At 40.0% G+C, this 144,179-nt stretch overlaps 1 protein-coding gene and 1 non-coding gene across 3 annotated transcripts; both read right to left on the bottom strand.

The window, feature by feature from the left end:
- Positions 1-31,059: 31,059 nt before the first annotated feature.
- MBD2 (methyl-CpG binding domain protein 2) lies at positions 31,060-101,159 on the bottom strand. Of its 2 annotated transcripts, XM_055298728.2 has the most exons (7): positions 100,453-101,118; positions 81,729-81,888; positions 65,248-65,385; positions 42,328-42,418; positions 40,788-40,965; positions 36,020-36,158; positions 31,060-31,531 (listed from the first exon to the last, which is right to left on the bottom strand). In XM_055298728.2, the coding sequence occupies exons 1-6, from the start codon at positions 100,992-100,994 to the stop codon at positions 36,032-36,034; spliced, it is 1,236 nt and encodes a 411-aa protein (XP_055154703.1). In that variant the 5' UTR covers positions 100,995-101,118; the 3' UTR covers positions 31,060-31,531; positions 36,020-36,031. The 2 variants fall into 2 exon arrangements, with proteins under 2 accessions (XP_055154703.1, XP_055154708.1); XM_055298733.2 differs by lacking the exons at positions 31,060-31,531; positions 36,020-36,158; positions 40,788-40,965; positions 42,328-42,418; positions 65,248-65,385 and adding an exon at positions 78,519-79,831 and having other exon boundaries at positions 100,453-101,159.
- Positions 98,696-98,824, bottom strand: LOC129461600 (small nucleolar RNA SNORA30/SNORA37 family). The gene has a single exon (XR_008650611.1). It is a non-coding gene; the product is annotated as a small nucleolar RNA SNORA30/SNORA37 family (small nucleolar RNA).
- Positions 101,160-144,179: the final 43,020 nt, after the last annotated feature.

Below are 144,179 nucleotides of genomic sequence, written 5' to 3'. Positions count from 1 at the left end.
AAACCAAGTCTTATTATCCTTGACAGTGGGGAATGCTCATTTTGCTTATAAACAGCTAATTCCATGGGGAATTACCTACCCCATCATCCTCCCCTACATGTACACACACACACACAGAGAGAGAGAGAGAGAGAGAGAGAGAGAGAGACTGACCAGAGTACAAAGAGTCTAAACTTCCACAGACACCATATTATTCTCTTCCTCATCCCAGCTCAGGGTGGGGAAGGGGTTCCTTTGTACCTTGCAGAGCACAGAACTACACTTTTATATTTTAAATGTCCTTACTAGGGATTGGCCTGAAGTAAAATTCTAACAACATTTTGTCATCAATAACACTCATTTTCTCTTTTAGCACATCCACTGCCTCCTTCATTCACAAAACAATGAATATCTGCCTTGTGCTAGACATGAAGCAAGATCCCGTGGACTCAAAAACTCAGCAGCAGTCTTTCCCTCTAGGAGCTTAGAATCTGTCATCAGACAAACAATCAGGACTCTACAGGATACACACTATTGAGAAATGGATCCTGGGGTACCATAGTGGAGAAAGCACCTAATTCTTATTGGTCTGCTTGGATGAGTTGAGGAAGATTTCCCAGAAATGACATTAAAGCTCAGTGACCAAATAGAGAATTAGTAGGAAAAGGCACACCAAACAGAATTGCAAGGAAATTGTCCTGAAAAACATCAATTAATTAAGTGTGTAAGAAACATGCCAGGCATAGGGGCTGGATATGGGGAAAGGAATGGGCAGAAAACATGGTTGAACAGGGAACGTGGAACCAGATAGAGCCTTGGATAACATGCTAAGAGGTTTAGGATTTATGTTATAAGCAAAGATATACACATACACACACACACAGAGAGAGAGACAGACAGCGAGAGAGAGAGAGACGATTTGTTAATTTGGGAAGTGGTGTGACTAGATTTATGCTTTAGATAGCTCTCCCATGGAGAAAGCTCCAAAACTCATACACAAAAGTTTAAGGGCAGCTTTCCTCGAATAAGAGGTTGCATGGAGAAGCTGTGTTTGCAGAGAAACTACATCATTATACTTCCAAGGTATGTTTACATAGGATGGCTGGATGGGAAGGGTGGTTTAATAGAGATTGTGAAAAAGGGTCTGGGTTCGTTAGCTCAGGCCTGTAATCCCAACCCTTTGGGAGGCCAAGGCAGGCAGGCCACTTGATGTCAGGAGTTTGAGACCAGCCTGGCCAACATGGTAAAACTCCATCTCTACTAAAATTACAAAAATTAGTCAGGTGTGGTGGCACATGCTTGTAATCCCAGCTACTTGGGAGACTGAGACAGGAGAATTGCTTGAACCTGGGAGGCAGAGGTTGCAGTGAGCAGAGACTGGGCCACTGCACTCTAGCCTGGGTGACCGAGTGAGACTCTGTCTCAAAAAAAAGAAAAAAAAAAAAAAGCTAGAGCCCTCTCCACCAAATAATTACCTATTTTACTCCTTTGGCACTTCATATATGCCCTTTTTTATGGTTGGATTTTGAGGGAAAGGAAGCAGCCATGATGGATCAGGAACGTGAGGAATTAAAAGAGAGGAAGAGAAGCACCTGGCTTGGGCTACCAGATGGATAATGATGCCATTAATAAAGGTGGAGAATATAGGCTACTGAGATTTGGGGGTGTATGATGAGCTTGGTTTTGGACATGCTAAATTGGAAATGTTTGTAGGAGTTCCAGATGGAGTAATTCAATTGGTTATAGAAATAAGTTAGAAGAAAAACTTAAGACAAATTAAACTTAACAGAGTTTAATTGAACAAAGAACAATTTGTGAATCAGGCAGCCACACACACCAGAATAGGTTCAGAGTGACTCTGGGCCTGCCATATGGTAGGATAAGATTTATGAATAGAAAAAGGGAGTGAGGTCCAGAAACCGTAAGTGAGGTGCAGAAACAGCTGGATTGATTACGGCTTAGCATTTCCCTTATTTGAACACTTGAATAGTCAGCCTCCTGTAATTGGCAGATTCTCCATGATTGGCACAAGAGTAGAGTACAGTCTGTTTACACATCCAGTTGGGTTACAGTTCACTATATAGGAAGAAACCTTTAGGCTGAACTTAAAATATGTAAGGAGGACTTTGACTTAACAATTGTCAGTGTTAGAGATCAGGGGAAAGATTTGTTCTCAAGCTAGAGATTGGCATGTTTTTTGCACCTGAGTACTAATTGAAATGGCAAGAAGAGATGATGTCATCCACGGAAAGGCTGGATATCAAAATGAAATGGAATCAAGGATTGTAGGAGAAGCACAATTAAGGGAGGCTGGAAAGGAGGTTTCATTTACCATGTTGACATTGATCAATTGGTAGTGCCTGCGGGGAATCCCCAAGGAAGACTCTAGGGCCACATTCAGGGTGCCAGGATGGATTCAGAGTTGTTAGTCAGCAGGGGAGGTGGAAGTGGTGGCACCTCAGATTTAGGAGGCTGACAGAGGAAAAGGAGGCAGCAAGAGGTGACAGTGCAAAAGAATGACAAGAAAACACATCAGAAAGACATGTTTAATGGAGGCAGGTGCATCAGACGATGATACAGAATTACAGGCTGAAGCAGGGAGGCTGGAAATTAGACATTTGCGATTTCATGGAGAGCTGTCTCATTGATTTCGAGGGGGCAGAATGAGGAGAGTTGAAGAGCAAAGGGGAGGAGTTTCAATTACCTTGGTGAGGAAAGACAATGCCCTCAAGAAATTCCCAGTGTCTTACCCACACTGTGAAGCGGCCCGGTTCTACCTAAAGGAGGCTTGCCCTTCCAAGACAGCATCTCTGGTTTTAAACTGGCTTTGTTTGCACCTGGCCTAGCTAGATTACGACTCAGAGCCACCTGATCGCCACTGAGTAGACGATGCTCCCCAGCTGCCCTGGAGAGTTCACTGGGGTCAATGGGAGAAGCTGCATGGTGTCTGGGATCCTCATTGCCAGACTGTCTTTGAGCATGCAAGAGTTCCAGTGAGGGTCCTAATCAATTTTCCTCTGCGTAATTGCACTCCAGCCTGGGCAACATAGTCTCCAATGTCTGCTCAGGAATATCAGCAGAATTCTTCATCCCAGCCTACCACTTTGGTGTGTCCTGTGCTTTTTGGGGTTTTGTTTTTGTTTTTGTTTTGAGACAGAGTCTCACTCTGTCACCCAGGCTGGTGTGCAGTGATGTGGTCCTAGCTCACTGCAGCCTCCACCTCCCAGACTCAAGCAATCTCCCGCCTCAGCCTCCCGAATAGTTGGGACCACAGGCAACCACCACCACACCCAGCAAATTTTTAGTTATTTGTGGAGACGAAGTCTCACTATGTTGCCCATGTCCTGTGTTTTTTTTTAAATCATCTCTCCCAAAAAACCCACACTACCCACAACATGCCCTAAACTTAACTATTCTTTGATAATATAATGAAAGAAGTTAGGAAGTTTCCAATTTAAAAGACAGGCTGGGTATGGTGGCTAACGCTTGTAATCCCAGCACTTTGGGAGGCTGAGGCAGGTGGATCATTTGAGGTCAGGAGTTGGAGACCAGCCTGGCCAGCATGGTGAAACCCTGTCTCTACTAAAAACACAAAAATTAGCCAGGCGTGGTGGCACATGCCTGTAATCCCAGCTACTCGGGAAGCTGAGGCAGGAGAATCACTTGAACCCAGGAGGTGAAGGTTGCAGTGAGCAGAGACTGTGCCATTGCACTCCAGCCCGGGCAACAGACTGAGACTCTGTCTCAGACAAAAAAAGACAAAGGCCAAAGGGACATATACATACAAAAGGAAAAGGAAACACACACACACACACACACACACACACACACACACACAACAAACCAAGGCTCTTTCACTAAAAGAAATAGAAGTTGGGGGCAGCTAAAGGGAAGTAAAAGAACAGCAGGCCCTGCCCACCCTGGCAGGAACCCATGAAAGGACAGTGGGAGGGGAGAACCTTCTAGGTTCAAACAGAAAAGGTGAAAAGCATCATTTTTGAAAATAGCATATTCCCAATCCTAAATTTCAAATTAGAGCTCCTTTGATTGCAAATGTTTAAACTTATATTAAAGGAAAATGACCATCAAGGGGATTGTTTCTGGAGTCAGGCTCAGCATGAAGTAATGGGACTGTTACCTCGTTAGAATGAAATAGGAACAAAGCTATTCTTGAAACCTTAGAGACCCGGCTCCAGGGCCTGAGCTTTGGCCATCTTTTACACTGCACTGACCCCTAGAGGTTCTTCCTTTTCATTCACAATGTGCTATACACTTGGCCCAGGGGAAGAAAATAAAATAAGAGAAAATGTTGCTTTTCTTTCTAACGATAAAAAGGGGTATGAAAAGTAGGAAAAAGAAGGAAAGCGTGATCTCACTGCCAAGTGCTATCAATTAAAACCACCTTAATAAGAGGAGCAAATCTTGTCAGTGAATTTCTCATGCCCCGAGCACCAGCAGTTAAGCTTGCTACAGTATTAGTAAAACACATTGGGAACAAGTGCTTGCATTTTAAATGTGCATCTTTGATTCCCTGCCCCATGTGGCAGCTGAGACCCTAGACCAGCTGCCAACCCCGTCCAGTCCCTTCCCAATACAAGGACGGTGGGAAGTCGTGGCCCTGTCTGAAGACCCAGTTGCTTGGATTGCCTTATCACTGCCGCCTTGCTTAATATCTCACCCAGAGGAGAAGTTTGAGTCCCTAGAGTGCCCACAATGCACATTAGGTTGAAACACACCTCTGCTCGGGGAAGCGAGCTGCATCATTGTTATTGGGTAGGGGGAAAAAGAGCGTGGCATGTCAAGTCTTCACAAGAATCTTAATGACACTCCTATGGCAATAGAAAATTTGATTTTTAACCCACAGGCCATCCAGAGATCTGTCCTCTTACGGAGAAGAAAGGGAAGAAGTCAGAAATATTGAGGGAGCTGGAATTTCCAGTCTGCAAGTGTGACTTGGGGGCAATTTTAAGAGTGTATGTCCCTCAAATTAAGGAATTAATCCCTCTTCAGGGCAGACAGTCCAGAGGAATAAGAGTTCCAAGAGGGGGCTGGGACATGTGCTCTAAAATTCAAATAATCCACAACTGTGCATCCATCATTACAGTTATATGGATTACATGATATAGTTATATATAATCTACATCATCCATAGTCTCACTAAAAGGGAAGAAGGAAAAATGTAAGGCCCTTTGGAAACAACGGTTTGAAAACAATAGCTTGGTTACCCTCTATACATCACGTACAGATTTTCTCACATGTGAAGCTGCCCAGTTCTACCTAAAGGAGCCTTGCCCTTCCAAGACAGCATCTCTGATTTTAAAGTGGCTTCATTTGCACCCAGCCTAGGATCAGGACTCAGGGCCACCTGATCACCACTGAGTGGACGATGCTCCCCAACTGCCCTGGAGAGTTCACTGGGGTCAATGGGAGAAGCTGCATAGTGTCTGGGATCCTCATTGCCAGACTGTCTTTGAGCATGCAAGAGTTCCTGTGAGAGTCCTAATCAATTTCCCTCTGGGTAATAATGGTCTTACCTGCATGACAGCTACCCGAAAGCTCCTTTCCTCAGCGGTGGTGATCGTTACCACCTCAAACAAAGCTGGCCTCTCCAGAGCACGCACCTGGGAAGAGGCTGAATGTATTGAAAACTGGTGAGCCTGAAAGAGGTAATCTTAGGTAAATCTCTTTATCTCCACGAACTGTGGAGGAAGCATTTTTAAACCTGTATATATATGGGTGAATCTTATTCTTATGAAAAATGAATATGAGAAAAGAACTTTTATCTGAGGCATGCAAGTCTTTTTAACTGATCAGGCGCAGAGAGACACAACAATGAGACAGCAATCACGCACGACTCCCCACTTTCAGCTATGTATTCATCTCTTGAAACTGCTTACTAGTGCCACAAATAGCCATAGAGTCACCTAAGAATGCTGCCCCGGACACGATTACCCACATCCTATAACTTAACAATGTATAGCCAATCACTAATCAGTGTCATTTCTATAAACCCATGAGAATTCTTGGATTTCTACAAAGCAATTTTGTATCAGCCACTCCCTTTCCCTCTTTTTTGCCTTTAAGAACGTGCTTGTAATAAAGGCCAAAAGAAGCTCATATCCAAGATTACTAGGGTTTGAGTCTTCCAGGCAGCTGTCTTCACTTTGGCTCAATTAAACTCTTTACATTGTATGTTGTGCCTCAGCCTCTTCCTTTTAGGTCTACAAAACTTACAAGAGGAGGGAGTTATTTCTAGTCTAGACATTTGATTTGACACCAAAAATAAAAACATGGAAAGTAATTAAACCACTTACGTCGTGTGGCTTAACCACTTGCCTTTTTCATGAAATTACACTTGTGCCTTAGACACTGGCCTAAGCATTACACATCTGGAATTTCAGGCTGTATTTACTACTGATCATCTAGTAATTGATTGGGCAGTGATCTGATTTAATGGGTGAGCTAGCTGAAATAATTGGATTGACAATTTCCATAGATAAGGTGTTCACTCACCACACCATCTTTCACCCATTAGGATGTTATGCATTTACTCCAATAGATTCAGAGAATCATAATTATTCACAAAATTTTCCAATTCCCCACTGCAGTTGTCACTCAGAAAGTATGCCGAGAAGCTCAGCAGAAGAAATGCCTAAATATGTAAGTCATTAAATGATTCACCTCACTGTTGGCAACCTTCATTCTAGGAGCTCCCATTTTCATTTACTTAAGGAACCTTGACACAGTCCTAAGGCATACAGGACTATGAATGCTTTAAAAATGTATCCTGTTTCCTTACACATATATTGAGTTTCCAGAAAGTATCAGAACAAACACCAGCTGCAAACTTACAAGGCTTCATGGTTACAGCTATAATTTCTGAAAAACTGGGAGCATACAAATATTTCCCAATTACAGAAAGATGTCACTAATATTTACTTTCCCTGTCAGTTGTGTTTTGTTAATTAAGCATCTTTTGCCTGAGGGAATAAGGCACTTCTTGTTCTCCCTGGTGTTGGAAGGTAAAAGTAAGTAGAGATTAGGCAGCCACTGGAATCACAAAAGCAAGTAATGCCTGGCTAACTCCCGTCCCCACCCCAGCCCAAGACAAATGATAGAATGTTCTATTTAAAGAAGCCCATTGACAATACTATTGTTCTTTCAAAGCCTAGGAGAAAGTAAAAATTGTACTGAGAATCTTTTTTTTTCCCTGCCTTCAAAATGTTGGGTATACATAAAGTGATTGACAAAAGAAAAATAACTCAGAGAAGTCTGAGCTATGTGAGCTCTGCAAAATGCATCAGTCCCAGAAGGGCATGAGTATGAGACTTCAGTCATTTATCAAGCCCAGAAAGATATGAGTAAGGGACTTCCACTCCCACCAACCACTGCCTGGGGGCAATTGTTTAAAGGCATTTTGTTCCTGACTTGCTGTTTCACTTATAGTCTTTATGTTTCTGGAATTTGTGACACAAAGAACAATGTATAGCCAATCATAGCTTATTATTTTAATGTAGATTTTTGGTTAACAATTTAGGAACTCTCTCTTTTCCTTTAAAAACCTACTTGAGGCTGGGCACAGTGGCTCATACCTGTAATCCCAGCACTTTGGGAGGCCAAGGTGGTCAGATCACTTGAGGTCAGAAGTTCGAGATCAGCCTGACCAACACGGAGAAACCTCATCTCTACTAAAAATACAAAATTAGCCAGGTGTGGTGGTGCATGCCTGTAATCCCAGCCACTCGGGAGGCTGAGGCAGGAGAATCACTTGAACCCGGGAGGCGAATGTTGTGGTGAGCTGAGATCATGCCTGTTATCCCAGCCACTCGGGAGGCTGAGGCAGGAGAATCACTTGAACCCGGGAGGCGAATGTTGTGGTGAGCTGAGATCACGCCATTGCACTCCAGCCTGGGCAACAAGAGCGAAACTCTGTGCCAAAAAAAAAAAAAAAAAAACTACTTGTAACACCTGCTAATAGGAGTATATATTCAGGGCAACTTGAATCTATGCTTGCAATCCTCAAGCATGACCCAAATAAACTCTCTACTTTTATTAATTTTGCTTCTGCTTCTTCCTTTTAGATCAACATACTATGACATTCTAGAAAGCTGGATAAAGTTTTAAAGATCGTTATTTGTATTATTAAAGCAACTTCTGATTATTATTGAGTTTACATGCAATTATCATTGTCCATACATCCCAGGCAAATATAAGAGTTTAATTTAGGAGATTTGGATGTTGCTTGAATGCAAGATTGTAGAAATACAAAATTATTGACTAAGTGGAGGTAGAGAGCTGTAATACTAGCAGTTACCAAAGTGAGATGCATACACAGCAAGGGCTTTCACAGAACTTTCAAATTCCTTCTCATTGTAAGTTTTGGGTAAAAAAATGTAAGTTATGCCAATAGTTATTGATATAGTTTGGATATTTTTCCCCACCCAAATCTCATGTTGAAATGTAATCCCCAGTGTTGGAGGTGGGGCCTGGTGGGAGATGATTGGATCATGGAAGAAGATTTCTCATGAATGGTTTAGCACCATCCTCTTGCTGCTGTTCTCAGGATAGTGAATGAGTTCTTCTAAGATCTAGTCGTTTAAAAGTGTGTGACACCTCCCCACTCTCTTGCTCCTGCTCTGGCCACATGACCTGCCTACTCCCCCTTCACCTTCCACCATGATTATAAGTTTCCAAAGGCCTCCCCAGAAGCCAAGCAGATGCCAACACCATGCTTCCTGTGCGGCCTGCAGACCTGTGAGCCAATTAAACCTATTTTCTTTATAAATTACCCAATCTCAGGTATTTCTTTATATTAATAGCAATGCAAGAACAGACTAACACAGTAATGAAGATCATTGATTCTGTGGGTGCAAATAACATGGCTTGGAATTCTCGTGTGTATTATGATGAGAAAGGATAAGTAGTCCAAGGTCGCGGTTAACACTCTTGAGCCAGGCACCTAGTTTTGAATCCTGGCTCTGCCATTTGCTAATTCTGTGACCCAAGTTTCTTAACCTTTGTGTACCTCAGTTCCCCATCTGTAAATATTACCTCCCTCAAGTGTCCCTGTGAGGATTAAATGAGATCCTATTTGGGGAAGCACTTAAAACAGAGTCTGGCACATTGTCAGGGTTATACAATGCTATATATGTGTTGGTTGAATACAGAAACAAAACGTGGAGTGTTTGTTATTAATTGGAAAGATATTGTGAGATGAACAAGACAAAATCCCTTTATGTCAGTCATTAGATCATTTTTTTGCATGACAAACATTTTAAGAGTCTGATAGAAAAGTGTTCATAATGTATAACATAATAAATTTTGGCATATGATTTCAGCATGTTTATGGACCCCTACCCCAAGTAGCCCATGGGCTCTAGATAAGAAGCCTTGCATTAAACCAAAGCCATATTTATAGTGAAAATATGCTTGCACAATGAACATTCATATACATTTAACAAATATAAACATCTGAGATATTGTATGAGGTATTTAGGGTGTTAAGTGCAGAGCTGTGTCCCCACATCCCCAACCCCTGCCAAATTCATATGTTGAATTTCTAACTCCCAGTAGCTTGGAATGTCACCATATTTGAAGATAGGATCTTTAAATAGGTGATTAAGTTCAAATGAGGCCATTAGGCTGGGCCCTAACCTAATACAACTGGTGTCCTCATAAGAAGCAGAAATTTGGATGCAGACAGGAACAGAGTGAAAATTCGGAAGAGAAGATGGTCACCCACCAGCCAAGGAGAGAGGCCTCAGAAGAAACCAGTCCTGCTGACATCTTTATCTTGAACTTCTAGCCTCCAGAACTATAGGAAAGAACATTTCTGTTGCTTAAACCACTCCGTCTGTCATACTTTCTTATGGAAGCCCTAGCAAACCAATAGCCAGGGTAATAGAAGCAGTGGGAGTAATGAAGTACCCTACACCAGAAAGTGGAAACGTGGCAAAAAAGAGGAAGAACATTTATTCCTTTTATTCCTTTATACTTTGATGTGTTGATATTGAAAAAAGATGAAGAAAAACTGAATTCTATTGGAATTGCTATTATGAATTTTATTGGGACCTTGTTTTGAAATACTACTACATGCTTTGAAATTCCTAAAATATTATAATATGATGATACTATGTAAGATACAATTTATTACTCCCAATGAGTCAGCAATAAATACAAAGCTTTTCATATCCACATAAATTCAATTACATGGTAAGAGGAAAAGAATTCATAGGCAAGTACTCACAAGCATGAAAGATGTAGATGTAGGTATTTATGTTTGGGGGAAAACTGTGGCTGTCCCTTGTTAAAAACACTAATTGGGTTTGGCCAGAAGGCAAAGATTGTATCTCCCTGTATAGTACCTAGACTATCAGCATACATAATTGAGGGTAATGGTAGGGCTGTATTTCAGGTAGATGGGATGTGAATGTTAACACCAAATGTAGGTTCAAGGGAAATAATTGCTCAATTCTGTTAGCCAACCCTGATTGCTTTTCCTCTCCTGAAACAGATTCTGAAATGAAGCTATGCACGCTGTGGTGCTAATGAGAGAAAAGAAAGAAGAGGAGAGGAGGATGGGTGGGGTGGCTCATGCCTGTAATCCCAGCACTTTTGGAGGCCAAGATAGGAGGGTCACTTGAGGCCAAGAATTTAAGATCAGCCTGGGCAACATAGCAAGATTCTTGCTCTACAAAAAAAAAAAAAATTAGCTAAGGGATGGTGGTATGTATAAGCCCGTAGTCCCAGCTACTCAGGAGGCTAAGGCAGGAGGATTCCTTGAGCCAAGAATTCAAGGCTGCAGTGAGCTATGATCAGGCCACTGCACTCCAGCCTGGGAGACAGAGTGAGATTCTGTTTCAAAAAGGAAGAAAGGAGAGGAGAGAAAGGAAAGCCTCCCCATCCTAGAAATGGTTCTCTTTGATGTAGCCTGGAAAATCATTATATACCAGCTCTGTAAAGGAATCACGACAAAATGTCTGAGTATGGTAAACTTGAATAGGACCTCAGAAGAGTTATTTTAGAAATTTAGCAGTAACTTTTTAACGCCTGCTTCGCGGAACACATTTCATTTTAAGTATTTCACTGACATTGATGAATGAGCTTGCAATGCTCATCTTAAATTGTCTTGAATAAAAACAATTCAGAAACTGGTTTGCACACATTTTTTATATTATTTTTAGAAAGAATGTAGCATTCAGGAAAGACATTAAACTGATGACTTATTCCCAAGAGTACAGAAAGTTTTCCATTTACCCTGCCTGGGTCATTAACTCTGCTGGGCCCATCTGAACCTGAGCTATCTGGACAGCTAGGAAAAAAATGAAGGTAATGATGCTGCCTCCCCAATCAAAGGCTAGGAAAAGTGAAGCATTAAAGAAACACGGCAAAGATGCAAAATGCTAAAGCAGCAATATTTTCTAACATATCTAAATGTGGCTGCTTTCACCAGGGGACTAGCAAAGATGCAAAATGCTAAAGAAGCAATATTTTCTAACGTATCTAAATGTGGCTTCTCTCACCATGGGACTATGCCTTTATTTTCTTTCAATCTTTGACGCAAGGTTTTGTTTTGTTTTGTTTTTTTAATCATCATTTTTCCTTATCATTTCCTGTATATATGAGTATGGTCCCATATATACATTTTAAAATAGGGAATAAGGAATATATATGTATGTATTTCTACCATAAGCCACATTTTCTCACCTTTCTCATTCTTTCCTCATTCCCAATTCCCTTACTGTTCTCAAACTCTCCATTCACCAGTTGACAGAGATTATTTTACTTCTCTCAGTTCTGGAGATTTTACAATAATTGTTGCCAAAAAGGTTGTTCTCTCCCTTTAACACAATCCATCTTGTTCTAGGATTGTGGTGGTTCCCCAGTGCCATTATTTCTCCAAATATACTAACCTGACCCACACAGAGAGAATTGAGAGGTGAAGATGGTGTCCTGTGTGGACCTGGCACCACGCTGCTGGGGTTCAAGCAATGTCTGCGGCCCACCAGCTCAGTGGCCTTGCTGAAGGTCCTCTAGGACTCAGTTCTCTCATCTGCAAAATGGGGATAGTAATATCTCTCTTGTAGGGTTACTGTGAGTTTAAATTGAGATCATGTATATCTGGTGTTATTGTTATTACAGTTGACCCTTGAACAACATGGGTTTGAACAGCGCTGGTCCACTTACATGCAGGTTTTCTTCTGCCTCTACCACCCCTGAGATGGCAAGACCAGCCCTTCCTTTTCCCCCCTCCTCCTCAGCCTACCCAATGTGAAAACAATGAGGAAGAAGACTTTACAATGATGCACTTCCACTTAATGAATAGTAAATGTTTTCTCTTCTTTATGATTTTAATAACATTTTCTTTTCTCTAGCTTACTTTATCACAAGAATGCAGTATATAATACATAAAACATACATTATATGCATTAATTGACTGTTTATGTTATTGACAAGGGTTCCAGTCAACAGCAGGCTATTAGTAGTTGAGTTTTGGGGAAGCTGAAAGTTACGTGCAGATTTTTGGCTGTGCACATTATTCCAGGGTCAACTATATTTCATGAGCTAGGCTCTGGAAGTTCACCAATTCAGTAAGGACTGATTAACATTTTCTATGGAAGCCAAAATGGATTGTGGTAAGAAACAAGAAAGTAATGTTTATCCTGGATGTGTCTTACCTATGTAATTTCCCAGGCAGGAAGGGCAGTCATTGCAGGACATTCTCTCTCTTTTCCAATGTGGCCCCTAATTGATCACAAGAGTGACTCTGGGTTCTTGCCTCCTGTATCTCTTCCCCTTCTCATCTGTTTCTTCACACAGGGTTCTAAAAGTAGTTGCATCTTTTGATAGCACATCACTGAATCAAACTGAGAGTTATTTCCTATGCTCACTAGTTCAGCCTGCCAATTTTCATTATTTACAGATGATGAAATCAGATTTCACCTTTTCTTCTTCAAGAATTAACCAAAAGTTGCCCCCCAACTATCCAAGAAAACACAGAAATTAGTCTGCCATCAAGAAAGGAAAGAAATTAAAACTGAAATGTATGTAGTAAGGAAGATGCTATTATGACTTATAAGTTCCACTTTTGGACTACCATGGCCAAGATCTACCTGGAAAGTCTGCCTTTTCTCAGAGCTTGAGGAGGGTCATATTACCATATTATTTTTATAATATGGTAAAATATACATAATATAGAATTAAGTACATTCACATTGTTATACAACCATCACCACCATTCATCTCAAGAATGTTTTCGTCTTGCCCAACTGAAACTTAGTACTCATTAAACACTAACTTCCTTAATATCCCTTTCCCTAAGCCCCTGGCAATCACCATTCTCTTTTCTCTGATAAATGATAAACGAGAAAGGCAACACACCCTTTTCCGGCCAGATCTGCTGAATCTGTCCTGCAGATTTGTGGTATGGCAGATGTTGCAGCCAGATGTGTAGCCTCCTATCTACATTTGTTTAATAGTATGATAGCCAAAGAAATTCTGATCGCTAAGGATGAAAGTCACTAAGATAAGAAATAGGTCACTCAAAAATACTAGAGAAATGTGGAAATAAATATCAGAATTAAGTTATAGTTCCATAAGAATATCATTAGCATTATATTCTATTGTTTCCTTTTTCTCTTTAGCCCCACAAAGATTGTGATTACCAGGCAAATCACATCTCCATATTATCTTGGGTTAGGCCAGAGGATAAAAATGATGTCTAACTCATTATCTAACATAATTATTTTATTTTTATCTTTATAATATGGTAAAATATGCATAATATAGAATTCACAGTTTTAACAATTTTTAAGTGTACAGTTCAGTGGCATTAAGCACATTCACATTGTTGTACAACCATCACCACCATTCATCTCGAGAATGTTTTCATCTTCCCCAACTGAAACTTAGTACTCATTAAATACTAACTTTCTTAATATCCCTTTCCCTAAGCTCCTGGCAATCACCATTCTATTTTCTCTCTCTATGAATGTAACTATTACAGATATCTCAAGCAAGTAGAATTATACATTATTTGTGTTATTGTGACTGGTAGATATGGTTTGGCTCTGTGTCCCCACCCAAATCTCATGTTGAATTGTAATCCCCAATGTTGGAGGAGGGACCTGGTAGAAGGTGATTGGACCACAAGAGTGGATTTCCCCCTTGCTGTTCTCATGATAGTGAGTTCTCATGAGATCTGGTTGTTTAAAACTGTGTACCACTTCCTTGTTTGCTCACTCTCTCTCCTGCTGCCATGTGAAAACGTGCTTGCTTCCCCTTTGCCCTTCTGAGCCATGATTGTAAGGTTCCTGAGACTTTCCCACCATGCTTTCTGTACAGCCTGCAGAACAGTAAGTCTATTAAACCTCTTTTCTTTATAAATTACCAAGTCTCAGATAGTTCTTTACAGAAGTGTGAGAATGGACTAATACAAAAAAAATGGTACCAGAAAAGTAGGGTGTTGCTATAAAGATACCTGAAAATGTGGAAGCAACTTTGGAACTGAGTAATGGGCAGAGATTGAAACAGTTTGGAAGGCTTATAAGAAGACAGAAAGATAAGGGAAAGTTTGGAACTGTCTAGAGACTTGTTGAATGATTGTGACCAAAATGCTCATAGTGATAGGGACAGTGAAGTTCAGGTTGAGGTCTCAGATGAAGATGAGAAACTTATTGAGAACTGAAGTAAAAGTCACTCTTGGTGTGCTTTAGCAAAGAGACTGGTAACATTGTGCCCATGCTCTACAGATCTGTGGAACTTTGAACTTGAGAGAGATGATTTAGGATTTCTGGCAGAATATTCTAAGCAGCAAAGCATTCAAGGTGTTATCTGGCTGCTTCTGATAGTCTATGCTCATATGTGTGAACAAAGAGATTATCTGAAACTGGAACTTATGTTTAAAAGGGAAGCAGAGCATAAAGGTTTAGAAAATTTGCTGCCTGACAATGTGCAAGAAAAGTAAAACCCATTTTCCAGGGAGAAATTCAAGCCAGCTGCAGAAATTTGCATAAGTAAAGAGGAGCCAAATGTTAATAGCCAAGATAATGAGGAAAATGACTCCAAGGAATTTCAGAGAACTTTGTGGCAGCCCCACCTATCACAGGCCCGGAGGCCTAGGAGGGAATAGTTGTTTCATGGGCCACGCCCAGGGCCCCACTGATCTGTGGCCTGGACATGGCACCCTGCGTCCCAGCTGCTCCAGCTCCAGCCATGGCTAAAAGAGGCCAAGGTACAGCTTGGGCTGTTGTTTCAGAGGGTGCAAGCCTCAAGCCTCAGCAGCTTCCACGTGGTGTTAGGCATGCAGGTACATAGAAGGCAAGAGTTCAGGTTTGAAAACTTCTGCCTAGATTTCAGAGTATGTATGGAAATGCCTGGATGTCCAAGCAGAAGTCTGCTGCAGGGTCAGAACCCTCATGGAGAACCTCTACTAGAGCAGTGCAGAGGGGAAATATGGCATAGGAACCCCCACACAGAGTCTCCATTGGGACACTGCCTAATGGAGCTGTGAGAAGAAGGCCACTGTCTTCCAGACCCTGAAATGGTAGATCCACCAACAACCTGCACCATGTGCCTGGAAAAGCCACAGGCATTCAATGCCACCCATGAAAGCAGCCACAGGGGCTGTACCCTGCAGTGTCACAAGGGCAGAGCTTCCCCAGACCTTGGGAGCCCACCCCTCACATCAGTGTGCCCTGGATGTGACACATTGAGTCAAAGGAGATTATTTTAAAGCTTTAAGATTTAGTGACTTCCCTGCTGGGTTTCAGACTTGCACTGGGCCTGTAGCTCCTTTGTTTTGGCCAATTTCTCCCTTTTGGAATGGGAGCATTTACCAAATGCCTGTATCCCCGTTGTATCTTGGAAGTATCTAACTTGTTTCTTATTTTACAGCTCATAGGCAAAAGGAATTTGTCTCAAATGAGACTTTGGACTTGAAATTTTGGGTTAGTGCTGGAATGAGTTAAGACTTTGGGAGACTATTGGGAAGACATGATTGTGTTTTGAAATGTGAGAAGGACATGAGATTTGGGAAGGGCCAGAGGCAGAATAATAGGATTTGGCTCTGTGTCCCCACACAAATCTCTTGTTGAATTGTAATTCCCAATGTTGGGGAATGGACCTGGCAGGAGGTAATTGGATCATAGGGGTGAATTTTCCCCTGGCTGTTCTCATGATAGTGAGTGATTTCTCATGAGATATTGTTGTTTAAAAGAGTTTACCACTTCCCTCTTCACACTCTCTCTCTCCTGCCACCAGATGAAGATGTGCTTGCTTCCTCTTTGCGCTTCCACCATAATTGTAAGTTTCCTGAGGCCTCACATCCATGCTTCCTGTAGGGCCTGCAGAACCATGAATCAATTAAACCTCTTTCCTCTTACCAGTGTCAGACGGTTCTTTATAGCAGTGTGAGAACAAATACGCTGGCTTTGTTCCATCTAACAGTTATTAAAGTACCACCTAAAAGTAAGCAATAAGTGCTTTCTGGTGATATAGACTTGCTATTCATTCAAAAAATATCTGGTCTCCTCTATGCCAAGAACTGTGGGGAATAAAAACCATTGCTTAGTCACTACAATCTGGTTATGAAGATGAGACAAAGCAATAGGATTGGTTAGGAATAAGACTGCATAGAATAACAACCCCAAATGACTGTAACCAACTGCCAGAAAGTGGGATACAGACAACTGATGTCATGAACAGCAGAGGTGAGAAAAGATCAAAGTTGACTGGAGTAAGGGTGAAGTGATTTATAGAGAAAGGGCCTTACAGAATTGATTATATTTCTGTAGAACTAAAGGGGAAAGAACTGGGGACAAGAACAAGAGCAAAACCAACATTAGTGGAAAGACAAGGACAGAAGATGGGCCTAGCAGGGTGTGCAGGTTACTCAGTGTGCCCCCCTGTCCCAGCCCATCTTTCTCTGCCTTGCCCTATGTTCCAGAAAGCTGGGCTCTACACACATGCCCTCTGGCTTCCTGTTGGGTTCTTGGTGTGGCTGGTCTCTGAATGTTTAACAAGCATTTGATTCAAATACTGCCAACCCCTATGAAAACAATCCCTTCATTGAGTTCTTTCCTTGAGTAACATTTAGTTAATCTCTTCGAGGGCGGCATCAATTTCCTGCCGGGCTTTGACTATTATGCTGGGATACGTGTTGCATTTGTAGAGTATTTTACATTTTCATGATTGCATTCAGCACAATCCTGAGCATATATTAAGGTGAATGAATGCAGTTCTCTGAAGCAAAAAACACAATGGTTAAAAACAGAGCAATTGCATCATTTGTGCCTTTGACCTACATTGAATTTGGAACTTCATTATGTACAGGACATAAGGCTTCTCTTGTATTTGATTCTCCCAACACAAAAAAATTTCAAAATGTGTCAAGGTTATCAATCTTTGCTATTAGAACAGAATGAAGTATTATCCTTCAACAGGTGAAAGGATAACAATGGATTTTAAAAATCTATGGCAATACAATAATAAATTCTTGATACATGAATTATTCTCAATGTATAATGCTAAGTGAAAGAAGCCAGACCCATAAGGCTACATACTGCATAATTCCATTTATACAACATTCTGGAAAAGGCAAAACTATACAAACAGAGAACAAATCAGTGGCTGACAACAGATCAGGGTAAGGAAGGTGTTGACTACAAAGGAGTATCACTAAGGAATTTGGGGAGGTGATAAAATAGCTCTGTGTAATTATGGCAGTGGATTCTATTCATTTGTCAACACTCAGAACTGCACATCAAAAAGGCTAAATTTTAATGTATGTAATTTTTCAAAGAAACACAAGTTTTGTTTTAAACCAGAATGGGGTGGGGCTTTTGTCTCTCACTCCAGACAGAGCTCCAGTTTCTGTCTTCACTGCTCTGTGTTCTCTGCTCATATATGGCCCTGTGACCTGAAGGTATTGGGAGATCCCTAAGTCAAACACCAGGATCCCTGGAAGCCAGGAAATGAAGCTGTTGACATTATGTGGCCATAGAATTCTCTCTGGAGAAGTGGAAATTCCTGGACCCTGCTCAGCAAAATTTGTATAGAGATGTGATGTTAGAGAACTATGGAAACTTGTTCTCCATTGGCCTCATTGTCTCTAAGCCAGGTTTGATCACCTGCCTAGAGCAAAGAAAAGAGCCCTGGAATCTGAAGAGACATGAGACTGTAGTCAAACATTTAGCTACGTCTTCTCATTTGACTCAAGATCTTTAGCCAGAGCAGGCTGGGCGCAGTGGCTCACGCCTGTAATCCCAGCACTTTGGGAGGCCAAGGCGGGCGGATCACGAGGTCAGGAGATCGAGACCATCCTGGCTAACACAGTGAAACCCCGTCTCTACTAAAAATACAAAAAATTAGCCGGGCGAGGTGGCAGGCGCCTGTAGTCCCAGCTACTCAGGAGGCTGAGGCAGGAGAATGGCGTGAACCCCGGGGAATGGAGCCTGCAGTGAGCCGAGATCGCACCACTGCACTCCAGCCTGGGCGACAGCGAGACTCCATCTCAAAAAAAAAAAAAAAAATTCTTTAGCCAGAGCAATGCACAAAAGATTCATTAAAAAAAAAAATACCAGTACTGAGAAGGTATGGAAATTGTGGTGGTCATTATAATTTTCACTTAAGGAAAGACTCATGATATGGTATGGCTCTGTGTCCCCACCCAAATCTCATCTTGAATTGTAATCTGAGTTGCAGTCCTCATGTGTCAAGGGAGGAACCTGGTGGGAGGTGAGTGAATCATGGTGATGGTTTCCCCCATGATGTTCTTGTGATAGTGAGTTCTCACAAGATCTGTTGGTTGTATAAATGTTTGACAGTTCCTCCTTCACACGCCCTCTCACCTGCTGCCATGTAAGACGTGCCTGCTTCTTCTTCTGCCATGATTGTAGGTTTCCTGATGCCTCCTCATCCATGCGGAACTCTGAGTCAATTAAACCTCTTTTCTTTATAAATTTCCCAGTCTTGGGCAGTTATTTTATAGCAGTGTGAAAATAGACTAATACAACCGGGTAAGTTTATAATGACTGTATGGGTTTACATCCACACCAACAGTGTGCAAGCATTCTCTTTCTTCAAATCTTTGTCAGCATTTGTTATTTTTTGCCTTTTTAATAATAGTCATTCTAAAAGGAGTGAGTTGATATAGTGGTTTTTATTTGCCTTTCCTGGATAATTATTAATGTTTCACATTTTTAATATATCTATTTGTTAGATATGTGTCTTCTTTTGAGAAATGCCTAAGTTTTTTCCTTATTTTTAATACATATTTGTTTTTGTTATATAGTTGGTTGAGATTCTTAAATATTTTAGATATTAATTCCTTGTCAGATTCATAATTTGGAAATATTTTTCCCATTCCTAGGTTATCATTCCATTGATTGTATCTAGTGCTATGCAGAAGTTTTTCAGTTTGAAATAATCTTATTTTTCTATGTTTACTTCTGTTTCCTGGCATTTTGAGGTTAAATTCAAAAAGTAATTGCCCAAACCAATATGTATTTTCTTTTCCCTTATGTTGTCTTCCAGTAGTTTCAGATGTTATATTTAAGTGTTTGATCCATCTTGAGTTGTTTTTTATATGTGGTATGAGATGAGATGAGGGTCTCATTTCTTTCTTCTGCATGTGGATATCCATTTTTTCCCAACACCATTTACTGAAGAGACTGTACTTTAACCATTATGTGTTTTTTCACCTTTGTCTAAAATCAGTTAGCTGTAAATGCATGGATTTATTTCTGGGCTCTCTATTCTGCTCTATTGGACTATGTGTCTGTTTTTATGTCAGTACCATGCAGTTTTGCTTATTATAGCTTTGTTGTATATTTCAAAGTCAAGTACTGTGATGCCTTCAGCTTTACTTTATTTTGCTCAATTATTTGGACTATTCAGTGTTTTCTGTGGTACCATATAAATTGGGTGATTCCTTTTGTATGTGAAGAATGTCATTGTTATTTTGACAGTGATTGTATTAAACCTATAGATCATTTTATGTAATATAAACATTTTTTTTTTTTTTTGAGACGGGAGTCTCGCTCTGTCGCCCAGGCTGGAGTGCAGTGGCGCAATCTCGGCTCACTGCAAGCTCCGCCTCCCGGGTTCACGCCATTCTCCTGCCTCAGCCTCTCCGAGTAGCTGGGACTACAGGCGCCCGCCACTACGCCCGGCTAATTTTTTGTATTTTTAGTCGAGACGGGGTTTCACCGTGGTCTCGATCTCCTGACCTCGTGATCCGCCCGCCTCGGCCTCCCAAAGTGCTGAGATTACAAGCGTGAGCCACCGCGCCCGGCCTAAACATTTTAACAATATTAATTCTATCAATTTATGAATAAAGAACATCTTTCTTTTTGTCTTTTACTTAAATTTTTTTTTTTTCCAGACAGAGTCTTGCTCTATCACCCAGGGTGGCATGCAGTGACACAACCATGGCTCATGCAGCCTAAACCGCCTGGGCTCAAGTAATCCTCCCACCTCAGCCTTCTGAATAGCTGGGACCAGAGGTGCATGCCACTATGCCTGGCTAACAAAATTTTGTAGAGATGAGGTCTCTCTATGTTTCCCAGGCGAGTCTTGAACTTCTGGGCTCAAATGATTCTCCTGCCTTGGTCTCCCAAAATGCTGAGATTACAGGAGTGAGCCACCATGCCCAATCTTTACTTAATTTCTTACCTTAATGTTCTTTGGCTTTTAATGTAGAGATCTTTCACTTTCTTGGTTAAATTTATTTCTAAACATATATTTTATAGCTATTGTAGTTGTGATTGTTTCTTGATTTCTTTTTCAGAGAATATGTTCTTACTGTAAAGAAATGCTACTGACTTTTGTGTTTTAATTTTGTATCCTGAAAGTTTGCAGAATTTATTAGTTTTAAGTTTTTTGGTAGAGTGTTTAGGATTTTTATTATATAAAATTACATCATCTGCAAAGAAGGACGATTTAACTGTTTCCTTTATAATCTGGATGACTTTGATTTTGTTCTCTAAAGGCTCAGATTTGGACATCCAGTACTATGTCGAACAAAAGTGATGAAAGTGGCCTTCTCTGTCTTGTTATAGCTCTTAGAGAAAAAGCCTTACTTGTTTTTGTTTCGTATGATGTTACCTGTGCGTTTGTCATGCATGGTCAGTATTGGGTTGAGGTACATTTGTTCCACACTGAATGTACTGAGAGTTATTATCATAAAATAATGGTAAGTTATGTCAAATATTTTTTCTGAATCTATTTAAATGTTATACTTGTTCTTGAGGTCAGAATTTGGGGAAATGCATCCATACCTAGAGGGGTCCCTGATAGGGCATCACATTTAACATTCTGTGGACATGATGACCTGTAAGTGTCTGACGCCCAAAAGAACTGAGGCCCAGGATTGTCATCTTTGTTCACTGAATTATGCCTAGTTTTTTAAAAAGCAACTGTACAAATTAAGTGCTTAATATATGTGTTGAGTAAATGAACCCCAACCAGAAACACAAAAACAAAAATAAAATGGTATGCAGCTTTTCAGGCATGCGGGAAAACTTTAGAATTCTCTACCCTCCCCTCCACCCTCCATTCACTTCTGGAGATTGACAGTTACCTGAAAGGCAAAATGAAATGATCAGACATCTCCATAGCCTGAAAAATATGTATTTCCTTAAACCGGCATTTTGGCACTATTGATATTTTGGGGGTGTGTCCTGTGCGTTGCAGGACTTTTAGCAGCATGCCTGGCCTTTATGCATTGGACGTCAGTAACGACTGCACTATTCTCCCCTCACTGTGACAACCAAAAATGGTTTAATGTTGTCATGTATTTCCTAGGAAGTCTAAGGCAAAGCTGTCTTAGACTGAGAATCACTGCTTTAGACTAATTTTAAGAACTATTTTGGCCAGGCCCAGAGGCTTATGCCTATAATCCCAAAACTTGGGAGGCCAAGGCAGAAGGATGGCTTGAGCTTGGGCAACATAGTGAGACCTCATTTCCATTTTTAAAAAAAGAAATTAGGTGGGCATGGTAGCATCTGCTGGTAGTCCCAGCTACTGGGAGGCTAAGATGAGAGGATCACTTGAGCCTGGGAAGCCGAGGCTGCAGTGAGCCAAGATCTTGCCACTACACTCCAGCCTGATTGACAGAGCAAGACCCTGTCTTAAAAGAAAAAAAAAAAAAAAAAGAATTACTTTATAGAATTGAATATGCCAAACTATATATGGTGTACTTTATAGGGGTTTAGAAAGTTTTCTAGGGTAATTTTGACTGCGTGGATAGAGAGAGATGTTTTTCACCTTGTATATCGACTTTGGAACCTCAGGACTGCCCAGATAATGATGACTTTATTATAGAAATAATATATGTCAAGACTTTGTCTCTTGCCCTATAGCCTCACTGAGTTGGTTTATCTCTTTTATTAGAGTCATAAGATTAGAACCAAAATAATTCTAATATGATATAGGAAAAAAATGGACTTAAAAAGTTATAAAATATATTAAAGATAGGAAAGACCTATGGCTTTGTAATTGCTGCAATAGCTATGTATTATTGCTGAAGTTTAACGGAGATCATTGCCTTTGCTTTCCAGGAGGTAAAGTGTTTGCAAGATTACTCAGTCTATATCCTTGTTGTTTATTCTTGAACCATTTATTTGCTCTAGATTAAGGAAAAAGAAAGCAATTACGTCTTAATTATCTTATATAATTTGTGAAGAAAGCACAACAGAGAAATTATCTTGCTTATTTTATGCGATGATTACAAGAAAGTATTCCTGCATAGAAAGAATAAAGTTGAAAAACAAAGCGTTAGTGGAATGGCATTAAATGCAAATTGTTCTTAAAATTTGATCATTCTAGAATACCTAAATATTAATTTAATTATCAAAGGAACTTTTCTTAGGGCCATAGTAATAACCAAATTGGTGTTTACTACCAAAATACTTATCACGAAGTATGAAATAAAGAATTTGGCCTTGCCCAAATAAAGAACTAGCCTTTCCCCCTCAGCATCTGGGGGATATTCTAGGTCATATCTGATAAAACGTGTCTTCTTTTTAGGGTGTGACCTGGTCAGACTGGATTTTAGGGTAGGGCCACATGTGTCAGGGTAGGATCTGACCACTCCAGAATGATCAACCATGTGACTTAGGGTGGGGATTTTGTGTTATGCATTCAGTTGACCTGGAGACTGAGTAAAATCGTGTGGGCAATCAATCAATCACGTCTTAAGCACAGTCCTGGTTAAAAACCCTGAACACCAAAGCTTAGGTGAGTTTTCCTGGTTGGCAATACCCCGTATATATCACACGTCAATGCTAGGAGGGTAATGTCTCCTCACTCAATGGGAGGAGGACAATGTGGGCTTTAAGTTTGGAACCCTTGCAGACTATGTATCTCTCTGGCTAATGTTAACATGTATTCTTTCCCTACAACAAATCATAACCATGAACATAATCATTTTTAGCAAGTCCTGTGAGTCCTTCTAGCAAATTATCAAACTTGAGGGTGGTTGTGCAAGTTTAGGAGATTGCAGTGGTGTCAGAAGTGAGGGTGGAGGACTGAGTCCTCCAACTTTGATACTTAACTCATTTGGGAATGAGTTGATGAACTCATGCCCAAATTCATTCTTTTAAAAAGTCATTGTTCATGTCTTAGAGGAACTTAATAACTTAGGTAAGATGAGAAGCATTTGAGGAACAGGCAATATGTACTCATATACAAGGTGTCAGGCAGAGTAACACTACTGAGAAGGGACAGATTGGAGGGAGGAATGCACATGACAAGGCTTTAGGAAAGAAGTGTGATTCTTTTTTTTCTTTTTTTGGCTTAAGTAAAAGGATCTGGAAAAAAAAAAAAGAAAAGAAAATATAGGGTCTGGACCGATTGTGAGAAAAAAAGAAGCTAATTCTACAGAGAAACCAGTAAAAATGAAAGCACAAAGGTAGGGGGAAATCACAAAAGAATAGCGGGCAGTTTGGGACAGAAGATTGAAGCAGGTGTTGTGGTTGACTCCCCAGCAGCCCTGACACTCCCATATGATGATTAACCTAAGCCATCTGGGGTCATTCCAACCCCCTTTCTCAGCAACTAGTTTAGGAATGTGCGTGTTAACCAATTCTAGCCAATGAAGTACAAGGGAAAGTGTTTGGGGCCTTCTAAAAAGCAGGCATATGGCTAGGTGTGGTGGCTCATACCTGTAATCCCAGCACTTTGGGAAGCTGAGATAGAATTGCTTGAGATCAGGAGTTCAAGACCAACCTGGTCAACATAGAGAGATCCTATCTCTATCACATATTTAAAAGAGTAAATAAATAAATAAATAATAAAAAGCAGGCATAGGAATACATCTATCTTCTCCTTCTGGCCATTGTCATGTCTGGACACCTGGAACCATCTTGCTACTGAGCTGAGGCTGAAGTCAATTCATGAATGGGAGGCCATGATTAGAAGACCACACAGAAGCAAAGCTAGAGCCCTGTAGTTTGCATTAAGTATCTAAAGTAGCCTAGAATTGTCTTTTAGATACATTTAATATACATTTCCTTATTGTTTAAGCCATCTGAGACTGATAATCTGTTACTTGTAGCTAATAGTATGTGGCAGGCAGAAGGCCCTTTCCCAAAAAACTACCCATGCCCTAATGTCTAGAAATTGTAATCATGTTAGGTTACATGGCTAAAGTGATTCTGCAGATACAATTAAGGTTGCAGATCTCAAAATGGAAAGATCATCTTGGATTATCTGGGTGAGCTTAATCTAATTAAATGAGTTATTGACGGAAGATAACTTTCTCTAGCTGGAGTGAAAGACATGAGGCAGAAGAGGAAGTTGGAGCAATAAGACAAATTGACCTGATTTCTGGCTTTAAAGATGAAGGCAGCTGGCTGGGCACGGTGGCTCATGCCTGTAATCCCAGCACTTTGGGAGGCTGAGGCGGGCGGGTCACCTGAGGTCAGGAGTTCAAGACCAGCCTGGCCAACATGGTGAAACCCCATCTCTATTAAAAATATAAAAATTAGCCAGCCATGGTGGTGTGCATGCCTGTAATCCCAGCTACCCAGGAGGCTGAGGCAGGAGAATCACTGGAACCCGGGAGCCGGAGGCTGCACTGAGCCAAGGTCAAGCCACTGCACTCCAGCCTCCAGCCTAGGTGGCAGAGCGAGGCTTTCAAAAAAAAAAAAAAGATGAAGGGAGCCATGAGCCAAGGAATGTGGGCAGCCTCTAGACATTGAGAACAAACTCTGACTAACAGTCAGCAAAAAACCAGGGACCTCAGTCCCACCCTATCAGGAAGAAATTTCCCTGAGTAGTTTGAATTATCTCCATTCTTTAATTCGCACCCATATTTCCTCTTGCCTTTCTATTGATCTTTAATAATATGGCAATAGAGCCTATGGAACGTCATTGTAAAAAACGAGGAAGAACAACAACAAAGATTGTGACCATTCCTTGAATGAATACAAAGTTCCAGTAAAGTTGAGTGTGTTTCTGACTCACTGAGTAATAACGCATTCAGCCCTCCACCCCCAGTGTTAAATGTTTTCAGAGTTAGGTGACTAATTCATCCCCTTCTCACAGCAGCTTCTGTAAAACCAAAATCTTGTTTGTTCCAAAAAGCCACATGACTTTCTTAAAATAAAAGTCATAGTTGTAAGGTTATAGTTTTCTCATTTGTAAAATTATACTAAGTGATTCGGCTCTTGTAGGAGACAGAGGAGAGGAAGAGAAAGGTTTAAAAGAAGGCATTCATTCCCAGTAGCACATTCTACCATGTTGCTATTTGTATCAGTCCCCTCAAGTTTCCAAATGTTTCTGTTTTCTCACAACTAGCTATTGTTGGGTGTAAGGCCTTTGTATGAATCATGCTGTGCTCAACAAGCATACTCCTGCTTGCTGTCAACCTCTCCCGACACACACACAATGAACTCCCTGCTTTGGTTCTCTCTCAGTCCAGGGAGTATTTATCCAGTCAGCAAAAAATCAAGGTAACTCCCCAAAAAGCATATTCCAATACCTAACAATTTACCAGCGTTTTTGTTTGTTTTTGAGGGAAGCGGTTGCTCCCATTTATGAAATACATTACCATACGGAGGCCACTGTATTAGGTATTTTGTTAGCATTAATTCCTTAAATCAAAATGGAAAGTCATTTGGAGGCTACCAACAAATGCAACAACAATAAATCAAGCTGTATGTGCCAGCCATTCTGCCTCAAGAGTGAAGTGAAATCACTAGACCAGCCCTCAGTGGCTCATTCTTGGATATACATTCCCCATTGAGAATTCTACAGAAGCTACTGATACTACCCCAGGAAAAAGGCACATCGTCATAAAATTGTGTATGTAATGGCAAGAGTCTGGCGGGCTCCTTGACGCCAGGGAAATATGGACCCCCGATGAGGAGTCCTGCACTGGAGCAGTGGTCTCAAAACTCCTTTGCTAATAAATCCTTTCCGAGACAAAAACATATTCCCAAATTGATGGATATTTACTTACAAATTATATACATGTACTGTTCTACTAATATGTATATAAAAAAACACTCAAAAATTAGAATCACAAAAACATTAGATAAAAACAAATATTAAAAGGTCCCACTCCCAGTGAATGGTTTTACACATGCCCTACATCAGGGGCCCCAAGCCCCGGGTGGCAGCAGACTCGTACTGATCTTCAGCCTGTCAGGAACCAGGCCACACAGCAGGAGGTGGGCAGGTGAGCAGGCATTCCCGCCTGAGCTCCGCCTCCTCTCAGATCAGCTGTGGCATTAGATTCTCATTGGTGCACAAACTCTACTGTGACCCGCACATGCGAGGGATCTAGGTTGCACACTCCTTATGGGAATCTAATGCCTGATGATCTGAGGTGGAATAGTTTCATCTCAGAACCATCACCCCACCCCACCCTGGTCTTTGGAAAAATTGTCTTCCATGAAACCAGTCCCTGGTGCCAAAAAGGTTGGGGACTCTTGCCCCAGGGCCTATGGTCCAGTTGCATCTTGCTGCCAGATTTCTCAGAGCATCAAGTTCACGAGGCAAAAAGCTGAAAGTACTACAAAGAAAACGCTAACCGTCAGATAAAAATAATTCCTAACATTCTGTGATTAAGAAGCTTTACCTATTCTCACCTCTTTTATAAGATAAATAATCCTAGTAAAGATTTCTCAGCAAGGGGTTTTACTGGAAAAGCTTTGACTAGTCACCCACAAAAGGACCAGATTTCCTAGGAAGAATCACTCTGCTTTCAGGCCACAGTCATACTGTACTTGTTAAACCAAACTGTGTTGCTTTTCATCAGCTTAAGACCTGAGTGGAGAATAGCATTGGAAGGTTGCATGGCGTTCTAGAAACAGAAAACTTTTACATTCAAATTTCCCTCTCTGAATCTTATTGGCTAGGATAAGTCATTTAACTTGTCTGGGTCTTAGATTCCTTAACTCATAAATGAGGAAAAGAAGAATATGTACATATTACATGGCTTACATGTAGATTAAAATTCAAAGATAACATTAATGGGGTGAAAGTGTTCCATAAATTATAAAATGCTATATAAATGTGAGGAAATAAAACACTTTGTTTTCCCATGATTAAAAGTCAAATAATTGATAAAAGTAACTATTTTCACATAAAATTTGCATGTGCCCTTATAGAGAAAACCAGCATGCAAATTAAAATTTTAAAGCCCACTCCAGATCCTTCGAGGCATGCATTTTGACAGCCTGCTACTCCAAATCCAAATCCCACAGCTAACTGCTAGCTAATTGGGTTGTAACTGACTGGTGTTCCCTGCCCCACCTGTGAACTTTGGGACCCTACCCCCCAGTCTGATGTCCCCTGTGCCCGAGAAACATGATCCAGAGGTGTCCTTCATGGATTAAGTCATTGAAGATGACTTACACAAACAGTTTTAAAGCTTCAAAATTTATTGCTGTACATTTTCTCATAGCATTTACTATGTAAATACTAATAGTGCAAATATTTATTTTGGACTTCATAGCATTTGAGAAATCACAAAGCTTGTTTATATCTTTGCAATTATTTATGAAGATCTATATTATTTTAAAAATCCAAACGAGTAATCTTATATTCAAAGAGATTGTATAACACTCTCTAGATCTCCTTTTTAGACCAAAAAAAAAAAAAACCCTGGAAGCCACCGAGGGCATTTCTTTCCTTTATAATACATACAGCTTCTAACACTTTCCAACTACATGACTCTTGTTCATTCACAGATTCATTCAACAAATATTTAATGACAAGCTATTATGTGCCAGGCACTGCGCTAGGCTCTAGGAACATTAGGATGAAAAAGCAAAATCTCTGCTTTTACGGTGCTTACAGTCTAATAGTAGAAACAGACATGCAAAAAAATTACAATACAATACAATAAAGTGCTTCCATGGAGGTATTTACAAAGTGCAGTGGGAACAGGGAAGGCGGAAAAGAACATCTGCCTGGAGAAATCAGGGACAACTTCACAGAGGAGGTAGCCATTGAGCTGAGACTTCATCAATGATTAGGAATTCACCATGTAGACGGGCAGGCAAAGGGAACAACAGGTACAAAGACACAGAGGCCCAAGGGGCACTTCAAAGAAGGAAGTAAAGAGGTTTTTCTTGAGCTGAAGGTGCAATGAGGAATAGTGGCAGGATGAGGCCAGACAGACAAGCAGGGATCAGATCAAGAAGAGCCTTTTGACCATTCTTCCATTTATTCAGCAAACAGTTACTGAGTCATTACTAGGTGCCAGTCACTCAGCTAAATGCTGGGGCTGTAACGGGAAATCAGACAAACACATCCTTGCTCTCATGGAGCTTACATTCTAGTAGAGAAATAGACAAAAAGCCAACAAATAAATAAAATACAGATTTAGAAAATGTCTACAAAGGAAATAAGGTGCTGAGGCAGAAAATAGTGTCACAGGGATAGGCGGTAGTTAGGGTTATTAGCAAATGCCTCTTGGAAAGGATGTAAAACTCACACCTGCAGGGATAGGGACAATAGTGTGCTCCAATGTGAGCACCCACTATGTGCCAGGCACTGTGCTACACACTTCAGAAACAGTCTATCTCATTGAATCCTCACAACAACTCTATGAGGTAGGTATTATTATTCCTATTTCACTGAGGAGGGACAGGCTCAAAGAGATTAAATAACCTGACAAGTCACACAAATGGCAAAATCAGGATTCAGACACAGGTTCTCCTAATTTCAAAGTGCGTGCTCTTAAAAATCACTCTAAACTGCATACAAAGATAAGTGAGGGAAATAATACAGTCACATTTGCCTGTTTTGATATCTTTCTGATGATTATATGGAGGGGGAAAAAGGGGGATGGAGAGAGGGAAAGGGAAGAAAGTGGACAGGTGAGCAAGAAAGGAAGCCACTGAAAGTCCAGAGGACAGGAAAGGCAATTCATATGAAGGCAGTGATCGTGGGGATGGAGGAGATGTGGGGTGCAGTCAGTAGTTCTAATAGGATTGATGAGAAGTCAGAAGCAAGGGAAAGGGCAGCATTGTGCTCACTCCTGGGCTTCTGCCTTGCGTAACTGGAGAAGATGGCTTGCTTTTACCAGAGTGAGGGAATGGAAGAGGGTGGTAGGTTTGTGGGGACCAGGTGATGGTTTTGAACATGTTGTCTTGTGGGTATATTGGGAACACCCTGGACTTATGGGATGGTCCCCAAGGGACACCATATAATGGCTTTCATACCTTGTTCTCCACCTGAGCAAAGTATATAAGCAGAAAAAAAAATCAGTTTTATATGTGTATACATTGTGTTTTTGCTTTTACAAGCTGTTTAGAAAAGCACATGTATCTTGGCTGGATTGGTTTGTAAAAATAATATATGATCACCAAGGTGAAGTTACCCCAACCCCGATCACAAATGAAGAATCATGGACTCGGGGGAGGAAGAGAAAAGCCCTTGGACATCCATTCTCACTAGTCATACTAGCTTTTAAAAAGAAATCACTATGATCCTCACCCCCACCCCAGTTGGGACAGTCTGACGGGGCGGGCAGGCACCTTCTACCATTGGCCTCTCAGGGTCTACAAGCTTCCCTGCTCATCCACCAGCAGGACTGCTTCAAGGAAACTAAGGGCCCTAGGGTCCAGGGATCAAAGTTGAGCGTAAGTCAGGAATTCCAAGAAGTATTTATGTAGTTTGGCATAAAAGTCCAGGAAAAACAGCAGCCCAAACAGCAGCCCAAACCTAGCCAGTCATATTGCTTTGACTATTCCCCTCTTCTTCCCTGCCTTGGGAACTGGAGGTAGTGGTAATAAAATGTACAGGTGACACTCATTTGGAATTGGTCATACCCCTGACTGCATCATTTAGGGTCTAATTTTAAAAGAACTCAAGAATTAAGAAATAAACACACCCTTTCTATAGAATGATTTTACTTTTGCTCTGTCTCTCAAAATTTGTTTTAATTTGCTTATAACCACTCCCTCCCTTCCTTGGTATCAGATTAAGTATGTTTTGATTTTAGAAATCGTTTAATAATGTAATGCTAGTTTTCATAAATAAATATCAATAAATTCAAGTGGTATGAAAGTTACACTCACGAGTTTCAACAGAAAAAGAATGTTAATATTTTGGGGGCCAGGCCAGGTACAGGTAATGGTTTGTAAAGTATTACAAACCCTCTCATTAAGCAACTCGCCTAGAAGCTGCCTCTCACTGTAGCCAAGAGTCTGACCTGCACCTGTTAACTCAGTAAGCTAGTGGACGTTAGAGAGTGCCAAACCTTCTTTAAAAAACAATAAACATGGATGCCTTCTAGTAACACCTGAAGGGTACTTGTGTATTTGACTCATGCCCAAGGGAAGAAAAGGCCTTATAGAACTATCAGAAGTCCGAGTCACAGGCAAGGAAAAAAAATTACACATGCTAGATGATATTTAGCAGAAATTCTTAGAAATTCTGGTGAAAGCACAATTCTCACAATGTCCAGAGGCAATAGTTCATACTGCAAATGTATGCGCTATCTTCCTCCACCTCCATGTCAAACCTAAGGCCCAGGGATCAGAGTTGAATGTAAATCGGAGGAAGGCTAACGAGGGGTTCTTTATTGTGTGTGCTCTTCAACAGAAAGAATTCCAATCAGTCTGTGAATATAATCATTTATTTGTCTTTACAGTGATGATGGAAGAATGTACAGGTGTCCCCTTTCAATAAAGTATAAAAATATGTTTATATACAGTGAAGTCACAATAATCTTTAACTGGGAAATTTATTTAGAATTCCTGATCTGTTCTTATTAGAACTGTGGGGGAAACAAATGTTTTACGTAAGTGCTACATTTCCAGTAGATTGCACCTGGCATCAAAAGCTCAGCTTCATCTTAGGGTCCTGCTTGATATTACAAAAGACTAATTTTAAGTCCTAGGACTCAAAATAAACATGATTTTTTGAATAATAGATATATACATCAAAAATACATCTAAAAAGGCATTGGTTAGTGCTATTAAAAAGCTCTATGTGCTCGGGTACATTTTTTTTCTTACAGGCAAAAGCCAGTGGAAACATTTTTGTTCAATTTCTAGGCATTTTCTCTTGGGGAAAGTCGGTCGAAAGTTACCTGTAAAAAAAAAAAAAAAAGAACAAACTTAAGTAATCCAATGATTTATCAGGTGAGAGGTCAGCAATACTCAGGAAAGAATTAGAGATTGAATTCCACTTAGAACCATGCTTTTACAGCCTTGATGAACATGTAGTTACAGCACTTCATAAATAAAAGGTGCTCAACATATCCCCTCATTGTTTTGTTTTATTTTGATGATAACCTTTACTATCCTGTTAATTTTCCAAAGAAATCATATGTATTCTTCTATATGTTTACGCAAATATTTTCTAACTACAATTAACTACATCGGCATAAAAAGAGAATTCAAAGGGCATACAAATGAAAAAGCAGAACAGATACACACCAATCCAAATATATTTTGAGAAAATGTAGAAAAATTTCTACTCAAGATACTTTATTTTACTTCACCATTTCTTTCACATGAGAGCATTTACAGATGACACGTATGCACCCAGTCTTCCTATTGTTTAAACTGGGTGAAATGGCACTGTGCAACTGCAAATTGAACTGTTTATGTATTTGATATCCTATCTCATGTATAGCTAAATATATTCACACCTTTGTTTTTGTAGTCATCTTCTTCTTACAATCAGTCCTAAAATGTTTGTCTAATATCCTGGCACTTCTCTAGGATTGTAAAATTTAAGTAACACAGTAAATTGCGACCTGTTATTTAACTAACCAAATAAATAAATGAATAAACATCCACCTTACTAATAGGAGGATTAGAAAGAGATGAGGCATGATGAGGCTGGCCAACCTGAAGGGACCTTGGTTATCTCTTATGAGCCCATGAAGATGGCCACATCCCACCCTTTGCCCAACTAAGTCCTACCTATACCACAGGTTATTACGGACAGCTGATTAAGTCATGTGGTCATGCTTTAGTTTATTAAAACTTTTAGGTATATATGGGGTTATTTGAGTAAGGTAAATGTAATTTTCATAATTAAGAAGTACATCTAAATCTTCCCCAATCTATAAGTCTAATGGCTTGGTCTAATAATGCCATTCTCAAGTTTGGAAGATTACATAAATAATTTGAATCTCTCCCTACCTAACATGCCAAAATAATGGTTACTTTTAAAGAACTGATTAAAATTCTAATCATTCAACATTAGTTTGTTATTACTATTATCCACATTTGTGCAAGGCAATGAGCAGTTGCCAACTTCTATGTAAGTATAGTGCCAGTGCCTACAACACAGGCTCGCTCACATAAACAAGGGTATAGTCTGGATGTCAATCTGCAAAGTAATCTGTAAAGGAAGCAAAAGTCAGCCGGTGGCTCATGCTGCAATCCCAGCACTTTGGGAGGCTGAGACGAGCAGATCACCTGAGGTCAGGAGTTCAAGACCAGCCTGCCCAACATGGCGAAAACCGTCTCTAGTAAAAACACAAAAAATTAGCTGGGCATGGTGTCAGGCACCTGTAATTCCAGCTACTTGGGAGGCTGAGGCAGGAGAATCGCTTGTACCCGGGAGGCAGAGGTTGCAGTGAGCTGAGATTGCACCCCTGTACTCCAGCCTGGATGACAAGAGCAAAACTCCATCTCAAAAATAGTAATAAAAAAAAAAAGGAAGCAGAAGTCTAGTAAAACCTCAATTAGGTGACCCTTGATTATCTGAAATGATTTCATGAGAAAAGTCTAGAAAAAAACAAAAAGCCCTGACAGAAGAGAATGGCTTTCTGAGAGTCCATTCTGAAGCAACAGTGCAGAAGCTGGATCAGGTGAGATCCAGATCCCTCTGTGCTCCAGCGATGGTGTGGCTGAAGCCATGGACAGTAGAAACACACTTCAGACTTCCCTCTGAAAGACTTCCGGCATATTAAGTATACTCATCAAAGCCCATAAATACATCCTTGCCAGCTTGGAAAACAAAATCCAAGTATCAACACAGCATCTTCATGTCTTCAATAAGGGAAGAGAAAAGAGCTAAAACAGCACTGAACTGGATTGAAACGATTCTTTTTTTTTTTTTTTTTTTTTGAGACGGAGTCTCACTCTGTCACCCAGGCGGGAGTGCAGTGGCGCGATCTCGGCTCACTGCAACCTCCACCTCCCAGGTTCAAGTGATTCTCCTGCCTCAGCCTCCCAAGTAGTTGGGATTACAGGTGCCTGCCACCATGCCCAGCTAATTTTTGTATTTTTAGTAGAGACAGGGTTTCATCATGTTGGCCAGGCTGGTCTCAAACTACTGACCTCAGGACATCCACCCACCTCAGCCTCCCAAAGTGCTGGGATTATAGGCGTGAGCCACCACACCCAGCCTGAAATGATTCTGTATGGTCAGGAAACTGTGACCCAGAAGTGCTGCCATGAGTGGACATGTAAATGTAAGACATTATATGTATTACTGGATTTTGGTCTTGCTGTGGCATGAAAGATAAAGGCACTCATGGAAGGGGATAATTGTGTTAACAATTAAACTCACCCTCCCTGCAATCCCTACCCTTAGCCTGTTCCCCTACCAAACAGAGTTCCCTCCCACCCAGCTCAAGTGATGGCTCAAGTGAAAACCCTGAGGCATCCTTGCCACTCTCTCACCCTCACTTCCAGGCAGTCACCTGGTCACGTGATTCTTTCTCCAGATATATCTCAGATCTACCCATCTCTTCTTCTCCCAACCCATTGGCATGTCAACATCCTCCTAAAGCCATCATCATCTCTTGTGAGACTACCACAGCAACATCCCAACTGGTCTCCTTGCTTCCAAGCTTTCCCTACTCCAATCCTTGTATTCATGCAGCAGCCATAGGGCTCTTGTAAAGAAGAAAAACTGATCATGCTACTGACTCTTCAGTGATTCCTACTAATTTTCATGATCAATCTCAAGTGGTCATCAATCTCCCTAACAACCCACAGGTCCTACGTGACTAGGTTCATCACCCACACATTGCCCCCGCCCCTCCCCAGACATACTACATTCCAACCACGTGGATAATTTCTTCATTCCTTAAAGAAACCAAGTTTCTCCTTGCTGTTCCTTCTAATGGGAACACTTTTACCCAAACTTCTCCTGGCTCACTCCTATGTATCTTTCAGGCTCAACATAAATGTCACTTTCTCAGAGAGGCTCTGTTGACCCTTGACATCATATTAGCACCCCATCCCTCCCTCTGTTTTGGCTTCAAAGGAAACTAATAAATAATTGGTTTTGGGGTGCCAAAAAGGAAGACATGGCCTGCCGAAACAAAGCAGGATGGAAGCCGGGAAGCAAGACGCCACAGAAAGCCTTAAGATCTGCATGTGCTCCTCTGAAGACAAGGTATGCCCATGGCACAGAGCCAAGGGCCTGGACTGTGAGTTTCAGATAAGATCAAAATGTGCATTTTTGTTGCTGTTTTTTGAGTCAGAGTCTTACTCCATCCCAGGCTGGAGTGTAGTGGCACAATCTCGGCTCACTGCAACCTCTGCCTCCCGGGTTCAAGCAATTCTTGTGTCTCAGCCTCCCGAGTAGCTAGAATTACAAAATTCCAGCTATTCTACCACACCCAGCTAATTTTTATATTTTTAGTAGAGACAAGGTTTCACCATGTTGGCCAAGCTGGTATCAAACTCCTGACCTCAAGTGATCCACCTGCCTTGGCATGCCAAAGTGCTGAGATTACAGGCATGAGCCACCAAACCCAGCCTAAAAATGTGTATTTTTTAAGGTAAAGTATTTATTATACTTTTTAGTGTCCTTCTTGTTCTCCCTGCATCAAATCTGGGCTAGGGAGAATCTAAGAAGAAAAAGAAAGAGATTTTGCCTGCTTTGCCACCATAATTTTAAAGAGGAAGCAATATGCCCTGGAGGCTACTGTGATAGAGATGACAGTCACCTTCCTCTCCTGGGGCCATTCCTCCCTACCTGACAAAGTCCTTTTCTTCTGCTGCTGCTCTTCTCTAGTGACACCTTAGAGGCTTTCCACCTGGTTTTAATAAAGGAGACTAGATCCCTTGCAAGTGACTGCAGGGGTGTGAATGTCCTCCCAGTATGAGAACAAAAGGATGCAATAACTTATATGGTCCTTCAATCCAGAGAGAAGAACCAAACAACAGCACATGCGGAGCAGAGCAGTTGCTTTTTCATTCACTGCTGAAGAAGCTAAAGGGTAAATAACAAGAAAATACAACGACGCCTTTTTTTTTTTTTTTTTTTTTTTTCTGAGATGGGGTTTCAGTCTGTTACCAGGTTGGTGAACAGTGGCACAAGTTTGGCTCACTGCAACTTCTGCCTCCCAGGCTCGAGTGATCCTCCCACCTCAGCCTCCTGAGTAGCTGGGACCACAAGCACACAATACCACAGCCAGTTAATTTTTTGTATTTTGGGTAGAGATGGGGTTTTGCCATGTTGCTCAAGCTGGTCTCAAACTACTGAGCTCAATTGATCGCCCGCCTCAGCCACCCAAAGTGCTGGGATTACAGGCAGAAGCCACTGTGTCCGGCCAAGAAAATACATCTTAAGTTCCAAGTCACTCTCTCTGGTGTCAGTTTACCTGATCATATTCTTAGGCTTCATCTCCACTGTCCATTTCAATATCCATCTCTTCTGTGTCAGCAGCTCGTGACAAGATGTCTGCCATCAGTGCTTCTTCCAATTTCTTGCGTACTTGCTGTACTCGCTCTTCCTGTTTCCTTTTTAAAAACAGAACAAAAAGGCACTGAGAATTTGGCAAGTAATGACAATATGAATCTGCTACAGAAGTTCATCCTTACTTCAAAATCATTAAATTCCTAAGAAGAATAGACTTCCTTTTCAGATTTTTGTGCAGAGGTTGCTTCTACACACAAATCAAATCTCACCAATGAGCCTTGCCAAAAAGAGGAATGTTCACACAGGCAGTCATCCCTCATCACACATGAAATTCTAGAAAGAGCAGATTGACGTCAGTGACCTTTTCTTCAACTTCGAAAATGTCAACTGTGTCAAGATTTGGGTTTATTCCTATAAGGACAATTAGAAATAACTTAGAAGCAGGAATAAAAGATGGAGGGAACATAAATAACGAAGGAAAAGTGACTTGTTCATAGAAGCACTAAGAAAGATGGAGGAAGCAGAGACGTGATAAGCTGGGATTTAACTGACATTCTGCGGCTAGGTTTGTTAGGAGAGATCTCTCTCCTGGGTTCCCAGGTCTGCAGGCAAGAGGTCAGCACGAAGGAGCCAAGACCACATGATCCTGCACACCGAGGACAGACACTGAAAAGCCTCTCTTCAACTAAGAAAGTGAGTTGCTTAAGAACACGCCATGAGTTTCTCTGTGTCTCAGTGATTACAAAGGAACCTCAAAAGTGAGGGTTAATAACTCCGAGTCATTAAAAAGGCTCTGAACCATTAAAGCACAGGAAGAAAGGCTATCAGTATACACTTTATCTTTAAAAAGTAAAAAAAAAAGAAAAAAAGTAGATCCCCCAGAGGGTAAGAGATAAATTCCTAATACGGGTCTAGCAAGAAAGCTCGGTAAATAGAAATTGACATCCAGAACCAAGTAGAGAAGCAAAGGTTGAAGAAAGACAAGAGAAGAGAGAAGACTGGTAGGAAAAGGTTCCAGTGGGAACAAGAACAGAAGGCAATGGCAGAGGAGGGAGGGTCAGCAGAACAGAAAAGGGGGCAAACCTCTTGAGACCAGAAGAAAAGAGATAAGGAAAGATGCAGACAGGGAGATGAAGATGCAACAAGGAATATACTAAGGGTTCTACTGGAAAAAAAAAAAAAAAAAAGTAATTTTCTCTACCAATAACTGAGGAAGACAGATTGCAGCAATTCTCAAACTTGGGACGGCAGAGAGGTAGAGGAGCAATGCTATAGAAGATTGCACTAAGGGTCCCTGAGTGCATAGGGGTTCAACCAGCTGCCAAGTTATATTCAGTCTACTCAAGATCACACCCCTTTGACCAAATAAGACTATGTCCAAGGTAGTGAAGGTAACATATATGTACTGCTTCCCACAAAAACTCTGGATATCTTTATTAAACTCCAAAACACCACAAAGAGTTAAAAGGTATAGACTTCCACTCATTAAATGAATTTTCAAAAAGAGGGAAGCTGTCACTGGGTCAGTCTTAGCTCTATAGCCTCTGTCATATTAAAAGAAACTGGAATTCGACAGATTTTCATGTCATGGGGCAGGGTCAAGCAGAACACATTTGTTTATTTCTTATACAGTTAGTCTCACCTCTGGGTCAGTGACTCAAAGTTTATGACAAATGACATATCGATTTCACTGGCAGTCTCTCACTAATAAGAGTACAAGAATCTTCACAGCTGTCCTAGAGTAGCCTCATTAGGAAGATGGAGCAAATGGCACCATAGGCAGTAATTTGGATGGAGAATTTTATATTAAACTCTAACATTTGCCATTGATTTTCTTCTACCTTGAGCATTACTTTCCACATTTGTGAAAGCTGAAATGTAGTCATTTGCCCATTGCTGCAGGCAGAATTGTAAGATGTTCCCCAACAGTCCCCCTTCCCCAAAACCACCCTTACGTGCACTCTTTATATAATTCTCTCCCCTTAAGGGTGAGCAGAACTTGTGAATATGATGGGATATCTCTCCATGATTAGGTTACCAATCAACTGATTTTGAGTCAATCAAGAGAGAGATTATTATAGTGGGCCTGACCTAATAGGACCCCTTAGTGGAGCTGGGATCTTCCTGACAGAAGCATAAAGGGGCACATGGAGGAGCCACGAGACAAGGAATTACAGGCAGCTTCCAGGAGCTAAGACAGCCACCATCCCATAGCCAATAAGAGAACAGGGGCCTTAGCCCTAAAACACAAGGCATGAATTCTGCAACCACCATATGAGCTTGAAAGAGAACCCCAAGCTTCAGAAGGGAACACAGTCCGGTGACACTTTTAAGACCCAAACACAGAACCCAGTCACACCAGGCCCAGACTTCTGACCTCACAGAACTTTAAGCTAATAAATGGGTATTGTTTTAAGCTGCAAAGTTTGTGAGAATTTGTTACAAAGTGTTAAAAAACGAAAGTACTCATCAATGCAAACATTATCAAATATGCTAAAAATACTTGAGATATATCTTGTTGGGGTCTTCAGTTGGAGGTTTAATGTCGACAGACTATTGGATACCCAATTAGGTAAAGAGTGACAGTTCCATTTGCAGTAATTTGTTTTGAACATGTACTAATTCAACAAGGAGTATTTGCTTCCTAATTTCTGTCATGACAATTAAATCAAATGAGCAATTTGTTAGACAAATTTACCCAAAAAGGAAATCATCCAGAATTGGCTTTGAGATAGTTTCCTCAACTACCAAAAGAACTGGTGTTGAAGCCGTCAACATTCCTGTGATATAACTCAGAGAACCTCCATCAACACACATAAGGACCTGGCAGAATCCCTGCTGATTAATTCAGTATTCATTCCAAGATGGAAAAGAACTTGTCTCTGGAGTAATTTTCTTCCTCAAGGATAAGAACAATCCAACAAGCAAGTTGATTCCTTTCATTGATTTTACATTTTGTTTTCTTAAAAAATAAAGTTTTTAAGAAACTTTATTCATATTCATATGCAATCAAGGCATATGAATACAACTTGGCACCACTTTTTATCTTTGCAAAATAATTACTTTAAGACCCAAGAAGGGCTTTCCCATTATAAACCTAGCTAGACTTACCCGTTTAAAAACATTTTCATGTCAACTTTGTATGGGTTTTTTAAAAAAATAGAAATATAGGCTGGGCGTGGTGGCTCACACCTATAACACCTGGAATCCCAGCACTTTGGGAGGCCAAGGCAGGCGGATCATGACGCCAGGAGTTCAAGACCAGCCTGGCCAATATGGTGAAACCCTGTCTCTACCAAAAATAAAAAAATTAGCTGGGCATGGTGGCGCTCGCCTGTAGTGCCAGCTACTCGGGCGGCTGAGGCAGGAGAATTGCTTGAACCCAGGAGGCGGAGGTTGCAGTGAGCTGAGATCGCGCCACTCCACTCCAGCCTGGGCAACAGAGCAAAACTCTGTCTCAAAAAACAAACAAACAAACAAAAGAACAAATATAAAACATTTTAAAATCATATGATTCGAAAGTGTCATCTGCTGATTTTGTCTAGCAATAATACTCTCATTAAACTGATTTACATTCAGGGGACAGAAATAGTGAAGTATACACAAGGTCATATTTTTAATATACTATAATATAATATACTATAATATAATATAAATGCAATATACTACAGTATCACTATAAAGTAATGATATTGAGGTCACAAAACCCATATAAGAATTGCTCTGTGGTCTTACTAACTGGAGTACTTTTGCTTTTCCTGTGCAATGGTTTGCTTCTACTTTCTGGGTTCTACCAATCTGAGCTGGATGTTTTCCTTTTACCATTTGCTGCTGAAACCCTAACTTGTGAGTCAGCCTTAGAAAGAGTGAAAGACGTCAGTAGACATAGTTTGTGTCTTGTCTCATTCCTGGCTCTGTTTTATTGCTTTACCTGTGGCTTCTTCTTTCTTACTTGCTTCTCTTCTTGCTCTACCGTGTCACAAGTAAGTTTAAGGGCAGCATCACTATCATCTGATTTAAAGAGAGATTGGTTTCCAGACAAACCAATGAAGGAGGCAATCAGAAAAGGCATAACTGAGTGAAAGGGGTTCTTTATTTTTATTTTTCTAAGACAGGATCTAGCTCTGTCACCATGGCTGGAGTGCAGGGATGTGGCCACGGCTCACTGGAGCCTCGACCTCCCACGCTCCGGCAGTCCTCCCACCTCAATCTCCCAAGTAGCTGGGACTACAGTTACACACTACCACGCCTCACTAATTTTTAAAAATTTTTTGTGGGGATGGGGTCTCACTACGTTGCCCAGGCTGGTCTCAAACTCCTGGGCTCAAGCGATCCTCTCACCTCGGCCTCCCAAAGTGCTGGGATTATAGGCATGAGCCACTGTGTCTGGCAGAAAGAGGTTCTTTAGAATACAAAGTCACAATCCCAAATTGCAAAAGACACTGTAAAAATGATGCTTAGGAAATATAACCGATCTGGTGCCTGTCCTTTGGACATGACCGTGATGATACCCCTGGCATGCAGCATTTATACCCCTTTCAAGCATGTATTTGTTATAATGGTCTTTTTTCACCTTCTATCAGTTTCTGAAAAACTCTGTTAAAAAAGAAAAAGTATAACTTTCTAGGTGATATATCACTTACTAGACATGCCACTGAACCTAATGAACCGTATAAAATTTACCCAAATGTAAAAACCCAAGTTTATGAGGTCATGTTAAACTGCATTACCTGATGTCTTCATCTGTGACAATAAAAGCTTTGCAGAGGGGTTGAGATGTGTTAAGCCAAACAGCGGGGTTCTTTTCCACAGCAGCGGAGACTTGCCCTGTGATTGGCGCAGAGCTTGTGTGCAAAGCACTGGCAACAGCAGATAAAAGGGTCTCATCATTGCTACCTGGACCAACTCCTGCAATGATAAACAAGTCCTAGTTAAAGGAAATGTCTCAATGTGCTGAGCAAACTTTATGTGACCTAAAACAACTGATATTTTTATATTCATTTGGGATCATATATGTAAAACTGACATAAGACAAAGCAGCAAAAGATAATATATCTGCTTAATAGATATGACACGCTAAAGAAATAGTAACAAAATAGCTGAGCATTTTTTCTTACTTTAAAAAACAAATCCTCATGCTTGCTGTAAGCTTATAGCTGAGCATTTTAATAATACTTTACCAGAACTTTAAAATGCATTTTCCAAGGTACTAAACTTTTAAAAAGTTGGCTATATTTCCTCAAGCAATGCTAATTATTTTAATGAGGTAAGACCTTGTAAAGCGACTATACTCAGGTATCCCTTTTAATATATTCCTAGAGTACTGGTATAGTTTCTCCTTGTAGCTTTTAACATTAATTTCCAGCAATATCTCAACAATTATCTTCTTTGTCTCAGGATTCAAAGAAAACGCCAATGCAGGCAAGCTGTACCTGTGGCTTTAACAGCTTTTTTCATAAACCTAACAAAATATCCAAAATCAGAGAATTAATAACTGCACACTTTGATTACCTGTAAGATACTGGCACCATGGTCACATTTAAATGCAATGCTTAAAGTCCTAAACCTGTTTAACTAGTTAAGGCCAACATTTCCAAGAACATAAAGGGATAAGGCAATAATCTAACCATGAATTATCAGGATTTTTGAGCAATCCACAATATATCAAGCTTTAGAAGCCAAAGTTTTAATACTTGAAAAATAACTCTTCTCTAGAACTTGGAGTTCTCATATAGCATGAAATGTAGACTAGTGACTGAGCTTTCCACCCCAGATCCCACTGGCTGCTGTTGCTGGACCAAAGTGCATCTGTTCCCACTGCTACTTAGAGCACCAGTTTGTGGAGGGAGGGGCAGAAGGAGAGCTGTTAGTTGTTCTTTTGGGAAGAGGATGAGAGAAAGAGCAGGTGATAGGGCCAGAGGCTGCTATAAGCAGGAAGCTTTCAGAAATTCTGTTACTTATCTGAAACCAGTGCTAAAAGCAGCACATGGGTTAGCTTCTATGATGAACCTAACCTAAAGCCAAAATTTTTACAAAGAAAAAAAATCTAAGATAATATACTACACTGCAGCATCCCTGCAACATACAAGTTTCTCATGTACCTTCTGCCTGGCTTTACTAAAACACAAGAGGTACGTCATCCAGCAAGGCATATGACCTCCCAAAGCAAAGACCTCCTGTCAGTCATTGCTGAATCCACAGCATCTAACAGAGTGCCTGGCATGCAGTAGATACTTGATAAATGTCTGCTCAACTGAACTTAGATAATACCTTGAAGACCTTTGGGTAGTTCCATGGTTTTTATAATTTGTTCTGTTACATCTGATGCACTAAGTCCTTGTAGCCTCTTCTCCCAGAAAAGCTGCAAGGCAAAATATCACTGTTAATAGATACATTCTTGAAACAAGAAAGTAGCGCATCGATGCTGTTGAATAATGAAATTTAAATCATTTCAATAGCTTCCTATAATTTCCTCATTTGTTCCTTATAAAAAGCTAAATGATATTCCAAACATGAATTATTTCAACACATCATAATCCTCTCAGATGGTATTGCTCAAAAAAGGTTGTTTTACATAACCTATTCACTTGTTACAGTACTATAGATGGTTATATGCTGTATACTATGTATAGTTTCTTATAAGGTATCTTCCAAAGAAAATAATTTGAATTTTTTAAAGATTCACCTGGCATGAAATTTTAATGCTACGATTTATTAGGGAAAAGAAAACAAATTATATGATGTGTTATCCCCCTTTATCCAATATCATTAGAGAAAGAGCTACTCCAAAATAGGATTTTTCCAGTACAATGAAGTTTAGCCCTTTAGCACACTTTAAGGGAGAAAAGACCATTTTCAATGAAAAGTTTTCTAAAATGTTTTAGATGCCTCCTTTATTTTTAAACTGGATGTCACATTCATGAGTGACTCTTTCCCTGCTGCACAGGGCCTGGGTCACCATGGTCACTTAGTAGCCCCAGGTCATCATTATGGACATCAGTGAGTACACTGAGTGGCTCCTCATGCCCTAGGGGCTATGGAGCCTTTTGCTTATTCAAACACTAAATGGTCCAAGGCAATTATGGTTTTTATTTTATATCCTTTTCATATTTGATTCTCTCTCCTAGTTATTACTTTTCACTAATACCACTCATCCATTCGACATATCTTTATTGAGCTCCTACTAGGTGCTGTGCTCACCCTGCAGATGTGACAGTCAGTAAGAGAGACAATGTCACTGTCCTCATGCCTCATCTCTTTTCTAGTCTGTTTCACATTTACTGCAGCCAAAAAAAAAAAACAGATAAAGGAATTCTATAGGACTCTGTATAACTGTCTTTAATCCTGGATACCAGGGCCTGTTACATAGTTGGTACTGAAAAAATATTTGTGGGAATGACTGAAAATGGGAGCAACTGGACTCAGCGTGAGGATCTGGGGGACACACAAACCCATACTGAAATCTCAGCTGCAACACTATCTCTAGATAGACAACCTTGGACAAGGTCTAAACCCATGCTGAAATCTCAGCTGCAACACTATCTCTAGATAGACAACCTTGGACAAGGTCTAAACCCATGCTGAAATCTCAGCTGCAACACTCTATCTCTAGATAGACGACCTTGGACAAGGTCTATAACCTCTTCAGAATCTTCAATTTATTTCCTCTTCTATAAATGTGGCAACAATGGCTATCACAAAAGATTACTGTGGGAGTTAAATAAGGCAATATGTATAAAGTATCCATTATATACTGGGCACAAGATTTATCTCATTTGCTTTTAGCAAACTGTGGCCACTCTGAGGGCTTTTGGGGCTTACATTCTGACTTCTGGATATATGTGAAGTATCAGATAATTGTCCTCCAGACAAATGAGAAGATAAAGTAGTGTAATTCTATTTATGTCAGAAGAGCAATATGCTGAATTTGTAATAAGCACAATACTAGCACCAAGGAAGGCCTTTGGTATATGGTAACATTTCCTTACATCTCCCTGCTAATCACATTATCAGTAGAATATGTTGTCAATATAAGCAGGTCAACAATATGAGGATACAAATACATTAATCATCATGGATGAAAAGTAGTAAGGTAAAGGTAATAATTGATGAATGCAATAAGTGTCCCAAGAAAACCTGCCCTGCCTGTTTTCTATTTGCTCTCTGGTGGAATAACATCATCTGTGTTTTGAATATCACAGCTATAGAAAAAAAAAAAAGAAAACAAAACCCAGTTAAATTTCTAATGAAAAAGCATCCAGGAGAATTAGTGAGGATAAGATTAGTAAGTGCTTTTATAATTAAATATAATTAAACATTTATATATATGTGTGTATATATATATACACAATTATAAAAGCACTTACTAATCTCATAGTCACTGATTTGTAAAAATAAATCAACACTACCACATAAAAACATGGGAATTATGAACAGATACATTGTTTATATTTTACATCTAAAGTTCCAATTCCAGATATTAAAAAATAATTTGTTTTATTCTATCATTTTTAATTCTCAACTTTTAAACTTCCACCAGTAACAAGGAAAACAATACAAAAAAATTATAAAGAAAAAATTAGTAAAAATAACTGGACTGAAATACAAGTATATGGCTCTAGCTTATATCACATCCTGGTACCACCACATGTCATCTGATACCCCGCAACTACAGCTGAAGTTAGAATCTGATATGTGTGGATGCCCTCTTTATAAGAGAGGACATAAGAAACTAAGATTTTGCATATGCTCTTTCGATAGTAAAAGCACCATTTCCAAGTCCAGGAGCAAAAATAATAAAATTGTTATGCCATGAAAATGGAGATATATATATATATATATATATATATATATATATATATATATATTTATGTATGCATATTTTGTGTGTGTGTGTATCTTCTCCCATCCCCAACCCAGGGGAGAAATGGGGAGTGAAAAAGGTCAGAGAAGGAAAGGAGGCTAGTTTAAAAAAAGAAAACACTTAACTGGTCAAGGTCACTTCCTCTCCAACCTTTCCAACACTCACTCAAAGGTAAGAAGCTCACCTAATTTCACTGAAAACTGAAACAGTCTTCAGGAGGTAAATGTCTGTTTACATCTGAGGATGTTCCTAACTCACCTTTTCTGTACATCCATCTTCTCAGATCCCTGTTTTATTTGTTTGGGTGGGGGACGGGGGCAAGGATTCTTTGCATTTTAAAATGCATTTTAAAGGTACATACAGTAGGCATTATGCTAAGTGAAAGAAGCCAGTCTTTCCCACTCTGTGTGATTCCACTCCTATGATACCCTGAAAAGGAAAACCTATAGGGAAGGTTGCCCCAGATTGGGATGGAGGGGAGTCTGACAACAAAGGCTCAGCACAAGCAACTTCTTTGGGGTGCTAGGACTGTACTTTCTGATTTTTAATACACTGAGACTTTATCCAGCTTATATAACGACCATTTTCTTTTCTTTCCAAGCCTATTCCTCAAGGAATGGCCCAATGTGCACTATCGCCCTTTCCAAAGCCAACTTTATTAGCCCACCCCCTTTCTAGCCAACTTGCACTAAACATACTCTAATAGTCAGTCAGCTCCACTCACCAAATTCCATGATCTTTTCTCGTTATCTTTGGCCACTATAGCCCTCAGTGCTTTAGAGGGAGCAGGGGAGGAAAAGGTCTTCCTTTGCCTAAGTTTAATATTTCCTGATCTACTCACTTAGGTGAGTAGGTTTTTCTTTGGCGATTCTGTTCACTTGGAGGTCTCCCCACTCTATTACTTTCTCAACCATTAGAAGTCCAAAGACAGTAATATTCAAAAGATGAGTGATATTCAAAATATTCAAAACATACGTAAGGACTCCCCCTCTATGATGGCTACCTAGTCTCTTGCACTACACTTCATAAGCACTACTGCTGTCATAAATCCTAAACTACTCACTGAAAATCTGATTTCCCCTGCCAAATCCAGTGGTTTTCTCAGCTTAATCTTGCTGCCTGGTGTGAGGCCAAATAACCAATAAACAGAATATGTATAAGGAACAGTGATTTAATATTTGGAGAAACTCCCAAAATGTGCTATCACCCTCAGTTATTACATCACCCTTTAATCCTCACTAACCAGATGCTCTGAGTACATCTAATATCTTGTTCTCTTTGTCACCTTCCAGTATATTGGAACATTGGCTAGCTCCACATGCCTATCACCTTATAACACTAACAATCTGGGCAATGCCCTATCCAGGAAACCAGCTGATTGAGGGAGAAACATGGGATGGAATTAAAAGTCACTTAAAGCCACAAAAGTGCCTAAAATTTAAGTGACAGTGCAGAGCATTTTTGGAGAAACTATCTTAGTAGTCACTGCAGTTCATCTCTACACATTTTCTCCGCACAGTTCTCCTAGTAAAGACATCAACAGAAGCAGAGCTGCGTTGTACTTTACCCCACTTAGTGTCCCAGAGAACAAACATGAAGGTGTATTACAAAAACTGCTTCTTTAGTGAGGTCAACGATCAAATCTGTTTACTGAAAGTAAAATGAACCCACGATAGCATTTTCTTTTCATAAGTGTTATGTATTTAACTTGGACTTTGAGGGCTTTGTTCAACTTGCCTTATGAAGAATATCCAAAGAGGATGAGAAAGAAACAGGGATCACAAACAACTCCTCGCCACCATTCACAGACACCGATCCCTATTCTGATGCTCTGGGAACTGAGGCTGATAATGTTGATTATTATCTACCTTCATCACTCCCAGTTTATTAATATTACTCTAAGAGATTTGTACTCTTTAGTGAAGAACAACAGAGATGGCTTACTAGGAAAAAGGAATTTGAGGATCAACAATATTCAACAAATACTCTTTGAATGCCCATGACATGCAACATGTTTTTCTAGCACTGGGGATGCTTGGTAGGATAATGGGCAACCGCTGCCCTCCAGGAGCTGTTTGGTGGAAAACATGGAAAACTCTACAAGGCCGACCGCAATAATGAAGATCCAAAACTAACTTCAATTTGGGAAGATCTGGAAAGGTTTCTAGGAAGAGGTAGCCCTTGAAAATTGTGTAAGAATTCTATAGGCATGTAGAAGAGAAAAGACTATTCCAACCCAAGAAATTGTATGGGCAAGGAGGTAACAGAGTGCAGGTCAGTGTTTCTAAAGATCTTATAAAGAACAATAACCAAGGTGGCTTATTTTAAAAATATATTCCAAGGCCTCATCCCCAGAGATTCTATTCAGTAGATCTGGGATTAGAGAGCTAGTTTTATTTTTTTTTTTTACAAATACCTTAGGTGATTCTGATGCAGGTTCGAGGTATGAGAAAGACTGGTTTGGTCTGTGTTGAAAGAATGGTAGTAGCCGGGTGCGGTGGCTCACACCTGTAATCCCAGCACTTTGGGAGGCCGAGGCAGGCGGATCATCTGAGGTCAGGAGTTCGAGACTAGCCTGACCAAGATGGTGAAACCCCATCTCTACTAAAAATACAAAATTAGCTGGGCATGGTGGCGCATGCCTGTAATCCCAGCTACTCAGGAAGCTGAGGCAGGAGAATCACTTGAACCCAGGAGGTGGAGGTTGCAGTGAGCCGGGATCGCACCATTGCACTCCAGCCTGAGTGACAGAGCAAAACTCCATCTCAAAAAAAAAAAAAAGCGTGCATGTAGTGGGGGTGTAGTGACCACCAAGATCTCCAAGTTTTATTCTTAATTATGCTGAAAGATTTTTAAAAATACTATTCTATCCTCTTCCTTGCAGACAACAAGAGGAAGACATTTGCCTTCCTTTTATTTCATTGCAGGAGGAGATATGTTTATTTAAAAGTAGATAAGTTTATTTAAAAGTAGAGCTAATTGTTTAGGTATAAATGAAGAAAGGGCTTACCCAATGTTCTGTTTTACCCAGTGAAACCATGCCCAGTCATACTGTCTTGATGAAATAGGGGGAGGAAGAGGAGGAAAACTATCACTTAGCCATCAACACCTTTCCATAGGCCTGGCACTGTGCTAAGCGCCTTATGTACAGAAATTCAGTTAAACTTTCCTGCAGCATTTTGGAGAAGATATTACTCCCATTTACAGATAAAGAAACGGAAGCATGGGGAACTTAAATAACTTACACAATTAATCTGTGGTGCAGCTGGAATTAAAACTCAGGTCAGTGTGATTAAACAGTCCTTCTCTTCACAAAAGCTCTGAAAGAGCATTTATATGTTTGGCTCTTGTTAGGTTATACAGTACAAGCCTCAGGCGCTTCTACTCATGCCATCAAAGGCTGATAATAATAGATCAGTAAACGTTCAGAGAACTATCAAATTACTCTTAATCCATTTAACTGCTAAGTAGTAGATACTGTATAAGTCTCAATTGTAGGTGATGTGTGCCTGATGCCTGCCTCTTCCTTAGGCAGAATTGAGAAGACAGGCTTATAATACATTGAAGCTAAAACCAGCACAGAGTTTTATGGGGATATCAAATTGCCATGAGAAGTAGCTCACATGGTAAAAAATAAAGAATTGGTGTAACATATATTCTTTGCAAATTAGCTTTCTTAGACCACAATTACGAATATCAATCACATAGAACATGAAATTTTTATTTGGTGGATAGAAATTAAAGAGACCCTACTCCAAGAAAACACTTCCAGATAAGCAACACTAACAATGGTATGGCAGCAAGTATTTCAAAAAATGGAAAAAGAAAGGGAGTGATTTGCATATGTAACTGAAGGCTTTTGAATTTTTTCTTAAGAATACTGTTTCAGATTAATTATACTAATAGCTACTTCTCATGACCACACTGAAAAGCATCTACATCATATATCCTAGCACGATTTTCATCAATCATTATATCCAACTTGAAAAGTACTGATGTGTCTCTGTTGTGTTAAAAAAAATAATTCACTAGACAAAATGAAACTGACTTTCCCTGTATACTCACGACCTCAGCTTGACAGTCAACCCTGAGGACAGAAATGTCTAACTTATTAGCAGAGTGAATGGGATTGGGTTTTAGAATCTGAACAACCAATGTTCAAACTTGCTTTTTCACTAGCTTTATAAATTGGACAATTGACCTCTCTAAATATTGGTTTCATACTATATGGAATGGGACAATATAAGCAATCTCAAAGGGTTATGGGAACAAAATGAGGAAGTGTTATAAACACTTGAACATGCCCAGTACACAGCAACTATCATTTTACTATTTTGTTTCACCTGTGGCTTGTAGTACATTGCTGATCATACAATAGCACTTAATAAGTAGTTGGTCATTTTATTAAAACTAGTAAGTATAAACAAAGCAAAAACAATCAATTCTGAAAGGTAAGTATTAGCAAATGCAGAGTCTGAGCACATGAATATGAATCTTCCCTTCCCTTCCCTTTCAGTTGGGGATTTCTTGCTGCTACAAATATTTTAAAATTATTCCTCTTCCTCCCCTCCTCCAAGCCAGACTGCCTCTCACCTGGATCTAAGGTCGGTTGGGAGTACTTTGGTAAGCAGTACTGGCTATATAATTTATTGGGCCCAGAACAAATTAAAAATGTAAGGCCTCTTGTTAAAAAAAAAAAATTAAGAATTTCAAGGGTATAGCAGCAGAGCATTAAACCAGGCATGGCCCTCCCCTCTAAGTGAGGGGCTCTTTTAAGCACAAGGCCCTGTGTAACTGCACAGGTCACATGTCCACAAAGCTGGCATTGGTGGCAAGTATGGAGCAGCATTAGAAAGAAGGAGAGAAGAGTAGAGAAAGGAGGTCCCTGTGCTGTGCAGCAGTATGTAAGGAAAGGCTGGGATGTAATCTCATCCTGAAACTTTCTTAAAAGAAGGAGAACAACAGAAAACAGTTCTGGCTGGATCTATGCAATACAAAGGAACCTTTCCTTAACTCCTCATTAAAATAACGCAAGGATTTTTCATCCCTGTTGTTTCTCATTGGGAGGAACAGGATCACTGCTAAGGCTCTCCATGGCGGAGCAGTATTAGTAAGGAAGATTGGAAGACCAGGGAATGAGGAAACCATCATCACGGGGAGGAAAGGACTGAAGCCTAGAAAAGGATCAGAAGTTTGCTCTATTTAAAGTCCAGTGGAGAGCATGGATAGCTTTTAATTAAGATTTCCTAAAACTGTAATCTTCTTGTTATTTTTAGTCCATCTAGTTTCATGTTATGATGATGGTAAAGCCCTCAGAAAAACCTCAAAAGAGCTGTGAGCTTGTTTCAAGAATAGAAGGTGGGAGAGAATCAGGGAATACAGGCTATATTTCTATGCTGCAGTGAATCAAAAAAGGCAAAAACAACCCTAACCAGTAGCAACTGTCTGGAGCAGAATTTCTCAGTCTTGGCATTCTTGACATTTGGGGGTAGATGATTATCAGCTTGCTTGGTTTATACACCCACAAGATGTCAGTAGAAACACCCTAGTTGTGACAACCAAAAAATATCTCTGGATATACCAAATGTACCCAGGTAGGTGGGGAGTGGGGCAGTAAGAGGAAATGGAGGAAGCAAAATCATGTCTAGTTGAGAACCACTGGTCCAGAGAAAGAGAAAAAGGATAGGGAAATAGGAGGTTTATAAAGGCAGGTGCCCAGATCTCACAGCAGAAACAGAAAGAAGGCCCCTGCCAGCATGCACCATCACTGCAAGCTCCTCTCTCAGTTCTCAGTGGTGTCTCTCTCAGCTCCTCATTCATGGGCCTTAGAAGAACCAATCTAAATGGCTTGGAGGTGGGTGCCTCTTTTTTTTTACCGCCAGACAACTAGGAGTGGTGGAGAACCCAGTCATTCTGGAGAGTAAGATAAAGCACAACTGGGAGAAACATTTCATACCTCAGAAAGTTGATAGTCAACGTATTTGCTGCTAGAAATGTGGTTGTAATTATTTTTAATAATTCAGATATTCTTTAGATTAAATGGTCTTGTATGGGTCGGTCTGGGACCCTAGAGCCATTTATAATATCATTTCTATTAGAAGATGCAGAGTTCCAAATAAATGAAACATGAAATTTTATATCACAACCCGTAAACTAGAAAGTGTCTGTACAGAGAGATTTTAGATTTCAGAAGGGGCTCTCTTATTTACCACGGGATCGGGGTTCCCACACATGTGCGAATCTGTCACTGACTACAGAGAAAGGCATGACTCCATTTAGAATGCCTTTAAGTGTTCAAATGTAGGTACAGTAGCAAAATAGAACAGACAGGTTTATTTGGAACATGTTAATTTCCATGAATTAGCAGGTAGCTATCAGTAGGCCTGGCTAATTCTTACATGAAAACTGGAGAAAATTCACCAAACTGAGCCACACGAAAACCTAAAACTTATTTTAGCCCTCATGCATTTCTTAAAAAGCATCTTCCCTTTTGAAATTATAATCTCCATTAGAACAAAAGTGACCTGACCAGAGAAACATGCTGAATTTCAATAATTAAACTAAGGGAAGTTCATCTAAAATTCCTACGTATCCAAACTCCTGTTTTTTTATGGTTTATTTTAGACACCGTAGCTGAATATTAACCCCCAAGCCAAGAAGCCTGTAGAGCAACTTCAGAATGACTAGAAAAGCCAGGCGTGAAGCCTGAAGGTCTAGAGCCTCTATGAACATCGTCCTTTCCACCTCAGATCTCCTCCTATTTTAGAGAAATAAGAATCCTGCTGCCCTTCTAAGATTATCCCACCACCTGCGCTCTTGATCACATCTTCTACCTCCTCCTCATCTTGCCCCATCAATTTGCCCAACTTCTCTTCTCACATTTTCCATTTTTTCCCTCCTCTCCTGGGACTTCTTCCTTTAAGTGACAGATGTACTTGAACACTGACAACTTAAAACATGTCCTTATTCACACTGCTTCCCCCTCAAGCCATCTTTATCTTCCCCTCCCACTAGGAGAGAGAACTTGTGTCTTATTTCCTCATATTCTATTCATTCTTTTCCTTCTAACCTAGGCTCTGCCCCTCTTATTTATATGAACATTGACCTTGCCCAAGGTCACAGTCACCTAATTACCAAATCCAATTCCTAGCTCAAGCCTCCCCTGTCCTACTTCACTGATACATTTGCCTGCTGTCAGGGGACTGAGGACCTTTTGTGATGGTTCTCTGTATGTTTCTGTATTCTTTACGACTATTAAGCAACAAATTAAAATGTCTAACATTAATTGTCAAAGATTTAGACTACAAGCATTTATTTTCTTTTTTCTAATGAAAAAAATTTAAATGTGTAAGATATGTGATATACTTTTTAAAGTATACAAGGACAACAGTGTTAATGCTTTATAAAACAGAAGAAGCAAAAGTTACCTTAAAAATCTCACCATTTTTAGAGTTTTATCTGCAATCTACATCTGTCAGGAGCATGATGCTAGACACAAAATTCACACTCAGATGTTTGTGGGATGAATTTTTGGCTAAGCAGAGGGAGGACAAGGTGATAGAAAGTGCTGGTTTGGCAGCTAAATGCTTTAATCCTGGCTCGAACACTAAATAGATGTGCTTGGACAAAGCACTTAATCTCTTTGCATATATTTTCACTAGTAAACTAGAAATCTTAGTAACTGTCAGATCTATCTCAGGTTATCAAAACACTAATAAAATATGAGAAAGTTCTTTGAGAATACAAATCTTCTATCAAATTGCTCAGAATTTTTTTCTAATGTTAGGATTCCATCAATTCAATGAATATCTTACTTTCATAAGGCAGTTACTAAATCTAATCAAATAATAGAGACTCTCGTCACATAATTGTCAAAGCAAAATCCAGAAAGTGTGTACTTTCTAGTCACTCTCAAAAGGCTAAATATACAAGACACTGGGTTAGGGCTACGTGGATGAATGGTGTTTCCTGCCAAGAAGAAATTCACTGTCCAGTTTATAAACTGCTTTATTTCAAATCAACCCCATATAGTATCTGAATTGTCTAGTTATGGTCAGCAAAAACAACTTAAATACCATGGCCTGCAAACATCAAAGATCAAGTATGAGCTACCCTCTTATTTTGTCAGGGTGGCCTAAGAAGAAAGAGCTAGATAATGACAAGAAAATTATTGCATAAACCAAGGAAAAGGTTCTTTCATGTGCTGTGCAAACTACAATGTGACCTCTTGTTCAGGTAAAAGATAATTTGGGCTAAACAGGATAGGTGAATAAAGCAAAGGGCAAATTTTAGGGCTGATGAAGATAGAGGTGCAGTAAGCATTTGCTGTAGTTGTTTCACTAAATTTTGCCATGAATACTCTCTAACTTACACACAGTGGGTATACAATACTAGTCAAGTGCCTGAAAAGGCACAATTATCCTAAGATGACCATGGAATAAGAGTATCATTCATGGTGCCTCGATTTTTCATGTGCTCCTCGCACAGAAAAAGCTACAATCATTTTCTTATTGATACACAAGTTCACATAGGAACTTAGATGTGCTCCTTCACTACTTTTCACATATTTGTCACATGTCAATATACTTGGAATTATTTGTTCAGTGTTGATTTTCAGATTCAAAGTTTTATGAGGATGGGGACATGTTCGACTGTTTTGTTTATATAGCATCTGTTAATCAGCAATATCTGCTGTGTAATGAATAAAGTGATGATTTCAAAACCCACTCAACTGCAGGAACTTTGATCTCTGATAAAGATCTATCATTAGTTGTTTATAAGAAGATATGCCCTTAAGAAAAGCTTTCTTGAAACTAATTTTGGTAGTGTAAAGTAATTCCTTTTTTTTTTTTTTGAGACGGAGTCTCACTCTGTCGCCCTGGCTGGAGTGCAGTGGCACGATCTCGGCTCACTGCAAGCTCCGCCTCCCGGGTTCATGCCATTCTCCTGCCTCAGCCTCCTGAGTAGCTGGGACAACAGGCGCCCGCCACCACGCCCGGCTAATTTTTTGTATTTTTAGTAGAGACGGGGTTTCACCGTGTTAGCCAGGATGATCTCCATCTCCTGACTCGTTATCTGCCCGCCTCAGCCTCCCAAGATGCTGGGATTACAGGCGTGAGCCACCGCGCCCGGCCAAATCAATTCCTATTCTTTCTGTTAGGACACTAACAGGCACTATTTTTTTTCTTTCTTTTTTTTTTTTTTTTTTTTTTTTTGAGACAGAGTATCACTCTGTTGCCCAAGCAGGAGTCAGGGATGCAGTGGGCATGATCATAGCTCGCTGCAACCTGGAACTCCTGGGCTCAAGGAATCCTCCTGCCTCAGCCACCCGAGTAATTGGGACTACAGGCCCACACCACTGCGCCAGCTAGTTTCTTAAAAAATTTCCTGTAGACATGGAGTCTCACTTTCTTGGCAGGCTGCTCTCAAACTCATGGCCTCAAGCAATCCTCCCATCTCAGCCTCCCAAAGTGCTTGGATTACAGGCATAAGCCACCATGCCCAGCCGTTCTTCTTTTTTAATACCAATACATCGAGAGATAGAAGTACATATGCACTATTTAGAATATGACATTAATCAACCACTAGAATTAAAATCAGGTTATAAATCCTCAAAATTACCAGAAGTATAAATTTAAATGAAAAACCCAGACCACAGAACAGAAAAAGAAATACCAAAAAATAATGACAAAATATTAAAAACAGTATATAAACACAGTGACAGAATTAGGACTAAACATATCTGTAATAGCAATAAATGTAATGGTAAACTCACCAATTATGAAAAAGACCTTCAGATCATATTTTTAAACAAATTAAAAAACTCAACTGTATGTTTTATGCAAGAGACATTTAAAAATAAAGAGACTCAGAAAGCTGGAAATAAAAAGAAAGTGCAAAGAAATAGCAAACAAATACAGGCATAAAAAGAAAACAAAGATCCCAATAGTACTATAAGATTACTTTAAGGCAACAGTGTCAAATAAGACAAAGCATAATCCATTATAAAGAAATAACTTCTATAAAAGAAATGTTTTCTTATAGAAAGAAATTTGATAGAATTGGATTTGAATTTCAATGAGGAAAAGCTCATATACAGACTGAGTTCAAAACTTGTTAGGAAAGGTCTCCCCAATACCTCATTCCACTTTTCATTTGGATACTACCAATATCAGAGAAAAGAATATCACAATAGATACTGCAAACATTAAAAATATTACTAGAAATATATAAACAACCTTTTGCCACTAACTTTGAAAATTATAAAATGCACAAATTCCTAGAAAATCACATGAAAAAAACTAGAAAGAAAAAATGAATATTCTTCCATGTATCTATTTTAAAAATTGAAGCCTGAGCAACATAGTGAGACCCCATCCCTACAAAAAGTAACAAAATTTTTAAAAACTAGCCAGGTGTGGTGGTGTGCACCTGTAGTCCCAGCTACTCCAGAGGCTGAGGTGTGAGGCTTACTTGAGCCCAGGAGGGCAAGGCTGCAGTGAGCTGTGATCACACCATTACACTCCAGCCTGAGCGACAGAGCGAGACCCTGTCTCAAAACAAAGAAAAAAAGTGAATCTGTAAGTTAAAACTTTTCCATAAAAAAAATAGGCTGAGATGACCTCCCAATTAATTATTCCAAAAAGAAATTTTTTTGTTTTTCAAAAATGCCAATTTTATAGAAACTCTTCCAGAGAATATAAGAAGAGGGATCACCTCCAAGCTCATTTTACAAAGCCAGAAAACCTTGATACTAAAGCTTGAGAAGAACATTACGAGAAAAGAAAAGTACAAGTCAATTTCAATCATGAATATAAAGGCAAAACATCCTAAACCTAGTAACAGCAACTCTAAAACAGTGATAAAAATGATAATACGTTACAACCACATTGGGCTTACTCCAGGAATTCTAGATCTGTTTAACATTCAAAAACATCAAACAGTGAAATTAATCACATAAACCAATCAATATGATACACTTTATTAACAGAATAAATAAACATTATTTGATCACTTAACTAGGTAGAGGAAAATAATTGGCAGAATTTAATATCCATTCATAAGAAATGTTCTTAGTAAAATAGAAATAGAAGCAAATTTCCTTAATCTGACAAAGAATACTTACAAAAAAAGCCTAGAGCAAGTATCACGTTTAATGGAGAAACATTAAAAATGTTCCCTGACATCACGAATGAGACTAGAATATCTGTTATCATCAATTCCATTCAAGATTGTACTGGAAGTTCTAACTAATAAAATAAAACAAGGACAAAAAATCAAAGTTTAAAGTTGTTAAGAAAGAAAGAAGGAAAGAAAAAGAAAGAAAGGAAAAAAAAGAAAGAAAGAAAGAAAGAAAGAAAAAGAAAGAAAGAAAGAAAGAAAAACTCTCATTGACAGATGACATGTTTATTCACATGTAAAGTCCAAAAGAATCATAGATGACTTAATAATTTAGAAGGATAACTGAATTCAGAGTCAATACACAAAATCAATTCATTTCTAATATTAGCAAAAGATAATTAGAAAATAAAAATTTTATAAATGACACCATTTACAGTAACATCAAATATCTAACAATCAATTAAAGATATATAAGATCACTAGAATGAAAACTGTAAAAGCTTACTGGAGGAATACACAAGATTTGTGGACTGTAACACTTAATATTATAAAAATATTAATTCTCCCCACAGATTTACATCCTAGCAGCATAAAGAAAATATTATTGATGAGCATGTGGCAGAAATTTTAAAATCAGAAAAGGTTAACTGTAATTATATTAGAAAACCTAACATAGAGTTATTAAGATTAAAAACAACAAAGAATTATGACAGAAAGGAGTGGCAGGGCATTACTTACCCTACCCAGAAAAATTTTCATTCACAATAACGTAAACTCTATTTAACCTATTTACCTAAAATTGTGATACATCTAGGTTGAGAGCACGACGGCAGAGAGAGAGAACTATGTAGTCACCTGTCCTTGGGGAAAGTAAAGAAATAATGGCTAAAATTAACAAAGACATAGCCTAATAAGTATATTAATTATAAATATGAAGATAATTATAAAGAGATATGATAAGAATTAAGAATAAATGTTTCTGGCAAAGACTAGAAGACTTAACTGGAGTAGTAAACTACTGTTTTGAGAAGTAGTTTTTAAAAACACTTCGATTTTTTCATCTGTATTCCTATGTTACTTAGAGAAATAAAGTTCACAGATCCTCCCACATTGACAGTTGTCATGTTTTTAAAATGAACTAGAAAAATACACAATTATTGGTAACTATGAACCAACGGCCTATGCATTCCTTAATTTTTTCTTTTTTTTTCTTTTTTTCTTTCTTTTTTTTTTTTTTTGAGACAGGGTCTCATTCTAGAGTGCAGTGGCCTGATCTCAGCTCACTGCAACCACTGCCTCCTGGGTTCAAGCAATTCTCATGCCTCAGCCTCCCAAGCTGGGACTACAGGCATGCGCCACCATGCTCAGCTAATTTTTGTCATTTTTAGTAGAGATGGGTTTTCACCATGTTGGCCAGGTTGGTTTCGAACTCCTGGCCTCAAGAATGTGCCTGCCTCAGCCTCCCAAAGTGCTGGGATTACAGATGTTGAGCCACTGCATCTAGCCTCATTCCTTAATTTTTAAAAATTCACATGTGATGTCTCAATTGCAATTCTTCCCTCCGTAAAGACTGACCATATCTCCAGACTCTCTTGGGCTCTAGCCCATCATCTTTTACTAGCTCAACATGAAACAATTACTTTAAGAGTATAAATTTTCTACCACTCAAATTCATATTTTATTATTTTTAAAAAATATTGAGCTACCCTTTATTATGTCCATATTTCTGTCAAAGATATCATTCTTCCACTTTATTCTAAGATTCTTCATATAGGCAGAGCTGATAAGTCAATAAATTTTGTCAATTATTTATTTTATTCTTTTTTTTTAGATGGATTCTTGCTCTGTCGCCCAGGCTGGAGTGCAGTGGTGCGATCTCAGCTCACTACAACCTCCACCTCCCAGGTTCAGGCAATTCTCTGCCTCAGCCTCCCAAGTAGCTGGGATTACAGGCATTTGCCACCACGCCCAGCTAATTTTTTTTTGTATTTTTAGTAGAGACAGGGTTTCACCATCTTGGCCAGGCTGGTCTTGAACTCCTGACCACGTGATCTACCCGCCTCAGCCTCCCAAAGTGCTGGGATTACAGGCATGAGCCACTGTGCCCGGCCATCAGTTATTTTATGACCAGCATAAAACACACCTTATCACTTATGCCCTAACTTCCTGTAAGAGTTTCTTCAATGATCTCCTAACCCTGTCAGTCCTCATACTATATACAATTGACAGACTTCTGTCTAGAATGTTCCCTCCATATTTCTCTGCTTTTGAAGACCACATGCTCTCTCACTCTTCTGGTGTTTTTTCATTGCACTTAACACAACATGATACATTATCTATACATGTATTTGTCTGACTCACTTCCTATCCTCACACTAGATGGAAAGTTCCATGACAACAGGGACTTTGTCTTGTTCACTGCAGTATCCCATTGTTTAGAAAAGTACAAGGTGAAGGCTCAATAAATAATTTTTGAACGAACGAATAATTTAATTCACTAATTCAACAAATTTACATATTAAGCACTTACATAATAGAGAAATTGTGGATAAAGCAATGAATAACCTAATACAGTTGTGGTCACAAAAGAAGAAAGAAGAAACACTAAGGAAGGTCTCTAAATCCAAACTTGGTAAATCAGGGGTTTTCTGAACAGAAGAAGTGACATCTAAGTTCTTGATGTCACTTGAGAGATGAGTAAGAAACACCCAGCTGAAGGAGGGAAAGGAAACAGCATGAAATCTGATCAAGGTATGTAAGGGTCAGGGGTAGGAGATGAATAGCATATGCAAAAATCTGAAAAATGTTCTGTGATTTGAGTGTAGAACAAGAGAAGAAGGTGAGGCCAGAGAGGTAAGCAAAAGGGCTTGGCAGTCATGTTGAAGTGTTCTGAATTTACCCTAAAAGCTACCAGAAAGCACTGCAGGGTTTTCAGCAGTATAACACTATTACCACTATCAGACCATCATGCCAGAGGAACACCTGGCTGCAATATGAAGAGTGAAGTAAGGGAACAAGACAGGAAGCACTTGCACCCAGGAGTTCAAGACCACCCTGGGCAAAATAGTGAAATCCCATCTCTATGAAAAACACAAAATTAGCCAGGCACGGTGGTGTGCACCTGTGGTCCTGGCTACTCAGGAGGCTGAGGTGGGAGCATCCCTTGAGCCCAGGAGGTTGAAGCTGCAATGAGCCGTGATTGCACCACTGCACTCCAGCCTGGGTAGCTAAGCAAGACCCTGTCTGCAAAAAAAAAAAAAAAAAAAAAAAAAAAAAGACAAAAAGCAGAGAGATTAGATGAAATGAATGATAGTTACCTAGTCTCAGAATGGAGCAAGAGAACATTCAGGAGGTAGGATCAATAGGACTTGCTGGCTAAATAGACGCTTGCGGTGAAAGACAGGAAGAATCAAGGATGATGCTCAGGTTTCCAGCTTAGGCAGCCACGTGGACAGTGGTCCTTTCACTGAGATAAAGCACATCTAATAAAAGGCAGATTTGACTGGATGACAAGGGAGTTCATAGAGATAAAGCGATAGATTACAGGTGCTGGTGAGACTTCCAAGTGAACAATGTTAGTAGGAGAACTGACACAAACGACTGAAGCTCAGGATGAAGATATAAATTTGGGGATCATTAACATATGGATGATAACTGAAGCCATGGGAATGAATGAAATCACCCATGGAGGGTTTACATACAAAAAAAAAATGCATAGTATTTCCTGGGAAACCTCAACATTTTAAAAGACAGAGAAAGAAGAACCTAAGAAGGGGATTGAGAAAAAAAAGTATGGAGGAAAAGCAAGAAAGTGCAGCGTCAAAGAACGAAAGCAAATGTTTCAGAAAGAGGGGTAGTCATATTGTTTAATGTGAAAGCAGGGCAAGAAATTTAAAGACCCAAACTTGTCCATTCAGTTTAACGAGAAACATCAGCAATCCTGAAAAGAACAGTTTCAGTGAGAACAAAAGCTATTATTTCAGAGACATAAACATACTGAGTAAGAGGTAAGGCAGATAGTAAACACACACAATGCCAAGAAGTTTGACTTTAACAAGAAAAGAAAGAGAATAAACACTAAAGGGGAGCAGTGAAGAAGATAATTTTTTTTAAGATGGGGTGGATTCGAATATATTTAAATGTTTTGGGAAGAAGCCAGTTTCGAGACAGGTTGAAGATAAAAGGTAAGTGACATACTCCATTGGATGGGGTCTCTGAGAAGGAAGGAGGAAGTGTATCTGTGGAGTACAGGTGTTGGAATTAGCTTTAGGCCACCAGGAGATACCTTTAAGTTCAGTTCAGATGGGTAATATAAAAGCTACTCCCTAGTTAAAAAAGCTCTAAACGTTTCTCATTTTTTAAATTTAACACAAATGCCTCAGTCTATTTAACTTTATACATATTGAAATAAATATAAATTTAAAATAAAATACCCCTTTAAACTACTGAATTACTCTCCCCCCAAGAAAAAGTACTAATAATACTCAAAGCTATAGAAAAAGAGTCCCCAACCCCCAGGCCACAGACGGGTAGTGGTCCATGGCCTGTTGGGAGCCGTGTGGCACAGCAGGAGTTAAGCATTACTGCCTGGGTTCCACCTCCTGTCCAATCAGAGGCAGCATTAAATTCTCATAGGGGCACAAACCCCACTGTGCTCTGTGCATGTGAGGGATCTAGGTTGCATGCTCCTTATAAAAATCTAATGCCCAATGAGCTGAGGTGGGATGGTTTCATCCCAAAACCATCCCCCTCCCCCTCACCTGCTCCATGGAAAAATTGTCTTCCACGAAACCAGTCCCTGATGCCAAAAAGGTTGGGGACTGCTGCTATAGAAGGTAAGCTGAAACTGGAAAGTATCTAACTTATTGATAGTCTTTTAATTTGGTACAGCTCTTTGGAATCAATTTGCTAGTATGCATCAAAAATGTAAATATTCACACTAATTATATTTCTGGGAATCTAGCCCAAGAAAACATTATAAAATATTGTTAGAAAATATTTTTTACATTTTAAAAATATGTCCAGCATATGTTTCATGCCTGTTCTAAAGATTTCCTCAAGCCTCCTAGCAACAGTAACCTCACTTTTCTTAAACACCTATAGCACTTGCCTGTACTATTCTACTATTCATTTGGCACTTTGTATATGGCATCTTCCCAACAGTACCCAGAGTAATATTTTTAAGTGTTATAGGACACATCCTCTATTTTCTCTGCCCAGGCAGTCAATTTTTCTGTCTAGAGCAAAGAAATATATTCACCATGAGACTCTGTGCTTTAGCTTATCTATTTGTCAATCATTAAGAACATTATAATGAGACTATACTAGAAACAACTGTTAGAGATTAGAAACAAGAAAATGTTGCTAGAATGCCTGAAATAGTAACCCTCTGAGTTTTAGCAACTGAAAGCTGAACTATTTTACACACTTTTCATACACAGTGACTTTAAACTGCACATTTACAAAATTTATCTTAAATCAGGAAAGTTTCTTCTAATACATTTTAAAACATTCCTTCTAAAAGAAAAAGCTGGCTTCTGGAAGTAGGTAAAGGAAAGTTTCATATCCTTGAAAGGGGAATTGGCAAAATGAAATAAAAGGAAAAAAATCTAAGATCAAGTGGAAGAATCAAATGTGCTTCTTTACTGTTAAACAATTACTCCTACAAAAAAATGAATATTCTGTAAGAAATGTAATTAATATTCAAAGACTGTCAAAAACACAAAAGCCTTTTAGCCCTCTATAATCTAATAATTAAAAGGAAGAAGTAATAGTTCAAAGATGAAGCTTCTTTGGTTTGAGGCTAAAAGAGAAAAACAAGCAATCAAGAGACCAGATAGTACCAAAGATGACAGCAGCAAAGAAATAAGAAACAGAAATGGTAGTTCTTCACATTATGAAGGGGGTGAACTAGGAAAGGCATTGTTACCAGCAAAAATTACAACTCAATTAGACTAAAAAGATCTTGAGATGTGTTTTATGCATCTAGCTGAATAAGGATATTTCAGTGATTACTGTTTGGGATAATAGTCTGATAACTGGCAGAGTTCCCTCCTCCCCACTACAGGGGTCTTTTTAATCTAAAGAAAAGACAAGCAATCATCAAATACACTGATGCTATATACAAAAATGGCTGGCTACTACCCTATTATAACTAGGTTTTACAAATTCCATCGCTACCTTATAATTTTAATTATAAGTAGAAATCACTGCTGAATTCTGTTTAATGCTTTTCTTTACATTCCCTAATTTGCACTTTTAAAGCTAAGGCATTTTCAAGGAGTCGATGCATTAAAAATTCATAATTTATGTATTTTATAGAATTCAAATTAGGCTGCTATATAAATGACCTGGGCATAGGATGTTGGTTATAAAAGACAGAATTATTATTTTTAATGATTGCTTCTCGTCTAAATTAAACATTTCAAATCTTTTCACAGTAAAGCCTAGTTAATATTCAGAAGTCTAATCCTAGTTATAGGCTTCAAAATTCAACACTTTAAAAGGAATTACAATACCACTATCTTGAACATCTTATTAAAAGAATGTGATATAAAGAATAAAAACATTTATATCTATGGGAACCTCAAAAATAGAAACCTCATTGTCTAATTCATTTATTCTCTGATAAAAATAACTTCTCCAATTGGAATATTTGGCAATTTATATTATCAACTGAATTCAATGAATCTAAGTAATGGATAGCAAAATTGGAAGAATCATTTTTGCCTATGTATATTTTGCCAACTATCTCCTCAATTACAATAGCTGATTAGCAGTCATCTGCCATATGTATATCAAAATAGAATTAAAACCAACATCTTTCCTTTACTAACAAACTGAATCTAAACTGGAATACTTTGGATGACAGATCATGATTTTTAAAACATTAACATGAAAATTGTCTTTTTACTATTTTCCAATATTCTGCCCAATGCACAGTCCTATTGGTGAGACACTGGTTAAATATTACCTCAATTCTTACACTGACGATAAAGAAAGAGGAAAGACAACTAATGTCTTAGCACAATCAAAAGCATCCAGCAAAAATTGTCAGGTACCATAAGGATAAAGTAAAAAACAGCCAAAGCTTTTGGAGAAGTGGCCTGCTAAATAATTTTAAACACTTCCTGTCTATGCAAGCTAAAAAGAAGATTAAACCCTCAAAAGATCTGGGTTGAAATGATGTAAGTTTTTTGGGGAGAGATGGAGGAGATGGAACTTTGCTCTTTGGACACATACCTTTCATTTGAGAATAATCTCATACACCATAATAAAAGAAGGAAAACTTAAAACTATTCAACATACCAAAGAACAAGGAGCAACTAGTCTGGTTATTTCAACTTTAAAACTCTAAGTTACCAATATCTCTATAGCCAGGGAAACACCCAGTAAATAATTACTAGAGGTTTTTAAAACTGTGACTGAATTTAGGTGCAGAAAATAATTAAATTACTATTAAAATGGCCAGAATTTGCTAATCAATTGATCTTTAAATAAAACATTTGGGTTTATAGACTATATTGAGAATGACTTGGCAAAGAAAAGATGAGGATAAAATCTATTAAATACTATCTGATCTCATAAGGAAACTCAAATTTCCAACGTGGAACGATATTATTAATTAAATATTACATTCCACCTTCTTTATCTTTCAGAATTTTTGAAGCAAATCTGTTTTACCCAATTACATACTTCCAAAATTTTCAATTAATAAATATCTTTGTGGGGAAATGATTTTTAAATCACCAAAAAGTCAAAGGACAAGATGTTCAAGACTTTAGACAGTATCTGAGAAAGAATACAACCAGGGAATGGCTTTATGAAGGTGGGCAAAGTTCAGAATGCCAGAATTCCTTCCCTGTTGTAATGAATATACTGCAACCTCCTGTGGTTTCGTGACTATCACTGGGTGTGGTAGTAAAACAGAAGGGAAAAGCCTCACACAGAAAGCTGAATGGCCCAAAGAAAACCTAAGTGGTGACAAGAGCCTAAAGGCACATGCAGGTACGCATCTTTTATGTTGGATGTGATACACTTACATGGCCCCTGTTGAATCTCTTGGGGACCAACAGTAAAGCAAGTTTAGAACTTCAAATCTTGAGACATCTATAGCAAGATGCTGATCCAATGTGGCTCCAAATATCTTCTGTTTTCCTGGCTCACCTGAAGAGGAAAAAACACTACAGAGGATGTGGGAACTGAATTTCTTTATGTAGTTTCTTCTAGAGCAACTGTCTGAAAGTTTTGGCCCAATCCTTTATGAAGTCTGGAGATGAGACACTTGAAGGACTAGTGAAAAACAAAATTCAAATGAAAAGGTGGAGTGAGACATCTAAAAGGGGAATACGAGAGCAAAAGATAACCGTCGTAGGTAAGTCAGTGTTTCTAATCCTTAGGTGGACTCAGGTGGGAGGAGGCAGAGAAAGGAGAGAAAAAAAAACGCACAGATGTTTCTCCCTCCACTCCCTCACCCCAATTGCTACTAAAAATTCATGAACTACCTAGGCTTTTTGACCACAATTAGGGAGTGAATAAGCAAGGTTATGTGGAAGGTTTAAGCATTTTGTCCAGTCTCCCTCCCCGGGCTATATGGCATTAATAGGCAGCAGGGAGGCCTTTCAGGTAATGCTTTTTTTCTAAGAAAAGATTCTGGTGGAATACAGCTTGAAGCAATAAAGAAAGAGAAAAATAAATTGAATTTGTACAAAAATGGAAGTCACAGGACAATATACCATATTGACAAAGTTGATCTAATTCTGTTTTTCAAAAGGGGTGGGACAGATTTCACAAAACAAGAAATCAGAATAAAAAGTAGTTTTAGCTTCCAAATAATAGAAAATATTTTTAAACTAAGCAACACAAACTACATGCTTCATTCTTCTATGAAATATTATCCTTGGAAAGATAATCTTTAAAAAACTAAGATTAGCAGAACCAAGTCTGATGTATATTACCACACGAAAAGCATAAAAATTTAGTCCATATTATGAATTGGATTCATTCGTAATTAGCTTCTTAAATTTTTTCTTAAAAATATTTTACCTAAATTTTGCATACTTCAGCATTCATGTAATAGCCTAGGACACAAAATAATTTTCTTTCCAAATATACTCCATTTTAACCAGACTTTATTTGAATTATTTCTGGTAAAAATACCAGCATTTTTCTGAAAAATAAGATTGGAGAACGAATTAGATCCTTACCTGACGTGGCTGTTCATTCATTCGTTGTGGGTCTGATTTCACTTTATTACTAGGATGATTTGTGACTTTGGTTACCGGTTGTTTGAAAATTGATGCTGTTTGTCTAATTGGCAATGTCGTATTCAAGTCTGGTTTACCCTGTGAATATACATGTATTTTTATTTAAAATATTATATATAAACACAATCAGATGACTTACTAATTCAATATCTATGACTTTAAATCAAATTATTCCCAACTTCTCAGTCTATCGCAGCATTTTAAATACTCTAAAGTACATTTTAAGCACCTAATACGTGACACATGTATGAAGTTTCCTCAAAATACATGAAAAACTTTGTACACTCTTTTTTTTTTTTTTTTTTTTTTTTTTTGAGACGGAGTCTCACTCTGTCGCCCAGGCTGGAGTGCAGTGGCGCAATCTAGGCTCACTTATACAATCTCCGCCTCCCGGGTCTACTTACGCCATCCGCCTCAGCCTCCCGAGTAGCTGGGACTACAGGCGCCCGCCACCAAGCCAGCTAATTTTTTGTATTTTCAGTAGAGACGGGGTTTCACCGTGTTAGCCAGGATGGTCTCGATCTCCTGACATCATGATCCACCTGCCTCGGCCTCCCAAAGTGCTGGGATTACAGGCATAAACCACCGCGCCCGGCAAGCTTTTTGCATAGTTTTAAGTGTAAGAAAATTCTCTACACAAATTTCGTGTCTGATTAGCAAGGCACTAATGACTTTTAAATGTTTAAGATTGGTTTATCCAAAAAAAGAACTTGGGGTTTTGTTTGTTTAGGGACAGGGTCTCACTCCGTTGCCCAGGCTGGAGCACAGTGGCATGATCATGGCTCACGGCAGCCTCGACCTCCTGGGCTCGAGCAATCCTCTGACCTCAGCCTCCCGAGTAGCTGGGACTATAGGCAGTGCCACCAGCAGGCTAAGTTTTTGTATTTTTTTTGTAGAGATGGGGTCTCCCTACATTACCAGGCTGGTCTCAAACTCCTGGACTCCAGCAATCTGCAGGCCTCAGCCTCCCAAAGTGCTGGGATTACAGGTGTGAGCCACCACACCTGGCCAAGAACTTTAAGGATAACAATCAGGATAGCAATCATTTCTACATTGAGAATGGAGGAAAATATTGGCATATTTGGGCATTAAAATATAAACAACCTGATCAGCAATTAGGAAGCCAGACTTACATAAAATCACACAAATTAACCTCTTTTATATAAAAATAAATAAGTATGAATGGTAGTTCTAATTCCAGCAAACAGAACTCAATTCAGAAAAATGTGATAAGGAAGTGTTCCTTATTTTTAATATACAGTAGGTCTTTGAATAATGTCGTTTTGTTCAATGTCATTTTGTTATAACGATGACAAAAAAAAAAATCCATTCCCAGCCTAAGCCTATCTGTGTGAAGTTGGCATGTTCTCCCCAGGTCTGTTTGGGTTTTCTCCGTGTACTCCTGTTTCCTCCCACATTCCAAAGATGAGTGCACTTTAGGTTCAGTGGTGCATCCACATGGTGCCAGCCTGAGTGAGCGTAAGTGCGACCTGTGATGGGATGGGGTCCTGTCCAGGGTGGGGTCCCGCCTGGTACCCTGAGTTGCTGGGAGAGGCTCTGGCCCCCACGACCCTGAACTGGAATCAGTGGGTGAATAATAATCTTGTTTATATTAATCTTTCTTAAATGTGCGGAGAGCTCACATTAATTTCAGTGTTTATAAGTGTTTTGGTCTTCATTTAGAAGTTTGGGATGTTTTGTGACCAGAAATATGCCACAGGAACTTAATTTTTGTCTATATCGATTAGCCTAGAGTAAATATGTTTCATTATACATCATATGGCTAAAAGTCGGTTTCCAAGAACCTATCAACAATACTAAGTGAGGACTTACTGAATATTATATTTAATACTTGTAAAGGAGATTTAACACTGAAGCTTCGTAAAGCCACATAACTTATTTACCTAGTTTTAAGCAATCAATCAATAAAATCTAAGATGTGTTCCAGTGAGGTCAAAATGTGGCACAGAATTGCTATTAAGTTCATTTGCAATACTCTTAACAAGAAAGAAAAGGGAGAAAACACAATTATTGTGTTTTCTGAGATTCTGGCAAAAAAGATGAAGCTACATATACCTGAAAACAAAATACATCTGATATATTTTTGATATTTACAGGATATTTGATGAACTTTTATCTTTACTACTACCCCCACATATAAATTGTAATGTCAACTTCCATGCTCTAAAACAGGGGTTCTCAAAACTGAGCATGCATCAGAATCACCCAGAGGGCTTGTTGAAACACAGATGACTAAGTCTCACCCCTGGCACTGGGCATTCGGCAGGTCTGAGATAGGGCCTAGGAATTTGCATTTCTATTAAGGTCTCAGATAATGTTGATGCTGCTAATCCCGGGACCACACCTGGAGAAACACAGCTCTAAAACAAAGATTGCAACTTGATGGCAGGTGGATCAAGCCCAACCCAGAGATGAGTGTTCATTTTTTAGTGCCTTTAATAAATTAAGTCAGCACCTAAAAATCTACAGTCTTCATATAAAATCCAGAATTCTAGCTTCTCTTAAAAACTGAAAGATCTAGAAATACTGGACTTGGTTTGGCAACAATAGGCTGTGACTGGTTAGAAATGGCTTTCCAGTAGAGGCCTCAGGGTCTCCTGTTGTAACATTCCTCAACAACTCACATTTGCATTACCTGTCTGGGCCCTGTAGGCACTGAGTTTGTGACCTCTACTTAAAGAACATTAGCATGCCTAGAAAGGTAAGCCTCACAATCATCTGACAATTATTTCAATTACAGTATTCTTTAGATCCACTATTAAATGTGTCCTCACCTCTACACCTCCCCACACAACACAGCCCTCCTGTTTGTATTGGGCAATCCCATGATTCCTTTATCTCATTTTTTTCCCCGATGTCTCTGCTTACCTTTAAAAAATATGCTCATCTCAAATGACTCTAACAGTATTATTTCTCAAGTATTTAGTTTTATCTTTATGGATTTTCAAAAAGTATATAAAATGTGCAAATTTGGTTGACAAGCTACAAAGTAACCACTTAGGTTGCCAACTCTACAAAGTGTGAGGCTCAGGGGTACGCATTTTAAATGCTCTCCTGGTCATTCTGTGATGCAAAGGAAGTTTGAACACCTCTGATTTATGACATCTAGACCATTTGGAGGCCCGAAGTGAAGTCACCCAACCTATTAACAACAGCAGACAATATTCAATCCTTAAGCAGCTTCACACATAAATGCTTATAGGGAACTTCTTGTCACTAATTAGGTATAATCAATATGTATCACTAAATGACGCCTTGTTTGGCTTTTAATGCTTTTGTTAAACCGGAGACAGAGTCTCGCTCTGTCGCCCAGGCTGGAGTGCAGTGGCGCGATCTTGGCTCACTGCAACCTCCGCCTCCCGGGTTCAAGCAATTCTCCTGCCTCAGCCTCCCGAGTACCTGGGACTACAGGTGCGCACCACCACACCCAGCCAATTTTTGTATTTTTAGTAGAGACAGGGTTTCACCATGTTGGCCAGCACGGTCTCGATCTCTTGACCTCGTGATCCGCCTGCCTCGGCTTCCCAAAGTGCTGGGATTACAGACGCAAGCCACTGTGCCAGGCCTTTGTTCTTAATAAAGAATGATATACTCTGCTGGTATTAGAACAAAGGTGGCATCACGTGTCTACTTCAGCAGACACACAGAAGTATTTGCAACTGTCTGCACGAGTAAACATATTCAAACCTGTGAGATTTTCATTACCAAGGATGACTGGAGGCAACTAAACTGTTTTAAACGATGAATCCTGAATCCATGAAGACTGGAAGGAAGCATGGAACATGTCAAACTATTAATGCTATTGATGCTACACTGGTAAGATGGACGTTTTTCCATTATGTTTCTGTGCAATAAAAAAATTAAAAGAAAAGCCTGGCTAAAATATTTAAGATATACAACTAACTTCCATTGTCTAATGAGGCAGTTCATTCCCTACTGGCACAGAATGAGACATTATTCAAAATGGGCTGCATTATTCTTCACTCAATCTTATTTTGGTTTTTAGTATTTTTTCTCCTTTTAACTGGCCTAGAAGCTCTGACGACAGAAAGAATGTCTTTAATTTATTATTCTAAAACAGTATCACATGAAGCTGAGCAATCTGTAAAGCTGGACTAACTAGTTTTCCCAGAAACTGTCACAGAAACAGTCAATTCTATTACCTCTACCCTGAGGACTGCCCTGAGTCACTATTAATTTATGCCCAGTTGTGTGTCGGAGTTTTTCTACAGTTTAGTTTAGAATCTAAAGGACCAATCTACCATCAGCTTCAGAGTTAAAAGCCAGACACTTTTTTATGGGACAAGATTAAAGCTGTTTATGTATATGCAATCTTCTTATATCTTCAATATGAGAAAAAGTGAAGCAGAAATTCTTTGTTACAAAATTAAACTGGCAAACACATTCTAATACCGGAACTAAGTTTCCAACCTTTGACAAATCTATGTACAGACTAGCCCTCAAATCAAAATGTAATACATTTTATAATAATGTGTATATTAGGCTGAAAGCATTTTTCTTGAGGATCTATTTTATCCCCTAGCTGCAAGGAGGAACATAAAAATAAATCTTGCTTATTTTTAAAATTTTTACTTCCTCTCTTTCCCATAAGTATCTGAGATATATCTTTTGTACACTCCCAAAGGACAAAATACACAAAAATTAATTTTTATAAACAGAAGATCAAGGAAAAAAACAGATATCCTTTGGAAAAGATCAATAGTGATACTAGAGCCGAGCATCAAATGTGGATCTGAATTTTCAAGGGGCCTGGGCAAAGAGAGAAACATTCAGTTACTCAGATATCATGGTCAGAAAGGAGGACGCATACCAAGCAATGAGGAAAACAAAAAATGTCCAGGTATTAAATCTAGAAGAAAATCGATAAAGACACTAAACTTCACAACAAATATTAAGCAGATTTCAAATGCTCTTTCTTTTTTCAGTGACTTTCCATAAAAACCAAGAACATAAGACTAAAGGACAACTCAGTAAAGGTGAGTCTGAAAGGGCCTAATTATTGTGTAACCTTCCAATGATCTCATGTGATTAAGGATACAAGAGAATAACTAAAGAGGCAGCTGAAGAACATGTACCATAAGCCAGTGGCTGTCAAATATTTTTGTATTTCTACCCCTTATGAGAAATTTGAAAATATATATACCCCACCTGCATTTTAAAGTCAGCAAGAATATTTCATATTTTAATGTAATCAGTTGCAAAGGATGCACTTACCAGAAGTAATTTAAATGCTAATACTTTAATAATAAACTATTACATCTAACAGAATCTAAATGTACCCACCATTACCTATTTAAATACAAACAAACTCTTCAATGGTTATAAATTTTCATTCCCTTTGCTCTTTGAATAATTCCATTTCCAAACTTATTTCCTATTTTAAACTTGATAAACTTTCACTGATCATTTATGTATCACGAAATTATTTCACTTTCTGTGACCATAAAGCTCTTAGTGATAAAACAACAAATTTCTTCTGGTTTATTACAATTATATGTGACCAAAATAAAGTATTATAATTTTTAGTACATAAATTACATATATAGAAATTTATTGTGTATGTGTGTGTGTATATATATATGTAGCTTAATGAAAAGAATTTTTTAAGTAATTGTATATTCTCAAGTGTGTATTACTAATTGCTAGAATGGGACAAGGTATAGCATCAATTCTATTCCTAGTCTTCCTTTTTCATAGATGTAGCACTGAGAAATGTTGTTCACATAAATGATAGAATGAATTTTATTCCACGTCATTCAAATTCTCCGAACTCCTTTTGAGTTATATGATAGAATGTAACAGTGAACCATCAAAAAAAATTAAAAATCAGTCAACATCTACATAAAGTCCTCTAAATTTTGTTGAAAGCAAGTAATTGTACTTGTGGAAAGAACTGACTGTTCCTGCGTCATTCATGTTCTCAATCCAGTATCTCATACTGTCCCTTTATGATATCAAACATTTTGTACCATGGTAATATTGCACACAAGTGAGAAGTATGCTGTTCTGTAAAATGGGAGGTTGACTATAAAGGTGAATTACAGAAAAAATAATGTGTACTTCTATCACAGGTTACATTCTCAGATCAATTGAAGGAAAGAGTGTATATGGAATTTAAAGATATCAAAATGGATTCCTTTAAAACCATCCATGTCTATGAATATCATGTAAAGCCTCCACACAGCATAGTTTGAGCACCAGGGACTTACACTGTACTATATTGTAAATACCACTTTTTTTCAGTATGGCTTTGAAATAAAGTGGTATGACAGTTCAAATTGTACATTATTCTAGGGTCCAAGCCTAGTAGACTCATTTTATCTTTAAAATTCACTCAAATTTTGCACTTTACCTTAAACATTAGCCATGTTTAAGGTAAAAATGTTGCTCTACCTACCCAAAATGTTCAAATAAAACTGACACTTCCAAGTATTATTCAAGCGTCATTTTAATTCTGTGGTTTTTGCATACACCGCACACTCCCCAAAAGATACTCCATTTTGAGAAGCAGAGACTGTATCTCTAAGGTCGGTTTCCTCATCTGTAAATGAGAATAATAATAGCTATTGGATAAAATTCTTATAAAAATCAAACGAGATAATGCATGTTATGCTGCTGCTGCTGCTACAAATGCAGCTTTCATTCAGTTGATCATTGAACAAATATTGAGTGCCTACTACGTGGCAGGCACTGACTGGACCATCCATATATAGTCATAAAAAAAAAAGAAAAAAACATCAGCCCTTAGTAAAACAAGTTTATAGTTTATAGTCATGTTGGTACAAATTCTAAATAAATAGCAGTTATTTCTTTAACCTAAACAGGTTATTGAACATGCTATTAAAATTTAGAAATTTAACCTGTTAAGTTTTCCCAGAAATAAAGCTATCCCCTGGTTCAAACAAAGGTGTGCCTGAGTGATACCTTTAGGTCAAATCAAGGCTATTCTCAAAAAGTAATTGGAGATTTGCTCCGGAATATATACAGTAGTCCATAGTGAATGTCTTTCCACAAAACCAAATGCCAACAATGGAAAGTGCCTTACAATTCTTCATAAGTTTTTAATTAATATAATTCACATACCATAAAACTCATCATTTTAAAATATACAATTCAGTGGTTTCTAGTATATTCACTAATTTGTGCAACTTCATAGGTTTTTACAAAAAGTAAAGAAAAAATTATCTGGTACTCATGATGTATATGCAGAAAATCCACTTAGTCTAATATTCTATGTGGGGAACAAGATTTTTTTTAAGGAGATTAATGGCATATTAATTAAAATATTAATAGGATGGATGGACTACACTTTGAGCTCATTAAAAAGGACTACACCTGTTCGCAGAAGAATGATTACAATTCATCAATGAAAACAAGTTTTGAAGAGTTCTGCTTGAAAAATAACTTACTGGAGCTTTGGTTAATGTAACGGACATCACCAAAGATGCCAGAGTTTCAGCCAGATATCCTAGAACAGTCCTACTCAAACTCAGACAGTTATTATATGGAGTTAATCATCTTCTTCTCAGTTGGCATTAGCTATGTACACATCCTTGAGAGAACTACGGAAATAGTGACACAAATGGTTTTCTGTAGGGCTTAATTCTATTGCTGACCTGGAGTCTACAAGTTAGGTTAACTCTTCAGGACCTATAAAAGTTCTGTTAACACCTGGGCATACCAAACAAATCTTGTTAAAGCCATACCATGGACAACTCTGTCTCCGAATCTACCTTCATGATTATCACTATAGCCAAGTCCAGACCCTCTCAAAAAGTTCTACCACACTTAGACACATTTGAAGCACTAGTTTATAATATAATAAAGCTAGTATCATACTGAACAAATCATTCTCATCAGCAAGCCTATTTGCTAACATGGCTAACATTCTTCTGTTCACTCTTTGCTTCCTAGCAATCTCTATCCCATCAATATCTACATGACTCAAATTAGCCAAAAGGATGGAACAGTACTATTATTAATAGCTAATAACCTGATTATCTTCATTAGCTAAAGAATATCAGCTAAATATCCTTTATGTATTCACTTACTAAAAATATTTCTGTATATAAGAGAAAATTAGAAGCTGTTTGAACAAGAGAACATGAATTCATTCTACTGTCTTTTGCTACATCTTACCCTTTCTTCCTTTATTCATTCATTAAACCAGTACTGTCCAAGTCACCATCATCCCCACCTGGACAAATACAACAGCTTCCTAACTGGCCTCCGACTTCCACTTCTGTGTCTCTACATTTTCCACATATGGTCAAAGCAGTCATATTTCCCCCTATGTAAAACCCTCAGACAGCATTCTATACTATTCCTTATGCTGGCTGGCACAGCCCTATTTTCAGGCTTGCCTACTTTAACCTCACCTAGTACTACTCCTCCACTCACTAAACTCCAGCCAACCTGGTCTTTTTGTCTTCACATGATGAGTGCATCCTTCCTTAGGGAATTTACACTGGCTACTCCCTCTACAGGGAAAGCTTCTCCTTCTGGTTTTTGTATAGCACCTCAAATGTTGAATGTTTAAAATTGATTTTATTTACTCACATAAATTATTTCCCTGAAGTGGCCTCAGTAAATGGCACCTGTATCTACTCACTTAATCCAAAAACCAAGAATTCTCCCCTAAGTACTCCGTTACGCTCTACACACAATTCATCAGCAAAACCAATCAATCCTATTTTCAAAAGAGATTTAGAATCTGTCCACTTCTATCTCCACGGGCACTTGTCTAGATCATTGTCATTATCATCATCAAAATCATCATCATCATACTACAACAGCTACTTGCTCCTCACTTCCACTTTTGATTTCAGTATCAAATTAATAGAAACTTGTACTCAACAGTGGCCCACACTTATCCCTTGGAGTGACTTTAAGGCCTATTCGTTCCCCTTCCCTGTCCCCAACTTTATCTAGAGAGACCAGAAAACACTCAGTTGAGAAAGACTTTAACTGACAAAAAGGGTATCAGTATCTTTGGCAACAATTTTACTTTCTCCATAGGTCAGGAATGTTGGTGGAATAAATGAAGTCTTTGTTTTCAGTTTGGATGGAGGAATCCTAGGAAGGTAGAATCCAAGAGGCAGTTCTTACCACACTACGCTCTACCAGGAGCTGGTCATCAGAATGGTCCTACCACAGGGCTCCGATGGTGGTGAACTGGCCATGAAGTACCTCGGGCAGAAATAAGTCAGCCCAGTAAGGCATTACTTCATTAACTGAAAACTCCATAGTCAAACAAACGCCTAATCTGAGCTGCAGCACGTGACCTGGCTCTTCACCTACTCCCTCACATCTTCTGCCAAGCTCCTTCTCCTGCTTTTAAAAAAGTGGTTATTTTTCAGTTATAGATTCCATTGAGAATTTGAGGAAAATAAGCTCTCTCCTCGAGAAATGTACACAAGGCTGGATGCTGTGGCTCACGCCTGTAATCCTAACTCTTTAGAAGCCAAGGCAGGTGGATCGATTGAGCCCAGGAGTTTGAGACCAGCCTAGGCAACATGACAAAACCCTGTCACTACAAAAAATACAAAACGTTAGCCAGGAGTGGTGGCTTGCACCTGTAGTCCCAGCTACTCAGGAGGCTGAGATGGGAGGATCACCTGAGCCCAGGAGGTCAAGGCTGAGTGAGCTGTGATGCACCACTGCACTTCTCCCTGGGTGAGAAAGTGAGACCCTGTCTCAACAACAATAAAATGTACACACACAAAAATTGCACACAATTCAAAGGTTCCTGGAGGTCTTTCTGAGGCATGGTCGCCCAGATTAGAAACCTCCCTGCCTATTGGTTCCTTCCAAGCTGACCTCTTTAAACCTTTAAAGGAAAAATAACCATAATGTTCTTTGATCAGGCATTCTCTTCTGAATACTGTCTTCTCTCTTCCACTTCTCATTCAAGCTTCTTAAGAGTAGGCCAACCATTTTTGTGGAAAGGGGTAAAAATGCATGTATGTGTACATGTTCATAAATGCACATAAGCTCTAGACAGACATACAAAAAGCCTCATTAACAAGTTTCCTCTAAAGAAGAGGATTGGGACTGAGAGACAGGAGAGGGAGACATTTTTCACTGAATACCCTTTTCACTATGTGCCCAAATTACTTAACCAAATAATAATAATTTTTTTTTTTTTTGAGACGGAGTCTCGCTCTGTTGCCCAGGCTGGAGTACAGTGGCACAATCTTGGCTCACTGCAGCCTCTGCTTCCCGGGTTCACGCCATTCTCCTGCCTCAGTCTCCTGAGAAGCTGGGACTACAGGTGCCCACCGCCACCATGCCCGGCTAAATTTTTGTATTTTTAGTAAAGACGGGGTTTCACCGTGTTAGCCAGGATGGTCTTGATCTCCTGACCTTGTGATCTGCCCGCCTTGGCCTCCCTAAGTGCTGGGATTACAGGCTTGAGCCACCAAGCCTGGCTAGTAAAATTTTAAAACATCTGAAAGAACAGGCACATTGTGTTTCTAGTCTCTCATTTCCCAGAAACTTCCTGGAATTCTAAATAGGACTTATCCTTTCTATCCACTGAAACTGGTAATGTAAAGTCACCAGTTGCTTCATAATTTAGAAATCCAATGGCTAGACAAAGTCTTTATCCTCCCTAATCTCTAACAAAAATCTGTTTTCCAGGCTGTTGTAACACCACATTCTCTTGATTCTCCTATTTCTTTTCTGGAAGGTTCACTTACTCTCCATAAGATTCATTTATTCATTTAATCCATGGGTCTACGGAGTGACAAGATACACTTCATTTGTCCTTATTTTGGGCATTATCAATGACAAAAACACTATGAAAGGACTTCTCAAAGTGTGACCTGAGAATTCCTGGGGGTCCCCAAGATCATTTTGGAAGTCTAAGAACAAAACTATTTTAACTCGATCTTCCTCACTCCACCCCCAAAACTTGCCCTTATTCCCCTATTCCCTGACTCACCTGCCCCAAGTGACCAAAGCCAGGGTTGTTGCAGCATCCATTCTCTTTGTGTAACCATCAGGTACTTACATCTAATTTCTCAAGTCTCACCTTTCCATACTTCCTGCACAGGATTCATTCAGGCCATCTTTATTTTTCTAGACTACAACAGCCCAACTATTCTTCCTACTTCTAGTTTCATCCCTTCCCAAATCCAGTCTCCATACTGTGCCCCACGCTACATATCCAAATCTGATTCTTATCATCACCACTAAGTTTCTCAAACTACACAGAAATTGCCATCAAGATAGATGAGCTCTCCACAAAATTTTTTATTACTGTTGAGGATAATTAAAACAAGTACTTTCTAGATCATGTGACTGAGAACCTAGCATACAGCCATATACCAATCCAAGTGTGTGTTTATACTCACAATAACATACTACCACCTTAATCCAAGATCATTCATGAGAAATAAATAATGGCAGACTTAACACACAACTGATTCCATTCAACAGAATATGATGTTCTTTATTTTCAAATGTATCCAATTTGGGTGAATAGAGAAATGTGATGAAAGAACTGAGCCTTTCCAAGATACCAGTAGTACTGTCAAGCAAAACTAAAAAATAATTTGTTCCATGCCATATTCACATTGTAAGCAATTTGTAAAATATGTCGTATGTCACATTAAATTAATGTTAGGGAACTTGAATTTTATTAGTTTTGTAGATTTAATTTACAAAACATTTGATGTTAAGACCTAGAAACACAAATTCAGCATGTTTATACATCTAAATCACTAAAATAAACTTCTAGTGACAAACCAAGCTACCTGAAGTCCCCTAAACATATCTTGCACTTAGAATCACTGTACTCTTCTTTATCCAATCCTAGAGTGTCTCCAATTAAATTTTAATATGATCTTGCCTCTCCTCCCAGTTCCCTGCTAAAAATGTTGACAGTCACATCTGTGAAACCCTGCAACATCTCCTCTTTGAAAAATCAAACATAAATGCCTAAACAATATTTAGCTTTTGAAGCAAAGGTTTGGTTTTTATTTGCATATTGAGAGGCAAAGCTTATTTGCATATTGAGAGGCAAAGCTCCGTGCTGTTCAATAGGATAGTTGACTAGGTACATCTGGCTACTTAATTTTAAAGTAAAACTAAAAATTGAGGCCGGGCATGGTGGCTCACGCCTGTAATCCCAGCATCTTGGGAGGCCGAGGCGGGTGGATCACGAGGTCAGGAGATCGAGACCATCCTGGCTAACAGGGTGAAACCTGTCTCTACTAAAAATACAAAAAATTAGCTGGGCGTGGTGACGGGCGCCTGTACTCCCAGCTACTTGGGAGGCTGAGGCAGGAGAATGGCATGAACCCAGGAGGCAGAGCTTGCAGTGAGCCGAGATCACGCCACTGCACTCCAGCCTGGGCAACAGAGCGAGACTCTGTCTCAAAAAAAAAAAAAAAAAATACTGAGTTATTCAGTCAGACTAGCCACATGTCAAGCACTCAACAGCCACCTGTGGCTGAAAAGAGTCCCGTCATCATAGAATGTTCCCCTGGATATGCTGCTCTGTAACTTTTTCCCTTTAAAGTCTGAGAAACCTGCTCATGACTTCAAATATAAACTGTGCTGATGACTTCCAAATCTTTCTCTAGTCTTTTTCCATTAACCTAATGGAATATCTTCAGTAACCCTTCTTGATTTCCAACAATGTCAGCTGAAGAGATGGAGGTGGTGGTTGGAAACAATTATGGCAGTCAAGAAAATCAATAAGGTATAAGGTAATCAAGAATGGAATCGATTTTCAGGGTAAGGTTAAGATTGAGTTTGAGATATCTAAATAGGTACTGTAAAAATAGTAGTAGAGATTAAAAACAATGCCCACTTCACCCTACCCACCCATCCTAAAAGAATTAAAAACCACTCTGAAGAGTTCTTAAAAAGATATCTTTCTGGCCGGGCATGGTGGCTCACGCCTGTAATCCCAACACTTTGGGAGGCCGAGGAGGGCAGATCACAAGGTCAGGACATCAAGACCATCCTGGCTAACACGGTGAAACCCCATCTCTACTAAAAATACAAAAAAATTGGCCGGGCGTGGTGGCGGGTGCCTGTGGTCCCAGCTACTCGGGAGGCTGAGGCAGGAGAATGGCGTGAACCTGGGAGGCGGAGCTTGCAGTGAGCCGAGATGGCGCCATTGCACTCCAGCCTGGGCAACAGAGCGAGACTCCATCTCCAAAAAAAAAAAAAAAAAAAAAAAAAAAAAAAAAAAAAAAAAAAAAAAAAAAAAAAAAAAAAAAAAGACATCTTTCCAATCACACCGAAAGATATTATTCATCACCAGTAATTCACCTCCGATATTGAAAACATGTTAAAATCATAGCTTATAATTACTTAATGTAAATTATAATGTAGCCTGCTTCAAAGTTTATTTTGTCAATTAAAGCTCTAATTCTTTCAAGATAAGAGTTTAAAAACAAAACATGTTGGGCGTGGTGTCTCATGCCTGTAATCCCAGCACTTTGAGAGGCCGAGGTGGGCGGATCACCTGAGGTCAGGAGTTCAAGACCAGCCTGGCCAACATGACGAAACCCCGTATCTACTAAAAATACAAAAATTAGCTAGGCGTGGTGGTGGGTGCCTGTAATCCCAGCTACTCGGGAGGCTGAGGAAGAGACAATCGCTTGAACTTGGGAGGCGGAGGTTGCGGTGAGCTGAAATCATCCCACTGCACTCCAGCCTGGGCGACAGAGCGAGATTCTTGTCTCAAAACAAAACAAAACAAACACAGTAATGTACTGAAGCCAGATTCACAACCACAAAGCAAAACATTACCTCAGATTTCTATTAATTACTTTAAAGCTCTTAGCTTTCTTTACACTGTACTATCATAAAAAAGACATAATACAGTTATTACTTAATTAGCCACAAATACATTTTCTGCTTTATAGAGCTACCCAATATGTTGTTGGTGTTACTTTCCAAGAGAACTTATTTTTTAAAATGCAAAACTCTACTTTCTGACCATTTAAATAAAATCAGATGCAAAAAAAAGACCATGCCTCCAAAAATTCAGGCAGAAACCTTCAGAAAACAATGAAAATGAAAGTTATTTCCAAAATAATGGACGGTATATTAATTTATTTATTTAATAAACATTTATTACCACTATACACTTCTAGAATGAGGTGGATGGTAAATCAAATAAACATAAAGCAATATTAAGTACCTACCGTGTGCAAAAGCAAAAAAAGACATGGTCCCTGCCCTCATGGAGCTCACAGTCTAGCTGAAGCAGACAAACAAGTCACAAATACAATGGCAAAGCACCAGGGAAGCATTATGGAGAAAAGGATTGGTTCAGCCTGGAGTATGCAGGGCAGGCTTCCCAGAGATGGAGACAATGGACCTGGGTCTTGGATGAGTAGGAGTTCGCCAGATGAAGGGGAAGGGGGTAAGCACATTCCAAGCAGAGCAAACAGCGTATGAGCAAGCAGAGTCTTGAAAGCGCATGCCATGGTGCAGGACGATGAGTGTTCCAGCGCAGCTAGAGCAGAAAGGTGCACACAAACTGAAGAGACGAATTAGTGTTTGGTTTTTTGATGAAACGTAAGTGTCAGAAAATAAATCTTCACATTACATTTAACGTAACTAAACTGTGGTTCTGGTAACAGTACAGTAATCTGAAATACTCTTCATTTCATAAATACTGAAGCCCCTTTTATATGTACCCAGCACTGTGTTTTAAGATGGCAATTTTAGAAAAATAAACCTGAATTTTCCTCTGTGCATTTAAGAAGCAAAGTAACCCAAGAATAAAGGTTTCCTGAAGCTGAAATCACAGTGATTTACACACACACAGGGTCCTAACTTTTGCTAACTTGGGCTCCCTCTACTGCTATTCTTACCTTTCTTAACACCTTCATAATGACCAACTCAAATCCACCCCATAGTTAAGCAATACAGAGGCAATTTAGCCTTCTCTTCCCATTCTGCCTCTCTAAACAAAGGACCTGCCAATGTCCCTATGAAAACCAATGCGAGGTATGATATAAAGAAACAATGCATTTTGACCTCTGTATCAATTATCAGAAATTATATTACTGTAAACTGCACAAATTGAGTGAAGACAGGTATGAAGCAGAGACCCCATGCCCCTCAGAAAATGTAAAATGACAAGAGGGAAGAGAGCTCGGGTCAGAAAGTTTCCAACTCAGTCCACCAGGCAACACTATTCACCAAGGTGGCTTGGTGCTCAGGAAGGGGGTGGCTTAGGGAAAGGGCAGTGTGGAAAGCAAAGGAATTAACATGGGTCAAATTTACTTTGCTAGATGTTCTATATAAATTCCCATTTACTCCTCACAACAATGCTAAGGGAAAATTTTCTTACTTTAATTTTACCAATGAGAAACCGAAGGCCCTTGGAGCCTAAGAAAGTTTCTCCTGACTGCATCAGCTAACAAGTAGCAGAGCCAGTTCACCAAGCCATGCATTCCTGGGTCCAAAGCACTTCTTACTCCACTGTACTGCCAATGGGTTCCTAAAATGAACACACACTCCCAAGGGACTTACGGGGTTACATCAGTCATATCTTAAGAAAGAGAGCCCCTACTTCTCCCTCCACTATTTTCACTGTCAGTGTGAAGACAATGGTGGTGGCAATACCCATACAAACAGATCTCTGAAGTTTAGAGGAAGAAAAACTAAGAAAAAATAGTCACATATGTTTAGTTGTCCCCAGGGAAAAAGCAGCTTTCTTTGTAAAGATATTGGGTCCTTTAATACAATTAAATTAGTACAGGCTTAAGTATCTCTCATCTGAAATGCCTGGGACCAGAAGAGTTTCAGATTTCAGATATTTTTCAGATTTGGAATGTTCAAACTGTATCATAATTCAAATAAGATTTGCTTAAATTGCTATACAATAAACTATCAACCAAACAGCTTGATAAAACTAAGCGCTAATGGAAAAATATCCAAACACAGAATTAGAATATTATTCCAGAAAGTCATTATCCTCAACATCATCAAAGGTCAAAAAAACACTGCCCTTTCTCAAAACCTGAACCTGAAAATCAATACGTAATTATAAACTATGGGGTGAAGATACCTGACACATTAAAATTTTGCCACTTTTTGGACAACAAGAACTATTTTGAGGGAAGAAGAAAAAAGCAGACAATTAACACCAAAGAAACCTTTTGTAAACAGCCCCAGTGGGTCAGAAAACTGTGATGTTCACTGACCTAGAGAGATAATGAAATGCGGTTTTCTACTGTGCACAATTTACTTATGCTCTCTCTTGCTGGGACACGGTGGGCAGGGTACGGGGACATGCATGGGACATTTGGACAACCAAAATTCCAGTGACTTAATTATGATGTGAGATACTTTTTGGAGAGCTTTCGAAGTAGCATATACATGCGGTAAGTAAATTAACCAACCTTATTTTGATTGAGAGGATCGTTTCGCAGTCTCTGTTTGTTCTTCTGTAATTTACTAGGCATCATCTTTCCAGTTCTGAAGTCAAAACTGCTGAGATCAACAGTATTTCCCAGGTACCTTGCCAACTGAGGCTTGCTTCTGAACTTCTTACCACTTGGACTAAAAGAAAGATAAGGTTAATTGAACAAAAGGCAACAATGTTTACTCTAGGTCTCTACATAAGCGTTTTCTTCATGTCTTCCCCTACCCTCCGTTGATACTCCATTCTAATTTTACATATTTTTAAAGAAATGTTAAAGTTTTGCTAGGCCCGGTGGCTCATGCCTATAATCCCAGACTTTGGGAGGCAGAGGTGGGTGGATCACCTGAGGTCAGGAGTTCAAGACCAGTCTGGACAACATGGTAAAACCCCGTCTCTGCTAAAAAAAAAAAAAAAAAAAATACAAAAAATACAAAAAATTAGCTGAGCGTGGTGGTGGGCGCCTGTAATCCCAGCTATTCGGGAAGCTGAGGCAGGCGAATCGCTTGAACCCAGGAGGCGGAGGTTGCAGTGAGCCAAGACCGCGCCACTGTACTCCAGCCTGGGCAACAAGAGCAAAACTCTATCTCAAAAAAAAAAAAAAAAAGTTAAAAGTTTTACAGGGAACTCCATAACTTCCCTGTAAGAAAAAATCACATGTCACCTAATATAACGCTCCCCTAGGTAGTCCATTGGAATACATAACATGTTGCCACAGCCTATCCCACTGGTCACTCAGCAACTACTGCAAGAACCTAAATCCAAACTTCATGCACAGTGTAACAGGCATACTAAAAATGTCTTCAATCTCACAAACTTCCTTTCCTAATTGATTTTGAAATGCTTTTTTTTCCCTGCAAGTATTACATATAGAACTATGCCAGCAATCAGAAAAAACTTGAGAACAAATTCTTCTGAAGTCAGCAACCCTTGTTTAAAACACACACATACACACACACACACACACACACAAATATGTGGAATCTATGTGATATCTGAGCTACCAATTTGGGCTCGTAACACTCACAATAAAAAAATCCTTAAATCTTGACAATATTTAAATGCTCTCTAACACTACTGAAATGAGAAAACTAGAGCAAATATTTGTGAAGGTGCTTGTACAATGCTGACATGAGTTTTGTTAGCCAAACTCCTCACTTAGGGAAGCATATGAAGAACAATTTACTTCTTGTAAGTAATACTGCCAAAGCTGGAAAGTTACAAAAGTGCCAGAATTATGCGCAGGACTAGTCTTTCCTAAAAAACTTTTTTCCTATGTGGCATTAATCTGTAAGAAATGTATAGGAATAATGCCCCAAAGTGTTACCTAATAAATTTTCTGAACAAAATAAATGTGCTAGAACAAAGTCAGTGTGATACGTCACAATAAAATTGTGAGAATTCTAGAATACTTCTCAAGGAAGCCAATGTGTCACATTTAGAACTTAACCTTGCACCAAGTGACCACAATAAAAGAAAAATAACTCATAAGAAGATAAAAGGAAAAAGGCTGAGAAACCAAGCAATAAATATTCTCTTGGAACAAGAAAACTTCTATCTGGGTCAAATCCACAGCAATACACCCCTGACATGTCACAAACTCTTTGGTATTCTGTCCCAACACACTTCAAGACAACTGAAGATCCTATCAACATTCTTTCTCCACAACTACATGACTTAAGTATTCGTGAAACACAATTCAAGGTATAGAGTTCAGCAGGCAGATGAAAATAACAACCAGTAACAACAAGAACAATACAAGAAAGCACCAGAGGAAAGAGTACAGGATTCTACACAAGCACAGCTCAACTCCAACTCTAACCTAGATTTCCAGATTACTCGGTAACACAAAATAAAATAGCAAGTCACTCCCAATATTGTCCGAAACTTGAATCATCTCTGCCCACCACACAGTTCCACCCCAAAACCTGATCTTCTATATTCCACACCAGTGTCAGCAGCGCTGCTGTCCACTTAGTAGTTCATTCTCCAAGCTAGAAGGCCACATCACGATCCTTCAGCGCCCCCATGTCTCAGCCACACATCCAGTACCAAGTTCTAAATGTTCAAGCTCCTCAATGTTGACAAAAAAGCTTCACCTCCTTAATAAGCCATCGAAAGCTTTATATATTTTTTCCCAGTCTGTTATATATTTTTTCCCAGACTCTTTTCCCACCAGCCTTGGTAGCCTACATTCCAAACTCTAAATCACCAAAATATGCCATATACCTTTGAATCTTCCAGTCATGTCTTTCCAGATGGAAGGATGAGCACAGCAACATCCTGCCCATCAAAAAGCTATTAAATCCTCCAAGCCCGGCTAAAATATCCTCCACCTCAACTAGGAAGTCTTCTGGGATTCTTCAATTCAAGTTAGAAATAATCTACTATCACTCAAAATTCTATTTTCATTACAATAATTCCTATATATTTCCTTGCTGAGTCAAACAATGCCACTCTTAAACTTCAAACACCATTATAGACTAGCAATGAACAAGGTAACTTTCTGAGAGCAAAAAACCTTATCAGTTCAATACTAAAAGATGTAGTTTTCATTTGCAGACACAATGGGATAAATATTATTGTTTATTTAAAAGTTATATGGCAAAGAATTTTTAAAACTAAGCTAGAAAACATTTTCATGATTAATGTGTTTTACCACATAAGAAATAAAGTATTACTAATGACCTAAATTAATATGAAAAATTAGTAAGATTACTCTGCTATTATGTCACTTATAAAATGCTGCAACAGCCAGGCATGGTGGCTCACGCCTGTAATCCCAGCACTTTGGGAGGCCAAGGTGGGCAGATCACGAGGTCAGGAGATCGAGACCATCCTGGCTAACATGGTGAAACCTGGTCTCTACTAAAAATACAAAAAAATTAGCCGGGCGTAGTGGCGGGCGCCTGTAGTCCCAGCTACTCAGGAGGCTGAGGCAGGAGAATAGCGTGAACCCGGGAGGCGGAGCTTGCAGTGAGCTGAGATCACACCACTGCACTCCAGCCTGGGCGACAGATCGAGACTCTGTCTCAAAAAAAAAAAAAAAAAAAGCTGCAATAGCCATATGGTCCTTATTATCAGATACTCAAGTTATTGGTAAACAAGATTCTGATAAACTAGTTAACATACCACAAAAAAATGAAAACACAAAATCCACAAAATAAAATGACAATTCTATGGCCAGGCACGGTGGCTCATGCCTGTAATCCCAGCACTTTGGGAGGCCAAGGCAGGCAGATCACCTGAGTTCGGGAGTTTGCGACCAGCCTGACCAACATGGAGAAAACCCATCTGTACTAAAAATACAAAATTAGCCAGGAGTTGTGGCACATGCCTCTAACCCCAGCTACTCAGGAGGCTGAGGCAGGAGAATCGCTTGAACCCAGGAGACAGAGGTTGCGGTGAGCCAAGATGGCGCCACTACACTCCAGCCTGAGCAACGAGCAAAACTCTCTCAATAAAATAAAATAAAATGACAATTCTCAATCAGCTATCCCTCAAATAAATCTCTTTAGTGCAATAAAAAACAGCTCAAGAGTAGACACCTTATTTCAACAGATTCATCTTCCAGAAGATGAAATATTCAGGCAGTAACTTACCAAAGAGATCAGCACACTGTTTTTAGCTTATGGCTTAGAGACAAACAGGAAGCTATTTATGAGGGAATCAATTGACAAACTTCACAAATTAAACGTGCAATAAGTAGTTCCTTATCTTAAAGTTGAAATGTCAGTTCTCCACTGCAGCTGAAAACATAATAGAGCCTCATCACAATGTTCCTCTACAGAACAAAACTCATTAGAGATCAGTTCATTTTAGATCTCTCCCCCAAATCAAGATAATTTGAACTCAATTAAAAGGCTATACTCATGAAATGTGATCACTTAGGTTTATCATCTAGATTAGCAGTTTAACACAGCTTCATATTATTTCTATTGTTTATTGATTTTAAAAATGAAATGGGGGGCCAGGCATGGTGGCTCACACCTGTAATCGCAGCACTTTGGGAGGCCAAGGAGGGCGGATTGCCTGAGCTCAGGAGTTTGAGACCAGCCTGGGCAACACGGTGAAACCCCGTCTCTAATAAAATACAAAACATTAGCCCAGTGTGGCGGCGTGCGCCCATAATCCCAGCTACTTGGGGAGGCTGAGGCAGTAGAATTGATTGAATCTGGGAGGCGGAGGTTGCAGTGAGCTGATTTTGTGCCACTGCACTCCAGCCTGGGCAACAGAGTGAGACTCCATCTCCAAAAAAAAAAATAAATGGAAGGTATTTATTATACACAAAAAGGTTAGACATCCTCTACTAATAAACTAAGTTAGCAATGAAGGAAAAAAGGTAGAAGTTTTAACTATTAGCATATCCAAAAGAAAGCTGGAATATTCACTAGTAACCAGTAAATTCTTATTCATAATGAATAACCATTTCCTATTTTACAGATGGAATTCTATGAAACATCTGTATTGGATAGCTACAAGTATCTATCATACATACTGCTGCCTTCAGAGAACAGTAGTACAAGCCATTTTCTTCTCCGTAACTGCTACAGTCTGTGTGTGGTGCTTTGAGGAAAGTCAACCTGGCTGCCCCAGGGGATTTTAGGCCAGAGACCTTACTCCTCAGGAGGTGAACGCAAACACGGAGGAGGGCAAAGCCCAAGGGAATGGTTAAGTACGAATTCTGCCCATGAGATGAGATACAGACCAGCTGTACAGGAGCAAACTGACCGTGGGAGAGGCAAACTGAGGAAACAAATGCTAGATGAACAAAAAGACTGTCACCTAAGTTCTAGTCTTACCCAAAGTGATTAAGTTTAATCACCTGTCTACCCTCGATAATGGCTGCTGTAGGTCCTGGTCTCAGAAACACCAAGACTCACAGTGACTAAGCTTTTATTTTAAAAGCATCAATTCGTAACTTAGGGAAGTTCAAAACCTGTTTAACTCTAGAAGACTGAGTGAAGGATATTAGTCATTTTCAGTTTTCTCTGTCCATTATGATTACTTCTAATCCCAGTAATGAAATACTATTTCACTTTCAACCACAAAAAAAAATTCCCTATCAACTGCCCCCTAGATATGCCATTCCTGAACCGTGATCACACCTTTAACAACTTCTACCCACTATTTAAATAAACTCTGAAAAAAGCCCTGAAGAAATATACTAATTAAATGAAAATCAAAACATGAATTGTATTTTTCCAGTTCACGTAAGAACATTTCATCACTTAAAAATAAAAATAAAATAACAAAAAAAGTAATTGAAACCAGAAATACTCAGATTACACTCACTTTAATTTAGTGGTATTCACATTTTGTCGCACTGTGAACATACTTGTAATTACCATTACCTGAGCTAGACAACTATAATATGCCCTGCCAGTCTATGACATAAAATTACATCTCCAGAAGACCTGCTGCCTGCATGTGAAACTGTACTCTGAAACCACCGCTCTAATATAGCAAAAGATACCTTGTTTCTTTGATAACATGGATAATCATAATGTTCAGTCAAACCATTATGAGGAGACCAGGGCTCTAAATAAACACAAGTCTATTTTCAAATCAGTTTCTAACATGATGGGGGTAGCAGTCACCAGAGTGGAATAAGATGAAATGGCCTGTGAGTGACAAGGGGTGTCACAGATGGCAGATGGCTAGCTAGATAGCTAAACAGCATGTTCAGAGGCACACCACTTCCCATCAGTATCAGGAAATACTTTATGGGGAATAATAAAAATCTCCACACTAAAAATTCTGTAAGCTACAGCATTGGAAATGTTGAGACTAAAAGAAACATCAACTTTCTATTTTTTTAAATCTCTTTAAATGTTAACGCTTGCTTCTCACTTACAACAGTAAGTATTCAAAGAAACATTTCCCTAACTTTAAATAACAATTTTCTTCAGAAATCAAACTTCATCTGAGACTAAAAACATGAAATTAGAATTACTGTTTTGTACTTAGATACAAAACAATCAGAAACCCGCCAAATTAAAAGAATGTATATCATTGCTATATGCACACACAGACACACACATACACGAGAAAAATATACCTAAGTCAGCTCCCCGCACCTCCTTAACTCCTTTCCCCTTCATCTTTAAACGTAGGCCTTTCCTACAATGCACCATCCTCAGCACTCCTCTACAGCTTGTCCCTGATAGATTTTATCTGCTCTTATTTTATTCGTATCTCCCATGTCTGATTACTTTCTAAGTGATCACCTTCAAACACAGCCTTCCTTTCCATTGCCACTGCCCAAATCAAGTCTGCATCACCTCAGGTCGAAATCACCATGATAAGCTAACTTTGCTAGTCTCTTTGCATTCTACACTATCCACATAGCCCTTCCTAAAACACCACTTTGACAACAGCTCTGGCTTAACAGCCTTCAGTGGACTTTTACCCCATAAGCAAAAAAGCCAAACATCTTAGGCTTGCATTTTAGATCCTTTTTCCTATGGCCTCCTCTTTTTTTTTTTTTGAGACGGAGTCTCGCACTGTAGCTCGGGCTGGAGTGCAGTGGCACGATCTCAGCTCACTGCAACCTCCACCTCCTGGCTTCAAGCGATTCTCCTGCCTCAGCCTCCCAAGTAGCTGGGATTACAGGCACCCGCCACCAAACTCAGCTAATTTTTTGTATTTTTAGTAGGGACGGGGTTTCACTATGTTGGTCCTATGGCCTCCTCTTAACCTTTCAACCCTACTTTCCACTCTTACCTAGTGACCTTTGCTCCAGCCATATTGGTTTAATCACTCTATTCTGAATAGTCTAAATGGCTTCTACAGTTCTTTGCAAGCACCATGTCTTTTACTTGGTCCATAATGCATGATGCTACCCCTAGTCTCCAAGAGCCCAGAAATACCAATCCACCTTATATACTACCTCTTCCACAAAGCCTTCACAGAACCCAGTAACAGGAATTTTCTTTCCTCTGAACCCATATAGTAATTATTGCCTATGTTAGGCAAATAATCATGAACTGCCTGTTGGCCTCGTTCTAGCTTTGAAACACTGAGTTCTGCACTGGTAGAAATTTTCACAAGTTAAATCTTCTCAAATAGCATATTGAATACTTATTTATGAATGAACTTACTTGACGTCACATTTGCTTCAAATAATGAAGGTTGGGTTAGGAGTAGTAAATTGGGATAGGGATGAAATAAGATCGACTATGTGTTGACAAACTGTTTAAGCTGGGTAGTTCCCATTACTTTTGTATGTATGTATGAAAATTTCTCTATTTTGTTTAAACATTAAGTATGCTAGCTGAAGATTTCCCCCCAAAATAGGAAAGCTTTTAAAAAAAAATATCAAGACTCTGGGCAAGTCAATTTGAGCATTAAAGAATTTGCTGGTCAGGCAAAGTGGCTCACACCTGTAATTCTAGTACTTTGGGAAGCCAAGGCGGGCAGATCACTTAAGCCAGGAGTTCAAGACAAGCCTGGGCAAAAAACGCGAAACTCAGTCTCTACAAAAAAACACAAAAATTAGCCGAGCATGGTGGCACGTGCCTGTAGTCCCAGCTACTCAGGAGGCTGAGGTGAGAGGATTGCTTGAGCCTGGGAGTTCGAAGCTGCAGTGAGCCATGATCACATCACTGCACTCCCGCCTGGGCAACAGAGCAAGACCCTGTCTCAAAAAAAAAAAAAAAATTCCTTGGCAGTGGGGATGGGTGGGGAAGGATTACGGGGGCAGGGCGGGATTATTTTTAAAGTATAAGGAAAAAATTTATTAGAGTAAATTACTATAGCTAATAGTATTATCTCTATTTCATGGATCCCTAAGCCCTAGCCCTGGCCACTGACCGTGGCCCGTTAAGAACCAGGAGGTACAGCAGGAGACGAGCATTACGGCCTGAGCTCTGCCTCGTGTCAGATCAGTGGCAGCTTCAGATTCTCACAAGAGCGTGAACCCTACTGTGAACTGTACATGCGAGGGATCTAGGTTGCGTGCTCCTTATAAGAATCTAACTAATGCCTGATGATCAGAGATGGATCAGTTTCATCTCAAAACCATTTGGGATCCATGGAAAAACCGTCTTCCATGAACCCGGTCCCTGGTGCTGAAAAAGTTGGGGACCACTGCTCTGTATCATGTTTAAAAAATTAAAAACCAGGGTGTGCCACTAAAATGTGAAAAATGAATATATGTAGAATTCTACCTAGTCTCATCCTTAAGGCATTTGCTTTCTGAGAAAGGAAAAAAGAAAAATACTGGTCATTTTGGTTGAATTGGGGACTAGATACTGCTATGACACTGTCAGAAATCAAGTATATTTGGGAATTATTTCAAAATATAACTAGGGGGAAGAGAGTGAATACAGATAAAACAAGACTGGCCAGGAGCTGGTAACTGTTGAAACTGGATGACTATATAGGGATTCATTATACTTTTCCATCTATTTTTGCCTATGTCTGAACTTTTCCATAATTAAAAGTGTGTGTATGTAGGTATATGTGTGTGTGTATACATATATATATCCTTACACATATATCTTACATACATACATACACACATATTAATATTTACTTAGACAAATATGCCGAAAAACCAGACTGGAAGCTACTACGTCAAAATTAACAGTGGTTCTCTTTTCTTTCTTTCTTTTTTTTTTTTTTTTAACAACAAACATTGCCTGATAAAATAGTAGTTCTCTTTGGGACTATAATAATGACTGTCATTACTTCACTATACTCTTCTATATTTTCCCAACTTTCCCACTGAGCAGGGGTTACTTTTATAACCCATACATATTACACACATATATATATATATATATATATAATTTTTTTTTTTTTTTTTTTTTTTTTTTTTAGAGACAGGGTCTCACTCTGTTGCCCAGGTTGGAGTGGCATGGAGCAATTGTGGCTCACTACAGCCTTGAACTCCTCGACTGAAGGAATCCTCCCACCTCAGCCTCCAGAGGAGCTGGGAGTACAGGCTCAGGCCAACATGCCCAGCTAATTTTTAAAAATTTTTTGTAGGGACAAGAGTCTCATTATGTTAGCCAGGCTGGTCTCAAACTCCTGTCTTCAAGTGATCCTCCTGCTTCAGCCTCCCAAAGTGCTGGGATTACAGGTATGTGCCAGCATACTTGACATATGCATAATATTTTTTTAAAACTCTGAGGAACCTTTATAACCTAAGGTCTGCCCTAATCACATTTCGGAATACAACAAAATACAGTAAACCTTCACATAATTACCAAGCACCCGCTTCTATTTCTGTTGGCTAACTAAACGAAGAGAAAGGAGCTAACATTTTACTGATGCACTAACCACCTACACATGGCAAGTACATTTAATCTCAAAAAATTTCCACGAGGTAGAATTCTTTTTTTTTTTTTAAGACGGAGTCTCGCTCTGTCGCCCAGGCTGGAGTGCAGTGGTGCGATCTTGGCTCACTGCAAGCTCCACCTCCCCAGTTCACGCCATTCTCCTGCCTCAGCCTCCCTAGCAGCTGGGACGACAGGCACCAGCCAACAAGCCCAGCTAATTTTTTGTATTTCTTAGTAGAAATGGGGTTTCACGGTATTAGCCAGGATGGTCGCGATCTCCTGACCTCGTGATCCACCCGCCTCAGCCTACCGAAGTGCTCGGATTACAGGGGTGAGCCACCGCGCCCGGCCTCCACGAGGTAGAATTCTTACACTAGATTTATAGTTGAGGAAACAAAAGCTTACAAAAACTTATCCATCCAAGATTAACACAGTAAAGCAAGATACAAGCCCCGATCTTCTGACTCAAAAGTCTCCATTGTTTATTCTAAACCAGGACAACCAAAGTGTGGTCTGTGTGCAAACTTACTGGTCCTCAAATAAGTCCGCAAGTGTAGAGAAAGCATTTGGAAACTGTCATGGTAATTTGACAGGGTAAGTTTATGTGACTCAGGAATCTGGTACTAAGAAGTTGCAACATGTTTTTTGTATGTCCACTTTTACTTCATTTTTCTCTTCTTTTTTAATACAGACCACTCTAACAAACACTTCACATTTACAGCAAAACAAAAAATAAATAAATTAAAACTACATAGAAACAGCCTCCCAAGATGATACAAAAGCAATTTCTGTAGACTTTTTTTTTTTTTTTTTGAGATGGATCTCCCTCTGCTGCCAGGCTGGAGTGCAGTGGCGCGATCTCAGCTAGCTGCAATCTGCAATCTCCAACTCCCTGGTTCAAGCGATTCTCCCGCCTCAGCCTCCAGAGTAGCTGGGATTACAGACGCACATCACCACGCCCAGCTAATTTTCGTATTTTTAGTAGAGAAGGGGTTTCACCTTGTTGTCAGGCTGGTCTCGATCTCCTGACCTCGTGATTTGCCTGCCTCGGCCTCCCAAAGTGCTGGGATTAAAGGCGTGAGCCACCAGGCCCGGCCTTTTTTTTTTTTTGAGACAGAGTTTCGCTCTTGTTGCCCAGGATGTAGTGCAATGGTGCAATCTCGGCTCACTGCAACCTCCACCTCCCAGGTTCAAGCGATTCTCCTGCCTCAGCCTCCTGAACAGCTGGGATTACAGGCACCTGCCACCACGCCCGGCTAATTTTTTCTTGTATTTCTTAGTAGAGATGGAGTTTTACCATGTTGGTTAGGCTGGTCTTGAACTCCTGACCTCAGGTGATCCACCCACCTCAGCCTCCCAAAGTGCTGGGATTACAGGCTTGAGCCACCGCACCCAGCCCTTGAAGATAGATTTTTTTCAAGCAAAATATAAAAGAATTTTAATATTAAAAATGAAACCAAAAGTCCTATAAATCATTTTAGACCTAAAAGCCTAGGTAATATATATACATTAACACCACATACACACAACTTTGAGGAAAAAAATTACATTTACTTCAGCTATTCAATATTTGTATACCTGATTTAGTGCAAGGCAGGATGCTGGTAACTGCAGGGGACACAAAACAGCCCCTATAAGGGCAGTCAGGCCTATGTATACAGCCAGATTAACCATACGTTTTTGGATTAATAGAGAAATGTATTTACTGTTTGCTTCACTTAGCAAAGATTTATCAAAAATGTTCCATATTATACCAGGGACTATGCTGGATAATGAAGATTCAAAAATGAATCAGACGCAGCTCCTGACACTGAGGAGGTTCAGATTCTCATGGGCGACAAAGACTTGCCAACTATTTCTTAAAGCAAATGTGGTAAGAGTTAAGAGAATTATACTCAAATGCCATAGGAGTTTCCATTTCTGCTAGGGGACTCTAGGAAAGGCTTTTTAAAAGAGATGAATGCCTGTTAAAAAGAATTTTAAGGATATGCATCCTTGCTTATCTATGCATTCTTCCAGTGTAAAAATAACAAAGAAAAGAATATCAAGACACAGCATTCAAAAAAAAAAAATCTTCAAAAGGGGATGATGGGCCAGGCGCGGTGGCTCATGCCTGTAATCTCAGCATTCACAGACCTGTAATCTTAGCATTATGGGAGGTCAAAGCAGGTGGATCACCTGAGTTCAGGAGTTCGAGAGCAGCCTGGCCAACATGGTGAAATCCTGTCTACTAAAAATACAAAATTAGCCGGGCATGGATGGCACGTGCCTGTAATCCCGGCTACTTGGGAAGCTGAGGCAGGATAATCACTTGAATCCAGGAGGCAGAGGGTGCAGTGAGTGGAGATCACGCCACTGCACTCCAGCCTGGGCAACAAGAACGAAACTCCGTCTCAAAATAAAATAAAATAAAATAAAATAAAATAAAATAAAATAAAATAAAATATAAAAGGGGATGATGTTCTTCTTCCTCACATCTGTAAAACACTTGATTACTCCTGAGAAATGCTAAGTGTTCAATTTTAAAATCTAATTTTAAATTTTATTATTTATATTCACATAGAGTTTATGTACATCAAGTTCCCAAAATGAGTTTGAATTTGTATTATACTGAGAATGAAGACAGGATGAAATCATGAAATCTGCAGATATTATTCAAACTTCATTCTATTCTATATTTTTATTCTCCTTCCTTGGGAAGTTTTAGTTTTTAGAAGTTCTGATAAAATTAAGTAAAACATCATATTACAAAATTTTCCTAATCGTTTCTCACTGGAAATGGCAAAGAACAATGAAAGGTCAATACATAAGAGCTGTAAGAGGCATTAAGATTCCCAGCCAAACACTAAATCCAGGAAGAGTTTATGGTTTCTTTCTAATTCATCATGCAAGTCTTGAGAAGATTTTAAACATGAGTAAAAAAGTTATGAATTTCTATGAGCCCCACTATAGAATCTAAAAAACAAAATCAAAAAAGCATCACTTCCTTTAAAATTCCATTAAAACTAAATTATGAAAAAAATGACTATATCTCATTAATAAAATTTTTAGAAGCAATGTGAAAAAATCTACCAATTTCTGTTGGAGATTATTTTTAGAATGTATACGCATCAGTTCCTTTGAGCTATGTATTTCCTCTAATACAGGTATTGTGGGTGTTGTGGCAGGTGAGACTTTGCATGTCAGATTCTAAAAATCAGATGTAGGACAGACAGCAATGCTGCACCCTCACAAAAATTCCTTTGGCATCTCACAAAAAGATGTGATAGTACAGCTAAGGAAGATGTATCAGAGCACAATCTCCACCACACCTATGTCTTTCATTTCTGGATGCAGGCTTCAATCACACAACATCAAGAGAAACGACTTAAAGCAAGACAAACTTCCTATTATGCAATTAAGCTCTAAATAAATATTGGATTTCTTTCCTTTCTCCAACTAGAGATTTTTAAAAAATTGATCTGTAGGGTATATTTCAACTGTATCTCAAACCTCAATATCTGAGAAATAACAGGGTTAATCCTAGGTTGAACATTTATCAAAGAGAGAATATTTTTGAACAAACCGATCACTTTTATTACTCAGAACAATACTGCTTTAATTATGTGGATTTATTACATTTTTTTCCCCTCCAGGATTATTTAAAGCTGCAGAGTTATCCTTTGGTACAATAGCTTCACTACCAAATAGGATTTAAAATTTACCCTTTGACATCTTCAGGATACAAGTGTAATAGTAAATAATCACATTATTTTAATGGCACACTAAGCCCAATATAGTAGATTAGACATGGGGTGTTGCAATATTTGAGAATACAAGTAGGGATCTCTATGCCATGCAACAGAGCATAGTGGTTAGGAGTTCTGAGGTTAACCCACCGGCTTCAGGATTGTAACTTTGCACTTATTAGCTGTACAACTCCAAGCATGCTACTTCCCTTTGCTAACTTCCCATCTGTAAAATGGAGATAACTGTACCTATGTTTCATAGGGTTATAAGAATCCAATATGATAGGCCGGGCGCGGTGCCTCACGCCTGTAATCCTAGCACTTTCGGAGGCTGAGGCGGGCAGATCTCAAGGTCAGGGTTCAAGACCAGCCTGACCGACATGGTGAAACTCTGCCTCTACTAAAAATACCAAAATTAGCCAGGCGTGGTCGTGTGCACCTGTAATCCCAGCTACTCAGGAGGCTGAGGTAGGAGAATTGCTTGACCCCAGGAGGTGGAGGTTGCAGTGAGCTGAGATTGTGCCATTGCACTCCAGCCTAGGTGACAAAGTAAGACTCTGTCTCAAAAAAAAAAAAAAAAAAAAAAAAATCCAGTATGATAATTCATGTAAAGCATTTAGCAAAATACTACTCATAGCTGCCAAAATTCTGAGAGCTGTAACACAAATACACATAGAATTAAGGCACAGAAGACCCTACACTACTATACCCTATGTTACACAGTCAATGAAATTCAAATGACAATTTCTCACTGTGTCTGTGCACTATAAGCATCCTGTTTACCATTTTCACTGTATCTCTAATATTCAAAATCCCAGAAAAAGGCTTTCTGCAGTACCTTCACATTGATGATGAAAATTAGAAACCACAAAATGCGTAGCCTTATTAATAAAATATCTCAAGCAATTTTATCCCAACACACCACCACAAGAACAGAAATAAAGCAAAAACTACAAACTCATTTTAAGGCTTGTTTTACAAAATGTTAGGTGGAATATCAATTGGTAAACCCTTATTTAGCATCTGAGTGTTCAGCATTGTGTCGAGGGGAAAGACAGCTGTGTGAGAAAGCCACAAGTTCTAAATAAATGAATATGACAGTTATACAAGGGACACCAAGTTTAACTACGTAGGAATTATGAGAAAGAGGACAATATCAGAAAAGGCTTTTTACTGAAAGCCAAGAAGACTTTAACACAAATATGTAAGAACTGTGACAATGGTCACACTGCTTACCTGGGTCCACTCAGTCAGTTTTCTAGAGGCTACGTGGAGGGTCCATTTATTTTTTGTTTGTTTTTAAAGGCAAGCCAAGGTGAGGAGAGGAGCATGGTTGAACCTCAGTGATTCAGAATTCATGCTCTTGAAGCATCATACTAGTCTTTAGCAACAAACGGCACACACACACACACACACACACACACACACACACATATATATATTTGAGACTGTGTCTCGCTCTGTCGCCCAGGCTGGAGTGCAGTGGCGTGATCTCAGCTCACTGCAAGCTCTGCCTCCCAGGTTCACGCTATTCTCCTGCCTCAGCCTCCCAAGTAGCTGGGACTACAGGCGTCTGCCACCACGCCTGGCTAATTTTTTTGTATTTTTAGTAGAAACGGAGTTTCACCGTGTTAGCCTGAATGGTCTCGATCTCCTGACCTCGTGATCCACCCACCTTGGCCTCCCAAAGTGCTGAGATTACAGGCGTGAGCCACCACGCCCGGCCTAGACTTGATTTTTTAAAAAAGGGCAAGAGGGGGCTACTAAAAGACTATGTGAGGAAGAAAATATTTCAAAAATATCAATCAGCAAGTGTTATGCAAGCAACTAGAAATGACAGGAGTCAAGTAGACAAGTTAGAAAGTTATTGTTCAAATAATGGGTTCAAATGATGGCAACAAACTTTTTCAGAAAATATACCAATGGATCCAATCAAACCACACCCTTTTAAACAAACACACTGGATGATAATATATGAACCGCCACAACACTATCAGTAATCCTGACAGAAGGCATAATTATATTGCTTAACTGGCAACTAGGGGCACGCCTTCCTATTAGAACTCGGCAATTTCAAAACAGCAGCCAAAAAACCTACTACCAAAATTTGAGGCTTTCTCGATGAGCTTAATTTCGGTCCAATTAATAAGTGCCTGCCACACCCTACATTAACAGGCACAGATTTGTTTAAATTAATCTCCCCAGGGGCAGGCTAATTCAGGGGTTAGTATTATTAGAATCTGTGTGAACAATTGGGTGCAGGTGTTCACATTACCAACAGGAGAATTAACTCAACCCACTTTTAGCAGATAGTGGGTGTTTGGTGAACTAATGGAATTTTTAAATATGGGGACACTAATATGTAAAGCAGTGACACTGTAAGCTGAAAAATAATTTGTCTTCCTTTACAATAAGTGACTGCCATCATTCATCACAGAAAGCTACAGTCACAAGTCAAATTAACTACTGTATCACAATTATCATATTACGCTACATACACCTTACTGACTCAGAATGTAACGTTTCAGAAGAAAAATAAGACTGGTTGTTAACAATCCTGCAAAGTAACTGAACCTCTGTAGACAGTTAATAAACAGCAGACAATGCTCCTTTTGGCCCTGAACGAAACAGGTTTGGCACAAATCTGTTCAATGTGTCCTTTCGATTTTACATAAACAAATAAAAGGCAAATCATGCTGCAATGTCCCAGAAAAAGACTTTCATTTTAGAGAGTAATTACCACTATAGTGGCTTACGACTTGCCTTAAGATGAATTTGTTTAGAAAGTTTGTTTTAAATTGATCATATCGGGGCCGGGCGTGATGGCTCACGCCTGTAATCCCAGCACTTTGGGAGGCCAAGGCGGCGGATCACGAGGTCAGGAGATCGAGACCAACCTGGCTAACACGGTGAAACCCTGTCTCTACTAAAAGATACAAAAAATTAGCCGGGCATGGTGGCGGGCGCCTGTAGTCCCAGCTACTTGGGAGGCTGAGGCAGGAGAATGGCATGAACCCGGGAGGCAAAGCTTGTAGTGAGCCGAGATCACACCACTGCACTCCAGCCTGGGCGACAGAGCGAGACTCCATCTCAAAAAAAAAAAAAACTTATTAAGTTTGTATTTAAAACTTTAATGGCCAGGCCTGGTGGCTCACACCTGTAATCCCAGCATTTTGGGAGGCCAAGGCAGGTGGATCACAAGGTCAGGAGTTCAACACCAGCCTGGCCAATATGGTGAAACCCCGTCTCTACTAAAAATACACAAATTAGCCGGGCACTGTGGCAGGCACCTGTAGTCCCAGCTACTTGGGAGGCTGAGGCAGAAGAATCACTTGAACCCGAGAGGCAGAGGATGCAGTGAGCCGAGATCGCACCACTGCACTCCAGCCTGGGCGACAGAGCGAGACTCCATCTCAAAAAAAATAAAATAAATTTAACATCAGAAAATTTACACAACATCCAAGAAAATGTTAAGTGGCCACAAATCCAAATGAGCACTACAACAATCTGACTTCTTGAAATAACTTTTCCAACTACAAGGAAAACCAACAAACAAAAAGCTTTGCAATACCCAAAGTCAGTCTGAACAAAAACATCATCCCAAAACCAAACAAACCATATCCCAGGAGAACTGCCACAGAGAGTAAAATTCAAAGTTCAAGATGTTCTACTGAGAATAGCCTAGTCATCTATTCCTCAAGGAGTTCAATCACAGATACAGAATAATCTTGTCAAATATAATTGCCTACAAGACATCAGCACATAGTTCACAGAAGGTTATGCAGACTAACTGCTTAGAAAGAAAACAGAATGCTCTGTTAATGAAAGAATACTAGAAAATGAACAGTTGTGAACAGCACTAAATGAAACTAATGAACTTGAGAGGACTAATCTTTTTTCAACCACAGTAACTTTTTTTTTTAATCAGAAGAAACTGTCCCATTGAATGACAGCTGCCACTGGCACAGTCCCAGGGCAAGGATGCCACCAAAGGTTTTCTCTCAGCACCAGCTACCAAATCCTGGCCCCACAGCCTGAGGGAGGACCTATGAAAGTGCTCACAATAACTTTCTTACCATTAAATCAAATATTTAATGATGAGGAAATACAAACCAAGACTATCACACTTTTTCTTTTTTCTTTTTTTTTCTTTAAAGAGATGGGCTTTCACTCTACTGCCCAGGCACAATCATAGGTCACTGCAGCCTCGATCTCCTGGACTCAAGAGATTCTCTCGCCCCAGCCCCGCGAGTAACTGGGACCACAGGCGATTACCACCTTCATATGTTTAAAATAAGTTCTCCATTTTATCATATGAGGTTTCAAGATGAAGGTCCAGATCAAGTGGAAAACTAAGTTCTAATGAAACATCACTTTTGCTTTTTAGTTGAGGTGAAGTGAACTTACTACAACTACTCATCCATATATAGCAACCATCAGGAATGTGTTCGTATTTACATGCTGCACCAGCAGTGATCACATTCTTGTGTGTGCATATGTATGTATATATGTGTATGTACATTTCCTTAACCTTTTCAATCTAGTTAAAAGTATTTTTAGTTCATAAGCATGGTATGTGTACAGACACATTTTCCCAGAACTACTTGAAGAGGACAGGAAATCCTTCATAACATTATTACTATAGCTAAATGACAATTGTCTCCAATACCCATATACATTCCCCGAAAAATGCTTCAATCAGTCCACAAACACCTATCTCCAAACTACTGAATACAAGTTTATATTATCTTCTATCAATAGCATGGGTTATTACAAAATTTAGTAAATGTGTATTAAGTCCACGGATGTCAATTGCCATAGGCACTTTCTTGAGCTTACTGGGTCACACAAACTGAAGACATCAGCAGCATGACCACAGGATTGCAAGATCACATTAAGGTGAAAAACCTTGAATCATTTAGAACAGGATGTCTCAACCTCAGCACAGGTGACATTTTGGGCCAGATCATTCTTTGTTGTGGGAGCTTTCCTTTGTATTATCGAATATGTAGCAGCATCTCTGGCCTCTACCCACTAGATGCCAGTATCACACCCTCCCCAGGTGTGAGAACCAAAAATGTCTCCAGACATTGACAAATGTTCCCTGGGGAGCAAATTTTGGTCTAGGAGTCTAAAAACTTAGTACAGTGTGTCAGTTTCAAAAGAGTATATTCTGCAATACCAAGGAAGTTCCAGAAAAACTTCAGGCATTCCAAATAGCTGCTTTATACAAAACTTTCTTGGATGAAGTAAATGAAACCTTGTTACTGTAGATAGCTCATTCTTCCACATGTGCATGCTTAACACTTGTGATGATGAATCTGGGACAGGCTGGGACAGGAGCCAACAGTGACTGGGTTTTATAGTTTCGATGAATTACACCTCCTTTTAACCCTTCAGTGGACTAACCATCCCTGCCAGGCTAACCCTTTCTTCGCAAACCATCTTCCCCGACGCCTTCCACACAAGATGCCCTCCTGCCGGCCCTCACCTTTTGACACTGCCTCCCACCGCACTGGGGTCAACTCTTACCTAAGGGTTCCGCCACCTTCCACCACCAAACCAGCCTGTCCCTGCCACATGCGCCCCGGGCCCCAGCGCTCATCCTGGCATCCCCTGCCCAGGCCCGCTCTTGACCCCTGACCCCGGCCTGACCCCGCCACCCCCCTCTCCGCCCCCAGGGAGGTACCTGAAGTAGTAGACATCGCTCTTGCCAGCACTTAGCCCAGATTTTCGGATCACTTCCTCCTTCTTCCATCCGGGGGGGAGGGCCGGACAGTCCATCCTCTTCCCGCTCTCCGTGGCCCGGGGTCCCCTGGGCCCCGGCCCCGCGCTCCCCGACGGGAAAGGGACCGGCTCCCGCCGGGGGGCGCCGCCGCCACCGCTGCCGCCGCCGCCGCAGCCGCCGCCGTCGCCGCCAAGGCCGCTGCCGCCACTCGGGGGACGGCCGCGGCCCCGGCCCCGGCCCCGTCCCCGTCCCCGGCCACGGCCCCGGCCCCGGCCACGGCCACAGACGCCGCCGCCCCGGCCCGCCTGCTTCCACCGCCCCCGGCCACGGCCGCCGCCCCGAGCGCCTTCCCTGCGCACGCCGCTCACCGGGGACGGGGCGAGCGCGCTGCCCTGGCCCCCCTGCTCTATGGCGGAGTCGCCGCCAGCGCCGCTGCCGCCCGCCGCGCTCTCCCCCTCCTCCTGCTCCGGGCAGCAGCGGCCTCCCCCCGGGTGCGCGCGCATCCAGCCCCCTCCCCAGCCGGCGCTGCGCTTCTTCCGTAACCGAGCCCTTGGAATCCCGGAGACCCGCCCCGCCCGCAGCGCGGCGCGCGGGGGACGCGCGCAAGCATCATAGAGCGGGCGCGCACAGAGCGGCCCTCCTGCCCGGGGCGTGGCCCCGGCCACCGCCTCTTAGGTCCTCCAAGCGCTCTGGGCGGCCATCTTGTCTCCGCCTCCTCGGGGCCACGCCCCCTGCCGCGCTTTTCCGGCTCGGGCCCCCACTGGGCGCGCGGAGCGGGGAAGGTTGGCCGGGCTAGTCACCAGCTGGGAGTGTTATAGTGACTGTGGTCAGTTTGTTTCAAACGGGGTAACCTCCACCCTTATGTGATTTTACCTATTTTGCTTCCCAATTAATGAATAACAAGCAAAATAGATCTTATATTACATACTAACTCGGCTATTCATTTAAGGGGGTGATAGCCCCTTTTCCCGCCCCTCTGCACAAAGCTTGCTGGGGAGCTTATAATGAAGGAATGAAGCAAAGTGTCCCATTCGTTGAATACCAGTGCCCTCCTGAGCCTGGCTTCAGAGCCATTGACAGATTCTCCTGGAACTTTGTGTGGATGTAGGAAGGGAAATGATAACTTGGAATATGCCCATGTGTCAGATGGGGCTTACCTCTAGATTCTCCTTAGAATGATCAGAATCCCTAAATTCATCTAGAAATTTCCAGATGTCTTTGTCTAATACAAAAATCAGTGGCCTTTTATTTGGTAAATATTCCCTTATGTTGAAAGTCCAGCCTAACCTACTGTCACAGCCTTTAGGAAACTGTGTGGGATTCTTTTCGGTCTGCCAACTTGAATTTTAGAAATGCAATTTTCTGTAAGTTGTTGAACATTTATAGACGTGTGCTATTGAAATTTAAGATAATATACTATGAAATGTTTGGAAGATTGAGAAATGTAAAGCACATGTTATCAGCCTGATGACAAGCTATCTTGGGTTTCTATGCTCACATGCCCTAAAAACTGAGGACCAAGTTTAACGTATAGAAAAAGTTGATTAATATAAAGCAACAAAAACCTAAAATTAATTTGGTTATATCTTTGCAGTATATGCAAACATTAACTCATACACACAAACTTATCCGTCTCTAAACCTGACCTTAGTCTTCTTTTAATGTCCTTTAGTTGAAAGACACTAATTTATGGTTTCCTACAAGAAATTTAGAAATGTCAATCTAAAAAATCAAGAAATGAGTTCTGAGGAGAGAGATCAGTACTGGAGACATTCATTTAGAAGTCGTCTGTGGGCCAGGCGCGGTGGCTCACGCCTGTAATCCCAGCACTTTGGGAGGCCGAGGCGGGCAGATCATGGGGTCAGGAGTTAGAGACCGTCCTGGCTAACTAGGTGAAACCCCGTCTCTACTAAAAATGCAGAAAATTGGCCGGCCGTGGTGGCGGGCGTCTGTAGTCCCAGCTGCTCCGGAGACTGACGCAGGAGAATGGCGTGAACCCGGGAGGCGGAGCTTGCAGTGAGCTGAGATCACGCCACTGCACTCCAGCCTGGGCGACAGAGAGAGACTCTGTCTCAAAAAAAAAAAAAAAAAAAGAAGTCATTTGTGGCTGGGGGCAGTGGCTCACTTCTGTAATCCCAGCACTTTGGGAGGCCGAGGCCAGCGGATCACGCGGTCTAGAGATAGAGACCATTCTGGCCAACATGGTCAAACTCCGACTCTATTAAAATACAAAAATTAGCTGGGCGTAGAGGCGTGCGCCTGTAATCCCAGCTACTCGGGAGGCTGAGGCAAGAGAATCGCTTGAACACAGGAGGCGGAGCTTGCAGTGAGCCGAGATTGCGCCACTGCACTCCAGCCTGGGCCACAGAGCGAGATTCCGTCTCAAAAAAAAAAAATAAATAAATAAACAAACAAACAAACTCATTTGTGAAAGTGACAATTGAAGGAGGCCCTGCAAGTAAGTAAGTAAGCTCTCCAAGGAAGGACTTGCGTGGTTAATAATAAAACGAAAGAGGATCAAGAACTGAATCTTGAGGAATGCCAATACTTAAGGTTCCACTGAAGGAATAATGGAAAAAAGTTTGTATGACATAAGAGAGTACTCTGATTTTCACACATAATTGAAAATAAAGGGTAAACATGAGCAAAAATCTCAGTAGAAATGGCAATTGAGACAGATAGTTGAGACAACAGATGGGAACAGGTATACTTTTGGAAAATTCTACCTTTTCATGCTGTGCTAATAAGGCTGTAGATCAAATGATATATTGGATATAAAAGCATGCTTAAAGAAATAAATCACAGGATTTTCGGGTCATTATTTTGACTTCTACTACCAGATTCCATTTGCTAAATCCCAGAGGATGTAGCTTAATGTTCCCTCTGTTAAGAAAAATCTCATTTAGACATGTCAAAAGCTTTTTGGTTACACTTGAACTTTTCTGCTGTGATACCATAGAGCAAAGTAAAAAAAAAAAAAAAAATTTAAATAAAAATAAATGCTCTTATTTATTCTCCCACTAAAAGAAAAAAAAAATACTCCAATTAAGGCAACAATAAATTCCAAAGGGGCTAGATCTAAAAGTGTTAAGAATAGATGCTAAATACCTGAGAGACAGACCCCTTTGTTTCTCTTAAAATACTGGACAAATAATAAACCTTTTATAATTCTAGGAAAATGCATTTTCTATCACTCCTCCAGGAAGCATAGCAACGTTGTTTTTCTCACATAGTAAAGTTGTGACCAAATTTTCAATTTGGTCTCTCTTACAATGGAGAAGGCTTGCTAGCTTATCTCTTGGAGAAAGTGAAAGACAAAAGCAAGTTAGGATTATGTATGAAATCTGGTCCACTAAATGAACAACAGAGATGTAACCACCTGTGATCTCTGCCTCCCAGGTATAAAGGCAGATGCTAAAACACCAACTGTCACCCCTAGAAGACTATTCTTTCTTTGATTTTTCCCTTTATTGTTTAGCAGGTAAAGCTGAATGAAGTTAAGCCATTAAAGAAAAAGTTGTGGCCGGGCGCAGTGGCTCACGCCTGTAATCCCAGCACTTTGGGAGGCTGAGGCAGGCGGATCACAAGGTCAGGAGATCGAGACCATCATGGCTAACACAGTGAAACCCCGTCTCTACTAAAAATACAAAAAAAATTAGCTGGGCGTAGTGGCGGGCGTCTGTAGTCCCAGCTACTCAGGAGGCTGAGGCAGGAGAATGGCGTGAACCCAGGAGGCGGTGCTTGCAGTGAGCTGAGATCACACCACTGCACTCCAGCCTAGGCAACAGTCTCAAGAAAAAAATTAAGGAAAAGAAAAAGTTGTTTTAAAGAAAGGTGTTAATTTGGATTTTTATTTTGAAAATTAGAACAAATTCAGGTAATGAAACTTCGAAGAATATTAGGAGGTGAGACTGATTTTGAGAACTATATATTTTTTCAAATATATAACCTGTATTTAAATCTTTGAGTGTGATAAAATACCCAATAAAAGCTGGGGGGTTTTTTGTTTGGTTGGTTGGTTGGTTTGGTTTGGTTTTTGTTTCTCGGTTTTTCGTTTGGTTGGTTGATTGGTTTATCGGTTTGTTGTTGTTGTTTTGGCCTCTTGTGTAACTGGTACCACAGGTACATGCCACCACACTCAGCTAATTAAGACAATTTTTTTTTTTTTTTTTTTTTTGTAGAGAGGGGAGTCTCCCCGTATTGCCCAGGCCGGTCTCAAACTCCTGGGCTCAAGCCATCCTCCTGCCCCACTTCCCAAAGCCCTAGGATTATGGGAGTGAGCCACCGCACCCAGCCAGAAAAACGTTTCAAATATTGGAAAACCTTACTTTTTTCAATGAGCATTTTTGCATCAAAGGGTAAAAGGGACATTAGGGTTTTTTCCTCTTAGACTCCAAACAGTAAGGTCAGAATTTATCAAGACATTACATGGGAGTAAGGGCACAGCGGCGGGGGGGGAGGGGAGGGGGACATTTTCCAGCACTAATTAACAGGTTTTATGATTCACTAGGTTGGCCCAACTACTGTTCTCACCTAATTCCCAGACACAGCACGTCAGGAGGCCAAATGACACTTTCCAGTGCAAGTGCTTGTAGTATGAAGAGGGCAGAGATCACCTAGTGACCATCAACCAGGCCATCCAGAGGCAAAACTCCTTATGTGAGGAATTTAGAAGTAATTAGACTCCCCTATTATCTAAAGCTGGCATCTGGGTCCAGGCTTCTTTCCCAAAAACTTGTAAGTAACTAGAATTTCTATATGTCTCCCATGCATGCATGTCAAAGCTTATCGTGCAACCCTTGCTGACATTAAGACACCAAAATGTCTAAAAATGTAATCATTTATCATGACCTAAGTGGTTAATATGGCCCAAATTCCCTTTAAGCTTCTGCTTTAAGGTTCATAAATATCCCTAAGGAAAATCCACTCAGTCCTCTCTTGCTGAGGCGCCCTGCTGTACTCTTCTGCACTGTTCTTTTTTCTAATAAAACTTTCCTTTTTTGAACCTATACTGTCTTCTGTAAATTCTTCTTACTACCCTATGACCCGTGAGCCAACCAGTTTCCGATGCCAGGGTTCTGACACCTCACCTGGCATAATATAAAGTTGTTTTTTTTTTTTTTTTTTTGGAGACGGAGTCTCGCTCTGTCATCCAGGCTGGAGTGCAGTGGCGCAGTCTCGGCTCACTGCAAGCTCCGCCTCCCGGGTTCACGCCATTCTCCTGTCTCAGCCTCTCCGAGTAGCTGGGACTACAGGCGCCCGCCACCACGCCCGGCTAATTTTTTTGTATTTTTAGTAGAGACGGGGTTTCACCGTGGTCTCGATCTCCTGACCTTGTGATCCGCCCGCCTCGGCCTCCCAAAGTGCTGGGATTACAAGCGTGAGCCACCGCGCCCGGCCGTTTTTTTTTTTTTTTTTTATATAAACTTCCACTTGGAAAGACTACAGAGGAATCTTGCACTGCATAGTTCAAACTAAAAAGAGAAGAGTTAATTACCTGAAAAGCAAGAGAAAACAAGAAGGGGTAAATTTTGAACAAAGGGAAATCATTTAAGAAGTGTCTGGTATTTTTGAAATTTCTGTCAGTTGTTACATTTGTCATAAGTAAACGTTTAGGAATAAAGGATGGAGACATACTTATTTTATTTAACTCCCCCAAAATAAAAAAACAAAAAACAAAGCAGTGCAACCAGTAGAAAGAAAATGATCTTTAGGTTTTAGAGCCCTCGGATGCCAGTTAATATGCTGAACAGTGGTTTTTAACTTTAATTCTGGCTGCAAAACACCAGAATGCTAGGACATGTGATCCATCAGAAATGAGAGCTGACTATGCTATGATTGCAGTTCACAAGTGAGGGAGGAGTAGTCACTGAGTAAACTAGAAAATACATCTCACCAAAAGAGACTTTGTACCAAAAATGGCTTTCCCAAGTCCTCACGCATACCTTACAAGAGGCAAGGCAAAGACGAGAACTCCAGTTTCCTGACTCCAAGTTTAGAGCTTTATCTGCTTTCACTGCCTGTTCCACCTTCAATGGCCTCTTCACTCTCACGCTTGCTGCTACTTCAAATTGGAAAAAGATTGTCTGTTTCCACCCACACTCTCACCCCAACCTTCCATTTGGCTAATTTCCACTTATCTCTTAGGTTTCACCTTAGACTATCACTTCGTCCAAGTTGCCTTTTCTAACCTCCTCAGAAACCCCACTGCTGATTCGGTGCCCCCCAGGTTGTATACCGTGCGCCACACTAGTATCATTTGGTACTTCCTCACCCATTTATTGTACTTTTTGAATTAGTTTTTTAATTGTCCTTTGTCCCCCACCAGCCCACAAGGCACTTTTCATATTCACCACTGCATTCTCCATGCCTATTACTGGACTTGTCGGGCACATGGGAAGGGTTCATTAGATACCTGATGAATACATTGAATTAATACTTTTTTTTTTTTTTGAGACGGAGTTTTGCTCTTGTCACCCAGGCTGGAGTGCAGTGGCATGATTTCAGCTCACAGCAACCTCCACCTCCTGGGTTCAAGAGATTCTCCTGCCTCAGGCTCCTGAGGAGCTGGGATTACAGGCACCTGCCATCATGCTCAGCTAATTTTTGTATTTTTAGTACAGACAGGGTTTCACTATGTCGGCCAGGCTGGTCTCAAATTCCTGACCTTAGGTGACCCTTTTGTAAAAATTGTATAGTCTTAAAATAATGAGCAGCATATTTCCTTCTCAATGAAGTATAATCACATGGATTATATAAAAAAGAAATTCACAGCTCATCCAATCTTTGAAAATTTGAAAAGATTTCCATGCCTAAGAGATATTTAACAATAAATTTTACTTTTTTACATAAATGTGGCGTACAAGCGCAATTTTGTTACTTGCATCTATTGTGTAGTGATAGTCAGGGCTTTTAAGGTATCCATCAACCATATAATATACATTGTACCCATTAAGTAATTTCTCAGCAACCACCCTCCCCCACCCATCACTCTTCCAAATCCCCATTGTCTATTATTCCACACTCTATGTCCATATGTACACAATAGTTAGCTCCCACTTGTAAGTGAGAACAGTGATATTTGACTTTTTGTGTCTGGCTTGTTTTGCTTAAGGTAATGACCTCCAGTTCCATCCGCATTGCTGCAAAAGACATGATTTCATTCTTATTTATGGCTGAATAGTATTCCATTGTATGTATATGCCACATTTTCTTCATCCAGTTGTCTGTTGGTGAACACTTACATTGATTCCATATCTTTGCTATTGTGAATAGTGCTGCAATAAACATATGAGTATGGATATATTTTGGATATAATGATTTCTAATAATTTCTTTAACTTTGGGTAGATAAGCAGAATTTAACTTTATTTTAATTAAAAATGAGGCTTAAATTCATTTTATAAATATGCTTAATTATAACAGTTATAATGTTTTATTTAGTCTCTTCTACAACAACTTTAACTTGAACTGTTCATTAGCTCCTCAAAAATATTGTAGATGATATATCATAAAAGATAATCACAAAATGACTACTTCTAAAAAACTATTTCTGAATTGAAATATTTATCTGCATTCATGTTTCCGCTCATTTGACTTCAAATAATTTGACTCCTCCTAATAGTCTAAGTTATATATACTCACATGTGTCTCATGTCTTTTTATTTTGGAACCATCTTCAAAGTTGTCAGGGTATTTTCTTTATGGCTTTGCTCATTTCTAATGGGCCCCTAATCTGTAGTACTTTTGAGCATAGTTTAAAAACCTAATAGAGGGCTCATGATTTGGCCCAGTGACCTTGTTCTGAAACACTTTCAGACTTTGTATCCCAAATCGTTACCTACCTCAAGACTCCCCAACAAGTTAATCACAATTATACACCATTGTACACAATTGCTTCTCTCCAGGCAGCTGTTATTATTGCCTCATATCCTTCTACATATCTTGGAAGTCTGTCCTCTGGAGTGGGGGATTAGATCAATGGTGACCCAGCAACTTTCTCTGTCACCATCTGTGGCAGACACACTGGTTGGCAAAATCAAACACCCATTAGCAATTTGAGTTTCCCTTGCCTACTTTCTCTATAGAAACTAGAAAGTACTCACTCTCCCAATCTTGCTTAGGCAAGAATAGGAGAGAAGCAAGAGTGACTGTGGGAAACCGTTTACTTCTTTATCAAAAAAAAACAAAAGAGAGAGACTGGGCATAGTGGCTCAGGCCTGTAATCCCACCACTTTGGGAGGCCGAAGTGGGTGGATCACTTGAGGTCAGGAGTTCAAGACCAGCCTGGCCCACATGGTGAAACCACGTATCTACTAAAAATACAAAAAATTAGCCAAGCATGGTGATGGGTGCCTGTAGTCCCAGCTACTCAAGAGGCTGAAGCAGGAGAATTGCTTGAACTTGGGAGATGGAGGTCGCAGTGAACCGAGATTGTGCCATTGCACTCCAGCCTAGGCAACAAGAGCAAAACTCCATCTCAAAAAATAAATAAATAAATAAAAGAAATAAAAAAGATATGATCGGCATCCCCCTTTTGCCCTTGTTCTTGCTGGAACTTGGGCGTGATTTCTGAAGCTGTGACAGCCGTCTGGCAACTATGAAGCAAACAACACTAAGATAAAAGGCCAGCAGCCTAAGAATAGCAGAACCAGAAAATGGAGAGCTGAATGACATTATTGAGCAGCTGAACTGTCTTGCAACTGTTTATCTCCAGACTTTTTGTTATATGAGAAAGGCCATGTTTGATTAAACCACTGTTTAATTTTTGGATACCTGCAACAGAAAGCATTTTTTGCTGAAATAAAATTCCTTCCTTTAATGGATTGTTTAAATCTTGCTAAAATTCAGGCAGCTCCTAAGCTTGAGACCTCGGTGTAAGGGATTGCAAAGAGTAAAGGAAGAAGCCAGAGAGAAATATAAAGAGAGAGAGAGCAGGGGAAAGTGATTAGGAGGCTTTCCCCTAGTAGCAGCAGTCCAGGAGAAATCTCCCTTTCACACTCTGGTGGAAAGAAAGGCATTCCAAGGGGCCACTTCTACTTGGGCTCTAATTCCCTTGCTGGGCACAATGCAAGCTCCAGCTCCAGAAGGTATGGCCCAGTAAATTATCTTTGAACTTGACCATTTCATAGCAACTGTCCTCTTTTCTGAATACAGTAACAGGTATGGGGAAGAAGACCCTTGATCAGCGTTTCTCCAACTGACATCCACAGATGGACTCAGTTTGCCAATTCCCTACCACAAAATTTTAGCATAAAATTTTCATTTCAATAATAATGTTTTTATTTTCTTTTAAGCACCAACATAAGCATACAACGGACTGTCTGCATAACTATCTGGTATCTGAGTCATGTTTCCTTATTTCACTGCCCCAGCTTGAGCTAGTTGGTAATAAGCGGTGCTACTTTGAATGACATTGGCTAATAATAAAGGAACAGATGCCAACATAATATGCAAATAATGAGTTTGTGCATATGAAGACTTCAGGGCACATTGAATGAAAGTTTTGTATTCATTCCATCAGAGAAAAGTGGTGGGAAAACTTAGTCACCTGAAGAACACAGTGGCATCTATAGGCCAAAACCCAAAGTATCTGACTAGTGTCAATTTGTATCATCACTTTGGGATCAATAATTTGGTTTCTGGGAAAATAATAATCTACAATAGTGATTTGACTTGACTACTGTTTAATAATTTTACTTGTATTTAACTTATAAATGTATTCAATTTTTATAATTACGTAACAGCCATAAGGTTAAAATGAGTTAAATGAGGTTAAAATGAGTTTTATGTTTTCACATATTTATGTAATACCAGAACAATAATATAACACAGGTTGGGTGTGGTGGTTCATGCCTGTAATTACAGCACTTTGGGAGGCCGAGGCAGGAGGATTGCTTCAGTTCAGGAACTCAAGACTCAAGACAAGCATGGGCAAAATAGTGCAACCTAGTCACTACTAAAAATAAAACAAAAAATTAGCCAGGCATGGTGGTGCCTGCCTGTTGTCCCAGCTACTCAGGAGGCTGAGGCTGGAGACTTGCTTGAGCCCAGGAGGTCAAGGCTGCAGTGACCTAAGATGGTGCCACTGAACTCCAGCCTGAGCAACAGAGTGAGACCCTGTCTCAAAATAATAGTAATTCTTATTGTTATTTAACTCAACACTGTGGAATAGAGTCCTCAGTAATTTTTTCCTTGAAAAAGAAATTTATATCCTTTTTCAATTTTGAGAAACAGTTCTCTAATTTTCAGTCTCACCATCAAATTCTTTCTTCCTATGTGATGAGATTTCTGAGAAATTAATAAATGTGTCTCTCATGACCCATCTTGAAATTCTCTCCTTGGCTTATGAGATACTATACCCTTCTGATTCTCCTTCTATTACTTTCCAGTTCTGTTTGGTATACCTTTTTTCTTGGATAGTTCCTCAAATGATCTGTTCTCCCGGGTTCCATCTTTACGTGCCTTTTCTGCTTGTTCTACCTGCTTTGCCTTGTCAATGTCACCTACTCACCAGCTTTAGCTACAGGAACTCACCCTTGCCCTCCAATGACAACATGGCTTGTGCGGCATCGGCAAGATCATCCTATATATGCTATAGATAACCCTATAGTAGTTTTCCAGATGAAAGATCACACTCATTGGCTACTTTTGAGGTCTTGAGGAGGTCCCAAAACTAGTACCCCTCTGTCCCTCCTGAGTAGTGAAACTGATTAAGAAACAAGAAAAGGAATGAGAAAATGACATCCAGAATAACTCCATCTTGAGGACGTTTCGCTTAGAGGATGTGTGAAAGCTGAATGGGCTTGTCACTGAATTCCAAAATTTAATGGCCTAATCTACCTTGCTATAATTAGGCTTTCGACAGTCTCTCTCCATCCACTTCTTGAGGTCTGGCCTTTACTCTTACATTTTGTAACATGACCAAGAATAACCAAGAACAAATGTGCTAAGCAGGCAGGAAAATGCCAAAAAAGGAAGAAAAGAGAGGAAAGAGCTGAGCTACCAAGATCCTGTTTTTTCCAAATTCACCATTCACTCTATCTCTTCAGGGGATTGGGGAAAGAGACCACAAGTGTGAAGAGAAGAAGGAAAACAACAACAACAACAACAACAACAACAACAAAACACTGTTTAAAAACAGGAGTAGAAAGGTGACATTCCCCTTTAATAGTAATATCATTTGTGAGTGCCAAAAACTGTTTCCTTGTTGTTTCAAAATCATGTTACCCCATAAATATATATCTACTACAGACCCAGGACAATTTTAAAAGAAATTTTAAAAAATTATATGTTAAAGTGTTGGTATTTTTTCTGAGAAGTTTGGAAAATATTCAGATGAATTAATACTAAATTTAGAATACCAGATTATAAAATCTAAATGGTCCAAAAAGATAGAAGGACAAGATATTGCCATATTATTTCAGTAAAGTAAAGCAAGTTTAGAGATTTCACTGGGACATATATTGTAAAGGTAGGGGTAGCACAAAAAAAAGTCAGTAATGTGATTTAAAAGAAATACAATTTTATTCAGGTCTAGTTTTTGCCTAACCTTGTTTTATCATGAAACAGTTAAGATAAGGAGATAATCTCTGAACATACTTCTTTTAAATGAGCCTTTTGTGACCATTGTGAGAATATATATATTTTCTTTGCCAAAGAACTATGACTTTAGAATATGTGTTATTTACTCTTCCAAGATACAGCTGAATTGGAGGGGGATTGGGTTGTGCAGATGGCACTTTTTGCATGTCCCTTGCTCAGATAATTGGATTGTAGAAATAAAAGAAATAATCAGGATGTCGAATTTTAACATTCCTTTTACTCATGGATACTTTGGTGTTGCTCTTATTTCCATAGGCAGAGGGCAGATGATTTTCAGCCCCATAGAAATAGCAGAATGTGCAGGCTACTAACTTCGCTTCCTTGAACTAACATTATGATATCACCAGATTCCTCAGCACAACAGCCTGTTCTTAACTCACTTCCAAATGTTTTCTCTCACTATCATCTTGATCACTTCCAAATGTTTTCTCTCACTATCTTCTTGATCACTTCCAAATGTTTTCTCCCACTATCTTCTTGATCAGGCCATCCCATTCTTAGGTTCTTACTGTGCCTTCTCACTTTGTCTTAAACAGATAAAGTCCTTCAGCTGATTACATTTCAAATGCGTCAGCAGGTTGGCCAGAACGCGTTGGTGTCTTCCTATCTTGTTTCTTCCATTTTTTTTTTATATAAAATAGATTTTTCTAGGAGGACACTATTTAACTTTTAAGCACATATCTCCAAGTTTTTTTTCTAGGTACGTAGAAGCCCTGCTTTCTGTATATTGTACTATTTTCTTATTCCTTCAAGACATTTTAAGGGTCTTTCCTGCCCATATACGCAGAGCTTCCAAACAGCTTTCCTATGTTTTACTCACTAATATGGGCAGCCAGGATCTCCAGGCATTTGAAGAAAGCCTTTAACATGGAAAAACAGAGCAAGAAAAAAAAAAAAAAAAACAGCGGAAAAAATAACTTTGGCAGAAACAGAGGCAACAAAGGGAACTGAAGAAGCTTTTAAAAAATCTGATGATATAATATTATTCAGAGATTAACATACTCGGAAAATCCTTTAGGATGAACCAGACGATATTAGAAAAGAACAGTTGGCCGGCCGCGGTGGCTCACGCCTGTAATCCCAGCACTTTGGGAGGCTGAGGCAGGCTGATTACGAGGTCAGGAGATCGAGACCATCCTGGCTAACACGGTGAAACCCCGTCTCTACTAAAAATACAAAAAATTAGCTGGGCGTGGTGGTGGACGCCTGTAGTCCCAGCTACTCGGGAGGCTGAGGCAGGAGAATGGCATGAACCCGGGAGGCGGAGCTTGCAGTGAGCCCAGATCATGCCATTGCACTCCAGCCTGGGCGACAGACTGAGACTCAGTCTCAAAAACAAAACAAAACAAAACAAAAAAGAACAATTGGAGGATAAAGAAGAGCTCTTAGGAATGTAACTATAATAGCATAATTTTTTAAAAAATCAATAGAAATATTAGAAAATTGTTAAGAAAATCTCCTGGAAAAGGATGTTAAAAAAAAAAGGAGATCAAACAAGGAGGTCCAGAAACAAAACAGATGTTCCAGAAACAAATAACAGACATTACATAGAGAAATGATTTTTTTTCTAATTAAAGAATTTTTCATGACATGAGTCCTCCAGATTGAAAGGCCCACTGAGAACCCAGCATAATGAAGAAAATGCAATCCCACGCCTACATGCAATGTCATGAAACTTCAGAACATCACAAATAAAGGCCATAAAGGCTTCAGAGATAAGAAAATTCGCATATAAAGGATTGACAGTAAGAATATAGTTGAATTTCTCAACAACACTGAAAGCTACAAGGCAAAGAAACAATGCATTTAAAAATTTGCTTTTAAATTATTTTCAAACTAGTATTCTATACCCAGTCAACAATCATCCTCAGAACTACAAGGCAGATCTCAAAAAATATGTTTCTCAAGCACCCTTCCCTAGAAAGTTGCTGGAGGATGTGTTCTACCAAAACAAAAGATTAAACTAGATTTATGAAGATGGGGGATCCAGGCAAGAGGGAGTCCAGCACAAGAGAGAGGGAAAGGAACTCCAGGATGATGAGGAATGAAGCTCTTATCTGCACAACAGGCCTGAAGAGCAATATTCCAGGTTAAAGGAAGAGGACAGAGGTTACGGAAGGCACATCTCTAGTGGGGAAAAAAAGAGAATTGGTTATCTGTGCTGATGGCTATGTAGAAAATTATATTAAAAAGCTCTTGGAGCGTGTGGGGAAAAGATCAGTGATAGTTACATAGAATACTAAGAAAATTTTAAAAAGAGGTCATCATTGAACTTTGAGGAAATTCTTTGATGAGCTTCCTTGATGAAGGGAAAAAAGAAAAGAAATATAATCATGGTCATAATATAGTGATATGTTGTAGTATGTAACAGTGGTTAAGTGATTGAATCAAAAATTAGAAAGGTGAACCTACACTAGAGGAAGCAGCTAAAAAAGCAGAAATGTGTTACCTCTGGGGAGTGGGACTAAGAAATAAAGAGATGCAACAAGGTACTGCATATTTCCTTTATATACTTCTGTTCTTTAACTTTTTGAACCATGTGCCTGTATTATTTTGAATAAAATTTGACAATTTTTAAAAATTGTAATATAGTTTTCTTTTGGTACCTTCACTTACAACCTAATGATATTAAGGTTAATTATCTCTTTTTCCTGAGTGGCTATTACATGCCAGCCTCTGTGTTAGATGCTATGCATGCATTATGTTTAATCATCACAACACCATGCAAAGTAGATATTATTATCTTCAGTGTACAGATGAGAAAACTAAGGCGTTGAAAGATTAAATTACCCATCGCTGTTTACCCAAATGACAAATAATAAATTTGAAGTTGAGCCTAGGTCCATCTAGTTTTAAAACCTAGGCTCTTTCCATTACACATTGTGGGTAAGTACAACTATACCTTTGTTTATATGCGATTTTAATTTTTGTACGTTAACTAATTATTCCCTGTGTGCACTTTATGTACATTTGAGTCACTGTTGTTTGTGATGGCATTATTCCTTAAATCGACGTATTCAGCATGTAGCTTACTATCTTCTTCAGGCTCCTAGTATATAGTACTGGAGGACTCTTCCTGTTTTTCCTTTAGCTGACCTGAGTTTCAGAGATTGCTCTCGGCTGTAATTCTGAGCCAAAATAAATTTTTAGCACTGAGTGATAGCTCTGAACTGTTCATGGTGTTTACTGGCAAGTCTGATTGCTTGGTGAAGGGAGAATAAAAATATCTGTTAAAGAAGGAGAGTTGTGTCTAGAAAATCAGAGTCCCTGTAGGTTCAATGACTACAAAGCTGAATATTAGAGCAGCAGTCCTAGGAGAGACAGAGACGAAAGCTTGCTCTTTGAGTGAGAATTATGCCCTCATTCCTTCCCCTTACTCATCTCCTTCATCTATTAATCAGGGAGTTCTAATATTGGAGTTTCATGAAGATAAAAGTAAATAAAAAGATTAAAGCAATATCAAAACATTTAATGAGAAATATTTTTTCTTTAAAAGACATATAAACAGAAATGTTTGCAAATGTTTCTAAACATGCCATTTGTCTAGAGCAAATACATAGGAAGATGACACTTCTTGGAATCTAGTAGCAATTTTTTAAAATTGCTCGAGCAATCCCCCAGCTTCAGCCTCCTGAGTAGCTGGGACCAGAGGCACGTGCCACCATGCCTGGCTAATTTCTATATTTTAAATTTTTCTGTAGAGACAGGAGTTTTGCTGTGTTGCCATAGCAAACTTCTGGCTTAAGCGATCCTGTTGCCCCAGCCTCCGAAAGTGCTGGGATTACAGACATGATCCACTATGCCTGGCATCAAACTAATTATAGAGAGAAATGGAGAATTAATAGATGTATGAAAATATGAAAAGAGAAATTTGTTCTTATTTTAGCATATATCTTCTGCAGACTTTTCAAAGCCAAATCATAATCTCTCACAAAGGAAACAAGTAATTAGTGAAACCACAAATTAAAAAATGATAAATTTTAGTTTTAAAAATGAATAAAAAATTATATGGTTGCCATATAGATGAGAAATAGTTTCACTAAACACTGTTATTTTTCTGAAGAAAAGGCTTTTAAAACTGCTTCATGGGAATTTTTTGAGGCGTTTCCCAAATGCATAATTTTTTTAAAGTCCAAGTTATAGCTTTTTGTATACTTTTCATTTTAAAGCAATCTCAAACTTCCGGAAAGATTGCAAGAACATCTGTTTCCTCACCATTTTAAAACAAAATTGCTAACATAACCTTCTATAACCCCAAATATTTTAATCTGTAATTCTTACAAATACATTCTCCTACTTAATAATGGCAATGTAACCATCAAAATAAAGAAATTAAAATTGATATATTACTATGATCCTCAGACAACATTCAAGTTCTGACAATTGTCTCAACGATATTTTTTGTTTTTGTTTTTATTCGTTTGAGACAGAGTCTTGCTCTGTCACCCAGGCTGGGGTGCAGTGGCATGATCTCGGCTTACTGCAATCTCCGCCTCCCAGGTTTAAGCGATTCTCCTGCCTCAGCCTCCTAAGTAGCTGGGACTACAATGACGTGTCACTACGCCTGGCTAATTTTTTTGTATTTTTAATGGAGACAGGGTTTCACCGTGTTAACCAGGATGATCTCGATCTTCTGACCTCGTGATGTGCCTGCCTCTGCCTCCCAAACTGCTGGGATTATAGGCGTGAGCCACTGCGTCCAGCCATACATCAACCTTTAATTTATTGGAGGTCATTTTATGCTGCTGGCTTAACTAATTTTTGCATAGAGCTTAGCAAGCAGTTTATTGTTTTCCTCAGGTTCTTAGTATAATATTGAAGGACTCTTCATATTGTATTTTTCTCTAACTGAGCTGCATTTCAGAGATTATGCTCAGCTATAATTCTGAGCTTAAAGAAATTTTAACACTGAATGACAACCCTGAACTGTTCTCAGTATTTATTTGCCTGGGAATAAACCATCTGTGTTAGTTTTCTTTTGCTAGATAACAAATTACCACAAATTTAGCCGCTTAAAGCAACACACATTTGTTATTACACAATTTACATGGGTCAGGAGTGTGGAAATGGCTTCACTGGGTCCTCTACTAATGGTCTTGTCATGGGATCCTTGGGGCGTTGCTTTGCCAGCTGGAAACCTCTGTGGTTAGTGGAGCCTTTGCCCGAGTTTTGCTCTGGCCCGCTGGGCTTGTTCCACCCACTCGGCCTGGCAGGCTGCGCTCAGCTTCCACTACCGGCTTGGATCCCATGTCTGCCAAGGGTGAGCCAGGCACGGAGCAGCGAGGGGTTTGTGAGCAAGCGTGGAGGCTGGCCACTGCGCATAGCCAGGCATGCTGGCTGCAGTGGGGCGGGCAGCTCCAGGCCCAGCACAGGCACCGGCTCCCTGAGATGCTGCAGCTAGACCAGGTGTACCATAAGCAGCTTCCACAGCTGACACTGGGGAATGCAGTGGTGCCCAAAAGCTTGGAGACACTAGGAACCATAGATCCCTAAAGAGGGTGTCACAGCCCCGGCTTGGGGAGCGTCTAGGTCTGGGCTCCCTGAAGGGTTGCAGCTCTTCTCTGCTTCTCTCTTCTAGTCACCCTCAATGTGGCAAACAAGGGGCATGTTTTAGCCCTGTTTGTGTTACAGCTCTTTTAGCCCTGCCATTCAGCGGGTCCTGAGCTCTTGTCCTGCATCCAGGAAGAACGAGGTATGCAGACAAGTGGAGGCTAAGCAAGACAAAGAGGAGCTTTATTGAGTGATGGAACAGCTTAGAGGAGACCCACAGTGGGTAGCTCCTCTCCATAGCCAGGGTGTCCTGATGAGTGTTCAGCTCTCAGCAGAGAGGGTAGCCCCTCTTGGAAGCTGGTTGTCCCGTGTCTCTCTCCATCCTCACCTCAAGTCTGGCTGAGTGAGGTGGGGGTATGGGCCTCAGAGGGGAGGAAGTGTGTGCTGGTTGGTCTATGGGTGGCCATGGGCGGGCCCAGGGCAAAGCACCACAGGTTCCCACTCTGACCCCCGGGATGGGCAGCCTGGACCCCAGGCTTTCAGGCCCAATAGGCTTGAAGGTGGCACTTCACCAGGGACCCACCCCCTTCCATCCAGGAGCCTGTCTGCCTCCTGCCATTGTTCATGATGCCCAGGCTGTTCATGCCAAGGGCCGCCTGCAGGCCAGTGCTGGGCTGTCCTCAGCACCCCCTTGGCCTCCCTCTCATGTTTGTCGGCACCCAAAGTCTGGAGGGGTCTGAGATGGCAGGAGGCTGCTGTGTCAGCACTGCCCCAAGCCTGTGCACACCCTGCCAGGCTGCAACAGCACTCGGGTTCAGCCCCAACTTTGCTTCAAGATTGGATTGGGCAATCGGAGTGGGAGCCAACAGTGGGGAGAAACCGGACAGCGGGAGCAGGCACTTCCAAGCCTGCAGGGGAAGCGGGGGCTTCCTGGGCCCCCAAGAGTGCAGAGATCCCTGGGTCCACAGCCACAGCTTGGGTGGCTGCAGCTGTGCCTGGGAGGGTAGAGCTTCTGTCTGCTCCTGGCTCCCAAGAGCACAGGGGTACCTGGGTGGCAGCCGTGACTTGGGCAGCTGCAGTTGGGCCTGGGGAACTCCTGGCTCCCAAGAGAACAGGGGTGCTCAGGTCACAGAAGGCTTGAGCGGCTGCAGTAACACCTGGGGAGATCCTGCCCCACCAACTCAGAAGGGGCGCAGCTTCCACTTGTCCCCGGCTCCAGCAGGCTCAGTGGAACCCCGCACAGCCCTGGGGTTCCTTCTCTTCATATTTTCCCCGCAGTGCGTTGGCCCCGGCCATCCCCACACAAATGAACCCAGTGCTTCCAGGGCTGGCCCTGTGAGTCCCGACTGCGCCCTCAGCTGGGTGCTCGTGGGCTCCTGGGATGCAGCAGGTAGTGAGGTTGAGGCCACAGTGGAGGCTCCAGACCTGAGAGCAGGTCCTGCCCAGCCGTGCGAGGTAGGGGTGGCACATTTGGCTGCGTCGGAAATGCGGGGCACAGAGCACCCACCGCCACCACCGCTGCTCCCACAGCCACCCCTGCTGTCACTGCTCGTGCCTCCCTGCTGCAGCCAGCATGATGGTAGCTGCCGCTCCGGACGGCCTGCCATTGCCATCAGTCTCATTTCTGAATGTTATGCTCTTGGGTGTATTGAAGGTGTTGACAAGGGCTACAGTCTCATCTGAGGCTCAGACCCCTCTTCCAAGCACATGTGGTGGTTAGCACAGTTCATTCCTTGCAGCTACCAAACCCCCTTTTTTGAGCCAGGATCTCACTCTGTTACTGGGGCTGGAGTACAATAGCACGATCACAGCATACTGCAGCAACAACCTCCCCAGCACAGGAGATCCTTCTGCCTCAGCCTCCCGAGGAGCTGGGACTACAGGCACAGCCACCACATCCAGCTAATTTCTGTATTTTTTATAGAGACAGAGTCTCACTATGTTGCCAGGCTGGTCTCAAATTCCTGCACTCAAGCAATCCTCCTGCCTCAGCCTCCAAATGTTCTGGGATTACAGATGTGAGCCACTACATCCGGCCAGCTAGCTATAGAATTCTTGATGGTTTGTTTCTTCAAGACCCACAGGAGAGCCTCTGACTTCCATCTGAATACCCTTTGTTGAAAGGGGTCATCTGGTTAAATCAGGCCCACTAAGAATAATTTCCCTTTGATTAACATAAAGCCAACTAACCGGGGACCTTAATTACATCTGCAAAATTTCTTTACCTTTGTCAGCTGACATAACATAATCACAGGAGTGATAGCCCATCACTTTTTCCATATTCTGTTCGTTGAAAGTTATTTAAAGGTTCTGCTCACACTCAAAGGGGAGGGGAGTATACAAAATCTATAGCTTTTCAGGGTCACACCTAAGATTCTGACCACCACAACTTTTCTGCCATCTGGATTAATATATTTAAAGTGTTTGTTTTTTGTTTTGTTTTGTTTTGTTTTGTTTTTTTGAGACAGAGTTTCGTTCTTGTTGCACAGGCTGGAGTGCAGTGGCACGATCTCGGCTCACCACAACCTCCACCTCCCTGGTTCAAGCGATTCTCCTGCCTCAGCCTCCCCAGCAGCTGGGATTACAGGCACCCGCCACCACGCCCAGCTAATTTTTGTGTTTTTAGTAGAGACAGGGTCCTGCCATGTTGGCCAGGCTGGTCTTGAACTCCTGACCTCGGGTGATCCACCCGCCTTGGCCTCCCAATGTGCTGGGGATTATAGGTGTGAGCCACTGAGCCTGGCCAAAGTTTTTGTATTGCTTTAATGGTTATTGACTGTTCTGACTTAGCTTTTTGTTTTTTCTCGTCAATTTTAATTTAGGTTTTTGCATGTCTGAACACATAAAATTGTACAACTAAAAACACTCTTAGAACATGTGGGTACCATTGTGAATTATCAGTAACAAGTAAATGTACAGCATATTGAATTGTGGTGTTTTCACATTAGATCATTTTGACATTTATTTTAAATTTTTGTGTTTCTTGCCTGAATTTTTTTATAAGGAATGAAATCAATTGTTAGATATCCTTAGTGATTCAATTTAGAGGCAAATATTTGTTGTCATCCTCTCTCAAGCTTCTGAATCAGTTTAATTGCAGAGTATACTCAGTTTTCAGCTGGCACTGGGGAAAAAAAGAAAAAAAAGAGAAACAGCCACCACCATTTGGAACTTCTTGTTTGTGTGAATCTGGAATTTCACACAGACAAGATATAGAAATGAATGCCGATGCTGATACATCACCAACCATCATCCGCAAACTCTCTTTGGGAAATCGTGTGGCCATTATTCTCTAGTTACATTATTTTTATTGATTATATAAGGATTAAAAAGTAAATACATAGTCATAAAATTATTGTTATGCACAGCAGGGGTGGTGATTGAGGTGGGTGTTTTTTTTGTTGTTGTTGTTTGTTTGTTTTTTAGACGGAGTCTTGCTGTGTCGCCCAGGCTGGAGTGCAGTGGCGCGATCTTGGCTCACTGCCACCTCTGCCTCCCGGGTTCACGCCATTCTCCTGCCTCAGCCTCCTGAGTAGCTGGGACTACAGGCACCCGCTACCATGCCTGGCTAATTTTTTTTTGTATTTTTAGTAGAGACGGGGTTTCACCGTGTTAGCCAGGATGGCCTCAATCTCCTGACCTCGTGATCCGCCCGCCTTGGCCTCCCAAAGTGCTGGGTTTACAGGCGTGAGCCACTGCGCCCGGCCCGAGGTGGGTGTTTTGAGTGAGATTTTGGAGATTTTGCTTGACTAAAGGGTCTGTTGCTTGAAAAACATTTGAAAGCCACAAAACAATTTGAGCAATGATAGTAGTATATTGGGAAGCCTGGACCTGTAGCTGGTAAATAAATCTAAGAAATTCAGGAGCCTCATCAAGTAATAATTACATTCAATTCCTCCTTCGATTATAGCACTATTTTATAATTTGACCATATCTACCTAGTCTGATAACAGGACTACTGATGTCACCTCTTTAACCTATGGGTTTATTGAACCCACTTAGGATCACATTCATGTTCTCCTACAGTGACACATGATAACCCGTCTTGTGTGGCTGATTAAGCCATGCATCTGAATAAATAACTCTCCTACCACCAAGAGCTGATTATATGCATTTTATCAGACAAGGTCTAGTCTTGACTGTCAGCTATAGTTTTAGTCAACTGTAGGCTGCAAAAGGTTCATGATACAATTTTCCAAACAGAGAAAACAGAGTAGATTCCTTGGTATATGCTTTTAACTGACAAAGATTCCTCCTCTGCAATGGGGCCAGGAAAGGACCTAAATTGAAAGATCCTGAAGTGCTAGCTTTTTCAATGTATCTTGTTGTTGTTTTCAATTTTATTGAGGTATAATTGAAGTACACCAAACCACACACATTTAAAGAGTACAATTTGATCAGTCTTAACATATATACATACCATAGTCAAGGTAACAAACGTTTTCATAAGCCTCAAGTTTCCTTTGCCCCTTGGCAATCCTTCCCTGCCTCCAACCCCTTCTCCAGAGAGCCACTGAGCCTTCTGTAACCATTGATTAATTAGTATGTTCCAGACTTCTACATAAATGGCATTATACGGTACGTACTTTTTTTTTTTTTTTTGGCCTTTTTTCATTCAGCTACTTTTTTTCTTTCTTTCTTTCTTTGTTTTTTTTTTTTTTTTTTGAGATAGGGTCTTGCTCTTTCACCCAGGCTGGAGTGCAGTGGTGTGATCACAACTCACTGAAGCCTTGACATCCCGGAATCAAGTGATCCTCCCACCTCAGCCGCCTGAGTAGTAGCTGGGAGTACAGGTGAGTACCACCGTGCCTGGCTATTTTTTTTTTTTGTACAGATAGGGTCTCACTATGTTGCTGAGGCTGGTCTCCAACTCTATATCCTGGACTCAAGCAGTCCTCCCACTTCAGCCTCCCAAAGTACTGAGATTACAGGCATAAGCCACAATGCCAGCCTTCATTCAGCAACTTATTTTAAGATTTATCCATGTTGTGGTAAACAGTGAACATCAATACTCTGTTCCTTTTTATTGTTGAGTAGTAGTCAACTACATGGTTGTACCACAATATATCTATTCACGTATTGATGGACATTTGGATTGTTTTTGACTATTGCTAAGAAGCCTGCAATGAATATTTGCAGTCTTTATACCAGCATATGTTTTCATTTCTTTTGGGTAAATACCTAGAAGAGGAATGACACATAATAGATGTATATTGAACTTTTTAAGAAACTACGAACTACTTTCCACAGTCACTGCACCATTTTGCATTCCCACCAACAGTATCTAAGTGTTTTAGTTGCCCCATATCCTCATCTTCACGTGGTAAAGTCAGTTTTTTTTAAAAACAAACAAAAAGAGTTGAGACTTTCCTGAGGCAGGAGAATCGCTTGAACCCAGGAGGCAGAGGTTGCAGTGAGCCAAGATCACGCCACTGCACTCCAGCCTCCAGCCTGGGAGAGAGGGAGACTCCATCTCACAAAAAAAAAAAAAAAAAAAAAAAAAAAGTTGAGCCTTTCAACGGGTGTGCATTGGCATCTCATTGTGATTTTAAGTTACATTTCCCTGATGACTAGTAATGTTAAGCATCTTTTCAGGGCCAGGTGTGGAATCCCAGCATCTTGGGAGGCCCCAAGGTGGGCAGATCACTTGATCCCAGGAGTTCGAGACCAGCCTGGCCCACAGGACAAAACCCAGTCTCTACAAAATTTCAACCTAGAGAGGGGAGAGTTTTTAAACCCTTTTGCTCTTTATCATTTGAATAATGAAGAGTTCTGCTCTCCTCTTTCAGAGATGCTGTATTTACACACACACACAAACACACACACACACACACCCTCTCTCTCTCTCTCTCTCTGTGTCTCTCCACAGCCCCACCCCCCATCTTTGTTCTTCCCCAAGGCAAGAACAGATGTTTACTTAATTAGTGAGAAGAGGAGAGTCTGACAATCATAAGGCTATATGTGGGGTTAATGGTGCTGTGGCCCAGCCTTTAGAATCCTTTCTGGGTTTCCTCCCCCAAGGCATTGTGGGCTCACTGTGCTTCAGGTTCTCATCAGTAAGCTGGCAGGTGTGTTCGGCCTCCTGCAGGCCCCGACAGGCCTTTGTTCTCTCAAAAGCAGCCTCTCACCCTGCCACTAAGTGGAAGAATCAGGTTTGCTGTTCACATGGGGCTCTTCATTTCCAATTCACCGTGGATAGAGCTATGAGAGACGTAGGAAGGAGACCTCAGGAGAAAACTTCTTTTTCCCCTCCATAACCACTTCTACTGCTAATAAAGTTGAGAATCAAAACATTTTTTACCTTCTTGGGTCTATTTCTGAGTTAGTAGAATCTGGAGGGGATTTTAACTATGGGATTTGAGGTTAAAAAACAACAACAAAAATAAAACGCTGTGATTGACTTATGTAAACACGTGGCCGTTCTGTTCCCTCCGTGGCCGACTTGCTCAGCTCGGCGGAAATGCAGGTAATGGAGAACTCTGTTTGTTGTCCCACCTTCTTTGCAGATGCCTTCAAGATCAGACTCCCTCCTCTCTCCTCCAATACTTAAGTATTTAGATACCTTGTAAAAAGGCTGGGTGTTACACAGGCATTTGCTGAGACTTAAAAGAAACAGAGGAAAGCATCAGTAAAAGAAACAGTAAATTTCAAGGCAGAAAGGGCTGATTCAAAAGCATTAAATAGAGCTATAGTCTGATAACATGATGCTAACCTGAGAAGCTCAGGAATTTTTCCTTGAAGAATTGATAAAGGTGACTCAGGGAAAATACCAGAGCAGGTGTGAATGCCAACAAATCTGGTTTGTTTCAAAAGCAGATGACGTCTACTTTTATTTACTGAGTTAAAAACGCATATAATATTTTTATGGCATACATTTTCCCCTTAAAACTGTATATTCTTTGTGATCATGATCTTAGCAATAATAGTTTTGCCAACCACAGCCCTATTCAGGAACATAACCTCTACAATTGATGAAGGATTATCATGTTGCTTTTAAATTTGTGGGGGGCGGGGGGGTCAGGGAATCATTAAATATAAAAATAAAATAATTTAAATGTTCTGATTGAAAATCATAAGCTGGAGGCACATCTAAAATACCTGTGGGTGTTGGAAGAATACCCTCTTTGACATTATACAATTGTAAATTATATCAACATTATAAATTATATTGATTTGTTCCTGAAATTTTCTCCAGATATTTAAAAACAAATCAGTAAAAACTTCAAAATTGACTTTATCCTTCTAAAGTTTAAAATTTCATGACTGGCCGGGTGCAGTGGCTCACACCTGTAATCCCAGCACTTTGAGAGGCCTAGGTGGGTGGATCACCTGAGGTCAGGAGTTGGAGCCCAGCCTGGCCAACATGGCAAAACCCCATCTCTATTAAAAAATACGAAAATTTGCTGGGCATGGTGGCACCCATCTGTAGTCACAGCTACTTGGGAGGCTGAGGCAGGAGAATGGCTTGAATCCAGGAGGTGGAGATTGCAGTAAGCCAAAATCACATCACTGCACTCTAGCCTGGGTGGCAGAGTTAGAGTCTGTCTCAGAAAAAAAAAAATTCCATGATTAGTTAGCTAGCTAGAGGTACAAACTCATATGAGGCCATCTGAGAATTCAATAATTTTTAGTGTTATCATAAATTTATTACCTATAAAAGTATCTATAAAATCCTGGATCTGGCCATTCAAACCCTCACTGACAGTAGGGTTAATCTGGTGTATGAGATTATGAAGGTTCTATATCTGACAGACGTTTTGGAGGCCTTTTCAGTTCTATCATCTTAAGACAATTGCCCTGAACTTTGTAAACTGCAGTCTTTTCTCTGATTCAAATCTACTAACATCTCCTTATATAATTCTCGTGAATAAAAGGTTTGAATTAAATAGGGCATACAGTAAAAGACTTTTGCTATCAGAACAGTTCAAAAACCTTTTCAGATTTGTGGACTTCAAGTCTTGCCAGTCTTTTAACCTACTTATATTCAATCAGTGAGATCTGTTTGAATGGACTAAAGAGTAGTTCAACCCAACGTCAGAGAGTATTCTTCCAACACCTAACACTATAGACAAATTAATTTGTTGCCTATTTCATCTACAAGTTATGACAGCATCCTCTTCAATAATTGCAAGTCTAAATTTTCAGATCAATACTGAACTGGGTTTCAGGCATGACTATTCTGCTATTAACCTGTTTACTATTTTAACATCTTATAGTGAAGTCAATTGTAAAAAGATAATATTATAGGCAGCTTTTATTGGCCATTTATTGACCTTGAATTAAAGGCTAATCTGTACAAGCTCGATATAGATCCTGGTTGTTGACACTTTTATAAAACCTGCACTTCAGTGGACAAGAATAATGTCCTGGCATATTTCAAATAATGTTAAATATAATTTGAAGCCACATACAATTCTTGTGTATTTTCTTTAAATCATCTAGCTTTTTCTGAATTTCATATTTATTTAAACTCTCTACAGTGGGTGCTTAAAAAAATACTTGGCTCTTGTGTTTGTGTTCTTTATAACATCAAACCATGATATAGAGAGGATAAACTTGAGCCACCAAGAAGTGGACTCTGCCTAGGAAGACAGTTTGCTGAAGTTAGAAAGTACTGGTCTAGGAACCAGAAAACCTGATTCTGCCCAAGAGTTAGAATTGTGAGCAAGTTCTTTCTGGTTTTTAGTTTCCTTATCTGTAAAATAATAACCCAATTCAATTGGATAATCTCTATGATCCCTTCCACATTCTGCATACTTGGATATCTACTGTTTCTAAATATTTTGGCATTTCTTATAAAGCCCTTTCACATTTATTATTTTTTCCTCACAGGAATTCCTGAAATAGATAAGGCAGAAGTTTAGAGGATAGATAGGTTGGGTATCATTTTAGATGTGGTAACTAAGGTTACGGGAGATTAGGTGTGATATGGTTTGGCTGTGTCGACACCCAAATCTCATCTTGAATTCCCACATGTTGCAGGAGGGACCTGGTGGGAGGTAACTGAATCATGGGGCAGGTCCTTCGCATGCTGTTCTTGTGATAATGAATAAGTCTCATGAGATCTGATGGTTTTAAAATGGTGAGTTTCCCTGCACAAGCTCTCTTCTCTTGTCTGCTGCCGTGTGAGACATTCTTTTCACCTTCTGCCATGATTGTGAGGCCCCCCAGCCACATGGAACTATAAGTCCCTTAAATCTCCCTTTCTTTTGTAAATTGTCCAGTCTTGGTTAAGTCTTTATCAGCCGTGTGAAAATGGACTAATACAAGGTGATTGGTAAAAATTACCTATCTGGGGCCTGGAGCAGTGGCTCACACCTGTAATCCCAGCACTTTGGGAGGCCAAGGTGGGCAGATCATGAGGTCAGGAGATTGAGACCTTCCTGGCTAACACAGTGAAAACCCGTCTGTACTAAAAATACAAAATTAGCTGGGCATGGTGGCACACACCTGTAGTCCCAGCTACTCGGGAGGCTAAGGCAGGACAATCCCTTGAACCCAGGAGCTGGAGGTTGCAGTGAGCAGAGATTACACCACTGAACTCCAGCCTGGGTGACAGAGCGAGACTCAGCCTCAAAAAAAAAAAAAAAAAAAAAAAAAAATTAACTGTCTGGTAAATAACAGGACTGGAACATAAACTCAGATGCTCTGATTCCAGCAAATTTCTACATAGGCCACAAAAACACACACAACAGGAAGTATAACTGCTTGGAATCATTAGTCATATGCATGAATTACTTCTAAAGGAAGTGATACTTCCTTTAACTACTGAAACTACACTACACTTAAACTCAAAGTTAATAATAGAAATAAAAGTAATAAAATAACCAGTGCCTTATTGTAATATGAATAGGAGGGTAATTACAATGGTTTGTAAAATAACAGCTGAGCTTTGAGGATTAGGTTTGAGGCTACAGTGTGGAGCACAGTTATGATTCAGTTATGGCTCCCCCCTTGCCAGAAATGTACCGAAAATATACAGAGGTGTTTGGAGAAGCAAAGCTATGAGGAAAGAGGACAAATTGGGAAACCTTCATTACATAGCTAGGTGAAAATTAATGAGAAAACTAATGGCATAAAAACACTTGAAAAGGAATAGCATATGAGAAACATATCATGTACCATGTTGGATAAAAGTAAGACTAGGAAAGGATATAAACTTGATGGTTAGATTGCAGTAAAAGCAAAGTTTGTGCCTACAGAATTACAGCTTTAAAAAGTGATAGGACACAAGAAGCACACACTGAAATACGAAGGAATAAAGGACATGATGTGCAAAATGTATTCTGAAATAGTTAAGAAAAAATAAGTAATTGTGTTTGTGTGTGTGCACGTGTGTGTGTCTCAAAATGTTAAAGAGTGATAAACCTGGGTAAAGGATACGTGATAGTTTTTTCCATTATTCTTAAAATTTTTCTGTAGGTCTGAATCATTTCAAAATCAAATGTAAAAGAAAAAAGCAGTGATAGGAGCACAGCCATTAAGCCATTTAGCAATGTCACAAGACTTTTAATAGAGCTGAGAAGAATTTCATGCAGTATTTCATACACAGATCAATGGACTTGAATTCTGGTTCACATTTGTCCTCTAAGTAGCTATGCAGTCTTGGACTATTCTTGGAAAAATTGGTTTTGGACTAGATCAGTGATTTAAAAACTCTTCTGTGGATTCTGGAAAAGTATTTTGGGCCCAAAACAGCAAAGCAGGAAGTATGCCAGGCGTGCCTTCTATCCCTGTCCCCGTTTAACTGGAGAAGCATTCCTTTTTTTTTTTTTTTTACTTACTTTTTTTTTTTTGAAGTTCCCATTGTTTCAAAACATTTTTTTTTTCTCCCAAAGCCAGTGAACTAGATGACCTTTAAGGCTGATTTCAAGCGTGAATTCACAGGCTTCAGTTGTCTGGGGGGAAACTGTGGTATATCAGACCCAAGGACCAAATCCCCCAGCCATTGGCTCCTGTAGAAACTCTGAGCTAAGAGTGGTTTTTAAATTATTTAAATGGTTAGAAAAGAAAGAATACCTCGTGATTTGTGAAAATTCTATGAAATTTCAAATTTTAGTGTCCATAATGTTTGATTGAAACACTCCTATTTGTTTACATTTTGTCTCTATGACTGCTTTCACTTAAAACAGCAGAGTAGAATAGTTGTGATAAACATCAGAGACCTTATGCCCAGAAGCCCTAGACATTTATTATCTGGCCCTTATAGAAAATGGTTGCCAGTCTCTATGGTAGAAGTAATAGCCACTAAAACCAATATCCATTATAAATTATAAATTTTAGGACACTCAGTGATTTCTGTGCCAGATATTTAGACCAAAAAGAAAATTGTCCTTTTTTCTTTCTGAGACAGTGTCTTACTGTCTCCCAGGCTGGCGTGCAGTGGCATGATCACGGCTCACTGCAGCCTTGACCCCTAGGCTGAAGTGATCCTCCCACCTCAGCCTCCCCAGTAGCTGGGATCACTTGAGTGTGCCATCACACTCAGCTAATTTTTGTATTTTTTGTAGAGACAGATTTTTGCCAAGTTGCCCAGGCTGGTCTTGAACTCCTGACCCCAGGTGATCCACTCACCTCGGCCTCCCAAAGTGCTGGAATTACAGGTGTGAGCCACTGCACTTGGCCATGATAATCCATTGATTTTAGTGAAAGAAACTTCTTCTTTCTTTATTTCCTCACTTTCAAGGCATGTCTCATTAATCCCGCTGAATCTATGTTATTGAAACAAAGGAGTATATAAGCTTACCCTGCATAGTATTGTAAATGGCGGACAGTGAATTCAAAGACCTACCATATGGAATTCTAACATACCCAGCTTGGTGTGTCAGTCTTTCAACATACAGATCTTTCTCCAAGAACTTAGGAACAGTAAGTGAAAACACACCTTAAAACTTTCTATAGGACCTGCGGAAAATGTGAGAGGTGTGTTATGGTTGAAGTGAAGCTGTGGGCTTAGCTACAGACTATAGTGTAACCAGAAGCCTCTGAGGATGGGTGTTCACTGGTGTTAAAGGGAAAATAAAAAATAATATATATATATATATTTTTCTGAGCCGGAGTTTCACTCTTGTTGCCCAGGCTGGAGTGCAATGGCGCGATCTCTGCTCACAGCAACCTCTGCCTCCCGGTTTCAAGTGATTATCCTGCCTCAACCTCCCGAGTAGCTGGGATTACAGGCATGCGCCACCACACCTGGCTAATTTTGTATTTTTAGTAGAGACGGGGTTTCTCCATGTTCGTCAGGCTGGTCTCGAACTCCCGACCTCAGGTGAAGACTATTCTTATAGGGAATATATCAGTGATAGAACACTTACAAATACCAGATCTCAATAAATTCTGTTGGACAACAAACTCTTTAAGAAACACAACGTCTGGGCGTGGTCACTCATGCCTGTAATCCCAACACTTTGGGAGGCTGAGGCAGGCACTGAGGCTAGGGGTTTGAGACCAGCCTGGCCAACACGGTGAAACCTCCGTCTCTACTAAAAATACAAAAATTAGCCAGGCCTGGTGACATGCACCTGTAATTCCAGCTGCTCAGGAGGCTGAGGCAGGGCAGGAGAATCGTTTGAGTCTGGGAGGCGGAGGTTGCAGTGAGCCAAGATCACACCACTGCATTCCAGCCTATGCGACACAGCAAGACTCTGTCTCAAAACAAAAAACAAAAAAAAAAAAAAAGAAAAAGAAAAAGAAACTCAAGGCATTGGAGAAGTCTTTCTATGGCTAAAATATTTGTAAATCTGAGAGTGAGTCTATTTATTTTAAAAGCAATATTAAATTCATGTGACATTTTCATAAAATTAGCCCCAGCAAAAACATTAATTGCAACAGCAAGCCTTTCCCATTGTTCCCTCAGTGAACCCCCAAAATTCAAAATATAATCTTCATTTTCATTTGTCATACACTAACATGTGCCATACATCTTACAGGCAATTACTGAATATGTCTTTGATGCAGTAAGACAGGTTCTCCCTAATTCTCTGACTCCACAGGGTTCAATGATAAACTCTGGAAATGAAAAAAACTCAAAACCTTTTCACGAAGCCTTCCCCCAATTTTTATTCAAGCAGTAACAGGTTTAGTTATTAGCTGTAGGTCTCCCCTGCTAACAATTTCTATGGTAGTAAAAGCTGTGTAGGAAACTATTAGTAAAGCCCATATAAGAAGCCGTGAAACCAGGCTTAGAAAAGACTGAAAAATGAGTGTTGTCAGCTTCACGCCTGCAGCAGCGTGCGAGGGCAAAGGTCTGAGAGAGAAATCCTCAGTTACCTTTTGCAGTAGCCTGATTTCCAGCCCATGCATTTGTTTATTTATGAATGCCTTTCCTTCAGGCAAGAGCTCAAAGTGTACCCGATGGACTTAAACCAACAGTAAGAAGCAGCGATGACAGACACTGAGTCCCAGCTGAGTTGAAATATTGGTACAAGAAACATAATGAGAAGGGAAGAATCTAGCATTTTCTGAACACTTAGTGACTAGGTCAGTGCCTCCCTCTGACTTTGATGTGCATGTGAATCATCCGGGGATTGTTTTAACAAGCATATTCTGATCCAGCAGGTCTGGGAAGAGACCTGAGATTCTGCATTTTTTTTTTTTGCAAGGTTTTAGCGGCTGCTACCTGCTGGTTCCCAGACCACACTTTATCCACACAAATCCAGATCCTTCATATTTAATACTTACAATAAATTTGAGAGATAGATATTATCATCTTTTAAAACAGTCATTAAGAGAGAGGTTAAAGAATTCATAAATGGGGAAACATGAGGATTATCTAATAACAAAGTTCATATTCTTTCCAGTACCCTAATAACACCCCACAGGAGTAACTGATGCTTTATTGTATGTTACTGTTTTGAAATTTGAGACCAATGCCTCAAATATGCCTGATCACCAGTGACATTTGTCTAAAATTCAGATCTTCAAGCCCCTGCACAATCTATTTCACCATAATTTCTCGATGAGGTGCCTAAGAGAAGGTACTTTTAATGATAACTGATTGGTGATTCTTGGGACCAGGAATGTTTGGGAACTGATCATCTAGGTCACACTTTAGTTTTGAAAACTCCAGTAGGGAACACTGGTGTTCTGTGTTTATTAGAGAGCTTTGAGGGAACATTGTCTACTCAGGCAAAGAGGATATCAGAACCACTTTAATGCACATCAGCTCCACTGAGAAGGGCTGCTGGGTCAGATGGAGTGAAACTTGTTGGTTTCATGATGTAAGGGATAGGTTTAAACCTGTATCTTATAACAGGGTGCAAAAGTATAGGATCTAATTATGTCACTTTTAATTGTAAGGTGAAAGCAACAATAGCCACAAAGTTTAATTGCCCTCTTTATCAGGTAAATGATCTTTGTCACTCAATCCAATTATAGAGCATACGTATTGGAATAAAAGATCAGCTAGAAAATATTTCCCATATCCGAAGTCCATAATTAAATATTTTATTAGAAACTCTCAATGAGATCAGAGTAAGGGTAATTATTTGTTTCTGCTTTGAAAGGATACCTTTCAGCCAAGGAGATTACCCATTAATTTTTTACTATGGTTCTGAATGGTAAATATAGGGCCAAGGAAGTAGACTTTTTCTTTTCTTTTTTTTGAAATGGAGTCTTGCTTTGTCACCCAGGCTGGAGTGCAGTGGTGTGATCTCGGCTCACTGCAACCTCCGCCTCCTGGGTTCAAGCGATTCTCCTGCCTCAGCCTCCCAAGTAGCTGGGACTACAGGTGCGCACCACCACACCTGACTAATTTTTGTATTTTTAGTAGAGATGGGGTTTCACTATGTTGGTCAGGCTGGTCTCGAACACCTGACCTCGTGATCTGCCAGTCTCAGCCTCCCAAAGTGTTGGGGTTACAGGCGTGAGCCACCACCCAGGGCCAAAGTAGACTTTTGAAAGTAAACATTAAGAGTTACTTCTTTCAGATCATTGATGTTTTCTCTTGCTTAAACAAAATACATTTAGAGTACTATAGTTACACATTTTTCAAAGGCATTCTAGGATCTTGATACAATTAAGTCAATGTACTTACAAAATATATAATTTTTAGCTTAATATATTCTGTTGTTAACAGAACCTAATAATTCAATTAATTACTAGAAGACTTTGGGTTTTCTTGACTTTCTATATTTTGAAGAAAATATAATTACCTATGACTATGTTCAAATGAAATATCCTATTTTTTTCTTAAAATTAACAAGATATTTCAAGTAAGTCAAAAGACTTCTATATTGAAATCTCATTATGCCACAATTCACTAAGGGTAGAATTTCTTGCAGGGTAGGTCAACCAGTAAATAGTTAGACATTTAGAAACAGCCCAAACTGAGTTTGAAGCCTAGATCAGGCAAGTTACTTAATTTCTCTGAGCCTCCATTTCATCTCTAAGGAAATGGGACATTTCATTGCTGGATTCTGTATTAGACTAGAGACAGTTTAATGGTCAAGCATGCGGTAGGTGATTAATGATTTGTCACTATTATAAAATAGTGTATAATTGCTGAGCTGCCAAAAGGGCCTCCTTTTAATGATTGTAATTTACAGGGCAATCTCAAAGAATGAATCTCCCATAACCGGCTTAGCAAAATTCCTAAATATTTACTTCCCCCACTGGATCACAGTAAAGTCACATGATATCTACATCTAAGATATTTAAATTCAACTATATGCATTTGATAAGAAAAAAATGGAAAAAATCCTTCAATTTTAATTAATCTGGGAAAATCAGCCGAATATTTCTCTCAATGAGCAAATACTCTGGCATAAATATAAGAAATGTGAACTTTTTTTCAATGGCCTCTCACAAGGATCAACATCTCAGTGTATAGAGCATAATTCTAGTATTTAAAAATATATACTTTTGTGCAAAATACTACTAAAGCACAAGCCAACTGCACTTTCTTTATCTGCTGCTCAAGTGAAGAAACAAAGTTCTGCCTCAAAGCTGGAAGAAAATCTCAATTAGAACATTGAGAAATACTATGCCTCTCCCTGAAGTAACAACTTCCTGAGGAATTTTTCAATGTAATTTAAAAAATATTTTTATTTTGAAATAATTTTAGACTTACAGAAGTTGCAAAATAGTTGTCCAAATAGTTCAGAAAGTTGTTATCTACTCTCTACCCAGTTTCCCCTAAGGCTAACAACTTGTATAACCGTAGTATAATGATCAAAACCAGGAGATAAACATTGGAACAAAACTATTAACCAAACAACGGACCTTACTCACATTTTGCCAGTTTTTCCCCTGATGTCCCTTTTCTGCCCTGGAATCTGATCCAGGATCTCAACTTTGATTTATTTATTATATTTACTTAGTCTCCTCCAAACTGTTACAATTTCTCACTCTTTCTTTGTCTTTCATGACTTTGATCTGTGGTTCCATAAAGGTAAAGAAATGTGAATCAAGTCAATAGTTTTTTCTTTAGTGTCTTAAGTATCAATTTTTCAGGTAATTCTTTATAAATCCAAACCCAGGATATTTTCTATGGTGGATTATTAATTAATTTGTCATTACACAAGTGAATGTAGCAAATGGCATTACCGACTTGAATTTAACTGCCCAAGTAACCAAAAAGAACAAACTCCTCTTATTCTTGAATAGTTGCCACCTTATAATAGGAACCATTTCAGACACTGGCAGAAGACTCTATAGCTAACGTTCCATTTATCTTTCCTCAGATGGACAGGAGATTCCTCGGCCTTCACAGTATTTGTGAATTCTGATGTCAGATACTCATTACCATTTCTTTCTTTTTTTTTTGAGACAGAGTCTCACTCTGTCACCCAGGCTGGAATGCAGTGGCACAATTTTGACTCACTGCAACTCCGCCTCCTGGGTTCAAGCAATTCTCATGCCTCAGCCTCCCGAGTAGCTGGGATTATAAGCGCGTGCCACCATGCCCGGCTAATTTTTGTATTTTTAGTGGAAATGGGGTTTCACCATGTTGGCCAGGCTAGTCTCGAATTCCTGGCCTCAAGTGATCTGCCCACCTTGGTCTCCCACAATGCTGGGATTGCAGACGTGAGCCACCGTGCCTGGCCTACCATTGATTTCTTAATAATCTTTCTGGCATTTATTCAAAAGAAAAATAAGCCAAAGCTTATAGACAAGCAAGAATCATCTTACGTACAAAGTTTTTAAAGAAGTGATTATTTCAACAGCAGTAATTGTCTGTTTGGTACCAATCTGTTCAAAAATATTCTTCAATTATAAACACTACATAGGCATTAACTCTAATGATAGCATCGTTTAAAGATTTTAAAGCACGGTGACAGAAATGAAAAAGAATAATTGAGACCTAAGAGGTTTAAAAAAGTTTTAAACAATTCAAAGGATGGTAGTTATCAAATATACGTATGTTAGTAACATTAAAAGGCAGGGTTTATATTACACTTTTGAGTACTGCTAGGAATATATGAGTATTACTCTAGATAACTTTTTTTGACTCACTCTGTTGCCCAGGCTGGTGTGCAATGGTGCAATCTTGGCTCACTGGAAACTTGACCTTCCCTAGCTCAGCTGAACCTCCCATCTCAGGACACCATTGCCTGCACTGCCCACCCCGCATCTGCCCGCCTACCCAAAAGTGTTGAGAATACAAGCATGAGCCAGAGCCATGGCACCTGGCCTCAGGAAGACTTTCTATTTTAGTTTTTTCTTCTTATTTGTGAAGACTTGAAAAATCTATTGTGGTTTATTTAGATTCTGGTTTGTGATATTTTTAAATAAACTTTTTATTTTGGAATAAATTTATGTTTAGAGAATAGTTGCAAACATAATAAAGTGAGTTTTCATAAACCCCTTACCAGTTGCCCCTGTTGTTAACATTTTACATCACCATGCTGTTGCATTGGTCAAAACTAAGAAACTAACATGGCTGGATGCAGTGGTTCATACCTGTAATTCCAGGACTTTGGGAGGCTGGGGTAGGAGGCTCACTTGAGGTCAGGAGTTCGAGATCATGCTGAACAACTAACAAGGCCACATCTCTAAAAAAATTATTTTAAAAAATAAAATTTAAGTAGAAACCAAAATTAATGTATTTCTATAAACATCTTGTCTTTTATGACCTTGACACTTTTGATGAATATTGGTTAATTATTGGTTTCATAGAATGCCTCTCAATTTTGATGTTTTCTTATGATTTGATTGAGATTACGCATTTTGGGCAAGAATTCCACAGAAGCAACGCTGTGCCCTTCCGATTACCTTTTATAAGGGATACATCCATGTGGTTATTTGGTTGTTAGTGACTGCAGATTTCTCCACTATAAATTTACTATTCCTCTCTCTCTCTCTTTTTTTTTTTTTTTTTGAGACAGAGTCTTGCTCTGTCACCCAGGCTGGAGTACAGTGGTGCAATCTCTACTCCCTGCAACCTCCACCTCCTGGGTTCAAGCAATTCTTCTGCCTCTGCCTGCTAAGAAGCTGGGACTACATGTGCACACCACTGTGCCCAGTTAATTTATTGTGTTTTTAGTACAGATGGGTTTTTGCCATGTTGGCCAGGCTGGTCTCGAACTCCTGGCCTCAAGTGATCTACCTGCCTCGGCTTCCCAAAGTGCTGGGATCACAGGCACGAGCCACTGCGGCCGGCCCTATTCCTCTCCTTCTCCTTTTTTTTTTTTTTTGGCAGAGTTTCGCCCTTGTTGCCCAGGCTGGAGTGCAATGGCATAATCTCAGCTCACCACAACCTCTGCCTTCCGGGTTCAAGCGATTTTCCTGCCTCAGCCTCCCGAGTAGCTGGGATTACAGGCATGCACCACCACCCCAGCTAATTTTGTATTTTTAGTAGAGACAGGGTTTCTCCATGTTGGTCAGGCTGGTCTTGAACTCCCGACCTCAGGTGATCCACCCACCTTGGCCTCCCAAAGTGCTGGGATTACAGGCGTGAGCCACTGCACCCGGCATATTCCTCTCCTTCTACACTCTATTCTTCAGCAACCAGTCACTATGTCTAGCCCACCAGCAAAAAGGGGGAGATTAGGAAATGGGGAGATTAGCCTTCCTACAGGAGGGCTTATCTACATATAGTGTTTGGAATTTGGTAAGGAAAATTTGTTTATAACAGTCTTTTAAATCTGACATCATTCAGGTGTCCAATTTTTCCACTGATGTTGAAATAATATTTGTTGGCCAGGCGGGGTGGCTCACACCTGTAATCCCAGCACTTTGGGAGGCCGAGGAGGGCAGATCACAAGGTCAGGAGTTCAAGACCAGCCTGGCCACCATGGTGAAATCCAGTCTCTACTAAAAAAATACAAAAAATTATCCGGGCATGGTGGTATGCGCCTATAATCCCAGCTACTCGGGAGGCTGAGGCAGGAGAACTGCCTGAACCCAGGATGCGGAGGTTGCAGTGAGCAGAGATTACACCACTGCACTCCAGCCTGGGCGACAGAATGAGACTCCATCTCAAAAAAAAAAAAAAAAAAGAAAGAAATAATATTTATTTACAGCAAATATATTTTTGGCGGATTCTAATAAAGTAAAAGGCATACAAGTTTTCCACCCTAATATGTTCTAATAGGAGAGAGAGACATTAAAAACAAGTAAGTTGTAAATAAGATAATTACATATTGGGATAAGTGTTATAAATGAAACTCAGTAAGATATGAGAGAATGTGGTAACTCTGGGGGAGGCCTTCTGAGTCAGTGCAGTTTGGAAAGGTCAGTCTGAGGTGTTGACATTTGAACAGAGAACTCAAAAGAGAACAAACCAGTTCTGTGAAAAACGTTCCAAACTTCAGAATGATTTGAAGGCAGAAAATGGTCCTGTGATGGTTAATTCATGTGTCAACTTGACTGGGTCATGGTGGACCCAGATATTTGTTTAAACATTATTCTGGGAGTATCTTTGACGTGTTTGTAGATGAGCTTAATATTTGAATCGGCAGATGGAGTAAAACAGTTTTCCCTCCCCACTGTGGATGGGCGTCGTCCAATCCATTGAAAACCTGAATAGAACAAAAAGGTTGAGTAAGGCAGAATTTGCACCCTCTATCTGACTGTCTTTGAGCTAGGACATCAGTCTTCGCCTGACGTTTTAGGCTTGGGCTGGAACTTACATCATCAGCTTTCCTGGTTCTCAGGCCTTCCGGTTCAGACTAGAACTATACCACTGGCTCTCCTGGGCCTCTGGGTATCCAACCCATAACTAATATGTGTCCCCAGAATAGAAAAGGGGCTAGAGGCCGGGCTTGGTGGCTCACGCCTGTAATCCTAGCACTTTGGGAGGCTGAGACAGGCAGATCACCTGAGGTCAGGAGTTTGAGACCAGCCTGGCCAACATGGCAAAACCCTGTCTGTACAAAAATTAGCCAAGCCTAGTGGTGCACGCCTGTATCCCAGCTATTTGGGAGGCTGAGGTAGGAGAATCACATGAACCCAGGTGGCAGAGGTTTCAGTGAACCAAGATCGTGCCACCGCACTCTAGCTGGGCTACAGAGCAAGACTCCATCTCAAAAAAAAAAAAAAAAAGGAAAAAAGGGGGGGCTAGAGTAGCCCAAGTGTAGGAAAAGATGGTCACTTGCTATGATAAGTAGAGAAGAGATGGAGCCTGTTGCATCAGGGCCTTGAGGACCATGGCAAGCAAAGGGTTTTTACTCTAGGTATTGTAGGAAGCCTTTGAAGGATTCTTGGCAGGAAAAGGAAATTAGATATTACATTTTTAAAAGATTATTCTGGCTGTCCTAAGGCTCACAGATTGTAAGAAGCAGATATTAGGAGCCCAGTACAGCAGGCCAAGCAAGAGATAACTGTATGCATGTGGGCTGGGGCACGGGGGTGGGGGTAGTGTCAGTACAGACACAGAGTAGAGGGACTTGAGAGAACATTTGGAGGTAGACCCGACAGGCCTCATGTGTCATAATGCGCTTGTAAATAAAGCCTGCAAGTTTCAGTCACTGAGAGAAAGGCAGCTACTTGATGTCATACAGAAAGTGCAAGCAGATTAACATAGATCAGGCACACTGTGCTAAATTTATAGACATCTAACTTTAATGTGATTTTTTAAGTACCTCATTTTTTGTTTGTTTTTGAAGAACAGAATCTCCCTCTGTTGCCTAGTTTGGAGTGCAGTGGCATGATCATAGCTCACTGTAGTCTGGATCTCCTAGGCTCAAGCAATCCTCCCACCTCAGACTCCTCAGGAGCTGGGACTACAGGCACACACCATCATGCTTGGCTAATTTTTAAAGTTTTGTAGAGATGGGATTTTGCTATGTTGCCTAGGCTGGCCTTGAACTCCTGCACTCAAGCAATCCTCCTTTCTTGGCCTCCCAAAATGCTGGGATTACAGGCATGAGCCACTGCGTCCAGCCAGTACCTCATTTTTTTTTTAATTGAAAAAGTAATCTATGATTATGATGGAGAATTTGGAAAATATAACATTATTCTAGAATTTTAGGAGATTCGGTTTGTCTTAGGGAAGGGTGGGATCAAACTCATGAAGAAGGGTACAAAGGTATATGAACAAGAATATTCACTGCAGCATTACTGGTAACAGCAAAAAATCAGAAGTAAGTGTCCATGATTATGGAATTGGTGAAACAATGTAGCCATTAAAAAGAATGCAGTACATTTTTGTGCACAGAAAGGAAATGATGTTCAAGATATACTAGGTAAAAATGTCTAATGCAAATAGTATACATAGTGTGATCCCACTCTTGTGAATTAGAATATTTTTCATTGTGTCTTCCTTATATTAATATATTATACATAAAAGTCTGAAATGTATCAAATTTTGTTAGCAATGGTCACCTCAAGGTGGATTAGGAAGGATTTTAACTTTATGTCTTATACCTTTTTGTTTTAGTAGGATTTCTTAAACAATGGATATGAAGAAAAAAAAATTTTAAGTAGACACAGAAGCAGTAATTTTAGGATTAATAAGTACTTCAATGAAGTCTTTGAAGCAACAGTAAGAAAAAGTCCTATAAGTATAAGCATTACTTTTCTTTATAGAGAGTTTATATTAATCTCAAACCAGAAAAATGGAAATTATTAAGTTGAATTTGTTAGCATTTCCAAGATGAAGTTGAGACTGTCTTTATTCATGTTCTTCAAATTAACATTAAAAACAAATAAATGGATAGAAAGTTTTCTATGTCATTTATTTAGGCAATGCATCTTACAGTGGTTTTTGTGGTTTGGTAAATAAATACACAAATTTATTCGTGGAAAATACAAAAAAATTAGCGGGGCATGGTGGTGCACACCTGTAATCCCAGCTACTTGGGAGGCTGAGGCAGGAGAATTGCTTAAACCTGGGAGGTGGAGGTTGCAGTGAGCCGAGATCGTGCCACTGCACTCCAGCCTGCGTGACACTCTGTCTCGAAAAAAAAAAAAACCAAAAAAACCGCAACTTTCTTTTTGTCATGCTTTGTGAAAAAATGATTAAAGCATGGTTTCCTGAGCATCAAGATTATGGATTATTACAGATTATTTCCATTGTTTTCTTACGTCCTATGTTTTGCAAATTCTCTATAATAATGTATTACTTTTGCAATCAGAAAAAGAGGTACTTTACAAAATGTTTCATTAAAGTTAAATGTCTATAAACTCAAAAGAGTATACCCGATCTCCACTGATCTGCTTGTACTTTCTACATGACACCACGTAGTTTCTTAATGTCAATGGCTGAACCTTGCAGACTTTATTTACAAACTAGGACCAAATGACTTGTATTGTGATCACATTGGTCTGCACCTCTCTCCATCCAAAATGACGAGGCTAGGTCCATTGAGCACACCCTGGCAAACAACATTTAAAATATCATTACTGAAATGACTATGCAGGCTTTTCATCAGACTTTTACAGCACCACAAAGAAAAGTCAGAGCAAGAAGGTGACTGTTAGAAAAACTCCAGTCTCTTACACCTTCTTTTAGCCCCAATCACATGGTGTGCAGCAGATACTTTTAGGTTACACAGAGTAAACCTGAAACTGCAGTCTGCAGCTATGGTGTGCAATGTGATGGTGGAAAAAAAAAAAAAGGTTTCTTTGTGACAATTGAAATGTTCATGCAAAAGGTTTGAGACCCGTGGATGAAAGGTAAGTAAATACTGCAGGACATGTACATTGTACTACAGCCAGCATAGCATAATTATAGTTTGCTTTTAACCTTTTGAAGCCTGTGTTTTCTGGTTTTAGTCTCTTCGCCTTTCAAATTATTTCTGACTCATTAGCTTTTCACCCTAGGGGCGATTCATAAGCTCCATAAAAGTGTGGATATTTTTTCTTTTTCTTTTTTTTTTTTTTTTTTTTTTTTGAGACAGTCTCTGTCGCTCAGGCTGGAGTACAGTGGCAGGACCGCTGCTCACTGCCAACTTCCACCTTCTGGGTTCAAGTGATTCTCCTGCCTTAGCCTCCTGAGTAGCTGGTATTATGGGCCATGCCCAGCTAATTTTTGGATTTGTAGTAGAGACGGGGTTTCACTGTGTTGGCCAGGCTGGTCTTGAACTCCTGACCTCAAGTGATCAGCCCACCTTGGCCTCCCAAAGTGCTGGGATTATAGGTGTGAGCCACCACGCCAAGCCGTGGATATTTTTCTTAAATTTCTTTTCCAGCAAATGCATTGCATTTGTTTTTTAGTATCAGAATGTAAATTCCCACAGTGAAAAGCAACTAAATAATACTTATTTTTGTCTTTTATACCCTCTTTTCTTTTCTTTTCTTTTCTTTTGTGTGTGTGTTTCTTTTTTTTTTTTGAGACAGAGTCTCAGTCTGTTGCCCAGGCTGGAGTGCAGTGGTACAATCACAGCTCACTGCAGCCTCAACCTCCCAGGCTCAAGCATTCCTCCCACCTCAGCCTCCCTAGTAGCTGGGATTACAGCCATGTCCCACCAGGCCTGGTTAATTTTTTTTTAATCACTTTTTTTTAGAGATGAAGTCTCACTATGCCAGTCTCAAACTCCTGGGCTCAAGCCATCCTCCTGCCTTGGCCTCACAAAGTGTTGGGATTACAGGCATGAGCCACTAAACCTGGTCCTATTTATAATTAAAAGCACATAACTGAAGACCAATTCTTCATTACAACTGGAGACCCTAATCTGAAGAGGCTAGTTGGGAGTAAGGTGATGTAGACACTACTGGTATCCCAACCGTGGACAAATTGACACTTTGGGATGAATAATTCTTTGTCATAAAGGTTTGTCTTTGCACTGTAGGAGGTTCAGTAGTATCCCTGGCCTCTACCCATTAGATGCCAGTAGCACAGAGCTCCAACACAGAGAGATGTGACCACCAAAAATATCTCCAGATACTGCCAAATATCCACTAGGGAACAAAATCATCTTGCTTGAGAACGATTGCATTAGGCCAAAGACCTCACAAAATCAAGTCCTCTGTGCCTTTGCCAATTCAAATTGCTCCTTTGACTCCATGGTCAACCTCTACCCACTTAGCCACCCACCAACATTCACTCAACAAACACTCTCACATTCTTCATATGAAAGACCTTAAACATTGTCTAGTGTTCTTCCTCTCAGCAGTATGTGGCCAATTTGGCTAAGAGGAGAGAAGTAACCACTGATGCCTATTTCTTACCCTCCACTGACATGGGAGTTCATGCTTATCCTTTTAAATGTATTTAAGTTCACAATGTGCTGACTTACTTTCTTTGTTTCTTTTTGGAGATGGAGTCTCACTCCGTTGCCCAGGCTGGAGTACAGTGGCATAATCATACATGACTGAAGCTTCAAACTCCTGGCTTCAAGCAATCCTCCTGCCTCAGCCTCCTGAGTAGCTGGGATTACAGATGTGAGCCACCGCGTTGGCATGTCTTGACTTCTGAAGCTCTAAAATGCCTCCAGCTTCTTTATCCACTAGCCACACTCTGTAAATCCATGCTCCTCCACAAATTTTGTTTGACCATAATATTATTTAATTAACTATGTCTATTCTGCCTTGAAATTGTTTTCCTCATTTGGCACTTAAATATACAGTTATGACCCAAGCTCAAGACAGCTATTTCCTGAAGTTATTCTAGATTAGATCCTATTAATTAAAACTTGGAGTAGGGATTTTTAGAATCAAACCTCGAAATCCTCTTTTCCTAAAACATTCCAAAACAACGAGACACGTTAGCTTATATAAATTTTATTTTTGTGCCTCTTAATACCTTTGAGGGATGTTTATTCTCCCCACTGCAAGTCGTCTGGTGTTTGAAGCAGCGAGGAAAATGGTCAGAGCTAATTGATTTCCTCTATGGAGAAAACATTATTAACGAATTCTTCGCCGTGGAAAATTCTGAAAAGTGGATCTGCCATTGCTAGACTCATAGCCTTGAGCAAGCATGTTAATCTCTCCTAGGCTGTTTCATCTTTGGTAAAATGAGGATGCCGACACCTACCCTCTAGGGCTATTATATTGAATGAAATAACCTATTTCAAGCTTTTAGCCCTGTGCTTGACATACAGGTGTTTTATGAGTGTCCTTTTTAGCGCTGCTTCTCTTCTTTGTTTCCAGCACTTGCTAAATAATTTCTGGGGTCCAGGGCAAAATGAAAATGTGGGGCTTCCTTGTTAAAAAATTAAGAATTTCAAGACAACAGCAGAATATGAAATCAAGTGTTGAGCCCTATGTGACTGCCTACGTTACACACTCATAAAGCCAGCCCCACTTGCTCCCCTAGGATTTCCAAGGGTCTACTTTTCTATCCTTCCATGAAATTAAAAGCCACTCTTCAAATTAAACAACGGACGGGGAAATCAGTGCAACTAACTAAAGAGGGCTTGATTATGTGCACTGTTTTTTAACACTGTCTCACTTAAGCAACATGTTGAATGTTAGTGAGCCTAGGGCTCTTCTAGAGAGACCGTTTTCATCTGCCACAGTATTTTAGGGTTTATATCATTTTCTATCTGGAAGAATGAAAAGAAAAACAAACTTTGGTTGTCTGTTAGTAATCAGACCCCTGAATGTTGTCCAAGAAGCACTTAGTGGACAAAGAGACACTCAATTCAAAAGCTCTCTATGTAGGCTGGGTCACGGTGGCTCATGCCTGTAGTCCTAACACTTTGGGAGGCCAAGGCGGGCGGATCACTTGAGGTCAGGAGTTCGAAACCAGCCTGGCCAACATGGTGAAACCCAGTCTCTACTGAAAATACAAAAATTAGCTGGGTATGGTGGCACACACCTGTAATCACAGCTACTGAGGTGGCTGAGACAGGAGAATTGTTTGAACCCAGGAGGCAGAGGTTGCAGTGAGCCCAGATCGCACCACTGCACTCCAGCCTGGAAGACAGACTGAGACTCTGTCTCAAAATAAATAAATAAATAAATAAATAAATAAATACATACATACATACATACATACATACATACATAAAATGAAAAACCACCAAAAAACTATCTGGACTTATCAAACAGCATTCACAAAGATAGCAACATAGCTCTCTGAATAGGTAATTTATAACCTAGATAGCATACTTTGAAAGAACTGGTCCAGATGTCTAAGAATTAAATATGCAAAGAGGAAGATTTTGTTTCCAAACCACTGAGACCCAGCTCTGCTTGTTATTCCTTTTTCTTTATGGATGCATCAACATATCCTTTAAAGCAGGGGTCCCCAATCCCCAGGCCATGGAT

This window comes from Symphalangus syndactylus, chromosome 1 (assembly GCF_028878055.3).
Source record: "Symphalangus syndactylus isolate Jambi chromosome 1, NHGRI_mSymSyn1-v2.1_pri, whole genome shotgun sequence".
Taxonomy (NCBI): domain Eukaryota; kingdom Metazoa; phylum Chordata; class Mammalia; order Primates; family Hylobatidae; genus Symphalangus; species Symphalangus syndactylus.
Note: the sequence above shows the minus strand (reverse complement) of the source record. Positions and strands in the feature narration are given on the sequence as shown.

Excerpts from the sequence above, each read along its gene's own strand:
- MBD2 (XM_055298728.2), bottom strand. The coding sequence starts at position 100,994 with ATGCGCGCGCACCCGGGGGGAGGCCGCTGCTGCCCGGAGCAGGAGGAG. Across the intron at positions 65,386-81,728 it reads ATCCTCTCAATCAAAATAAG|GGTAAACCAGACTTGAATAC; the intron begins GTTGGTTAATTT and ends GTATATTCACAG. Across the intron at positions 40,966-42,327 it reads ACTACCCAAAGGTCTTCAAG|GAGTTGGTCCAGGTAGCAAT; the intron begins GTATTATCTAAG and ends TTATCATTGCAG.